Source organism: Eretmochelys imbricata, chromosome 13 (genome assembly GCF_965152235.1).
Source record: "Eretmochelys imbricata isolate rEreImb1 chromosome 13, rEreImb1.hap1, whole genome shotgun sequence".
Lineage (NCBI taxonomy): Eukaryota > Metazoa > Chordata > Testudines > Cheloniidae > Eretmochelys > Eretmochelys imbricata.
This window is the reverse complement of record NC_135584.1, coordinates 35,287,777-35,419,566: the sequence shown is the minus strand read 5'-3', so window position 1 is coordinate 35,419,566 and position 131,790 is coordinate 35,287,777. Positions and strand designations below refer to the sequence as shown.

Below are 131,790 nucleotides of genomic sequence, written 5' to 3'. Positions count from 1 at the left end.
GTCGAATTTATAGAAGTCAGTTTTGTAGAAAGCGTTTTTACAGTTGATTGTGTGTGTCCCCACACAAATGCTCTAAGTGCATGTAGTCGGCAGAGTGTGTCCACAGTACCGAGGCAACCGTCGACTTCCGGAGCGTTGCACTGTGGGTAGCTATCCCACAGTTCCCACAGTCTCCGCTGCCCATTTGAATTCTGGGTAGAAATCCCAGTGCCTGATGGGGCTAAAACATTGTCGCGGGTGGTTCTGGGTACATATCATCAGGCCCCCATTCCCTCCCCCCCTCTGTGAAATCAAGGGCAGACAATCGTTTTGCGCCTTTTTTCTTGAGTTACCTGTGCAGATGCCATACCACGGCAAGCATGGAGCCCGCTCAGCTAACCATCACCGTATGTCTCCTGGGTGCTGGCAGACGTGGTATTGCATTGCTACGCAGCAGCAGTTAATTGCCTTTTGCCAGCAGACAATGCAGTATGACTGGTAGCCGTCATCAACGTAGTTCTGGGTGCTCTTTTAACCGGGCTCCTGGGCAAACATGGGAGTGACTCAGCAAGGTCATTTCCCTTTTAAGTTTCGTCTCATGGCGATTGAGTCCTACCGGCAGTGCACTGTCTTTTAACCTGCAGCCAGCAGAAGATAGTGGCTAGTCGTCATACTGCACCGTCTTCTGCCAAGCACCCAGATGTTGACGATGGCTAGCGGTCGTACTGCACAGTCTGCTGCCAGCAAGATGTATAAAGATAGATGAAGTGGCTCAAAACAAGAAATAGACCAGATTTGTTTTGTATTCATTTTCTCCTCCCTCCCTCCCTCTGTGAAATCAATGGCTTGCTAAACCAAGTTTTGAGTTCTATCCTTGAGGTTTTGAGTTCTATCCTTGAGGGAGCCATTCAGTTTCTCGCAAAGCCACCCCCTTTGTTGATTTTAATTCTCTGTAAGCCAAACCTGTAAGTCATGTCGTCAGTCGCCCCTCCCTCTGTCAGGGCAACGGCAGACAATCGTTCCGCGCCTTTTTTCTGTGCAGACGCCATATCATGGCAAGCATGGAGCCCGCTCAGATCACTTTGGCAATTAGGAGCACATTAAACACCACACACATTATCCAGCAGTATATGCAGCACCAGAACCTGGCAAAGTGATACCGGGCGAGTAGGCGACGTCAGCGCGGTGACGTGAGTGATGACGACATGGACACAGACTTCTCTCAAAGCACGGGCCCTGGCAATGTGGGCATCATGGTGCTAATGGGGCAGGTTCATGCAGTGGAACGCTGATTCTGGGCTCGGGAAACAAGCACAGCCTGGTGGGACCGCATAGTGTTGCAGGTCAGGGACGATTCCCAGTGGTTGTGAAACTTTCGCATGTGTAAGGGCACTTTCATGGAACTTTGTGACTTGCTTTCCCCTGCCCTGAGGCGCAAGAATACCAAGATGAGAGCAGCCCTCACAGTTGAGAAGCGAGTGGCAATAGCCCTATGGAAGCTTGCAATGCCAGACAGCTACCGATCAGTCGAGAATCAATTTGGAGTGTGCAAATCTACTGTGGGGGCTGCTGTGATGCAAGTAGCCAACTCAATCAAAGATCTGCTGATATCAAGGGTAGTGACCCTGGGAAATGAGCAGGTCATAGTGGAGGGCTTTGCTGCAATGGGATTCCCTAACTGTGGTTGGGCCATAGACGGAACCCATATCCCTATCTTGGCACCAGAGCACCAAGCTGGCGAGTACATAAACCGCAAGGGGTACTTTTCAATAGTGCTGCAAGCACTGGTGGATCACAAGGGACGTTTCACCAACATCAACGTGGGATGGCCGGGAAAGGTACATGACGCTCGCATCTTCAGGAACTCTGGTCTGTTTCAAAAGCTGCAAGAAGGGACTTTATTCCCAGACCAGAAAATAACCGTTGGGGATGTTGAAAATGCCTATAGTTATCCTTGGGGACCCAGCCTACCCCTTAATGCCATGGCTCATGAAGCCATACACAGGCAGCCTGGACAGTAGTCAGGAGCTGTTCAACTACAGGCTGAGCAAGTGCAGAATGGTGGTAGAATGTGTATTTGGATGTTTAAAAGCACGCTGGCGCAGTTTACTGACTCAGTTAGACCTCAGCGAAACCAATATTCCCACTGTTATTACTGCTTGCTGTGTGCTCCACAATATCTGTGAGAGTAAGGGGGAGACGTTTGTGGCAGGGTGGGAGGTCGAGGCAAATCGCCTGGCTTCTGGTTTCGCACAGCCAGACACCAGAGCAGTTAGAAGAGCACAGGAGGGCGCGGTGCGCATCAGAGAAACTTTGAAAACCAGTTTCATGACTGGCCAGGCTACGGTGTGAAAGTTCTGTTTGTTTCTCCTTGATGAAACCCCCCACCTCTTGGTTCACTCTACTTCCCTGTAAGCTAACCACCCTCCTCTCCTCCCTTCGATCACCACTTGCAGAGGCAATAAAGTCATTGTTGCTTCACATTCATGCATTCTTTATTCATTCATCACACAAATAGGGGGATAACTACCAAGGTAGCCCAGGAGGGGTGGTGGAGGAGAGAAGCACCAGGAGGGGTGGTGGAGGAGGGAAGGACAAGGCCACACAGCACTTTAAAAGTTTAAAACTTTAAAACTTATTGAATGCCAGCCTTCTGTTGCTTGGGCAATCCTCTGGGGTGGAGTGGCTGGAGGCCCCCCCACCACGTTCTTGGGCGCCTGGGTGAGGAGGCTATGGAACTTGGGGAGGAGGGCAGTTGGTTACACAGGGGCTGTAGCGGCAGTCTATGCTCCTGCTGCCTTTCCTGCAGCTCAACCATACGCTGGAGCATATTGGTTTGATCCTCCAGCAGCCTCAGCATTGAATGCTGCCTCCTGTCATCACGCTGCCACCACCTTTCAGCTTCAGCCCTCTCTTCAGCCCGCCACTTACTCTCTTCAGTCTGCCACATCTCCTCCCAGTCATTTTGTGCTTTCCTGCACTCTGACATTGTCTGCCTCCACGCATTCGTCTGTGCTCTGTCAGTGTGGGAGGACAGCATGAGCTCAGAGAACATTTCATCACGAGTGCATTTTTTTTGCCTTCTAATCTTCACTAGCCTCTGGGAAGGAGAAGATCCTGTGATCCTTGAAACACATGCAGCTGGTGGAGAAAAAAAAAGAGACAGTGGTATTTAAAAAGACACATTTTCTAGAACAATGGCTACACTCTTTTACGGTAAACCTTGCTGTTAACATTACATACACAGCACATGTGCTTTCGTTCCAAGGTGGCATTTTGCCTCCCCTCACCACGTGGCTAGCCCCTCTCCCCTTCCCGTGGCTAACAGCGGGGAACATTTCTGTTCAGCCACAGGCAAACAGCCCAGCAGGAACGGGCACCTCTGAATGTCCCCTTAAGAAAAGCACCCTATTTCAACCAGGTGACCATGAATGATATCACTCTCCTGAGGATAACACAGAGAGATAAAGAATGGATGTTGTTTGAATGCCAGCAAACATACACTGCATGCTTTGTTCTACAATGATTCCCAAGTACGTGCTACTGGCCTGGTGTGGTAAAGTGTCCTACCATGGTGGACAGAATAAGGCTGCCCTCCCCAGAAACCTTTTGCAAAGGCTTTGGGAGTACATCCAGGAGAGCTGCAAATGCCAGGGCAAATTAATCATTAAACATGCTTGCTTTTAAACCATGTATAGTATTTTAAAAGGTACACTCACCAGAGGTCCCTTCTCTGCCTGGCGGGTCCGGGAGGCAGCCTTGGGTGGGTTCGGGGGTACTGGCTCCAGGTCCAGGGTGAGAAACAGTTCCTGGCTGTCAGGAAAACCGGTTTCTCCGCTTGCTTGCTGTGAGCTATCTACAACTTCATCATCATCATCTTCCTCATCCCCAAAACCTGCTTCTGTGTTGCCTCCATCTCCACTGAAGGAGTCAAACAACACGGCTGGGGTAGTGGTGGCTGAACCCCCTAAAATGGCATGCAGCTCATCATAGAAGCGGCATGTTTGGGGCTCTGACCCGGAGTGGCCGTTTGCCTCTCTGGTTTTCTGGTAGGCTTGCCTCAGCTCCTTAAGTTTCACGTGGCATTGCTTCGGGTCCCTGTTATGGCCTCTGTCCTTCATGCCCTAGGAGATTTTGACAAATGTTTTGGCATTTCAAAAACTGGAATGGAGTTCTGATAGCACGTATTCCTCTCCCCATAAAGCGATCAGATCCCGTACCTCCCGTTCGTTCCATGCTGGAGCTCTTTTGTGATTCTGGGACTCCATCATGGTCACCTCTGCTGATGAGTTCAGCATGGTCACCTCTGCTGATGACCTCTGGCCAGCGTGGCAAGCTGCAGGTGACCATGCAAACAGGAAATTGAAATTCAAAAGTTTGCGGGCCTTTTCCTGTCTACCTGGCCAGTGCATCTGAGTTGAGAGTGCTGTCCAGAGCGGTCACAATAGAGCACTCTGGGATAGCTCCCAGAGGCCAATACTGTCTAATTGCATTCACAGTACACCAAATTCGACCCGGCAAGGCCGATTTAAGTGCTAATCCACTTGTCAGGGGTGGAGTAAGGAAATTGATTTTAAGAGCCCTTTAAGTCGAAAAAAAGGGCTTCATCGTGTGGACGGGTGCAGGTTTACATCGATTTAATGCTGCTAAATTCGACCTAAACTCCTATTGTAGACCAGGGCCTAGCTTCTTAACCCTTTACAGGTGAAAGGGTGTTTCCTCTGGCTAGGAGGGATTTTAAAGGTGTTTACCCTTCCCTTTATATTTATGAGAGTGCCTTTGGGGGCCGTTGGATTAAACATGCAGCCGGGGCTGCGGCATGGTCCGTAGCATCTCCAGTGTCATCCCGTCAGTTACCAGCCCCTTGGCGAGGTGCCTATTGTGGTGGAAAAATTAACTGCACATTGTGTTTGGATCAGAACCAAGCCTGAGGCTCCTTTATTGATTACAAGCGCAGGGGTAACAGCTCTAAGTAGCTGCCCCCCAATGCAAAGCACACACAGTTTTTTAAAGCTTAAAACCTCAGACAAATTACACATACTTTTGTCTTAATTACCTTATTTGGACAAAACAAGCTTTTCCTGTTATTGACAGGTGTTCTTTTGCGGTTACTGTTTCTTAAGCTGTGCTGCTGCAATTGCCTTACCATGGAATTTTCCACACTCTTTTCTTATGCTTCATATATGCAGTTAGCTTGACCAAAGTTTAGGCCTACTTGGGAAGTTTAGGCATACTTGGGTCCACTGAATTTTTCCTCCACATTGTGCTATGCTGGTGCAGACTGGCTTCTCCAGGGACCACTGGCCACAGCACAATAGCCTGGTTTTAAACTAGCGCAGGGCCTGGGCCAGCAAACGGGCTGGACCCATGGAGGGTCCCAGGGCACAGGAGAGCGTTGGAAGGACTCAGGCCCCCCATCTCAAGCCCCCTCCCAGTTGTTCCAAGCTAGAGCTATGATGAACTTTTGACCACAGGGAAAGTCCTGGGGTGGGGCTTGGCAGGCTGATTCCTGCCCCAGGCCTTTGGAGGGCTGGACTAGTGGGGTTTTCTTTGTGAAGCTTTTATCTAGGAACACATGGGCAGGACTAGGCTGAGCTGGGTGGTAACTCGACCCACTGGCAATGACTCTGGGGTTAGTCTCAGAGGAAAAGGCAAGAGAAACCGGCTTGGGCAGCATGTCTTTTGCTGGGAATGAGCCAGGGAGAGCTCATATGCAGCTGGGAGACGCCCCGGGGAGACGGGGGAGAGACGTGGGTCTCCACCCAAGAGAGGAGAAGCCTGCATGTGGAGGTCCCTGCCCTGCCGTGGTAGGAGAAGACAGGGCAGTTGCCCTGAGCTGTGACAGATGTAGAAAAGCACTTTCACAGACTGAATCGTCAGCTGGAGTAACATCAAGTGGTAGGGAGTTCCATGGGATACCCATGAGAGTGGAAAGCAGCTAGTAAAGATGGCTGAACATTGCTCCCTAGCCTGGGGTATGACCCTCTTTGGGTGCGAGAGATTCTGGGTTCAGATCCCTGAGAAGTCTGTAGGTTTTAGTTTTGCAAGTTACCTTTAGAAAGCGGCTCCAGCCATGGAGAGGTGCCGGCAGGCTGGGGAAGCCCCAGGCACTACTGTGGGTTAACGAGCGCTACAAGGGCCCAGAACTGACGGGTGCAGGCAAAGGGGTTAGAAAGTCCTGCACCAGTGAGTGCCTAATTCCCTTTGGCTGTTGTGAAAACAAGCTCTCAATGTCTAAATGTAGCCCTCCGCCCCTTGGCACAAGGGTTTGTGAAAGCCATCTGATGAGGGGCCCATGGCATTGGCAGGATTCGAGCTCTCATCTCCAAATCCACTCGAGCCTAAATCCAGTCACTTGTACCACTCAGCTACTTCACTGGCTCCAAGCCCTGTCTCTCCACCATTGGGAGATCTTGCGGTGAGCTGGTTGCTTTCACCATAAGAAGGGGCAGACTCAAATCCTGCATGACTTGAGTCTGCTGCACTTGTTCCACATCCCCTTGTTCTGGTGTCCTCCCAGGGAAGGTCCCGTTTTCCCTTCTCCAGGCTGCCGTTCATCTCTATCCTCTGTCACATCCCCTCTCATTCATTTCCATTCACAGGCCCAGCCTTCTCCATCTTCTGGACATGGCACTCGCACCTGTCCTGCTGCCTTGTCTCGGAACCCTCTCTGCTTGTAGTTAGAGATTACCCTTAGTGACAAATAACACAGTTAGTTCTTTAATGAGAATCTGGCATTAGACTGAGGGAGCTGGGCTGGGGCTTTCCCATCCTCTGAGTCTCTGAGTAACAAACCTGAGCACAGGCCATTGGAGGGATGCTGGAGATGAAAAGGAGTAAAGAACTGGGTTAGACAGTGTAGCAGGTAACTAAAGGAATGATGCAATCTGTTGATTACATAGAATTACCCGCACTAAAACTAAGCATCAAGTCTAGCCCAGCATCACGTACGATAAAATGATTAACTGAGGCTAGAGAAACAGTGTCACAAAGTCAGTCTAAATCCACAGGTCACCCCCAATGACATGACAATGTTGTTCAATTTGCCACTTATAGAACAATCTCATTTGGAAGAATGAAGCCAGCCCTGGGGAACTCAACACAGCCTTAGTACAGCTGGCGCCCAATCCTGACAGAGCCAAGCAGGAGCACTAGAGACAGGAAGGAGCCCTGTGATGCCTGGAGCTGAGGTGTCAGCCTGAGTAACGTCCAGTGGCAGGGAGTTCCATGGGCTGATGCCAACGCCAGAGACACTAATGAGAGGTGGATCCTGCAGAGTGGAGGCAGTCATTGAAGAGGCAGATGTGCCTGAGGGCAGAGTGACACATCCTGACTAAGAGAGGGCACTGCAACAATATTATGTGTCTGGGTTGTTGGTCTAGGGGTATGATTCTTGCTTTGGGTGCAAGAGGTCCAGGGTTCAAATTCTGGACAAGCCCCATCATTAGAGTTTTGCAAATGGCCTGGAGAAAAAGGCTAGAGCCAAAGACAGGAGCAAACCAGGCTGGGTGGCCACAGCTGGTTAAAGAGTTCCAGAGGGGCTGCGGGTCCTGCTCTGCCAGCTCTTAATTCCCTTAGGCTGTTGTGAGTCTAGCCCTGAATGTCTAAACCCAGCGCCCATTTCGTTTGTGTGAAGCTCTGTGGAATCTCTCTGAAAGGGGGCCGGGGGCAGTGGCTGGATTTGAATTGAGGTCACCAAAGATCCTGGCGCCCAAATCCGGCTCCAGAGACCACTCGGCATCACTTTAATTGGCAGGATGGGTCTGCTCCCTCTTGGACGATCTGTGGGGGGGATTGTGCTTTAGATGCAAATGATCAAAGGCTTGAATCCTGAGAGAGTTAAATTGGATGCCCATGTTCAATGCCCCGAGGGTAGGGGGGGGAGATCTCAACCAGCAAGAGGCTGTCACCACCTAACCCTCTAACCTTGGGTGCCTCCCCATGCTTTGCCGGTGTGGCTCCCACCTCGGCTGCTCACAACCAGCTACAAGCCTGCAAGTCACACCCTGAGTGTGTCTAGCCACAGCCCTGTGCCAGCAGCCTGCCAGTGACACACCAACCGTGCTCTGGCCCCCACCAGCCTTGGTTACTGCCTGCAGGGTGACCCCAGCACATTTCCAGTCCCGAATTCCCCCAGAACGGTTGTTCTGCACTGACGGGCCCATCAGACGGCCATTGTCCCTGTCAGGGTTCAATATGTACCAGTTTGCTACTTTAACTGGAGTTACCAAATGATTCGGTTTAAACACAGCCCTGTATGGGTTTAGCTTAAAAAATCAAAGACATTCATTTAACTACGATGAGAGAGATTTCAAGCAAGCTTGAGCATCGGGCATTAATGTCAGGAATGGGCACAAGAGAAATGAAGACAAAATGCTTCCCAGCAGCTAAATCTTAACAAGCTAAACTTAGTTTAAGGGAAAATTCTTCCCACATGGTCCCAGCAAAGGGGCTGACCACATGCTCAGGTCAGAGCCCGACAGCTGGTTCCTTTGTCTCAGGTGAAAATGAGGGAGACAGACAGGGAGAAAGAAAGAGGGGTGTTTGTGGCCCTCACTCGTATAGTTCGGTCACCCTTTGATATGCAGTTTCCAGAGGGTCACCCCTAGATAAAGTTGGTTCCTGCCGCGAGGACAGAGACACGGGGTCTTGAGGTGACGGACATTGCATGCTGTGGTTAGCCAAAACACAGATTGCTCTGTTCCCACCCCCCCCCACACATCTGCTGCCAAAGACCAGCCCCATTGCCCATCAGCTTTGATCACACCTGACAAGAGGAGTTAGCCTGTCCTATGTCTTTGAGACACAGGTTTACCCCGTCCTCGGACTCAGCTGGTAGCCACACTTCAACCACACTTCAGGGTGTGGGTGTGAACCCAGGGCTGCTTTCGATCCCACCTGGATCTGGGGTTACAAAGGGAAGGTCCTGTTCTATCTTTCCTCAGCAGTCGTTCATATCTAGCCTCTAGCACATCCTCTCCCATTTGTCTCCTTTTGCAGTCCCAGCCTTTTCCATCTCCCTTCATACAGACCTCTCCCGCCCTGCTGCCTTGTCTCAGAGCCCTCTCTGCTGGCAGTTAGAGATTGTGCCTTAGTGACAAATAACACGGTTAGGTCTTTAACGAGAATCTGGCACTAGTCCAAGGGAGCTGAGCTGGGACTCTCCCAACTCCCGAATCTCTGAGTAACAAACCTGAGCACAGGCCCTTGGTGGGATGCTGAAGTTGAAAAGGAGCAAAGAGCTGGATTAGACAGTGTAGCAGGTAACTAAAAGGAGTGATGAACATATATAGATGAACATAATTTGCTGAGGAAGAGTCAACATGGTTTTAGTAAAGGGAAATCATGCCTCACGAATCTACTAGAATTCTTTGAGGGGGTCAACAGGCACATGGACCAAGGGGATTCAGCAGAAATAGTGTACTTAGATTTTCAGAAAGCCTTTGCCAAGGTCCCTCACCAAAGGCTCTTATGCAAAGTAAGCTGCCACAGGATAAGAAGGAAGGTCCTCTCATGGATTGGTAACTGGTTAAAAGATAGAAAACAAAGGGCAGGTATAAATGGTCAGTTTTCAGAATGGAGAGAGGTAAATAGTGGTGTCCCGCAGGGTCTGTTCTGGGACCAGTCCTATTCAACATTGTGATAAATATAAAGGGAAGGGTAAACACCTTTAAAATCCCTCCTGGCCAGAGGAAAAATCCTTTCACCTGTAAAGGGTTAAGAAGCTAGGATAACCTCGCTGGCACCTGACCAAAATGACCAATGAGGAGACAAGATACTTTCAAAAGCTGGAGGTGGCGGGGGGGGGGGGGAAACAAAGGCTCGCTCTGTCTTTGTGATGCTTTTGCCGGGAACAGAACAGGAATGGAGTCTGAGAATTTAGTAAGTAATCTAGCTAGAGATGCGTTAGATTCTGATTTCTTTAAATGGCTGATAAAATAAGTTGTGCTGAATGGAATGTATATTCCTGTTTTTGTATCTTTTTGTAACTTAAGGCTTTGCCTAGAGGGATTCTCTATGTTTTGAATCTGATTACCCTGTAAGGTATTTACCATCCTGATTTTACAAAGGTGATTCTTTTTACTTTTTCTTCTATTAAAATTCTTCTTTGTTCTTAAGATCCAAGAGTTTGGGTCTGTGTTCACCTATGCAAATTGATGAGGATTTTTATCAAGCCTTCCCCAGGAAAGGGGGTGAATCATAGAATCATAGAATATCAGGGTTGGAAGGGACCCCTGAAGGTCATCTAGTCCAACCCCCTGCTCGAAGCAGGACCAATTCCCAGTTAAATCATCCCAGCCAGGGCTTTGTCAAGCCTGACCTTAAAAACTTCCAAGGAAGGAGATTCCACCACCTCCCTAGGCAACGCATTCCAGTGTTTCACCACCCTCTTAGTGAAAAAGTTCTTCCTAATATCCAATCTAAACCTCCCCCACTGCAACTTGAGGCCATTACTCCTCGTTCTGTCATCTGCTACCATTGAGAACAGTCTAGAGCCATCCTCTTTGGAACCCCCTTTCAGGTAGTTGAAAGCAGCTATCAAATCCCCCCTCATTCTTCTCTTCTGCAGGCTAAACAATCCCAGCTCCCTCAGCCTCTCCTCATAAGTCATGTGTTCTAGACCCCTAATCATTTTTGTTGCCCTTCGCTGGACTCTCTCCAATTTATCCACATCCTTCTTGTAGTGTGGGGCCCAAAACTGGACACAGTACTCCAGATGAGGCCTCACCAATGTCGAATAGAGGGGGACGATCACGTCCCTCGATCTGCTCGCTATGCCCCTACGTATACATCCCAAAATGCCATTGGCCTTCTTGGCAACAAGGGCACACTGCTGACTCATATCCAGCTTCTCGTCCACTGTCACCCCTAGGTCCTTTTCCGCAGAACTGCTGCCTAGCCATTCGGTCCCTAGTCTGTAGCGGTGCATTGGATTCTTCCGTCCTAAGTGCAGGACCCTGCACTTATCCTTATTGAACCTCATCAGATTTCTTTTGGCCCAATCCTCCAATTTGTCTAGGTCCTTCTGTATCCTATCCCTCCCCTCCAGCGTATCTACCACTCCTCCCAGTTTAGTATCATCCGCAAATTTGCTGAGAGTGCAATCCACACCATCCTCCAGATCATTTATGAAGATATTGAACAAAACCGGCCCCAGGACCGACCCCTGGGGCACTCCACTTGACACCGGCTGCCAACTAGACATGGAGCCATTGATCACTACCCATTGAGCCCGACAATCTAGCCAGCTTTCTACCCACCCTATAGTGCATTCATCCAGCCCATACTTCCTTAACTTGCTGACAAGAATACTGTGGGAGACCGTGTCAAAAGCTTTGCTAAAGTCAAGAAACAATACATCCACTGCTTTCCCTTCATCCACAGAACCAGTAATCTCATGATAAAAGGCGATTAGATTAGTCAGGCATGACCTTCCCTTGGTGAATCCATGCTGGCTGTTCCTGATCACTTTCCTTTCATGCAAGTACTTCAAGATTGATTCTTTGAGGACCTGCTCCATGATTTTTCCAGGGACTGAGGTGAGGCTGACTGGCCTGTAGTTCCCAGGATCCTCCTTCTTCCCTTTTTTAAAGATTGGCACTACATTAGCCTTTTTCCAGTCATCCGGGACTTCCCCGGTTCGCCACGAGTTTTCAAAGATAATGGCCAATGGCTCTGCAATCACAGCCGCCAATTCCTTCAGCACTCTCGGATGCAACTCGTCCGGCCCCATGGACTTGTGCACGTCCAGCTTTTCTAAATAGTCCCTAACCACCTCTATCTCCACAGAGGGCTGGCCATCTCTTCCCCATTTTGTGATGCCCAGCGTAGCAGTCTGGGAGCTGACCTTGTTAGTGAAAACAGAGGCAAAAAAAGCATTGAGTACATTAGCTTTTTCCACATCCTCTGTCACTAGGTTGCCTCCCTCATTCAGTAAGGGTCCCACACTTTCCTTGGCTTTCTTCTTGTTGCCAACATACCTGAAGAAACCCTTCTTGTTATTCTTGACATCTCTCGCTAGCTGCAGCTCCAGGTGCGATTTGGCCCTCCTGATTTCATTCCTACATGCCCGAGCAATATTTTTATACTCTTCCCTGGTCATATGTCCAACCTTCCACTTCTTGTAAGCTTCTTTTTTATGTTTAAGATCCGCTAGGATTTCACTGTTAAGCCAAGCCGGTCGCCTGCCATATTTACTATTCTTTCGACTCATCGGGATGGTTTGTCCCTGTAACCTCAACAGGGATTCCTTGAAATACAGCCAGCTCTCCTGGACTCCTTTCCCCTTCAAGTTAGTCCCCCAGGGGATCCTGGCCATCCGTTCCCTGAGGGAGTCGAAGTCTGCTTTCCTGAAGTCCAGGGTCCGTATCCTGCTGCTTACCTTTCTTCCCTGCGTCAGGATCCTGAACTCAACCAACTCATGGTCACTGCCTCCCAGATTCCCATCCACTTTTGCTTCCCCCACTAATTCTACCTGGTTTGTGAGCAGCAGGTCAAGAAAAGCGCCCCCCCTAGTTGGCTCCTCTAGCACTTGCACCAGGAAATTGTCCCCTACTCTTTCCAAAAACTTCCTGGATTGTCTATGCACCGCAGTATTGCTCTCCCAGCAGATATCAGGAAAATTAAAGTCACCCATGAGAATCAGGGCATGCGATCTAGTAGCTTCCGTGAGCTGCCAGAAGAAAGCCTCATCTACCTCATCCCCCTGGTCCGGTGGTCTATAGCAGACTCCCACCACTACATCACTCTTGTTGCACACACTTCTAAACTTAATCCAGAGACACTCAGGTTTTTCTACAGTTTCGTACCGGAGCTCTGAGCAGTCATACTGCTCCCTTACATACAGTGCTACTCCCCCACCTTTTCTGCCCTGCCTGTCCTTCCTGAACAGTTTATAACCATCCATGACAGTACTCCAGTCATGTGAGTTATCCCACCAAGTCTCTGTGATTCCAATCACATCATAGTTCCTTGACATTACCAGGACCTCCAGTTCTCCCTGCTTGTTTCCAAGGCTTTGTGCATTTGTATATAAGCACTTGAGATAACCTGTTGATCGCCCCTCATTCCCAGTATGAGGCAGGAGCCCTCCCCTCACAGACATTTCTGCCTGTGCTTCCTCCCGGTATCCCTCTTTCCCACTTACCTCAGGGCTTTGGTCTCCTTCCCCCGGTGAACCTAGTTTAAAGCCTTCCTCACTAGGTTAGCCAGCCTGCTGGCAAAGATGCTCTTCCCTCTCTTCGTAAGATGGAGCCCGTCTCTGCCCAGCACTCCTCCTTCATGGAACACCATCCCATGGTCAAAGAATCCAAAGCCTTCTCTCCGACACCACCTGCGTAGTCATTCGTTGACTTCCACGATTCGACGGTCCCTACCCAGGCCTTTTCCTTCCACGGGGAGGATGGACGAGAAGACCACTTGCGCCTCAAACTCCTTTATCCTTCTTCCCAGAGCCACGTAGTCCGCAGTGATCCGCTCAAGGTCATTCTTGGCAGTATCATTGGTGCCCACGTGGAGAAGCAGGAAGGGGTAGCGATCCGAGGGCTTGATGAGTCTCGGCTGTAGGGTTTGGGGAGGATTTTGGGGGGAAAGACATTTCCAAGTGGGCTCTTTCCCGGTTATATATCTGTTAGACGCTTGGTGGTGGCAGGGATAAAGTACAAGGGCAAAAGGTAAAATAGTTTGTATCTTGGGGAAGTTTTAACCTAAGCTAGTAAAAATAAGCTGTCAAGGTTCCTTCCCCACTCTGAACTCTAGGGTACAGATGTGGGGACCTGCATGAAAACCTCCTAAGCTTACTTTTACCATCTTAGGTTAAAACTTCTCCAAGGTACAAATTATTTTACCCTTTGCCCTTGGATTTCCACTGCCACCACCAAACTTTATCTGGGTTCCTGAAAAAATGGAGTTTGGACACGTCTTTCCCCCAAAAATCCTCCCAACCCTTGCACCCCACTTCCTGGGGAAGGTTTGGTAAAAATCCTCACCAATTTGGTAAAAATCCTCAGCCTTGGATCTTAGAACAATGAAAAAGCATTCAGTTTCCTTACAAGAAGACTTTTAATAGAAGTAAAAAAAAAGAATCACCTCTGTAAAATCAGGATGGTGAATACCTTACAGGGTAATTAGATTCAAAACATAGAGAAGCCCTCTAGGCAAAACCTTAAGTTACAAAAAAGACACACAGACAGGAATAGTCATTCTATTCAGCACAGCTATTTTCTCAGCCATTTAAAGAAATCATAATCTAACACATACCTAGCTAGATTACCTACTAAGTTCTAAGACTCCATTCCTGGTCTATCCCCGGCAGAAACCAGTATATAGACAGACACACAGACCCTTTGTTTTTCTCCCTCCTCCCAGCTTTTGAAAGTATCTTGTCTCCTCATTAGTCATTTTGGTCAGGTGCCAGCGAGGTTACCTTTAGCTTCTTAACCCTTTAGAGGTGAGAGGATTTTTCCTCTGGCCAGGAGGGATTTTAAAGAGGTTTTACCCTTCCCTTTATTTTTATGACATAAGCTTAGGGGGTTTTCATGCAGGTCCCAACATCTGTACCCTCGAGTTCAGAGTTGGAAAGGAACTTTGACAAACATATTCATAAATGATCTGGAAAAAGGGCTAAACAGTGAGGTGGCAAAATTTGCAGATGATACAAAATTACTCAAGATAGTTAAGACCCAGGCAGACTGCGAAGAGCTACAAAAGGATCTCTCAAAACTGGGTGACTGGGCAACAAAATGGTAGATGAAATTTAATGTTGATAAATGCAAAGTAATGCACATTGGAATGCATAATCCCAACTACACGTATAAAATGATGGGGTCTAAATTAGCTGTTACTACTCAAGAAAGAGACTTTGGAATCATTGTGGATAATTCTCTGAAAACATCCACTCACTGCGGCAGTCAACAAAGCAAACATAATGCTTGGAATAATTAAGAAAGGGATAGATAATAGGACAAAAAATATCATGTTGCCTCTATATAAATCCATGGTACACCCACATCTTGAATACTGCATGCAGATGTGGTCATTTGTTCTCAAAAAAGATATACTGGAATTGGAAAGGGTTCAGAAAAGGGCAACAAAAATGATTAGGGGTATGGAACAGCTTCCATATGAGGAGAGATGAATAAGACTGGGACTTTTCAGCTTGGAAAAGAGATGGCTAAGGGGAGATAGGATTGAGGTCTAATAAATCATGACTGGTATAGAGAAAGTAGATAAGGAAGTGTTGTTTACTACTTCTCATAACACAAGAACTAGGGGTCACCAAATGAAATTAATAGGCAGAAGGTTTAATACAAATAAAAGGAAGATGTGTTTGAGACCCCTGCTTTAGGGCAAGAGATTATGAACTCTGGACTCCCATGAGTTCTTTTATCAAAGTTGGGGGTAGGTTTATTTTTAAATCCTTCCCTCCTTTTAAATTAGGGTGAAAAGTGATTACTCTTCCCATGGGACTTATAGCCTTCCCAAACCTTATTTTGCATATAAGCATCCACAATTTCTGTGGCCCTCAAGACTGAATCAGGTTCTCTATCACAGACAGCTGCTCTAATATTGTCAGGAACAATGTGCGGAACTGCACATCGAATGTTGCTGCAGACGTTTCACCAGGACCAACAATTATTTGTTTTCAAATGATACTGCACAAGGCACATTTTGTACAAAGATCAGCACACTAGTGTGTATAGTACAGTGGGAATCCAGGGCTCCTTTCAGTCCCATCGTGTCTGGGGTTACAAAGGGAAGGTCCCGTTCTAACACATCCCCTCTCATTCGTCTCCTTTTGCAGTACCAGCCTGTCAGGGTTCCCTCCCCACTCTGAACTCTAGGGTACAGATGTGGGGACCCGCATGAAAGACCCCCTAAGCTTATTTCTACCAAGACTCCCCAAGGCACAAATTCTCCCTTGTACCTTGGATTAGGTAATGCTGCCACCACCAAGTGATTAGACAAAACTCAGGGAAAGGACCACCTGGAGTTCCTACTCCCCACCTAATATCTCCCCAAGTCCTACACCCTCTTTCCTGGGGAGGCTTGAGAATAAACAAGATGAGCACAGACCAACCTTGGGTTTTTAGGACACTAAAAACCCCAATCAGATTCTTAAAGAAAACAGAACTTTATTAGAAAGAAAAAAGGTAAAAGATGTGCCTCTGTAAAATTAGAAGAGAAGCTAATCTCACAGGGTAATCAGATTTAAAACACAGAGGATTTCTCCTCTAGGCAAAACTTTAAGGTTACAAAAACAGGGATAAACCTCCCTCTTAGCACAGGGAAAATTCACAAGATGAAACAAATGATAATCTAACGCAGTTCCTTGCTATTACTTACTATTTCTGTAAGATTAGATGCTTAGTGCAGATATGGCTTAGGGAGATGTATTTTCCCTGTCCTGGTTCCTTGCTGACCCCGGAGCGAACAACCAAGAGAACAAAAGCAAATCCCTGCCCCCACAGATTTTGAAAGTATCTTCTCCTCTCATTGGTCCTTTTGGTCAGGTGCCAACCAGGTTACCTGAGTTTCTTAACCCTTTACAGGTAAAGGAGGGATTTTATAATACTGTATACAGGAAGGTTGTTACCCTTCCCTTTACATTTATGACAGTACCAGCCTTTCCCATCTCTCTTCATAGAGACCTCTCCCGTCCTGGTGCCTTGTCTCGGAGCCCTCTCTGCTTGCAGTTAGAGATTACCCTTAGTGACAAATAACTCGGTTAGTTCTTTAATGAGAATCTATCATTAGACCGAGGGAGCTGGGCTGGGGCTTTTCCATCCTCTGAGTCTCTGAGTATCAGACCTGAGCACAGGCCATTGGTAGGATACTGTAGATGAAAAGGAGCAAAGAGCTGGATTAGACAGTGTAGCAGGTAACAAAAGGAGTGATATGATCTGTAGATAACACAAAGTACCTGCAGTAACACTGAGCATCAAGTCCAGCTCAGTATCAAGTATGATAAAATGATTAACTGAGGCTAAAGAAACAGTGTCACAAAGTCAGTCTAAGTCCACAGGTCACCCCAATGACAGGTGGATGCTGTTTAATACACCACTTACGAAACAATCTCACTTGGAAGAATGACTGGAAAGCCAGCCCTGGACAGATGCAGGAAAACTCTCCACAGCCTTATTACAGCTGATGCATCATCCTGAGAGAGTCAAGCAGGACTGGGTAACTAAATACGGGAAGGAGCCCTGTGATGACTTGAAGGTGAGATGTCAGCCTGAGTAACATCCAGTGTCTGGGAGTTCCATGGGCTGATGCCAAGAACAAACACACCCATAGTCGGTGGAGCCTGCAAGGCAGAGGCAGCTATTAAAGAAGCAAAGATGCTGACATATTCTAGCTTAGTGAGGCACCTGCACTGCCTTTTCAGGCAGGGCTTGTTGGTCTAGGGGTATGATTCTTGCTTCAGGTGTGAGAGGCCCTGGGTTCAAATCCTGGACGAGCCCACGGATTGCCCTTTTGCAAATGGGCTTTAGGAAGCAGCTAGTGCTGGGGCAAGCAGCAGACAGGTGTGGGTGAGCACAGTTGCAAAGGTGGGATAAAGAGCTTGAGAAGGGCCCAGAACTGAAGGGTGCTGGCGAGGCTGGGTGTGGGTTAGAATTCTTCCCTCAACCTAGCTCCCAGCTCTCGGGGAGGTGATTAACCACGCTGCTGGGACAACCGCTCTGGGCGGCATAGGTGTGCACAGCTGTGACCCTCTCGTATTTTCAGTGTAGCCAAGACAACGTGCAATCACCCCCGCAATTGCATTGTTCATATAGAGGCCCCCAAAGGAATTAAACAGTGATGGCTGTCTTTATTCCATTAGCTTGGTCCAGCACATGGCTGGATGGTGTTATAGCTGTCACAGGCTGTGGGTTTGTATTCCCCTTTCCTGCCTTGAGGGGTAAAAGGGGGTGCTTCAAACTGGTGAGTCCCTGGGAATTTTAACATTCAAAATGAATGTAGCAAACGAAAAACCAAACCCAAATTTTCCAAATTGCTAACAGGCAGAAACCACAGTCTGTCTGATGGAATTATTAATTCATTGCGTCTCATCCGACAAACAAGAACAAAGGCTGGAACTGGGGTTATTGGTTAATTTCTGTGCCTGGTTCGTTCTCCCCCTAGAGGGTCCAGTCCAGTCCTTTCCTTTGAAATAGATAAAAACTGTTTAATTCAAATGCTATGGGAGGAAAATGAAACTGAATGAAACCAAATCATAGAATCATAGACTTTAAGGTCAGAAGGGACCATTATGATCATCTAGTCTGACCTCCTGCACAACGCAGGCCAGGGAATCTCACCCACCAACTCCTGTAACAAACCCCTAACTTATGTCTGAGCTATTGAAGTCCTCAAATCGTGGTTTAAAGACTTCAAGGTGCAGAGAATCCTTCAGCAAGTGACCCGTTCCCCACATTGCAGAGGAAGGTGAAAAACCCCCAGGGCCTCTATACATTGATGTGAACTGTAAAGAAGCAAGACAGTGATTCCATGGTACAAACTGAGGTAACTAAAGGAGTGATATGATCTGTTGATTACACAAAAGTACCCATATGAACTCTGAGTCTCAATTTTAGCCCGGTATCAAAGGTTAATGAATAATAAAATGGTTAATTACGTGTAAAGGTTCAAATGAAGGCAAGATAAGCCCACAGGTTGCCCCAGTGACAGGATGATATTGTTCAATTTGCCACTTATGGAACAACCTCGCTTTGCAGAGTGACTGGCAAGAAGCCAGCCCTGAACAGAGGCAGGGAAACCCTCCACAGCCGTAGTACAGCTGGTGAACCATCCTGAGAGAGCCGAGCAGGACCTGTGGATAACTAGAGACAGCCTGAGGCTGAGGTGTCAGCCTGAGTAACATCCAGTGGCAGGAAGCTCCATGGGCTGATACCAACACTGGACTCACCCATGAGAGGCGGAGCCTGCAGGGCGGAGGTGGCTATTAAAGAAGTCAACTTGGCTTCGTGTGCTTGGTAAAAGTGGGCACCATTCTCTTCTCACATGTCAAGAGTTTCGAAAGAGCCAGAATTAGTCTAAATGTAAAAGGAATTTTTTAAACCAAATTTCTTCATCTCATTCTTGAAACATCTGGGGTTTGTCTGCAATGTCGCCAGCAGCTTAGGAGCAAAGGATAATTCTTCTGACAAAAGAATTGCCTGAAAAATGTTTTTTGTTTTGTGCAAAATAAATGTATTGCAATTTTTTCAGAGTGTCGTTGATAGAATGAACCCCCCCAAAGCCAGGATTGTGCTTTCTGGTTTGTGGGGTGAAAACTAAACTTTGTCAGGAAAATGTTTCAGTTCCTTTGAAAAAATGAAATTTTTTTTGGTTGAAAATTTCAGGTTAATGGAAACTATCCCCATACACTCCTGACTGTCTAAACCAGTGGTCCCCAACACAGTGCCCACAGGTGCCATGGCGCCCACCGGGGCATTTATGTGTGCCTGCCTAGTGACACGGTGTGAAAAGTAGTGCCCAGCACGGGAGAGAAGCCGTGGCCCTGGACAGAGAACTCCGGGGCTGCAGGCTGATGTAGCCATTTGTGTTACCTCTATTTGGCAAGTAAAAGGATTCACAAGAAAGGCAACTAGAGGCTCAGTGATGGTGAACTGTTGAAATCTCTTTTCAAATTGTTCCAGAAGTGTTTGAATGTGGATAACAAATGGTGATGGGTAAAAATCACTGTCACATACCATTTTCTTCATACTTGGGAAATCTATGAGAGACTTCGTCTTCATATGTGACATTCACAAGATCAGTTTTGCTTTGAATGATTTTACAGAACCTATCATTTGGGCCACATGTTTGTCTTTTCCCTGGAGCTCAAGATTTAAAATGTTCAATTTGTCAGTGATGTCGGCAAGAAAAGCCAAATCTATTAACCAGCTGGAGTCTTCTAGTTGCTCGAAGTTCTGATTTGTGGACTTCAGAAATTCTTTGATCTCTTCAATTTGGCTTAAAAAAACATGCAAGAACTTTACCTTTGCTCAGCCATCGTACTTCTGTGTGCAAGATAAGATCAGATTGTTTATCATCAACATCTTCCAACAGGGCCTTAAAAAGTCGGTGTTGCAAAGGTTTTGCTTGAATAGAGTTAATTATTTTAATAACGATATTCATGACTTGTTGAAAAGAAAGAACTTTGACACACAAAGCTTCTTGGTGGATAATGCAATGATAAGACATAAAGTTCAGAAAGGATTCATTCTTCTTGCAGGGTGCAATGAATCCATAGGCGATGTCCATCATTGCTGGTGCCCCATCAGTGGTGACTGCAGACAGCTTGTGTAGTGGCATGCTAATTGATGTTGCGTATGATTTGAATAAATTATAGATGTCCTCACCCTTTGTTCGCCCTTTCATAGGCAATACTTTTAGTAACTCTTCTTTTACGGGGAAGTCACTGAATACCATCCTCACCATAACTGCCAACTGCGCTGTATCCGATATATCTGTCGACTCATCGAACTGCAGTGAAAACCAGTCACATATTTCCGAGTCATCCTTTAGCTGAGTTTGCATGTCGCTTGAAATTGCATGTATCCTCCTCGTAACTGTGTTGTCTGATAACTGCAAGTCTTGTATTGCCGACAAAATCTCACGCTTGTTAGGAAATCCTTGAAACAGGCAATCTGCACCAGTCGAACATGCTTCCTTCAGCAATTCGCCATCTTGGAAGGGATATTTCTTCTTTGCGAGCAGATGAGCAATTTTAAAGGAAGCAATAGTAGCATTTTTAGACTTTACCACTTGTCTGGTGAAAACAGGTTGCTGGGCAGGTAAGTTTGATTTGAGTTGATTAATTTTCTTCTTTCTCAACTCAGATTTAAGTGGATGGCTAATGTCAAAAGAGCCATGATTAGTTTGGAAATGGCGTTCGACATTATGTTTTTTCAGCGCTGCAACAGTTCCACCGCACAATAAGCAAACACATTTCCCTTTATTTTCAATAAACCAATAGGATTCTTCCCACTCTGCATTGATATACTATGTATGTTATCTTTTATTTGAACCACTCATTTTGGGGCAAAATGTTAAAAAAATAATAAATCGCAAAGCACGAGAAAACAGCAGTATCAGCGCAGCGGAAGAACACTCACTTACAGGGCCGGCTCCAGACACCAGCGGAGCAAGCACATGCCTGGGGTGTCACATGCTAAGGGGCGGCATTCCATCCATTCTTTTGGCGGCAGCGTCCGAGCGGTTTGTTTTTTGGTTTTTTTTTGCACTTTGGCAGTTCGGGCGGCGGCAGTCCGAGCTGCTTTTTTTTATTTATTTTTTTTGCAGTTCTGGGCAGCGCGGAGAGAAGCCGGAGAGAAGCCGCAGCCCCGCGCCTGCCAGGGACAGAAAACACCGGTGCCCGCAGCCTTTAGCCCCGGAGTTCTCTGTTCCCAGCAGGTGCTGAGCACTATTTTTCACACCATGTCACTAAGTGGGTGCACATAAATGCCCCAGCAGGCACCATGGCGCCCGCTGATCTATTTACATACAGTTGTCTATCCATCCCCACACACTCCCACCTATCTATTTACATCCAGCCATCTATCCATCCCCACACTCCCATCTGTCTTATCTACATACAGCCATCTATCCATCCCCATACACTCCTATCTACAATAAGCTGTCTATCTGTCTCCATACACTCCCATCTGTCTATCTATTGTGACAAAGCTCTGTCCTTGACTCCGTGGGCCCCGCATTTCCTGGCGGATTTCGTTAGCCTCAGAGGCTCACTGTGACCCTCCACATAACTCTTCTCTCTCTAGAGACAAGGATCACAGTCTACTGAGCCATTTTCATCATAAGCCAGCGAGGGAGGTGAGGAGAAGCTATCCTCCCTTGCACAGTCTCTGTTGTCTCCCAGTCTCAGTGATTAATCGGGGGGGGGTGGGGGGTGGGAAGGGGGAGCCCAGGCCCACCCTCTACTCTGGGCTCCAGCCCAGGGATGCTAATAGTATCAGCCATGGTAGCTGACCTTTTAGAAACATGACACGTACAATTCCCTGGGCTACTTCCCCACAGCAGCCCCCACTTCCTCAAGCTCCACTTCACCCTCACCTCAGGGCCTCCATCCTCATGCCTGATATGGTGTGTACTGCTCAGCCTCTCCAACAGCGCAACTTCCTTCCACAGCTCCTGACATCCGCACCCACCTGACTAACTGGGAGGCTTTTAACTAGTTCCAGCCAGCCCTTGATTGGCTTCAGGTGTCCCAATCAACCTAGCTTTCTCCCTGCCTTCTGGAAAGTTCTTAATTGGCCCCATGTGTCTTAATTGACCTGGAGCAGCAGCCATTTAACTTATCCTGGTACCAGGGATTTGTTTAGCCTGGAGCTAATATATCTATCTCCCACTACTTTTCTTTAGCCATCTGGCCTTGTCCCGTCACACTACATGCAGCCATTTATCCATCCCCACACACTCCCATCTGTCTATCCAACTACAGCTGTCTATCCATCCCCATACACTCCCATCTATCTACATACAGCCATCTATCCATCCCCATACACTCCCATCTATCTACATATAGCCGTCTGTTCATCTCCACACACTACCATCTGTCTATCCAAATACAGCCATCTATCCATCCCCATACACTCTCGTCTCTCCATCCAAATACAGCCGTCTTGCCCTCTCCACACACTCCCATCTGTCTATCTACATACAGACTTCGATCCATCCGCATACACTCCCATCTATCTACATACAGCTGTCTGTTCATCCCCACACACTCTCATTTGTCTATCCAAATACCGCCGTCTATCCATCCCCAATACACTCCCATCTCTCTATACACATACAGTCATCTATCCCTCTCCACACACTCCCATCTGTCCATCTACTGTGACAAAGCTCCGACCTTGTCTCAGTGGGTCCCACACTTCCAGGTGGATTATGCTAGCCTCAGAGGCTCACTGTGACCCTCAACATAGCCGTTTTCTCTCTAGAGGCAAGGGTCACAGCCTACTGAGCCATTTTCATCATAAGACTGCAAGGGAGGTGGGAAGAAGCATCTCTCCCTCACAGTCTCTGTGATTAATTGGGGATGGGGGTGGAGAAGCCCGGGCCCACCCTCTACTGCGGGCTCCAGCCCAGGGACCCTAATAGTAGCAGCTATTGGTAGCTGATTTTTTGAAACAGGACGAGCACAATTCCCTGGGCCACTTCCCCACAGCAGCCCCCACTTCCTCAACATCTACTTCACCCTTACCTCAGGGCCTCCTTCCTTGTGCCTGATAGGGTTTGTCCTACCCAGTTTCTTGAGCAGTGCGGCTTCCTCCTAAAGCTCCTGACACAGGCCCCTAACTGACTAACTGTGAGGCTTTTAACTAGTTCCAGCCAGCCCTTGATTGGCTTCAGGTGTCCCAATCAACCTAGCTGTCTCCACTGCTTTCTAGAAGGATCTTAATTGGCCCCAAGTGTCTTAATTGACCTGGAGCAACTGCTATTTGGTTATCATGTTAACAGGGGTTTATTTAGCCTGGGGCAAATATACCTGTTTCTCACTACTTTCCTTTTGCCATCTGGCCTTGCCCCATCACACTACATACAACCAACTATCCGTCCCCATACACTCCCATCTGTCTATCCAAATGCAGCTTACTATCCATCCCCATACACTCCCATCTGTCTATCTACATACAGCCGTTTATCTGTCCCCACACACACTGCCATCTGTCTATCTACATACAGTAGTCTATCTACCCCCAAGCACTCCCATCTCTCTCTCTATACAGAACTGTATAAACCCATCTCTCTATCTATGACTATATGGAGTTATCATTGCGGCATGGTTTTATTCACTTTTAACTGCCCTATGTTTTGAGTCTGAAGGTTAGGTTCTCACCTGGTGCGTGAATATTGCAAGTGCTAATTGCAAACACAGGGGCTGGGATACTGATTTGCCAGCTGGGTGTATTGGAGTAAAAAATTCCCGAGGAGAACTGTGAGTGTGTTGAAGAGGAAGCAGAAAGACAGCATTTCTTGGGCACAGAACCACCTGGAGGTGCAGATGTGGGGATTTCTGAGCAAGGAACCTGCCTGCTGCTGTTTGCTCCCACTGTGTTCAGAGAACTGGACTGTGTGTGCATTCTTTGCAATATACAAAACCACACCCAGAACAGACCCATCTTGCCTCCTCAATTTCTCATCCTAATGCAAACAACCCAGCTCAGAGACAAGAGTTCAATTTGCTGTCTTTAACTGGAACTTTTCTGAATAGAAGATGAGGCCTCTTGAGGGGTGTGTGACAGCAGAGCCCCACCCCCAGGCACTGACACCTAGGCCTGTGAAAAGTGCCCTTTTGGCTTCTCTTGTGCAACCTCTTCCCCCTGAAAATGCATCATGTTTCCTGGCTGGCGAGTCAGGCTTTGCTTCCATTTTGATGCAAACCTCTCCTGTCTCTGGCTGTGTCTTCAATGGCAGCAGGGAAGGGGTGGGCATGAAGGAGGAAGCCTTGTTTACAACAAGGTAGCTAACTTGAGATCATAACCCTAATGTAGACGCAACCCAGGGTAGCTTTATCGTACTCAGCCAGCTTATCTGAAAGTTAGGAACCATTTCTTTCTTTCTTTCTTTCTTTCTTTCTTTCTTTCTTTCTTTCTTTCTTTCTTTCTTTCTTTCTTTCTTTCTTTCTTTTCCCACTAATCTGAGATGGAGGTGGGGCTGGATTCCATTTAGGGCCCCTGACTGGAGTTCTTTGAATGGTGGTTGGAGTCAAATGTTCTGATTCTGTGGGCCTCTATTGAACTACAAAGCTCTTTCTGCAATAAGCAGCAATGATAAAAACCAGAAGCAATACATGCCGAGATTATTGAGATCAGGTACATGTGAATACGCTGACTGCTGAATAACGAATGTTGATCGTGTCCCAAATTCCTAGCAATTACAAACAAGTAAACCCGAAAGCAGCATAAAATAAAAAGGCCCAACCACTTCCGTCTCTACCAAATCAATTGACTTTGAGGGGACAAGGATTTGGCCCTAGGCAATTTAAACTACAAAATCATTAATAACAACTCAAACCACAGCCGAGAGTATGAGCAATGACTGGGACATGTAGGGGGAAAGGGAATATTCTGGGAGCAACTGCCTGGTGAGATGTGTGTCTCTGGGTGGCAGAGTAGGGCACGTACTGTCTGGTTGCCTTAACTTTTCCTTTCTTGGCTTTGTGTTAGGTATATTGTGTATAGCGCAACCTTTGTTGACACACATCACATTGATTTTGTGTCTTAACACATAGGACCTGGTTCTGCGTACACAGTTCTTTGGACTGGAAACTTTAAAACAAAACTGTCAAGGTTCCTTCCTCACTCTGAACTCTAGGGTACAGATGTGGGGACCTGCATGAAAACCTCCCAAGCTTACTTTTACCAGCTTAGGTTAAAACTTCCCCAAGGTATAAACTATTTTACCTGTTGCCCTTGGACTTTCACTGTCACCACCAAACGTCTAACCGGGTTTATTATTGGGAAAGAGCTGTTTGGAAACGTCTTTCCCCCCAAAATCCTCCCCAAAACCTTGCACCCCACTTCCTGGGGAAGGTTTGATAAAAATCCTCACCAATTTGCATAGGTGACCACAGACCCAAACTCTTGGATCTTAAGAACAATGAAAAAACATTCAGTTTCTTAAAAGAAGAATTTTAATAGAAGTAAAAAGAATCACCTCTGTAAAATCAGGATGATAAATACCTTACAGGGTAATTAGATTCAAAACATAGAGAATCCCTCTAGGCAAAACCTTAAGTTACAAAAAGATACAAAGACAGGAACATCCATTCTATTCAGCACTGCTTATTTTCTCAGCCTTTTAAACAAACAGATTCTAACGCATATCTAGCTAGATTACTTACTAAGTTCTAAGACTCCATTCCTGTTCTGTGCCCGGCAAAAGCATCACACAGAGAGAGAGAGCTTTTGTTTTTCCCTCCCCCCAGCTTTTGAAAGCATCTTGTCTCCTCATTGGTCATTTTGGTCAGGTGCCAGCGAGGTTATCCTAGCTTCTTAACCCTTTACAGGTGAAAGGATTTTTCCTCTGGCCAGGAGGGATTTTAAAGGTGTTTACCCTTCCCTTTATATTTATGACAGGAACCAGCAAGCTTCAACCGTCTCACCACCTCCTCTTCATGATGGGGGATGGTCAGGGGAAGACTTAATATCTACGCTCCCAAAGAATATCAGTGTTCTTGTAATTATATGTTCCTAAAAATAGCAAGTTTCTCTACCTGGGAAGAAGTTTATGTAGGAAATGTTTAGTTGTTTAGACAGCAAATGGGACAATTTATCTTCTTTGTTGAAACTCCTTACTCTGAAATCCAAAAAACCTGCAAGCTACAATCTAAGCTCTGGAACAGTTGGTCATATTTGGGGAAGTACTAAAATAATTATCCTTCGCTGTGAGGGCACATAACACAGGTTGAACTTTCCCACAATACTCACTAAAATCTGGTACCAGCATCCAAGTCTCAGTCATGGCCTCCAATTTAGCTCCCATTGAAGACAATAATGGTTTAGTAATTCCCACGCATATTTGACTGTTAGATCTTCGTCCAGTGGGGTCTTTACCATGGCTTTCTGGTCATTGACAGACTTTCCAGAATACTGAACGAGTTTTGCAAGGGAGTCGTCCTCCAGGCCGAAGCTCTTGGAATAATCGTGCATGTGTTTCAGCAAGATGGGAACATTAAAAGTAAGAGAGAGGCTTTTGACATGAGGACCAGGAATTGCAGCCACGTCTCCAAAGGCAGCTCCCGATAAGAGGGCTAATTTCCACATCTACTGTCTTAGGGCTTCCTTCTTCTTTTGTAATATCTGTAGAGAAACGTTCGGCAGGCTGAGCAGGAAAGCCCATCTCTTGTGATTGGTAAGTTCATGATCCAAAGTGTCCACCAGGTCATGGAAATCGTACTTCTCTAGATCAAAGGTGGACAGAAGGAAAACCTTAGGAGACCTGCATACTCGAGTCAGCTGACCCAGGCCAGCCATGGCGATGCTGAGGGGCTGTTACCCCTGTGTAGACATACCCTAACACATCCCTTCTCGTTTGTCTCCTTTTCCATCTCTCTTCATGCAGACATCCGTCCCATCCCATTGCCTTGTCTCTGAGCCCTGTCTGTTTGTAATCAGAGATTATTCCCCTTTGTGAAAAATAACCCTGTTAAGACAGTAATAAAACCCTTACACTAGCCCGAGGGAACTGGATTGGGGCTTTCCCATCTCCTGATCTCTGCGTAACAAACCGGAGCCAGTTTTTTTTTTTACCCCAGTGGTCTCCTTGGGAGGCTACTCCAGAACCTCACTCCTCTGTTGGTTAGAAACCTCCACCTAATTTCAAGCCTAAACTTGTTGATGGCCAGTTTATATCCATTAGTTCTTGTGTCAACATTGGCACTTAACTTAAATATCTTCTCTCCCTCCCTGGTGTTTATCCCTTGGATGTATTTATAGAGAGCGATCGTATCTCCCTCAGCCTTCTTTTGGTTAGGTTAAACAAGCCAAGCTCTTTGAGTCTCCTCTCATAAGGCAGATTTTCCATTCCTCTGATCATTCTAGTAGCCTTTCTCTGCACCTGTTCCAGTCTGAATTCCTCTTTCTTACACATGGGAGACCAGAATTGCACACAGTATTCCAGATGAGAGCTCACCAGTGCCTTGGATAATGGTGCTAACCCTTCGCTGTAGCTTTGCTCTCCAGTTCATTGATCTAAGGGATTCTCATTTTGGGTGAGAGCAGGCCTGGGTTTATAGCAGGTTCTAGTTTTGCAAATTGCATTTAGAAAACAGCTAAAGCTTGCAAAGAGGAGCAGATAGGCCACTATATTTGCTAAGGGGAGCTAACGAGCTCTGGAGAGGGGGCAGGAGTGGCTGAGGGTGGGTTAGAAAAGGCTGCTCTACTGATGACTATACTGAGTACCTAACTCCTTTAGGCTGTCTGCAAAACAATTTTGAAGGTCTAAATCCATCCCTTGGTCCCTTTGCACAATTGTCTGGGAAATTCCTCTAAAGACAGATACGGGGCAGCAGAACCCCACTTCCAAAGAGCCTGGAGTATAAAGCCAGCATAGTCACACACCAGCTATAAAGCTACTGGGCTCTCGTTGGGTGAGCTAGAGGCTAAACTACTGCTTTGAACACACAAAGTCACAGATTCAAATCCTTCATGACTTAAATATTCTGCTTTTAGTCAATGACCCAGTGTTACAAATAGAAGGTCCATGCTATCTTTTCTTGGCAGTCATTCATCTCTGGCCTCTATCACATTTTCAACAGATAATGATATTGTTTCAAGCTCTTGTAGAATAGTTTCAGTCATAAATGCTCAAGTCGTCTCTTTCAGTGGTACGAAACCCAAAAAATGTTCCTTTATGAGCACTTCAGCATTATCTTTATCTGCAGACTTTTCCATATTCACAAAACGAATGATCATCGTGATTTGTTCAACATGATTCACATCTGGTGTACAGTCCAGTGTTATTGAAAAACATTTTGCAGAATGGGCAGCGTCTACAATTTTTTTTTAATGGCATTTGCTGGGATTTGAATCAGTTCATTCTGCATATTTTTTCCTAACTAATGAACCTGTGTTTCATGATCAGTTATTTTACGTAGATGCTCCTTCATGCTTGGATCAAACAAAGCGAGGTATTCAACAAATTTTTAAAAGTTTCCATTACCCAGAAGTGTATAATTTTTCATTTCTACCATGGCTGCGGAATGCTAAAGTTTGCCCACCAAGAACTCTGACTAAAGCAATCAGATGCTCTAGTATTTGTTGCCAATGTTCTTCTTTTTCCTTGATCACACGTAAATTTTCTTCATCAATAGTTTTTCCTTTTTTCAATTGTAATTCAAGTTCTTTCCAATTTTGAAAACATTCCAAATGTTCTGTACTTCTTTCATGTGAAGAGAGAATTGAAGATATGTTTTTCCAGTCCTTCAAACCATTGTCAGTAAGTGATGTACCAATGCCTTGATTTCTAAACAATTTGCAGTAAAAGCAAAACACAGAGTCCTTCGACACTGAATATTGGAACCAGTTTCGATGAATTTCTTCCCCATTAATGAGTTTCCTCTTGTAATGCTGAGCAGAGAATTTTCTTTTATTTCCATCCTTAGGGAAGGGAAATTCATGAACTTGTTCGGGTCCATGTTCCACAAGAATTTGCCACACACTGTCATCACATCTGGGCCATGAAGCTGGATCCCTATACTGTAACTTGTTTGTAACTTCCTCATCCTTTCTTCCTTCTACTTCATTTACTTCAATTTATACATTTGCTCTGAAGGTGAATAAATTTTCTCCACTTCCATATCAGCCTGATGCTGTGAGCTGCCTTCATCTAGTTTCCATCATCTTGAGTTTCCAAACTGCTTTTTTGTGGATGTAAGCTACCCTCATCTTGAAGTAATATACCTTCATCTTGATGTTCCAAACTGCTTCCATGTGGATGTGAGCTAACCTCCTCTCCAAGGAAAATTCCTTCATTTGGATGCTGTGAACTGCTTCCACCTTTATTTGGATTAAAGAGAAGATATTTCAGGAAGGATCCCTGCTGTTTTGCTTGGTCCTTTTCCTTCTCAGACTTTCATTTACAATACTCAGCTCCTGAGGGTTTTCTTTTTCCTCTTGCTGCCATGGGGCATTTGAATATTGTTATGTACTGTGCTCCCGACTGCAAGTATTATAGCGTTAAGGATGGCTGACACACCCACCACATTGTTGGCGATTTAAACCACATTGCAGCCATCCCAACACGTCTTTTCACTGCTTAAAGATTCAATGATTAGTAACATACACTCACTTACCTATTAAAACAGCTAGTTACAGTGTTTACACGGAAACAAAATGACCTTTTTCAACGTTATAACCCGACACCGGTTGTTTGGAAAATAATCCCCTCCCTCACGGTTACCCGCTTGGAGTGTGATGTCGTCACTTTCATAGTCTATTAAGCTTTAACGCTGTTATTTTTCTTTTATCGACCTTATTTATTACATGTGAACCAATTAAAACAAAGAAAGTTCATAATTATACAGCCCGATAATAATGCTAAGGTTTAATAACGCTTAAAGATACTCACATTTTGGATTTATAATGCTGAAAGACATTATTCTTTGGCACCAAGAAACACAAGTTTCCGCAGTATTCCCTCAATTCTTAACCATCTACCTGTGACATGTGTTAAAATGACTGCTGGGCATAGGGAACTGTGGGCGGTTTTGGCGGGGGGGGCGGTGCTGTGGTTCTCACGTAACACGCTGGGGGCCACATTAAATCAAGGCTGCCAGGTCTAGTTACTTGGATGTGACATTTGCAGCCCGTCACCCCCATCTGCCTCTTCCCACCGGGGGTCTCGTGCGTCCATCTGGCTGCGAGCCAGTAGCAGGAGTGTCCCTGCCTTGTTTGAGCCACGCTGCTGAGCTGGGCAGAGGGTTTAAAATGCATTAAAACTATTCACGGATTCAGGTCCAATCTGGCAAATGGTTTCCGCTGACTAGCAAATGAGGCAAAACTTGCTCAAGAGTTGAAATGATTCGTTCCGACATTTTCACAACGGCGTGTTTCCACATTTTGTTTTAACACATTTCCAAGGCGAAATGTTGACAGGATGTTTTGCTCAACCCGAACCCTTTCCCCCTCTTTCTTTTATTAGTTTCTTTGTTTCAGTGAGAAAAACTGAAGGGAAAAAACAACGGTGTGGGTTAGAAATGAACCGATTGTTTTCCTGTTTTTTTTTTGGCTTAGCCACCAAACTGAAAAATTGCTTATTTGCTCAGCTTCAGTGAGGGCAGGTGAACTCCTGTTTAATGCTTCTGCTGCTGGGCCCGGGAGGCCTGGGCTGAAGGGAGGCGAAAAGGAGCAGGGGCTCCCAGGGCAGAATGAACAGGAGAAGAATGGGGGTGGGCAAAAAGGAGTATGGAGAAGCAGGGACAGAGCGCCAGGCTCCCCGCCCTGCAATGCTGCATCTGGCTCGTCTGATCTTCCCCCTCCCCTAAGAAATCCACAGACACCAGCAGAAAAGCAGGTTGCCCACACTGATGTGCACGGCTCACAAATCACCCGGGTCAAAGGTTTGACTAGATTGTCCGTGTGTTGTAGGGACAGGTCTTGTTCCCTTCTGCCCTGAAGAGAGCACACCAGCCCCCACATTCATCCCCTTCTCCCATGGCCCCGCCCCCACTCTGCCTCCCCACCCAAGTCCCTGCCTCCCCCCACAGCTGCAGCCCTGAAAACAGAAAAGCTCTGCAGAGGGGAGCAAGAGCTCCTCTAGCCCCGCCCCAATAGCTGGGGAAGATTTTTCCAGGGGCCCCAAATTGGCCGAGGCCCATAGGCCATGTGGGAATCTGCCACTGACACCCCTTCCCCCCACACCCCCCACGGCAGCACGAGGTTTGCGGAGGCTTAGCCTCTCCTAGCCTCCGCTATGCGCCGCCCATGAAGAAAATTTTGGATATAGAATCTCTTTTCTGGACAACCTCCCTATTACAGATAAGGAAATTACTCTGGAAAGAAGGAATGACCCCATTTAGCTTAAGGTGGTGCACTATACCCTTTTGGGGTGGCCAAATCACAGAACAAGTAGCCAGGAAAGATGTGGCCAGAAGCTGTTTTTGGTGGCTGGTGTTAGATCAAGATATAGAAACCACCAGGCTCTTCTGCTGAAGGAAGACAGCGTTGATATTCAGATCTGTGAGATAGTTGGTAGAGGCCTCTTGATCCGCTGTTACTGGACATGACCCCTGAAGTTAGTAAAGATGGCAAAAGGTTTGGTTGTCAAGAGGAAGATGATGATGAGGAGGAGATGGTAGTTCTAGAAGAGGGTGCCCACAGCGAAATCACAGCCCTCACATAAGATTACATTTATGATTTTGTTTTTATTGTGCCTGTCAATTAAGGAATGTACTGAGGAGGAGGCTGGTGGATTGAAAACTGTGTTACAATGATAAGCTCTTGCTTTCAAGGTCATAGAATATCAGGGTTGGAAGGGACCTCAGGAGGTCATCTAGTCCAATCCCCTGCTCAGAGCAGGACCAATCCCCAACTAAATCATCCCAGCTAGGGCTTTGTCAAGCCTGACCTTAAAAACTTCTAAGGAAGGAGATTCCACCACCTCCCTAGGTAACGCATTCCAATGTTTCACCACCCTCCTAGTGAAAAAGTTTTTCCTAATATCCAACCTAAATCTCCCCCACTGCAACTTGAGACCATTACTCCTCGTTCTGTCATCCACTACCACTGAGAACAGTCTAGATCCATCCACTCTGGAACCCCCTTTCAGGTAATTGAAAGCAGCTATCAAATCCCCCCTCATTCTTCTCTTCCGTAGACTAAACAATCCCAGTTCCCTCAGCCTCTCCTCATAAGTCATGTGTTCCAGTCCCCTAATCATTTTTGTTGCCCTCCGCTGGACTCTTTCCAATTTTTCCACATCCTTCTTGTAGTGTGGGGCCCAAAACTGGACACAGTACTCCGGATGAGGCCTCACCAATGTCAAATAGAGGGGAACGATCACGTCCCTCGATCTGCTGGCAATGCCCCTACTTATACAGCCCAAAATGCCATTGGCCTTCTTGGCAACAAAGGCGCACTGTAGACTCATATCCAGCTTCTCATCCACTGTAACCCCAGGTCCTTTTCTGCAGAACTGCTGCTGAGCCATTCGGTCCCTAGTCTGTAGCGGTGCATTGGATTCTTCCGTCCTAAGTGCAGGACTCTGCACTTGTCCTTGTTGAACCTCATCAGATTTCTTTTGGCCCAATCCTCTAATTTGTCTAGGTCCCTCTGTATCCTATCCCTACCCTCCAGCCTATCTACCTCTCCTCCCAGTTTAGTGTCATCTGCAAACTTGCTGAGGGTGCAATCCACACCATCCTCCAGATCGTTTATGAAGATATTGAACAAAACCGGCCCCAGGACCGACCCTTGGGGCACTCCACTTGGTGGCGGGAAGCGCTGGGAGGTAGGCAGTGGAGCGAGGACGTAGCGTGCTCGGTGGGGATGTGGGGGAAGGAGAGCTTGGCTGTCTGTGTGTGCAGGGCACCTACTTATTTTTCCCTGTGGGTGCTTCAGTCCTGGAGCACCCATGGAGTCAGTGCCTATGGCGGACAGCAGGAAATAACTCCGCAGACCACATGTGGCCCACGGGCCGTGTGTTTGAGATCCCTGGTCTAGAGCAAGGCAGGTGAGTTGTGCTGCTCTGCCTTAGGGAGCACCCTGCTTTGTCTCTCTCTGGTTTGAGTTCTTGTGTGTTAGGGCTTTGGATTCTAAGCAAGAATATCTGGGTTTTTTTCTAAGTTCTCTGTGAACATACTATTGGATAACTCAATTTAAAAAGCACTTTTTTGGTCATCTAGAGACAGACTGAGGTGGTTGAAATAAACCTATTCCCCAAACAAATCAGGGCCTAATTCCATACCATTTTATACCCACTTTGCATTTATTTGCACTATACGAGATTGTCAGGGTTTCCTCCCCACTCTGAACTCTGGGGTACAGATGTGGGGACCCACATGAAAGACCCCTAAGCTTATATTACACCAGCTTAGGTTAAAAACTTCCCCAAGGCACAAATTCCTTTCCTTATCCTTGGACGGTATTGCTGCCACCACCAAGTGATTTAAACAAACATTGAGGGAGGGGCCACTTGGAGCCCTATCTCTCCCAAAATATCCCCCCAAGCTCCTTCACCCCCTTTGCAGGGAAGGCTTGAGAATAATAAACCAACCAAATAGGTTAACAAGGTGAGCACAGACCAGACCCTTGGGCTTTTAGGACACTAAAAACCAATCAGGTTCTTAAAAGAAGAACTTTATTATAAAAAAAAAAGTAAAAGAAGCACCTCTGTAAAGTCAGGATGGAAGGTAATTTTACAGGGTAATAAAAAGATTTAAAACACAGAGGATTCCCCTCTAGGCTCAACTTCAAAGTTACAAAAACAGGAATAAACCTCCCTCTTGGCATAGAGAAAATTCACAAGCTAAAATAAATGATCATCTAACGTATTTCCTTGCTATTACTTACAATTTCTGTAATTTTAGATGTATCAATTCAGTAGGAGCTGGATTACCTACTTGGTCTCTCTCTTTGTCTCAAGAGGGAACACAAAGAGAGCACAAACAAAACCTCCCCCCTTCCCCCCCCAGATTTGAAAGTATCTTCTTTCCCCATTGGTCCTTCTGGTCAGGTGCCAGCTAGGTTAATTGAACTGATTAACCCCTTATGGGTAAGTGATTCTGTACCTCTGGCCAGGGAGGATTTGATGTTACTGCATACATAAACGTTGTTACCCTTCCCTTTATATTTATAACAAAGATGAAGAACTATGGCGAATTGGGCCTGTATTTGTGGATTCTTACACCATCCGGGGTTTTCTTATTCTGCCTTTTTAAAACAAACAATGAGTGAAATATTCCCTTTCTTTTCTGGGGCAGATGGAAGCTCTCACAAATTTCATGATGGCCCTGGATCTGGACTCAGACCAAAAGGAAGTTGTCGAGATGGGTTTACAGAGCTATGGAAACCTCCTGGCTCATTTCGAAACTGAAGACCCATCAGAAGCAGCTTACAAAATGAAGGAGGAATTGAAGTCATTTGAAAATGCCACGCTAAATATCGCCATCACGGGAGAGACAGGTGCTGGAAAATCATCCTTCATCAACGCCATCCAGGATGTGGGACATAAAGATAAAAATGCGCTGCGACTGGGGAGACAGAAACAACAAGGAAGCCAACTCCTTATCCACACCTGACATACTCCAAAGTAACATTCTGGGGCATACCAGGAGTTGAAACACCTGGTTTGAAACACCTAGATTTTCAGCTAGACCAATATCCTGAAAAAGTAAACTTTGACAGCTATGATTTCTTCATCATTATCACTTCTGAGCGATTCAAATCCAGCCATGACAAGCTCGCTAGGGAGATTCAGGGATTGGGAAAGAAGTTTTACTTTGTGCGCGCCGAAGTAGATGCCAACTTGTATAATGCAAGGGGCAACGACCCTCCACTTACAAAGAGAAAATCTTGGAAGAAATGAAAGAGAATTGCATACTGCACCTGGAAGCAGAAGGGATGACCTATCCTAAGGTTTTCCTTCTCTCCAGCTTTGATCTAGAGAAGTACGATTTCCATGACCTGGTGGACACTTTGGATCATGAACTTCCCAGTCACAAGAGACAGGATTTCCTGCTCAGCCTGCCAAACATTTCTCCACAGACCTTACAAAAGAAGAAGGAAACCCTAAAACAGCAGATGTGGAAATTAGCCCTCCTGTTGGGAGCTGCTTCTAGAGATGTGGCTGTGATTCTTGGTCCTCATGTCAAAAGTCTCTCTCTTGCTTTTAATGTTCCCATCTTGCTGAAACGCACGCACGATTATTCCAAGAGCTTCGGCCTGGAGAATGAAAAACTCCCTTGCATAACTCACTGAGCACTCTGGAAAATCTGTCAATGACCTGAAAGCCGTGATAAAAACCCCACCGGCAAAAGATCTAACAGTCAAATATGTGTGGGAATTACTGAAGCAGAGCCTGGTCCTGCTCACTTTAAAGTCAATGGGTGCTTTATTAACATCTTCAGTGGGAGCTAAATTGGAGGCCATAACTGAGACTTGGATGCTGGTACCAGATTTTAGTGAGTATTGTAGGAAAGTCCTACCAGTGTTATGTGCCCTCACAGCTGGAGGAATTTCTTATAGTGCCCAGAAGCTGGGAATGGGCGACAGGGGATGGATCACTTGACGATTACCTGTTCTGTTCATTCTTTCTGGGGCACCTGGCACTGGCCACTGTTGAAAGACAGGATACTGGGCTAGATGGACCTTTGGTCTGACCCTGTAGGGCCGTTCTTATGGTCTTATGCCTCCAGCTTCACGCTGCATAGATTTCTAGATGGTGTTGCTGAAGACACCCAATGAGTTCGGGAGGTTGTTTTGGAAGAAGAAGGGAAAAAAAATCTTTATAACAGCAACGGACTGTCCATAGCCTTGGGAGTGAATGAAAAAGCTGAACTCCGGTGAAGATTGGAGCTGGACTATTCGAAAGCCTCACCTATGCTAGCCAAAGGGAGACTTTTTTATTCTTGAATTTGCTCCAGCAGAAGAGAAGAAAATGCCAAACAAGACTTCAGGGTGCCTGTTTGATTTGTATTCCATTTTTTATTCACTGAATTAAATGAACTTTCCAAGATACCGCATGGCACTGCTTATCCATATGAAATCATTGTGGGGTAAGCTTGCAAATTTATACCCCCAACATTGGAACAAGATCAGAAAGATAAACGCTCCTGTGATATGAGAGAGTTTGGTATGTCTAGAACTGAAAGGTGAAGGGTAATTATTTTAGTACTTCCCCAAATATGACCAACTGTTCCAGATCTTAGATTGTAGCTTGCAGGTTTTTTGGATTTCAGAGTAAGGAGTTTCAACAAAGAAGATAAATGGTCCCATTTGCTGTCTAAACAACGAAACATTTCCTATATAAACTGCTTCCCAGGTGGAGAAACTTTCTATTTTTTGAAACATATAATTACAACAATTCTGATATTCTTAGGGAGCTATGTTAAGTTCTTCCTTTGGGGGCCTTTATGTAGATAGACCTGAGTGTATGGAGATGGATAGATGGCTGTGTGTAGATAGACTGATGGGAGTGTATGGGGATGGCTGGCTGGCTGTGTGTAGATAGAGAGATGGTAGTGTGTGGGGACGGATAGACGGCTGTGTGTAGATAGACAGGTGGGAGTGTCTGGGGATGGATAGATGGCTATGTGTAGATAGACTGATGGGAGTGTATGGGGATGGATAGCTGTCTGTGTGTAGATAGACAGATGGTAGTGTGTGGAGATGGAAAGATGGCTGTGTGTAGCTAGATAGATGGGAGTGTGTGGAGATGGATAGATGGCTGTGTGTAGATAGACAGGTGGGAGTGTATGGGAACAGTTTCCATTAACCTTCAATTTTCAAGAGAAAAAAATTCCATTTTTGTCAAAAATAAAATCAGGTTTTTTTGAAAAAACAGAAACATTTTCCAGACTAAGTTTAGTTTTTACCTCCTGAATGAGAAGGTACAATATTGGCTTCGGGGGGGTTGTTCTATCGATGATGCCCTGAAAAAATTGTCATCCATTTATTTTGCACCAGCGAAAAATGTTTTTCAGGCAATTCTTTTGTCAGAAGGACTATCCTTTGCTCCCAAGCTGCAGACGACGTTGCAGACAAACCGACGTTTCAAGAACAAGGTAAAGAAACTTGGTTTAAAAAATTCCTTTTACATTTAGAACAACTTTGGCTCTTTGAAAATTCTTGACACTTGAGAGGGGAACGGGGCCCACTTTTACCAGGCAGATGATGCCAAGGCCACTTCTGCCCAAAACAAGACACATACCCTTAAATCTATCAGACACAGAGCTGGTACTTATTGTGAGGCTCATTTCTAGCCACAGTGCAACCGTGGCCATCTCTACAGACAGAGTTTTCGCTCTACCTGTGGCTGGAAATGTGTTATCCCCTCGGCAAGCTGCGGTTAAATTCTTTGCCAAGGCAGTAATTGGAAAGTGCAGTTCAAAATGTTACATCATAGAATAAAAACGTGTTTCCCATTTAAGGGTTTGTTACTCAGCGATTCAGGAGATGGGAAAACCTGAAATCCAGCGTGCTGCAGCTAATGCAAGATTTACTTAATCAATAAATATGGTTATTTTTCATGAAGGACTAATCTCTAGCTGCAAACAGAGAGGGCTCAAAGAGAAGGCGTCAGGACTGGAGAGATGTCACTGGGATTGAAAAGGCTGGGACTGTAAAAGGAGATGAAGGAGAGGGGCTGTGATAAAGGTTAGAAATGAATGACAGCTCAGAGGAGGTAGAACAGGGCCTTCCACGTCTAACACCAGGCAAGGGGTCATGGAAAGTGTGCAACAAATGGAATGGACACAGGACAGGAACATGTGACCTTTTATGGCCAAAACTGCAATCTAGGCTCTAACCCACGCCCTGGTGACTAAACACCCTTGCAAAGGGTAGTGTGACTCAGCAGTTTTTGGGGAATGTGGGTTCTAGTCAGTCTGGTGACATGGGTTCAAATCCCATTGTTGCCATGCTCTTCTCTTCAGAGGCATTTCTCACATACATGTGCAAACATCACAAGCTGTGTTTAGAAGCACATTCATAACAGCCTAAGGGAGCCAGGCACCCAAAGAGCAGTACTTTCTAGTGCACCTTAGTGACATTAGCATCCCACAGGTGTCTGCTCTTTGCTCCAGCTGCTTTCTAAAGGCAATTTGCAAAATCAAAACCTCTGGGCTTGTCAGGGATTTGAATGCAGGACCCCAGCACCCAAAGTGAGAATCATACCCCTAGACTAACTATCTAAACAGGGAAAGAATTAATTGGGGCTTCTCTGAGCTAGGATGGCTCCCACTGCACTCAAGCAGCTTTGCCTCTTTAATTGCTGCCTCCACCCTGGGTGTCTCTGGCATTGACATCAGTCCATGAAACTCCCTGCCCCTGGATGTTACTCAGTCTGTCAAAAGGCTCCTTCTCATCTCTAGGACCCACACCCGTCTGCTCTGCTTTTTCAGGATGCTGCACCAGCTGTGGAGGATTTCCCTGCCTCCGTCCACGGCTGGATGGTCACTCTGCAGAGAGAGGTTGTTCCATAAATGGCAAATTGAACAACATTCTCCTGTCATTGGGGCGACCTGTGGACTTACCCTGGCTTCGTTTGAATCTTTACACATAGTTAACCATTTTATCATCCATTAACCTTTGATACTGGGATGGAATTGAGACTCAGTTTTCCTACAGTTACTTTTGTGTAATCAACAGATCGTATCGCTCCTTTAGTTACCTTAATTTATACCACGGAATCACCTTCTTTCTTCTTTGTAGTTCATGTAATCGTGTTTGTTTTCATTCAGTTTCATTTTCTTCCTGTAGCATTTGAATTAAACATCATCTATTTCAAAGGTAAGTTCCTTTGCTTGGAGGATCACAGTGCAGGGACTAGCCCCTCCAGGGGGAGAATGAACCAGGCACAGATATTAACCGCTAGCCCCAACTCCAGCCTTTGCGCATGTTTGTCGGATGAGACAAGATGAGTTAATAATTCCACTGGCCAGACTGGGACTTCTCACCAGTCAGTGATTTGGAAAATTTGGGTTTGGCTTTGCATTTGCAGTATTCATTTTGAATGTTAAAATTCCCAGGGACTCACCAGTTTGAAGGACCCCCTTTTGCCCCTTGAGGCAGGAAAGGGGAATATGAACACAGGACCTGTGACAGCTATAAGAACATCCAGCCATGTGCTGGGCCAAGCTAATGGAATTATGACAACCATCACTGACGACCCTAGTTGAATTCCTTTTGGGGGCCTCTGTATGAACAATGTGTTTGGAGGTGTGTGATTGTACTTGGGCTTGGCGACACCGAAAACATGACAGCGTCACAGCTGCGCAGCCGTAATGCTGCAGTGTAGACGCACCTACGCCTCCCAGAGCAGTTCTCCCAGCAGCGTGGTTAATCAGCTCCCCAAGAGGCAGGAGCTAGGTTGAGGGAAGAATTCTTCCATCAACCCAGCACTGTCTCCATAGGCACATGGGTCGGCTTAACCAAATTGCTCAGAGGTGTGGATCTTTCACACCCCTGTGCGACGTAGTTAAACAATTTTCAGGCGACGACCGGGCCTCTGCAGGGAGGGCACATGATGTGGGCCTGCTCGACAGACTGTGTTGTGCTGAGGATAACACAGTGAAGGAAGGGAACTGCTAGGCCTGGAGATCCCTAGATCCCTCCCGAGCCTTAGAGGGATTTCACAGCCTAGTGTGTACAGAGGACGGATTTTAACATTCAGAGTCATTTTCAAAGGCGCCTACGGTGAGTTCCAGGCCCCTTTTCAGCTCATTAGCCCACCTTCACCCACCATTGGCTGCTCCTCACTCCAGCTCTAGCTGCTTCCTAAAGGCCATTTGCAAAAGGCCAACCACTGGGCTCGTCTAGGAATTGAACCCAGGGCATCTTACACCCAAAGCAACAGTCATACCCTAGACCAACAAGCCAGACAGGAAAGATTGCTGGGGTGCTCTCTCTGAGCTGGGATGTGTCGCTCTGCACTCCAGCATCTCTGCTTTTTTAATAGCTGCCTCCCTTTGCCCTGCAGGCTCCACCTCTCATGGGTGTCTGCGGCGTTAGCATCAGCCCACGGAACTCCCAGCCACTGGAAGTTACTCAGGCTGACACCTCAGCCGCAGGCCATCAAAAGGCTTGTTCCTGTCTCAAGTGACCCACAGGGTCCTGCTTGGCTCTGTCAGGATGGTGCATTAGCGGTACTAAAGCTGTGGCAGGTTTCCCTGCCTCCGTCCAGAGATGGCTTCTTGCCAGACATTCTTCCAAACGAGATTGTTCCATAAATGCTGAATTGTACCATCTTCCCCTGTCGCTGGGGCGACCTGTGGACTCCCACTCGCTGTGGGATTTGTACCCTCAGCCCCACTTAATCATTTTATCACCCACTCGCCTTCGAGCCTGGGCTGGACTTGGTACCTTCTGTTCACACGGTGACTTGTATGTGATCAGATTGGAGCACTCTGTCAGTTGCCTTAGACCCTGGCTAGTCCGTCGCTCTCCTCTGCTTGCTTCTCAGCACCTATTTCCGTTCCTGCCTTTTCCTTTTCCTCCTGTACCATTTTAATTGATGAGTTTTCATTAATGCCAATAGCCAATCCCTTGGGTTTGTCAGGGCTGCATCAGCCATCAGATGCCTGGCTCCACCTCCAAGACCCTTCCTGGCCAACCTGTCTCCTCTCACTCCCCGTCACTGCCCACCTTCTTCCACTGGTCCCCTTTTCAAAGAGGCCCCTTCCTGCTTCCTCCCACACCTCCCCTTCCACCGGGGCCGTGCTCCCTGGGCATGGCGGCAAAGCCGCCTCTTCACCCTCCTTCGGATACCGCCTCACAACTCACCTTTGCCAGGAGGCCCCCAAAAATCAGCACAGCAGTTCGGCTGCTGAGGCCAGTGCCCATCACAGGTAACAACATTGTCTGTGGGTTCCCTTTCCGCCCCTATTTCCATCCCTCAGCTTTTGTCTTATGCTTTGATTGCAAGCTCTGTGGGGCAGGGACCCACTCTTCTGAACTGTTTTTGTGCAGCACCTGGCACAATGGGGTCCTGGGCCCCCACTTGGGCACCGAGGTGCTACAGCAATGATTCAAAACAATGCTAACAAACCGAGGGGGCAGAAAGGAGGATCCCCTTCCTGGGACAGCCTCCGACGCTGATGAATGCCCATGCCCCAGCTTCTGAAATACAGGGGATGTGGGAGGAGAAAGTCCTGGGTGGGGAATGCAGAGATGCAAGGAGCTCGGCCAACACAAGCTGTGGAGGGTGTGAACCTGCCTGTTGTGTGTCCCGGAGAATCCACCACGACCCTTGGTAAGTCGTGCCAATGGGTAATTCCACTCACCGTTAAAACCCTTCAGCTTCTGGACCAATGTGGAGAGAGGACTGGCAACCTCCAGATCCAGCAATTCAGCTGGAAAACAAGGGGGCAATTTGCTTGGGTTTATCTAAAGAAGAGTCCAGGGGGAGATTCACATGTTGTGTCCAGTGTTCCTTCTAATTTTTCCCACGCAGGTGCGGAATGAATTGTTTTTTGTGCACCAATATGGAGGTGATGTGTGGTGGGGGTGATGCTGAGGGATGCAGAGTGTGGGGGTGTGGGCTTTGGGGTACAGGCTGCCCCAGGGCTACGGCTGGGAGAGAGGACTCCCCACAGCTCTGTCTCCCCGCAGGAGCACCTGGGCTAGGGTGGAGTGGTGCCTCTTCCTGCCACGGCAGCTCCAGGGCTTGGCTGGGTTGGGGCTGGAGGGGAGGCACCTCTCCCCATTGTGGCAGGTCAGGGGCTGGGGCAGAGGTGTCTCTACTGCATGCAGGGCTGTCCTTACCCATATGCAAAGTACGCAGCAACACAGGGCACCAGGAAATTTGGGGCACTCACTGGTGGCGGGAAGTGCAGCAGCCTGGCCCCAGCCATGCTGCCGGTGAGTGCTGGGGGGGTGGTTCCCCCCTACCTCCCAAGCCAGCCCCCCCACTCCCTCCCGCAGAGGCCTGGGGTCCCACACTCCCCCACCCTGCAGGGGGGCTGCGTAGTGCCCCAGAATAGCGAGGGACGGCCCTGCCTGTGTGGCAATTAAGAGGCTGCTGCGTGACCATGCAGCTTAGAGGAAACTTAGGTCATGTCTGCAGCTGCGCACTGAGGCTGTTTTAAGAAGGAAGATGAGGCCAGGCGCTGACATCGGGAACTCACACATCCCGAGCAAGCAGCGAGCCACATGTTCAATGGAAGACTTTGAAAAGCAGCTCCTGTCCGCAGGGGACCCATAGCCACCTCAGGTGCGAGTTACCGTCCTGCTGCTAGCGTCAATGCATCCTTGAGGCACACTCTGGCTCGAATCTTGCTCTAGGCTCCACTACTTTAAATCAGCTGGGAAAAGTGCCAAATATTAAATGGGGAGATTCAAACTTCTGCCATAAGCAACATTTCTTTCCCCTCAGAGACTCAGGAGGTGGCAAAAGCTCATGGGATGCCCCCCCGCCCCCGGAAGAGCTAGAGAGACAGGTGGGTGCAGATGGAGATGGAGAGATGGGCGGGGGCGGGTGGGGATAGCTAGACAGGTGGATGGGGTGCCTAGGGATGAATTGAGGGATGGATGGATGACCAGCATTGCTCAGGGCTTGGCAGATGGAGGGGAATAAGACCCCCAGCCAAAGGGAGAATGCAGCCACCAATCCTTGCTCTACACAGCACAGCCCTGAGCGATGGAGCTGTCGGGTCCACCTGCTCACTGAAATCTTCATTTATCTCGACCTTGGAGTAACAGCTGGTGCTGCTGGAAATGCCTCTGTCTTTCCAACGGCCAAACTGCAGCTGAATTGTCAGCCAGGCAAACTATCCACCTGGGAATAAAACCCCCTTCCCGCTTCTCGGGACTCGGGAAATGGGGAAGCCCCCACCCAGTTCCCTAAGGCTCCTGTGAGATTGTGATCAAAGACTTACCATTGGGATCTTTCACTGAGGAGGAATCTCTAGCTACCAACAGACAGAGCTCAGAGAAGGCCGCAGGCCGGGAGAGAGGGCTGTACAAAGAGAGACGGAGCAGGCTGGGGCTGTAAAAGAAGACAAATGAGAAGGGATGTGACAGAGGCTGGAAAGGAACGACCACCTAGAGAAGGCAAAGGAGACCAAGCAAGGGGGCCCTGAATGCTGGTAGCAAAAATTTACGCCACTGGGGATTTTGAATCTATAACTTCTTATAGCTAAATCTGCAACGTAATCACTCCATCGGGAGCAGGAGCTGACCAGAGCAGTGAGGGGTCTGAGGTGCTGGCTTGGGGCTCCTGTTTTTTCGGGGATGTCAGTTCAAACCTACCTGTCGAGGTCACTGACAGCCGCTTCACACACAGATATAAAGGGGATGATGGAGGGAGCTAGACACTCACAGCTGTGTTCAAAAGAGCCTAAGGGGGTTAGGCACCCCCTATAGTCACCAACACAGCAGGTCTTTCTAACCCATCCATAGCCTCTCCAGCAGACCTCAGTTCTGGGCCCCGTCAATCTCTTTTTCCCAGCTTCGGAACTGTGCCCACCCACCCTCTGGCTGCTTTCTACAGGCCATTTGCAAAACCCAAACAGCTGAGCTCATCCAGGATCTGAACCCAGAACTTTTCACGCCTAAAGCGAGAATCATACCACTAGAGCAACAAGCCACATGCCAAAACCCCTCCACCCATGGCACCCTCTCTGAGCCAGGATGTCTCACTTGGCCCTCAGGCACCTTGGCACCTTTAATAGCTGTGTCCACCCTGCAGGCTCCACCTCTCATGGGTGTCTTTGCTGTTGGCATCAGCCCACAGAACTCCCAGCCACTTGAAGTTACTCAGGCTGACACAGCCCCAGGCCATCAAAGGGCATATTCCTGTCTCTAATTACCCACAGGATCCTGCTCAGCTCTGTCAGGATGGTGCTTGAGCTGTACTCAGGCAGTGAAAGGTTTCCCTGCCTCTGTCCAGGGCTGGCTTCTTTCCAGTCATTCTTCAAAGCAAGATTATTTCACAAGTGGCTAATTGAACAACATCCTCTTGTCAGTGGGGCAACCTGCTACCTTACACTGGCTGTGTGATTTGTTTCTTTATACCTAGTTAATAATTTTATCACACATTAACCTTTGATACTGGGCTAGAATTGATACTCAGTATGGTTACTTTTGTGTAATCAATACATTGTATCTCTCCTTTAGTTACCTTATATTACAGTTTTCAATCCATTTCTTTCCTCTGTATAGTTTACATTATCATATTTTCTTTCCTTCATTTTCATTTTCTTCCTGTATCATTTTAATGAAACATTTTGATTTATTTCAAAGCTAAATTCCTTTGGTTGGAATCCCCAAGTGCGGGCACCGGAATCTCCGGGGACAGAATGAGCCTGTGATAAACGAAAGGGAGGGGCAGGGGTATCTCCCTTTTTTGAACCGCCAGCCATTCAGGTTAGGTATAAAATCCCTCTTAGTAGCTGTTCTCTACTTGCTTTAAGTGTAAAGGATTAAAAAGTCTCCCTGCGATGCATAGGTAAAAGGAAGGGAGTGGGCACCTGACCAAAAGAGCCAATGGGAAGGCTAGAACTTTTTAAAATTGGGAAAAAACTTCCCCTTTGTCTGTCTGTGGTTGTTCTGGGGGAAAGGCAGACAGGGAGTAACTATGCTGTAAGAAGCTTGGGGCCAGGTATGAAAAATCCTAGGTATCATATCTAGAAACTACTCATTTGAAACCCCTGATATGTAAGTAAATCAGGAAATTGTTACTAAAACAATTACTGAATTAAGTTGAATCCCTTCAGGGTCCATTGTATTGCAAAGGAAATTGTGTGTGTGTGCTGGCGGAATTGCAGGTAATTCCTCCAGGTGAATGACTAGTGCAATCTGTGGATAGCAGTAGGAACTTGAAAGGGCTTCAGACAACAATGCATGCAAAGTGGATTTCCTAGAAAGAACCTGAGAGAAGGGAAATGCACATTCTCCACAACCTTTTGAAGCTATGCCCTGGAGAGAGAGACCCATTATCTACTGGCGACCTGCTCCTGGAAACTCCAGATCAAAGATCCCCGAACTGTACAAAGGACAGACTAGACTTTTCATGAGCAGGCTACTTTTGTACTGAGGCTGCTCTGAACTTGTCAGCACAAAAGAGGCCCTCTTGTGGGCATTTGAAGGATTCACTAGAGCAAAAGTTGGAGACAACCAGGGTGACATCCATGATGTTATTAGCACGTCTCGGTTCTTCTGTTGTTTCTGATATGTTTTCTCTGGACTGCTTTGACCTCGGGGATGGAATAGGCTTGCACAGGAAGTGCTGAGTGGTAAGTCGTAATTGTTGGCAAAGACTCTGTTAGTCTCAGAAGAGAAAGCAAGCAGGCCTGTTTAGGCAGGCTCTCTTCTGCTGAGAATAACGCAGTGAACTATGTAGCCTGCAAATACCTTGATCCGCCCAATGGCCTGTGTTCAGGTTTGGTAGTCAGAGACAGGAAAGCCCCGATCACGCTCCCTCTGGTTCATGCCAGATTCTCATTAAAAAACTGACAGTGCTATTTGTCACTGAAGAATAATCTCTACTTACTACCAGAGCGGAGTTGCTCAGAGAGAAGGCAACAGGGCTGCAGAGATGTCTGTACAAATAGGATTAAAAATGCTGGCCCTGTAAAGCAAGACAATTGAAAGGGGACGTGACATGACTAACTGCCTAGAGGAGATCGATTGGAACCTTTCTTTTTTAACACAAGAACAAGAGGACATCAAACCAGTGTGTCAAATCTAAGTCATGCAGGATTTGAATCTGTAACATCTTATGTCCAGAGCTAGAAGCTAACCACTGGGCCACTAACCAGAGAACAGTTCACCTCTGCAGCTGGTTGTGTACTGCCATGTACCCTTCTTGGGAGGGATTTCACCAGTGCTTAATTTATAATGAAAGAAGTGCTGGGGCTCAAACAATGTTTTTACTTTTATAACTGATATGCCAAGCCCACATGAACTGGGGCTCTGAACTGCCAGGCCTGGAGATGCCAGGTCTCTGAAGTGCCAGGCCTGGAGGGGTCGGGGCTCTGAACTGCCAGGCCCAGAGGTGCCAGGCCCCCTCTAGAGCTCTTTATCCCACCTTCACAACTGAGCTCACCCACCCCTGTTTGCGCCTTGTCCCAGATCTAGCTGCTTCCTAAAGGCAATTTGAAAAACTAGCACTGCTGGGCTCATCTGGGATTGGACCCCACGCCTCTCACATGCACCATGAGACTCAGGCCACTACCCCCCACAGCAGGCAGCATGTTGTCTCTGAGCAGGGTTGTGTCACTCCGCACTCTGGCATCTTTGGCTCTTTTATAGCTGGCTCTGCCCTGCAGGCTCCGCCTCTCATGGGTTTATCTGGTGTTGACATTAGCCCACAGAACTCCCTGCCACTGGATGTTGATCAGGCTGACAGCTCAGCCTCAACCTGTCAGATGGCTCTGTCCCATCTCTAGTTACCCACAACATCCTGCTCAGCTTCGTTAGGGTAGTGGCTGAGCAGTACTAAGGCTGTGGAGAGTTTCCCTGCCTCCGTCCAGGGTTGGCTTCTTTTCAATCATTCTTCCAAGGGATTTTGTTTCATAAATGGCGAAATGAACAACATTGTCCTGTTGTTGAGGTGACCTGAGGACTTAGAGTGACTTTGTAATCCTATTTCTTTAGACTTAGTTAATCATTTTATTGTACATTCGCCTTTGATACTGGGCTGGACTCGATACTCGATGTTAGTACAGTTACTTCTGTGTAATCAACAGATCGTATCGCTCCTTTAGTTAATTTTTAGTCTGTCAAATCCAGTTCTTTGCTCCTTATCCTCTCCATCATCCCATCAAGGGCCTGTGCTCAGGTTTGTTTCTCAGAGACTCAGGAGATGGGAGAGCCCCAGCCAGCTGTTGGGCCAGGAGCCTAGGACACGGCTCGGGGCAGGACCGGAGCAGAGTTGGGGGTGGGAGGGGCTGGGTGGCTGTGCCTTTAGAGGTGTGGGTTCAAATCCCACTGCTGCCAATTGCTCCCTGTGTGAGGGGGTTTCACAGACTTTGGTGTAAAGGGCAGGGGGACGGGACTGATTTACACGAGTTGTTTTCAAACCAGCTTTAGAGTTAGGCACTCAATATATTCACCAATTAAAGCAGGACTTTCTAACCCACGCTCAGCCTCTCCAGCGCTCTTCATCCCGTCTTAGCAACGGTTGCTGCCCAAGCATGTCTGCTCCTCTTCCCAAACCTAGCCTCTTTGCAAAACAGGTCTGATCCAGGATTGGAACCCTGACCCACTTAACACCAGTGATGAGCTGCCAAAATCTTAACAACTGGTTCCCTCCTCACCCCACGAGGGGGCTGTTGCCCACCCATGCCCCCCTGGACTCCTGCCCCATCCAGCCCCTCCCCTGTTCCCTGACTGCCCCCAGAACTGGGCAGGAGGGTCTCATGGGCCACCGTCATGGGTGCCTACCCTACCCCTAAGAGGCAGAGGGATCTGCCGGGGGGGGGGGTGAGGTGGGGAGTCCTGGGGGTGCTTACTGGGGCAGCTCCCAGGAAGCATCTGGCAGGTCCCTCTGGCTCCTAGGGGCGAAGTAGCATAGCTAGGGGGGAGCAGGGGGAGTGACTGCTCCCCCCACTGATCACACCAAAAGTGGCGCCTTAGGCACTGACTCCGTGGGTGCTCCGGGGCTGGAGCACCCATGGGGAAAATTTGGTGGGTGCAGAGCACCCACCGGCAGCTCCCTGCCCCGCCCCACACCCGGCCCCAGCTCACCTCCGCTCCGCCTCCTCCCCTGAATGCACCGCCCCGCTCTGCTTCTCCCCCGCCGTGGCTTCCTGTGAATCAGCTGTTTGGCGGGAAGCCAGGGAGGGCTGAGAAGCAGGGGGCAGCTTCCCACTCAGGCTGAGGGTGGCGGAGGTGAGCTGGGGCGAGGAGCGATTCCCCTGCGCGCCTCCCCCGGGTTACCTGCTGTGGTGCGGGTGGCCCTCCTCGCGCCCCCCCCGCCCCAGCTCACCTCTGCCTCCCTGGGCCTGAGGGCGAAGCCGCCATCTGTGTCTCAGCCCGCCCCAGCTTCCCGCACGAACAGCTGATTCATGGGAAGCCAGGGGTGGGGGAGCGGAGAAGCAGAGCGGTGCGGCGTGTTCAGGGGAGGAGGCGGAGCGGAGGTGAGCTGGGGCCGGGGGTGGGGGTGGGGTGGGAAGCTGCCGGTGGGTGCTCTGCACCCACCAAATTTTCCCCTTGGGTGCTCCAGCCCTGGAGCACCCATGGAGTCGGCGCCTAAGGTGCCACTTTTGACCGGTTAAATTTAGAAGTCCTTTTAGAACCAGTTGTCCCTCGCGGAACAACTGGTTCTAAAAGGGCTTCTAAATTTAACAACCGGTTCTAGCTCAAGCTCACAACTGCTTAACACCCAAAGCAAGCATCATACCCCGTCCCACAAGCCAGCTGGCAGAGCCTTCTACACTAGGGGTACTCAATAGGCATACCGCGGGCCAGATCCGGCCTGCCAGATGCTTTTGAACAGACTCCAAAATCTTTTCCTGTACTTATTATTATAATTATTATTTTCTCTGGAGTCTGGACCTTGACTAGACCTTGACCAAGCAATTTGGACCTTGACAAAAAATAATCGACTACCCCTGTAAATCTACACAGTCTGTAAATCTACACATGCCTCACTCTGCAGTCATGTCTCTTTGACCTTTGTTGTGACCACGGAGCCTACAAAGTGTACCCCTGTTGGGAGCTCAAATGTAAAGAGTATGGGAAAGTGTGTAAGACATTACATCCGCCATGAAAAACAGGCCAAATCGTTAACAATGCTGAATGTTGTAACAAGTACAAGTGACCCACACGAAGAAGCTGGATTCATCCAAGCAAAAAGGCCCCACGGATACCATTCGAGGATTGCTGAAATCATGCATGGTGAAACACAGAAGATGTGGAACCAGAAATGAATAGACCAAAATTGGTGTGACTAATTTGGGGACACAATAATGAGCGGGGTGAAGTACACTGCCCACTTGTCCCCTTTTTGGGTTTCCTGAAAAGAGGCTTTGATAAAACACACGATCAGTTCAGCTCGTCCTCCAGCCCAGCTTGTCTCGCCTCATCTTCCCGCAGCTCTTTCCTGCCCTGCCAGCACTGCAGCTCAGCTGTTGTCCTGAGAAGGAGAACCCCCAGCCTTGCTCTTGGTTAAGGAGCATTGTTTTTCCCCTGTGAAGACTGAAAGTCGTCACCTGGTCATGCCAGCTCATTTGTGTGTGGACAGAAGGAGGGCATGGCTCAAACCTGAATCAGTGCCCGGGATTAGTGTAGACATACCAAAGGACTGTCAGCTGGCTGTGGAGCTCCAGACCTGAGTTGTTAAGCACCTACAGTCTCTATGTAAAAGAATAAATGGACACAAATCAGGCGTCAAGAATTATAACATTCAAAAACCAGTCGGAGAACACTTCAATCTCTTTGGTCGCTCGATTACAGACCTAAAAGTGGCAATTCTTCAACAAAAAACCTTCAAAAACAGACTCTAACGAGAGACTGCTGAATTGGAATTAATTTGCAAACTGCATACAATTAACTTAGGCTTGAATAAAGACTGGGAGTGGATGTGTCATTACACAAAGTAAAACTATTTCCCCTTGTTTATTTCCCCTCCTACTGTTCTTGTAAAGTGCTGGAAATTGCCCACCTTGATTATCACTGCAAAAGGTTTCCCCCCTCCCACCCTCCTGCTCTCCTGCTGGTAATAGCTCACCTTTCCTGATCACTCTTGTTACAGTCTGTATGGTAACACCCATTGTTTCATGTTTTCTGTGTATATAAAATCTCCCCACTATATTTTCCACTGTATGCATCCGATGAAGTGAGCTGTAGCTCACAAAAGCTTATGCTCTAATATATTTGTTAGTCTCTAAGGTGCCACAAGTACTCCTTTCCTTGTTACGGATATAGACTAACATGGCTACTACTCTGAAACCTGTTACTATGCTCTAGGCATGGCTGAATGACTCCTACTAGCAGCAATTAACCATGGTCTCCTGTCCACAAACTTTAGCTAAACTCGGTGCATAGAGTTTTCACCTCTTAGAATTAGGATTCAGCCCAAACTAGTGTTTTCCCCAGGGATTGAAATACGAGGGGGAGTTCAAATGTATGGGTTGGGGATTGTAAAACCACTAAATTGGCAACACTGATGTAACTGGTTGACCACTGGGGGAGGAGGATGGGGAAGTTCAGGGGGGTGTTCACCCAAAACCCTCATGGCCACATCTCAGGGGGCTCCGAATTATAACCACCACGGCAGAGCCCGAAGAGACATGGCCTCCTTGCAGATCAAGCAGCATTCGAGTTAATTTCTGATTAAGTCCTCAAGGGAGTCTGTAATGAATAATGACTTTATTCAAGCAACAGTACCATTTGGCTACTGGAAACGGAGGTGGGGCCAAGAACTGGAACTAGGGAGACTGGGACAGAAAATTTAAGGCTTAGGACCATTTCCTAAAGTTTCAATTCTTGCAGGTTCGCTGGTATATTGGGACTCCTGGGTTCAAATTCCTGAGGAAGCCTGGTGAGAAAACTTCCTGAGCATCATTTTCCAGAGCTGCTGGGCTCCATACATTCCTGTTGGGTCAGCAGAAGTTTTGGCTGCTTGGTGCTTCTGAATAGCAGGCCGCGTACCTCAAGCCTGAGCATGGATGTGGCTGCTTGGCTGTCGCTGAGAATTTTCCACTTCTAATTCTCAGTCAGACCAGAGACTGGGAAGAGACAGCGCTTCTGGGAAGTTAATAGGAGCTGGGCATTCAGATCCCATTTGGAAAACCCCGCCCCCACCTGAGCCATTAGTCTGGGCTAATGACAAAACCGGAGTCAAACCCCAATATGGAAGGACTGTCCATAAAACTCCTTGGGCATGGTTTATTATCCATATTGCAGTTGCACCCAGTGTGCCCATTATTATTATTATCATTATCCATATTGCAGTTGCCCAGCAACCCAGTGTGCCTGGCACTGCACAAACACAGAACAAAGAGACAGGCCTGCCCCAGAGAGTTGGCACATAAGTAAGGTCAGAGGTTGGATCTGAGGAGGATTCGGCGGTTGATCTGAGGAGGGTCGGAGTTTGGATCTGAGGAGGATTCGGGGGTTGATCTGAGGAGGGTCGGAGGCTGGATCTGAGGGGGATTTGGCGGTTGATCTGAGGACGGTCAGAGGCTGGATCTGAGGAGGATTCGGGGGTTGATCTGAGGAGGGTCGGAGGTTGGATCTGAGGGGGATTTGGCGGTTGTTCTGAGGAGGGTCGGAGGTTGGATCTGAGGAGGATTCGGGGGTTGATCTGAGGAGGGTAGGAGGTTGGATCTGAGGGGGATTTGGCAGTTGATCTGAAGAGGGTCGGAGTTTGGATCTGAGGAGGATTCGGGGGTTGATCTGAGGAGGGTCGGAGGCTGGATCTGAGGGGGATTTGGCGGTTGATCTGAGGAGGGTCGGAGGTTGGATCTGAGGAGGATTCGGGGGTTGATCTGAGGATGGTAGGAGGTTGGATATGAGGGGAATTTGGCAGTTGATCTGAAGAGGGTCAGAGGTTGGATCTGAGGGGGATTCGGCGGTTGATCTGAGGAGGGTCGGAGGTTGGATCTGAGGAGGATTTGGAAGTGGATCTGAGGAGGGTCAGAGGTTGGATCTGAGGAGGATTCGGCAGTTGATCTGAGGAGGGTTGGAGGTTGGATCTAAGGAGGATTTGGGAGGGGATCTGAGGGGGGTTGGAGGCTGGATTGAAGGAGGATTCGGGGGTTGATCCTGGTAAGGTCTGGGTTTGGATGCAGGACTTGGTGGGAGGACTCAGTGTCCCTTAGAGGGATCACAGCTCATTCCCCTCCCCTGCCTGACTCTCAACCTGTGTCTCAAAGTGGACTGGTTCTCCATCAACGCAGGCAATGACGATCCTGCTGGTGCTACTGGACCCGCTGTAGTCACAGTCGGGGGGATCGGCTCCTCCTTGGAGCTCACAGATGGTGAGGGGGAAGGGGTCTTCACTGAGGCGCAGGTCTCCTCCTGCCGGCTCCCCCCCATCCCCGCAGACGGGCTTGATCTGGTTGGCGCTGCTGTGGATGAAGGTGTTGAGGTGTTTGCACTTGTGGGCAGTGGCCATGTCCCGGCGCCGCATCAGGAGGTTGCAGTAGCGCCGGGCGTCCGGAGGGCTGGGGTCGGAGGCATCTACATGCTGCCTCAGGAACTTCTCATAACGTGACTCCTCTTGGGCCAGGGCCAGACTGGCAACCAGCAGGACGAGGGGCAGCAGGAGTGTGGGGCGAGTTCCCCTCAGGGCCATGGCTCAGTCTGTCCCTGGATCAACCTGCAGTGGGGAAAGAGGGAGGAGATGGATGGAGACAGTGCAGGGTGGGGATCTGCCTTCTCCACGGAACCTTCTGGGCACTGCCCAGATCCCGACAGAGATCAGGGCCCCTGTTGTGCCGGGTGCTGCACAGACCCCGACTAGGGTGTCCCAATATACCAATTTTATAGGGACAGTCCCGATATTTGGGGATTTTTTTTATATGGGCTCCTATTACCTCCCACCTCCTGGCCCAATTTTTCACACTTGCTATCTGGTCACCCTAACCCAGTCTGAGATCAGGGTACCTGTTGTCCCAGGTGCTGCACAGACCCCGCCTGAAATCAGGGCCCCCATTATGCCGGGTGCTGCACAGACCCCTCCGATATCAGGGCTCCCATTGTGCCGGGCACTGCCCGAACCCCAACTGAGATCAGGGCTCCTGTTGTACTGGGTGCTGTTGTGATGTTTCTTCAGGTGTCCGGAGCTGTAAATCACCACGTCACCCCCCTGCCTCAAAGCAAGAGAGATTTGCAGCTGCTAAAATGAGTCTGCTCCCTGCCTCTCCCGTCGGCTGGGTGGCCCGGCACACTCCTCTGGTCCTGGCACACCCTGGCCTTGCTTTACAGGTAGCCCTTGGGGCTCTCCAGTTCCCCAGCTCTTCAGAAGCATCTCCCTGCAGCAGACAGCCTGGACAAGCAGAGAAATCACCCAGGCCGCCACCCCCAAAGAGCCAGGACATGGCCAGCCTGGTGGCTCTGCTGGGTCCTCACCCTTCCCTTCAATATCACAGCACTGAGATGGATTTATAACGAACCAGGGTCCAGTCCTGACTAAAGAACAGAGCTTTCTGTGCCATGAAGCAGAGAGACCAGAGGCTAAAATGGTCACAGAGAAGACACACATACGACCTCCAGCCCCAGTGACTCAACCTGCCCTCAGCCAGCCAGAATCCATAGCGAAGCTCCCTGTCTTACCTAATGTGACTTCTCGGTGTCCCTCTCCCACGTGGCTAGGAACCCTCTATGCAAAGCTTCAGAGAGACCCAGCTGCTCTGTCCTCACGTGGTGGCCAGAAAGGTGATCTCTCCCCTTCTCCTTATAGTCCAACTGACCTTAGACGGGCCAGGTAAAGGTCTCTGCCCCGCTGACTGTTCTCCAATCAGCTGACACACTCCTGGCTCCCTCACCCAACTCTCAGCTGGCTTTTCCTGTTGACTCAGACGCATGTAACTTCCCAAGTCTCTGGCCTTAGTCAGAGTGGTAAAGCCACATTTCTGTGTCAGGATGAACTTGTAGATCAAGTGTGTCCCTGAAACACATGCGAGGACCATCTGTGTGGCACATACCTCGTTATGTACCTTTTGTGCCTACGTTACACCATGGTGTTACTGAGCAGTGTGTCACCGGTTTGCTTTGCTGTGCCTTGCAGAGAAATACTGTGGCAGTGTTAGGGGCAGTGAGATGAATTTGTAACAAAACCAGGGTACATTTAGGACTAAAGAACAGAGCTTCAAGTGCCACATAGCAAAGAGAATAGAGACAGAAAATGATCACAGATAAACCACAAGTATAAACTCTCTTCTTGGTGACTCAACCTGCCTTCAGCCAGCGACAACCCATGGCTAAGTACCTCAGTGTGACCCTGAGTCCCCGTGTTCACACCCTGCATTTATTGTAATAATCTCCATGCCAAGGATTCCATGCAAGGTAGCATTTAAAGAGTAATGACAGCCTGATGGGTAATATTCATGTGGAATATGTGCACTAAATGCATAGCCAGAGTTATGAACATGAGCTGAGATTATGATTGCAATGTGTTTGCCAGGCGAGTCTGGGGGCAGGCTAAACTGGGTTCACAAAGACAAAGCACAAGCTCACGCCTCTGGTCAGGAGTCAGCAAAGTTGATGGGCCCTCACCTGTCAAATGGCCTGTCTTTGCCAAGAAAGGGGGGCTCTGTCCCCATGAGACCCCATGTCTCCATCCTCACTGTGGGAATGACCTTTACGAGGGGTAACTGTCCAGAAACTGCATTTCAGAGGGTGACCGGACTATTAAAGCGAGGGGCAAAAACACCCCAGATCATCTCTTAGTCCCCTAAGAAGCTAAAGGGACCAGCTTTTTGGCTTTGGGAGTTGATCCTGATCTGAGAATCTGGTTTGCCAGGTTGCTGGGACCATGTGGGAAGGATTTTCCCTTCAACCAAGTCTAGCTTGTTAAGTTTTTGCTGCGGGGAAGCATTTTATCTTCATTTCTCTTGTCTTTCCTGACTTTCATGCCCGATGCTCGAACTCACTTGAAAGTTCTCACTGCATCTGTAAATCAACTTGCTTTATCTTTAATCTGAACCCATCCAGTGCTGTGTTTCATGTGAACAATTTGATAACTCCAGTTAAAAGAATAGACTTGGTTTGATCCTCCCGGGGGTTGGGAGGGCAATGGATCTTCAATATCTGAGCTGCCCAGGAGAGGGACGGACGATGCAGAACTCACCATCTGGGGAAAATTGGGGCTGGGAAGAGTTAACCAATGCTGGGGGCCCAGTGGCCAGCTGTGGCGCTGCAGGCAGGCTCCTGAACCCGAAACTTTGGCTCAGGACTGCCTAATGCATAGACGCGAAGAGGCTGCTCCCTGAGGCCTGCCGGCATCCCACGCAGAGACAGGTAAAAGGGGACACGAGTCTTCAGTGCTCCGGATTGCCCCTCCTGCAGCAGGTCACACTGACCCAAAGCAAATTTTCAGGTTCACACTCCCACATGGCAGGGGATCCACTGTACGGCCAGAGCCAGCCCCTTGGAGTGATGGGCACAAAGAGGATCTCTCCCCTTCGCCTTATAGTCCAGTTGCCCTTAGACGGGCACCCTTAGGTAAAGGTCTCTGCCCCTGTCATAAATATAAAGGGAAGGGTAAACACCTTTAAAATCCCTCCTGGCCAGAGGAAAAATCCTTTCACCTGTAAAGGGTTAAGAAGCTAGGATAACCTCACTGGCACCTGACCAAAATGACCAATGAGGAGACAAGATACTTTCAAAAGCTGGGAGGAGGGGGAAGAACAAAGGGTCTGGGTCTGTCTGTGTGATGCTTTTGCTGAGGACAGAACAGGAATGGAGTCTTAGAATTTAGTAAGTAATCTAGCTAGATATGCGTTAGATTATGATTTCTTTAAATGGCTGAGAAATTAAGTTGTGCTGAATAGAATGGATATTCCTGTCTGTGTGTCTTTTTGTAACTTAAGGTTTTGCCTAGAGGGATTCTCTGTGTTTTGAATCTAATTACCCTGTAAGATATTTACCATCCTGATTTTACAGAGGTGATTCTTCTTTACTTTTTACTTCTATTAAAATCCTTCTTTTCAGAAACTGAGTGCTTTTTCATTGTTCTTAAGATCCAAGGGTTTGGGTCTGTGGTCACCTATGCAAATTGGTGAGGATTTTTACCAAACCTACCCCAGGAAGTGGGGTGCAAGGGTTGGGAGGATTTTGGGGGGAAAGACGTTTCCAAACAACGCTTTCCTAATAAAAATAAACCCAGATAAACGTTTGGTGGTGGCAGTGGAAGTCCAAGGGCAAAGGGTAAAATAGTTTGTACCTTGGGGAAGTTTTAACCTAAGCTGGTAAAAGTAGGCTTAGGAGGTTTTCATGCAGGTCCACACATCTGTACCCTAGAGTTCAGAGTGGGGAAGGAACATCTGTACCCTAGAGGTCAGAGTGGGGAAGGAACCTCGACAGCCCCGCTGACTGTTCTCCAATCAGCTGACACACTCCCGGCTCCCTCACCCGGCTCTCAGCTGGCTTTTCCTGTTGACTCAGGCACATGTAACTTCCCAAGTCTCTGGCCTTAGTCAGAGTGGTAAAGCCACATTCCTATGTCAGGATGAACTTGCAGATGAAGTCTGTCCTTGAAACACGTGTGAGGACCATCTGTGTGGCACAGACACATAACTCTGTGCACCGTTTGTGCCTATGTCAGGCCAGGGTGTTACTGAGCAGTGTGTGCAGCTTTCCTTTGTTACACCTTGCAGAGAAATACTATGACTGCACCCTGTTAGGGGCAGTGAGTGTGTTGGGCCTCAGAGGAGTTACAGAACAGAGGGACTTCTGCCAGGTGGCATGCGGGGCGCTAAGGGTCACAGCTGCACAGACCCCGACCGAGATCAGGGGCTCGTTGTGCCAGGCACTTTCCAGTCCCCGACTGAGATCAGGGCCCCATTGTGCCAGGCACTACACAGACTCCGACTGATATCAGGGCCCCCATTGTGCCAAGCACTGCCCAGAACCCAACTGGTATCAGGGCCCCCGTTGTGCTGGTCACTGCCCAGACCCTGACCTGATCAGGGCCCCCATTGTGGTGGGTGACAATGCCCAGCTCCAGGGGCCTCATTTTTCCTCCTCTCCCCGAGACAGTGTCAGGGTTCGGGCCCTTGGCTCTTGCCGGGTTGGGCCCCCTTTGGCCAGGTGGATCTTCTGGGCTATTGACCGGTTGGATCAATGGACTGGAAAAAACAGATCAAGTTTTCAGCAAAGACGGGGGATGGTAAATAACAAGGGCCGGGGGTCACTGCTAGAGGACAATGTGGATTGGTTGGTAAACTGGGCCTAAGCAAGCAATGTGTGTTTGGATCCAGCTAAACGTAAAGCCATGCAGCTAGGAACAGAGACCATCAGCGTATCTCCATTGCAAGGTTGTGGCTGCTTGGTACAGGAAACGCCTCTGGCACCAGGAGAGGCCATGAGCGAGTTAGGACAGAGCCGTTTAGCTGGGCACAGGGAGTGCCCAAGTCTGGGGCTGTGCACGTTGTTTACCATGTGCATGGTCATGGGTTCAAATCCTGGTTAGAAGCAGCCGTGAGCTCTAATTGTTTACTGTCATGGGAGGAAATTAACCCTCATCTGACAGAGCTCACTTGTGTCTGTCATCGGATGGGAGGGACCACCAGAAGTCTGTCTGCCCAGACGCCAGCTCCCGTGAGAGAGGAACGAGAGAGTCACCTCATTTGGGAAGGGGGGATTTGGTAGCACTTTCTGGGGTAGCACTTTTCCACCGTTGTGGGTTCAAATTCTGCCAGGAGCCCCATGCTTTGGGGGCCCGGGCCATGAATTCCTTGTCTCATCGTCCCCAAACCCATCTGGGAATTGACACATCTGGACCAGGAGGCTAGTGTGTGTGGGGGGGCTGGCTGCTACAGGATCCTATTTTCAGGGCCCTCCATCTGGAGCAGCTCCACCAGGCCCAGCCAGGAGCCTCCCCAGAACCCCAGTGGAAAGGTGGAGTAGATGCAAAGGGGATAAGGAAAAGGGGGTTTAATGAGGAAAAACAACACACTTAATCCTGTAACCCAGGGGTTCCTGCCCTGGGCTTGTGAAGTGCGGGATCAGGCATTCACATCTTTCATGGGCCGTTTGGCGGCTTGCCATGAAATTCCCAGCTCTGCCGTCCCTCTCCCAGGACTGATGGTGTCTCCACACGCTGCAGCCCTGCCTGGGCACTGGTGCTTTGGTTTGTCCCTGTGTATCGGCTATATTTTATATTCAACATTAAACCCAAGGGGATTTGCACCATGTCGGGAGATTTTCACACCCAGCTTTTCTCATGGGCTGTCTCCCACCTGGCGTCTCATGGGAAAGGAAAATTGTCTGGAACCAGCACCCCGTAGAGGAGAAAGGCCCCATGTCCCATTCCCTGCCCCTTTTGAGCAAGACAGTCATGTTTGTCAGCTGCTACTGAAGCACTGGAAATAGGGAGTGCTGTCTTGCCTATAGCAAATCCTCCACAACGCCCCCTCCCCCCCCGAGCCATTCTGCACTTGCAAAAAGTATTTTATTGCAGGAAGAAGCAAGAGAAAACAGCATCCGGGGCTCAGGCTGGTAACATCTCCACTGCACTTTGACCCGTCCCTCGCCTCCCCCTCCATGGATAAAGGATGGGGAAAAGGTGCCCACATTATATAATAGGCACTAGGGGGAGCAGAGGGTGGGGGAAGGGAAGGGGCAGCTATAATTTGCCATAGAAAAAGGAATAACAGCCTTTGTTGCTGTCCCCAGTGCGGTGTCCAAATACCCTGTTGGGGAGGAGGAAGGGGACAGCGTCCAGCAGCTATGGGCGCGCAGGGCTGCCAGCATTGCCAAAGCCCAGAGGAGCTGCAGGTCTCCATGTCCGCCCCACGGCTCATGGGCCGCTGCACACCGATGGCAGGGCATAGTGCACAGGCTGCTTATTTGTGCAGGCGACACAAATTCTCTTATGGCTGACGACTCCCCTGTAAATGCAGCGGGGCCAGAGGGACGCCCCTGTGGTCTGGCAGTCTGTGACTGGGAAGGGTGAGTTGCTGTAGTAAAAGTTCCCATGATGCCATGTCCCCTCTGAGCTGCAGATGGCAACTACCCCCGCCAGCACCCCGTGGACGAAGCTGTTGAGCTCTTTGCAGCTGGACACCGTCATGTTCCTCCGCAGCATCATGAGGTTGCAGTAGCGGTTGGGGTCGGGCTCCCAGCTCCTGGAGGTGTCGACATGCTGCCGTTGGAACTTCTCATACGGTGTCTCCCTCCTGGCCATGGCCATGTAGGCCAACAAGAGGAAAATCAGCAGCAGAAGGCCTGGACCCATCCTTTTCTTCATCGTTGGCTGGAGGGGAGAAAGCGGGAGGTGGGTGAGATGGGAATGTGAGACCAGCACGGCATGGACCCCCTTTGGGCGACTCACCTCTGCTGCAGTGATTTCAGGGCTCGTCCTCGCCGAAGGCTGCGGCGACTAGAGGATGCCAGTGTCACTCTATCACATAACATACAGTATTTAAATGGCCTCATGGCAGTGGCATCACCCTAGCTTTTCCCCCCTTCCCCTAGTTTCTCTTCACCCCAACCATGGCCCAGCCATTTCCAAGCCAGTCTGCTAGTCGTTCATGTAAAGCAGAGTGGTTTGGAAGGGATCCCCTTGCCCGAGTGACCCTGGCAATGCCCCAGACACCGATGTGCCATGCCAAACATCCAGGCGCTCTGCCCAGGTGGGTGGGATTTAGAGTGTTTTGAATGCTTGCCAATCCCAGGGATTGTGCTGCCAAACTTCCCCTGCTCCTAAGGGTACGTCTACACTGCAGTGTAAGCTCAGGGTTAGTGGGACACCACTCAGCCGAGCCATGTTGGGAACCCTGAGCTTGGGCGTCTATGTGGTATTTTAACCAAAGGGCTTTTCTAACTCGGGCTCAAACCTGGGGATCTGGCACCCACACTGCAGCCTGCAGACCCCCTAGCACCCCACAATATGGCCGCTCTATCCCTAGGGCCCATGGGAAAACTTTTCTGCCTGCCCTGACTGTGAGCAGGAAGCAGCTGGCTTTGCAAAAGGCTTGCTGGGTTCGTTCTCTGCTGCCAAACCAGGCAGCTCTCTGATAGTGCATGTGGTCAGAAGAGAACGGGTCCACACTGACCTGAGCTGTGGCCCTGAGAGGAGTAAGGAAGTTGTCCTGTGGAATTGTGGGATACTTCCAGCTGATTCCCAGGACCTGAGTCAGCGGCGCTGCGTCTACACTGTAAAGCAGTAGGGCTCAGCCCCTGGGTCCCAGCTTCACTTCAGCTGGGACCCTCCAGCTAAGTTCCCTCTAACCTGCACGGCTGAGGGCTGCACAGGAGCGTAGCCACAGGGGCCTGGAGAGGAGAGAGGTCGGAGGTGGGTGGGTACTGGGGAGTGGAGCAGAGCAAGTTGGGGCATGCAGGGCTGCCGTGGGCCTCTCCCCTGGCCCCGGGGCTCCTGCCGCCACGGAGGAGAGGTGCCTCAGCCCTGGCCCCAGAGCTGCTGTCGGCAGGGAGAGGTCTCTCTCCCCCAGCCCCAGCCCCAGCCCCAGCCCCAGTCCCGGAGCTGCTGCCAACAGGGAGATGGCTGGGGGGAGTCCTCTGACCCCAGCCCCTGGTCAGCCTGCACTCTAAACTCCTTATCTCTGGCCCCACCCCAGAGTTTGCACCCCCAGCTTGAGCCCTCACCCCCCTGCACCCCACCTCTCTGCCCCAGCCCTGAGTCCCCTCCCGCACTACAAACCCCTCAGCCCCACCCCCGCCACACATCACCTCCATATTGGTGCACATAACAAAATTCATTCTGCACATGGATATAAAAAATTAGAGGGAACATTGCCCACCCGCCCTGCAGGGTCCTGGGTCTGAGCCCTGGGTTAGCACAGTTGCAGTGTAGATGCAAGGGAGTGGGGTGGTTGGCTTGAGTCCAGGGTGAGGCACGGCCTTACATTGCAGCGTAGACACTAATTTTGGAATCATAAGTAGGGCTCTACCAAATTCACAGCTGTGAAAAATGTGTCACAGACTGAAATCTGGTCTTTCGTGTACTTTTACCCTATACTATACAGATTTCACCAGCATTTCTCAAACTGGGTGGGGGGAGGGCTCCGCCCCAGAAAAGGGTCACAGAGAGGGTTGCAAAGTTCTTATGGGGGATGGGGGGGTCTCAGTATTGCCACCCTTACTTTGCACTGCCTTCAGAGCTGGGCGCCCGGCCAGCAGCCACTGGTCTCCAGTTGCCCAGCTCTGAAGGCAGCACACCGCCAGCAGCAGCGCAGAAGTAAGGCTGGCAATTCTGCAACCCCAATACAATAACTTTGTGGCCCCCGCACAACCCCCTTTTGGGTCAGGACCCCCACAGTTACAACACTGTGAAATTTAAGATTTAAATTTCCAAAATAATGAAATTTAGGATATTTAAAATCCCATGAGTGTGAAATTGACCAAAATGGGCCGTGAATTTGGTAGGGCCCTAATCATAGGTCTGGAAACTGGATCTTGGTTCCTGGTGCTACCTGAGCACAACAGTCTGTTTTAAGTGAATATTGCCTGGAGCTTTACCCTCCAGCAGCGAGTGGGGAAAAAAGCAGTGTGGAAGCAGGAGGGTATTTTTAAAAAGTGGTTGCTTCTGGGGGTGCTGTATTTTGGGCCTCCCTTGGCAAAACCCCAACTTTGCACCAGGAGACTTCAATAGCACTTGAGACTCCCCTCAGTCCTGAGACCTTTGGAGCAGGTCTTTGCTGCTGGAGTGCCTACGCCCGAGCTGCTCTGAGAGCGACCCATGGCGGCAGGCATGAGAGAATCGTTACAGCTCTGAATGCCCCAACTTTCAGGTTTTGCAGCTAGTGGGCACCATCTCAGAGCCAAGTAGCCTTGAACAAGGGATGTGGGGGACCCAGGTTGGGATTCACGAGTCTTAGATTCTAGTCCTGGCTCTACCACTGACCTCTTGTAGGCGGCTTCAGTTTTGTTTGCCTCAATTTCCCCCCTATAAAGCGACACCCACCTTCTTTGTACAAAGCTTTGAAGCTTCCTAGAATCACAGAATCACTCTCACAAAGTTTTTGAATTAATTTCCTTGGTTTTGTAAGTTTATTTATTCCTTGACCTCCATGGTGAATTCTGCTACTTGCAAAGCTGCTGAAGGAATTCAAAGGTCCAATGAGTTAAAGAAGTATGGGCTGGATGAATGGACTATAAGGTGGATAGAAAGCAGGCTAGATTGTTGGGCTCAACGGGTAGTGATCAATGACTCCATGTCTAGTTGGCAGCAGGTATCAAGTGGAGTGCCCCAAGGGTCGGTCCTGGGGCCGGTTTTGTTCAATATCTCGATTAATGATCTGGAGGATGGCGTGGATTGCACCCTCAGCAAGTTTGCAGATGACACTAAACTGGGAGGAGAGGTAGATACGCTGGAGGGTAGGGCTAGGATACAGAGGGATCTAGACAAATTAGAGGATTGATCCAAAAGAAATCTGACGAGGTTCGACAAGGACAAGTGCAGAGTCCTGCACTTAGGATGGAAGAATTCCATGCACCGCTACAGACTAGGGACCGAATGGCTCGGCAGCAGTTCTGCAGAAAAGGACCTAGAGGTTACAGTGGACGAGAAGCTGGATATGAGTCTACAGTGTGCCCTTGTTGCCAAGAAGACCAATGGCATTCTGGGATGTATAAGTAGGGGCATTGCCAGCAGATCGAGGGACGTGATCGTTCCCCTCTATTCGACATTGGTGAGGCCTCATCTGGAGTACTGTGTCCAGTTTTGGGCCCCACACTACAAGAAGGATGTGGAAAAATTGGAAAGAGTCCAGCGAAGGGCAACAAAAATGATTAGGGGTCTGGAACACATGACTTATGAGGAGAGGCTGAGGGAACTGGGATTGTTTAGTCTGCGGAAGAGAAGAATGAGGGGGATTTGATAGCTGCTTTCAACTACCTGAAAGGGGGTTTCAGAGAGGATGGATCTAGACTGTTCTCAGTGGTAGCTGATGACAGAACAAGGAGCAATGGTCTCAAGTTGCAGTGGGGGAGGTTTAGGTTGGATATTAGGAAAAACTTTTTCACTAGGAGGGTGGTGAAACACTGGAATGCGTTACCTAGGGAGGTGGTGGAATCTCCTTCCTTAGAAGTTTTTAAGGTCAGGCTTAACAAAGCCCTGGCTGGGATGATTTAGTTGGGGATTGGTCCTGCTCTGAGCAGGGGATTGGACTAGATGACCTCCTGAGGTCCCTTCCAACCCTGATATTCTATGATTCTATGAGAAGTGAGATTTTCAAATCCCTTTGAAAATCACAACCTGTAAATGGGAGGAGGAAGAAAAGTGCTTGTGAGCTGATGTTTCCAGGTAAGGAGGGAAGATGGATGCTTCAGGCACAGGGCGCAGGAGAGGGGCTGCTGGTCATGCCATGAAAAGGTTTTTGTTGGGGAGCCAGGGGAGGGGTGGGGGATTAGAGGGGTGAGGGAATGAGTGGCTGAGTACAGTGGGGTGCAGTGCAGAGAAAATAGAGGTATGTTCTCAGCTGCCTGTGGGTCAGGATTGCATTAGCAGGAGCGTTGCCAGCAGATGAGGGAAGTGATTATTCCCCACTCTTTGGCACTGTTGAGGCCACACCTGGAGTATTGCGTCCAGTTTTGGGCCCCCCACTACAGAAAAGATGTGGACAAATTGGAGTGAGTCCAGCGGAAGGCAATGAAAATGATTAGGGGGCTGGGGCACATGGCTTATGAGGAGAGGCTGAGGGAACTGGGCTTAATTAGTCTGCAGAAGAGAAGAGTGAGGGGGGATTTCATAGCAGCCTTCAACTACCTGAGGCGGGGCTCCAAAGAAGATGGAGCTCGGCTGTTCTCAGTGGAGGCATATGCCAGAACAAGGAGTAATGGTCTCAAGTTGCAGGGGGGTGGGGGGAGGCCTAGGTTGGATATTAGGAAAAACTATTTCACTAGGGGGGTGGTGAAGCACTAGAACGGGTTACCTAGGGCGGTTGTGGAATCTTCTTCCTTAGAGGTTTTTAAGGCCCTGCTTGACAAAGCCCTGGCTGGGATGATTTAGTTGGGGTTGGTCCTGCTTTGAGCAGGGGGTTGGACTAGATGACCTCCTGAGGTCTTTTCCAACCTTAATCTTCTATGATTGGATGATCTAGGGAATGATCGGGAAGAAAAGCGGGCCAGGTTGGAACTTGATTTTGGGGGGATAGTCGCATTCAAGACTCCCCGATGCTACCTGGAGAATGTGGGATCAGCACTCCGAGAAAGCAAGCCAAGGTACTTAGAGCACCCCAGCGATCAGGAGTCTGGCTGGCAAATGTTCCCAACAAGATTAAGGAGCACTGTTCCCATGGTACAGGGGGATATGGGCAGCGTGGGCTATGGCTTAACCTTTATTCCCCCCTCGCGTGGGACCCCCTTCCCCCAGTACCCTCAGGATCCCTGTTCCCAGGGAACCCCTTCCCCCAATCCCCTGAGGATCCCCCTTCCTGGGGACAGCCCTTCCCCCAATCTCCTTAGGGTCACCCCTTCCCAGGGACCACCCTTCACCCATCTCCCCCTTCGCAGGAACTCCCCTTCCCCCCATCCTCTCAGGATCCCCTTTCCAAGGGACCCCCCCTTCCCCTCAGGATCCCCCTTTGCCAGGCCCCACCCTTTCTCCCAATCCTCTCATGATCCTACTTCCCGGGGAACCACCCTTCCCCCATTCCCTCAGGATCACTGTTCCCAGGGACTCTCCTTCCCTCCCATCAGGATCCCCCTTTCCTGGGACCCCCTTCTCCCCCAGTCCCCTCAGGATGACTGACAGAAATATAGCCAGTTGCTCTTGTGGATCAATATTAAAAATGTTCATGAGCCCAAACAGCCATGCTAACCAGCTAACCAGATGAGCTGAAGGAAAGCAGCACAGGGCAGGACGGAGACAAACATACCCCTCCTCTTGGGAAGCAATTAATATGGTGGCGTGTGCACCGTCCACGGCAAATCTGCTGCACACACATTCATCTAGGAGGCCCTGTATTGATATCCACTAGCTGGAGGGAATGGCACATATCCCCCACCAGCCGTTACTTGTTGCATGCCTTTTTTGGCTCTGATTTGGTAACCACATTCTATACCAGTCTGGACGTGACAGCACTCCCTGCCTGTACCAGGACACAACCCCAGCGTATCTTGTCTTTGTTCCCTCCCGCCTTGTGAAATAGCTCAATGTGAGAGAACAGCACGGTGGGGGAAAGCAGACCAAAACAATGAGGTTACCACAGCATTAAGGTTCCTTGGTGCTTTGTCGTCCTCTCACAGAACATTTCGCAGGGCAAAAGGCAGTCTTCTGAAAAGCAGGCAATGAAAAGCTAACATGCCAGCACAACCTTAACTCTGTCCTCTTCTGGGACTACCTAATACACCCCATTAATGTTTATTCTGCCAACCTGGTTCACCTCCATGTACAAACCCATTCACCCACAGGCTTCCTGTTAAGGCTAGTAAAGGACAAAGCGGCATTAGCAGCGTTATATTCCACTCAGTGCGGGCAATATCCTTTTTAACAAAAGCCCCATAGCCCGCCACTCCCACAGCTTACGGCTATGCAATTCTCCATAGGGGTTCTCCCATCGCTGAAATTTATCCACCTCCCCAAAGGGCACAGCTAGGGTAGCGGAAGAATTCAGAATCCTCCCTGTTCCATCTGGGGAGTCAGACCAGTCCAACGAGGCAAACGAGGCCACTGCCTCATGCCTGTCAGGTTTAGAAAAGGGAGCCAACCAGCGGCGAGGGAAACCTGTAACGGAGGAGCAGTACCGCGTTGTTTCTAGTCACAACATCTATGTACATGTGACATCGCCTCTTTGTTCTACTGCCTGGAGACACACCGGGTAATAACCCCAGTCCCAATCTTTGACAATGACTCTACAGTAGACAGGAAACCAGATCCCCAGGAGAAGCTAGGAGAGTCTGTCTTTAGCAATCTTTAGTATACATATCAGCCCCTTAACTAGGCCCCGCTGACAGGGCGGGGCAAAGGGGGCAACTGCCCAGAGGCCCAGGCAATTTAAAAGGGCATGGGGGACCCCGGCTCAAGTCGGTGCAGAAGGAGCCAGGAATGGGCTGGGGGAACGAGGACCGGCAGGAAGAAAGGAAGCAGGAAAAACAATGAACAGAGACACGGGGGTGGAGCTTTGTAGCCTCCAGGGGGAGCTGGGAGCCCAGGCTCAGCAGCCGCTCCTTCCCCAGCTGGGGCCTGCACCAGGGACAGACTTTCATTGAAAGTCTTTGTGTGCCCACCCCGGGGGGACTTTCTCCAGCTGGACCCAGCCCCGGGCTCTGCTGCCCCTGGCCCGGAGCTATAGGCACCAGGTGCCCCCCAGCTGAGATCATGGCCCTATTCTGCTAGGCATTTTACAAACATGTAGTAAGAGAGGGTCCCGGCCGAGAAGAGATTACAATCTCCATAAACCAGCATGAACCTGCGATGAACAGGACTCTATTCCAGGAGGAGGGCTGGAGAGCTGAGATCAGGGTGGGGAGGAGCAGCTCTAAACGATACCTTTAAGAACAAGACTTTGCCCTTCTTCAGTCCCTGATGTTTTAGCTCCCAAACCCACTGCAACATTCAAACCAAAGTTTTCAGAAATGGCCTCTGGGTTTGGGGGGGCCAGCTCAAAACTTGATTTTGGGGGGGATAGTCGCACTCAAGGCTCCCCGATGCTAGCTGGAGAATGGGGGATCAGCGCTCCAAGAAAGCAAGCCAAGGTACTGAGAGCACCCCAACGATCAGGAGTCAGGCTGGTAAATGTTCCCAACAAGATAAAGGAGCATTGTTCCCATGGTACAGGGGGATATGGGCAGCATGGGCTATGGCTTAACCTTCTTTCCCCCCTCATGTGGGACCCCCCCTCCCCATTCCCTCAGGTTCCCCCTTCCTGGGGACTGCCCTTCCCCCAATCCCCTGAGGATCCCCATTCCTGGGGACCGCCCTTCCCCCAATCCCCTCAGGATCCCTTTCCCAGGGGACCCCCTTCCCCTAATCCCCTCAGTGCCCCCCTTCTTGGGGACTGCCCTTCCCCCAATCCCCTCAGGATCCCACTTCCAGAGGACCCCCTTCCCCCAATCCCTTCAGCATCCCCCTTCACAGGGACCTCCCCTTTCCCCAATCCTTCAGGATCCCCCCTTCTTGGGGACCACCCTTCCCCCATTCCCTCAGGATCCCAAGTAGCCTTGAACAAGGGATGGGGGGGACCCCGGCTGGGATTCATGAGCCCTAGATTCTCATCCTGGCTCAACCACTGACCTCTTGTAGGCGGCTTCAGTTTTGTTTGCCTCAGTTTCCCCCCCTGTAAAACAACACCCACCTTCTTTGTACAAACCTTTGGAACGTATAGGAGAGAAGAGCCTTGTCTGAACTCCTCTTTGGTGCATTTCCTATCATTCCTCTCTACTTGCTAAACTGCTGAACAATCCTGCCTGGATTGCCAGTGCCCTTCTCCCATGCTCTCCCACTCACCCGAGTGCTGGTGCCTCTGTTTCCCCCGGAGAATTGATCCAGCTGTCTGCAGAGCTGGCCTCCCCCTGGCTGCATGGGAGTTAAAAGAAGAGGGAACTGGTGGCAGAGAAATATCTGACGTTAAGTATTTCATAATCCAGGCCCACAAGAAGCGGCAACGCCCCATCGAAAGGGGAAGCTTTGCCCTGACCCACAGCAGGGTGGTTGGGACATACTCTGCTCACACTTATCACAATGACCTGCCCCTCGCTGTGCACTAGGGTCCCCATCCCAGTGCCCTCCGGGATTCTGGGGGGGGGGGGGGCAGTGACTAGCACTGGGTGGCGTCCCGGTGCCGGGTCAGGATGTCACATCCTCATGGCACCGTGGGAGGCAGATTTCCTCAATTCTGCGATGCAACCCGGGCAGCAGAATTAACCCACATTGCCAGGGCAGAGGTAATGAGCAGGAGTGGCTGGGCGCTTTGTAGAAAAATGCACAAACATCAGCACAGAACAGGGCACAGCACCCCTTCCTGAGTCACCCATCCCACTCTCTGCCCCCCAGCACCATGCTGGGGCATTTGGGTCAGCTCTGATTCCAAGGGTGGAATGCCCCCTACTGCATCCCCTCTCACCCTCTGCCAAAGCGCACCCCTTAGGGTTACTGATCCAAATTTGGGGTTATTTGACCCAGGGGTTCCTGAGATACAGGCTGCCTGGAAAAAAATACCAGCTTTTCTCACCGTTGATGTATTTTTGCAACTTATTCTTTTTTTGCCCAGACCTGGGGGGTTGAACCACAGCTCTGGTGCTGGCATGGTGGTCTCGCTCCTTTGAGGAATACCCCCTGTGAGTGCATGGCACCCCCCGCAGGTCTTTGGGGGAGCAGGAATCAAAGCCTAACCTGCGTGAGAGTTTCGTTCTCCGGGGAGGCAGGTCCCTTAACTCGTCAGAGGTGCCGGTTTTGCTGCAAGCGGTGTTCCGGAAGGGCGCCATATACTGCCGCGCAGCCGGAACGCTGCATTGCTGTCGGTTTTTTGTCAGTGAATATTTATCCTCTTCCCTGGCAGCTGCATCACCCCAGCGCAGGGAGAGGCTGAACTCTGGAGGGGCATCGGCATCCCCAAAGGAGCATGTCCTCCAGGGGCCATGTCGGTGATTAACTGATTGACACCGATCACCCGGACCCAACTGGGGAGTCCAACCCCGACCTCCAGGGCAGAGAAGAGTTTGGCTTTAGAAAACCTGAGCTCCTTTGCCGCGTAGATTCCAAGGCCAGACGGGACCATTGCGATCATCTGGTCTGACCTCCTGTAGAGCACAGGATGGCGAGCTGCCCCAAATTGATTCCTGTTTGAACGAGGGCAGAGCTTTTCAAAAACCAGCTGCCAGGGACTGAGCTGCCACCGCAGCCCTTGGCAAGTGTATCCCTGGAGCTAAGTCCCACCAAGTTGTCTGTGGTCTACTAGAAGTTGCCAGGTCCCGTTAGGTTTTGGGTTGGACTATTCAAAGTACAGTGACACTCCTGTATAACTCTCCTGTCCAAGGGCCTATCCAGTGTCTTTTGTGCAGCCCCGTAAGCAGCCCGGTACCCTGTACTGGCCCCCAAAACAGGCGGTGCGCCTGGTACTTGGGTTCTCTACAGCCAGAAGAGTCTTTTGCTGAGATCTCCTGGAATCGCAAGAGCAGCTGCTTGAACTCTTCCCTTTGCCGATCATTTCCCAGGGCATCTGCCCGCTGAAGCGTGTGACAATGTGGGAATATTCTGTAATATGTTTATGAGGCCTGGATGTGCCTCAGTTTCCCCTATGTGCTGTGTTGTTGCACCATGAGTGGAAGGGGACTGCTGGCTCTCTGGGCAGGCTGAGACACGTAAGTGTGGGTGTCCCCTAGCCATCTGACCCTTAGTCTCCATCTCAGGGGAGCATCTGAGAAGACAACCCCGAGGAGCCAACACCTAGCACCCAAGGACTGCGAGGGGCATGGACTGCCCCACCTCTCTGTAGGGAAGTTGAACAACCCCCCAGCAGCTGAAGAAAGGACTGGGAGGTGTGAGGTGGAGGATGAGAGCTGGGGCCTGGGAGGAGTCGGGGCTCTCACCTGGAGGTCAGGCAGCGCTGGAACCAAGGGGTTCCCTTCAGCTTGGCAGGGCTCTGGACTACCCAGCACGGTCTACACTTCACCCTTCATCTCTCTGTGCTACCCTAAGGACATCCTAGGCTGTGTCCAGGTGACTCATGAACCCGACTGTTCTGACAGCGCCGTGTGAGCGTCACTGCCAATGCTGGGCTAGGCGCGTTCATCCCGGCAGCGCGGCCAAGTCTCCGTCGGGGGCTGTCTGTCATGGACTTGCTGGGCAGAGCTCATGGGTTGCAGCAGGGGGGCTTCAGGCCCAGGGGTCCAGTCTAAGGAGATGGCGAAGCCACGTGGATTACCCTGGAGTAAGAGCTAGAGCCTGCGGGGGCCCTCAAATACACAGAGTTACTGGCCCAGCCACGAATGTGAAAGAAAAACCAGCTCTGTGTGCTTTTTATGGGGGTTATTAAAAATCAGTAAACAAGGAAGCCTTTAAAAGCAATTAAACTTCTCACTAAGGCTGGCTCCTTTTCAGCTCTATGAAACTAACCCAATATTAGAAGATACATTGCTCAAATCAGGAAAACAACTGGGGCTGAGCCAGTCAATGAACAAACGGACAGTCCTGTTATATCGAATCAGCAATTGAACAAGTCAGGAAGGGGCAGATTTTTAAAGGAATTTTATTGCCTAGTGGGATTTTCAAATGCACTCATTGAAATCAATGAGAATGAAGCATCCACATGCTTTTGAAAATCCTACTACAAGCCTAAATACCTTTAAAAATCTGGCTCTTAACCGACAGAGCAAGTGATCGAGCCATGAGGTTTGTGCAGGTCGTGGTTACTTCTTAGAGTTACTCATCCAGGAAATGTAAGGAGGCCTCATTTAGCTCCGAGCCCTTCGAAGTTACCGTAGAATTGGGATCTGTCCACAGAGCAATCGGGATGCAGCGTGTGGAGACACTAGCTTTGATCGAACCCGCTCGCTAAAGATAGCAGTGTAGCCAGGGCGCCATGGGCAGTCCCTGGCACAATCCCAGCTGGGACCCTGAAGACATACGCAGGGGGATAACCTCTCTGGCCATGGCTACACTGATCTTTGCAGGGGCCCAGCTCAACCACAGCTCTACATGTACTGCCCCGACACAGGGTGGACGTCCCCTTGTACAGCTGGCTCCCTGCCCGGACTAATGCCCCTACTTTTGAAACAACAGCCGTGAGCAGCAATAAGTCCCCCGTTTCCAGAGGAGAGCGGGTTCCCCAGCAGGTGAGGATGCTCCGGTGCTCTGATGTGCACTAATAAAGGGCATGCAGGGAACGGCACCAGGCACACAGGGCTGCGAGCGGGGCAAGGAGCTGAGAACAGGCATCATCGGTGCATGGAACAGGCCCTGCAGCAGTGCCACTGGGGGTGGGGAATGGGAACAACCGCTGAGCAGAATGGAGCCGTTCACATATCTCAGAGCTATTGCTCCAGGCCGGATTATCGACATGGGGTGTCCACTCTGTGCTGCCCAATATACAGTATAGCCGTCCCTTCCCCACCCCCACACTCTGTTGCTCTCGTGCCCATTATACAGTATAGCCGCACCTTCCACACCCCCACACTCTGCTGCCCCTTGTGCCCATTTTACAGTATAGCTGCCCATTCCCCACCCCCACCCTCTGCTGCCCTCTGCACCGTCCGGCCCTCTGCTGGTGAGTCCCCTGGCAAGGAGACCCCTGTACTCCTCTGCTGACGACACCTACGCAACACTGTGCTGGGACAAGGGGTTCCGGGTCCCTGGCGCTGCACATGCGCCTCTGTCCTGTGATCATGCACATGGCGAGGGACCTGAGGCCAGCCAAGATGGGCAGGGCCCCTCCATATTTTCTCCATCACCAAGCTCTGCCCCACTTCTCAAACTGATCTCCAGATCTCCTCATATCACAACCACCGCTCTGCCAAGCCGCTCTGTCTTATCTCCTCACCGTTCGGCTGCACCCAGCCCAGGGACTGCAGCTGCCATGCACACGGCTAATTCCCTGTGGTGCTTGCCGATTCCAGGGGGGCAGCGGTAAAGTTGTGTGGGTGTCACAATTTGTGTTCCCCACTCCGTGGTCCAACAAGGACACCCACCCTCAGCCTTCTGGCTCCTCAGCTGTCGCCTCCCTTGGGCGGAGACCCACATCTCTCTCCCTCCTTTGCTAGCTCTATCCCCAGGAATGTCAGCCTACTTCACTGTGCTCCTCAGAGAGGGTGAAGTGTATAATTACCATAGTCAAACTACCGCTCCCTTCTTTCTAAGAAGCACCTTTATCCTTAAGGTCAAAGCATTCCAGAGAAAACAGATCGGAAACCCAAAACCTGCCCCACCAGCAGGAAGGCAGCAGCAGGTCCTGAGTAGCTGCACCACCCGATGCTGTTAGGATGACCGGATGTCCAGATATTATTGGTGCCATCCCTCTATTCGGGGCTGTGTCTTATATATGCCATTATTCCCCCGCCAGGAAAAACAAGTGTCCCGGTTTTGCACACATGCTTTCTGGGCCCCCTAAACATTACGTACACACCCTTTTCTCCTGCTGAAAGATAGGAACTGCAACCCTGAGTTCAGGGGGCAGGAATCATAGAATCACTGAATCATAGAATATCAGGGTTGGAAGGGACCTCAGCAGGTCATCTAGTCCAACTCCCTGCTGAAAAGCAGGACTCATCCCCAATTAAATCATCCCAGGCAGGGCTTTGTCAAGCCTGACCTTAAAAACTTCTAAGGAAGGAGATTCCACCACCTCCCTAGGCAACGCATTCCAGTGTTTCACCACCCTCCTAGTGAAAAAGTTTTTCCTAATATCCAACCTAAACCTCCCCCACTGCAACCTGAGACCATTACTCCTTGTCCTGTCCTCTTCCACCACTGAGAATAGTCTAGAACCATCCTCTCTGGAACCACCTCTCAGGTAGTTGAAAGCAGCTATCAAATCCCCCCTCATTTTTGTCTTCTGCAGACTAAACAATCCCAGTTCCCTCAACCTCTCCTCATAAGTCATGTGTTCCAGACCCCTAATCATTTTTGTTGCCCTTCGCTGGACTCTCTCCAATTTATCCACATCCTTCTTGTAATGTGGGGCCCAAAACTGGACAGAGTACTCCAGATGAGGCCTCACCAATGTCGAATAGAGGGGGACGATCATGTCCCTCGATCTGCTCGCTATGCCCCTACTTATACATCCCAAAATGCCATTGGCCTTCTTGGCAACAAGGGCACACCGCTGACTCATATCCAGCTTCTCGTCCACTGTCACCCCTAGGTCCTTTTCCGCAGAACTGCTGCCTAGCCATTCGGTCCCTAGTCCGTAGCTGTGCATTGGGTTCTTCCATCCTAAGTGCAGGACCCTGCACTTATCCTTATTGAACCTCATCAGATTTCTTTTGGCCCAATCCTCCAATTTGTCTAGGTCCCTCTGTATCCTATCCCTGCCCTCCAGCGTATCTACCACTCCTCCCAGTTTAGTATCATCCGCAAATTTGCTGAGAGTGCAATCCACACATCCTCCAGATCATTTATGAAGAGATTGAACAAAACCAGCCCCAGGACCGACCCCTGGGGCACTCCACTTGACACCGGCTGCCAACTAGACATGGAGCCATTGATCACTACCCGTTGAGCCCGACAATCTAGCCAACTTTCTACCCACCTTATAGTGCATTCATCCAGCCCATACTTCTTTAACTTGCTGACAAGAATACTGTGGGAGACCGTGTCAAAAGCTTTGCTAAAGTCAAGATAGAATACATCCACTGCTTTCCCTTCATCCACAGAACCAGTAATCTCATCATAGAAGGCGATTAGATTAGTCAGGCATGACCTTCCCTTGGTGAATCCATGCTGACTGTTCCTGATCACTTTCCTCTCATGTAAGTGCTTCAGGATTGATTCTTTGAGGACCTGCTCCATGAATTAGCCAAGAAACAGGAACAGGAAGGTAAGACGTGCACCAGTTCACCTCTCGCTCCGACCATGATGTGAGCCGGGGAACAATCTTTGGATTCCCTCCCGGGGGGTTTCTGTGCTCACCGCTTTTGCTGAGAACCAGCACACTCGTGCTGCTGAGAGTCCCTCCTTTGTCCAGGGTGAGTCTAGGAAGTGCCTGTGAGGCTGTGATCAGCCAGACCTTGCGTAGCCAGAGCAGGTGCATTTGCTTCCATCGCCTGGAACCAGAGCGACGTCTGCACCACCAGGAAAAAGTGCTTCACTTATCACTCTTATCTTAGACCATTGGTGGGAGCCCTTTGCCGCTCCTAGTGCTTCTCAAGGTTTGCAAGCTCACCCCAGAGTGGGGCACTGCACAGACCCTGACCAGAAGAGGGGCCCCCCTTGTGCTGGGTGTTGCTATGATGACCAGATGGCAAGTGTGGAAAATCAGTATGTTTGTGGAGGGGTACTAAGTACCTATATAAGTCAAAGCTCTGAATAGTGGGACGGTCCCAATAATATCTGGGACCCTAGGTGCTGAGTGAGTTTAGGTGCCTATAGGGTTTGGAGGCAGCTGAGTGGGGGTTTTGTGCCTGATTTTGGGGCCTGATTTTGGGATTTAGGTACCTGACTACCTCTGATGTACCTAAGTCCCTTTGTGACTGTAGCCCCAGGAGACCAGCCTAACCAGGGCTTTGTTCTGGGGCCTTTAAGTTTTGGATATGAGCTGAGGTGAGGACCTTATGACCTGTTCATCATTACTCCACTCCGGAAGCTGAATTACAGGGGGACGTTGGTTTGTTGGTACGTGTTGGTCCTTCCTTGCCCTGGGCTGTGAAAGCAACCCTATTACTGCCCCAATCGGCAGAGATTAAAGCGTGTCACACTTGGAGCACCATGCCTGGCCACAAGGGGGTGCACAGAGATGGCTCACACCTTGACAGAGCCCCACTGCTTCTAGTGCCATCACAGGTTCTCCTGGTGACTTACGTTGTCCCATTAAATGTTCCTGTCAATTAGTATTGCCCAGGGCATGAATCATGCTTTGGGATCATTTGATGTCAAAAGACCCAGAGAAAAGGGAGGAAGTTGTGAATTAAAAGAATAACATTTTCACTCTCACAATGTTTTTTGCCTTTAATTTCCTTGGTTTTCTAAGTTTATTTATTCCTTGGCCTCCACGGTGAATCCTGCCACTTGCAAAGCTGCTGAAGGAATTCAAAGGCCCAATGAGAATTGAGATTTTCAAATCCCTTTGAAAATCACAACCTGTAAATGGGAGGAGGAAGAAAAGTGCTTGTGAGCTGATGTTTCCAGGTAAGGAGGGAAGATGGATGCTTCAGGCACCAGGGCACAGGAGAGGGGCCGCTGGTCATGCCATGAAAAGGTTGTTGTTGGGGAGCCAGGGGAGGGGTGGGGGATTAGAGGGGTGAGGGAATGAGTGGCTGAGTACACTGGGGTGCAGTGCGGAGAAAAAAGAGGTGTGTTTGCAGGTGCCTGAGGGTCAGGATTGCATTAGCAGGAACGTTGCCAGCAGATTGAGGGAAGTGATTATTCCCCACCCTTTGGTACTGGTGAGGCCACACCTGGAGTATTGCGTCCAGTTTTGGGCCCCCCACTACAGAAGGGATGTGGACAAATTGGAGAGAGTCCAGCGGAAGGCAATGAAAATGATTAGGGTGCTGGGGCACATGGCTTATGAGGAGAGGCTGAGGGAACAGGGCTTATTTAGTCTGCAGAAGAGAAGAGTGAGGGGGGATTTGCTTGCAGCCTTCAACTCCCTGAAGCAGGGTTCCAGAGAGGATGGAGCTCGGCTGTTCTCAGTGGAGGCAGATGCCAGAACAAGGAGCAATGGTCTCAAGTTGCGGGGGTCGGTGGGGCGGGGGGGAGGCCTAGGTTGGATATTAGGAAACACTATTTCACTAGGAGGGTGGTGAAGCACTGGAATGGGGTTACCTAGGGTCGTGGTGGAATCTCCTTCCTTAGAGGTTTTTAAGGCCAGGCGTGACCAGGGCCGTCCCTACCCATACAGAAAATATGCAGCTGTGTAGGGCACCAAATTTCCTGGTGCCCTACGCAGCTGCATGCGGCTGCAGCCCTTGCTCCGCCTCTTCCCCATGGCCCTGGCCCCTGCTCTGCCCCAGCCCCACCTCTTCCCGCCTCTGCTCCGCCCCAGCCCCGCCGCCACTCCACCCCTTGCACTGAGGACTGCAGCAGAGGTCGTGCCTGCCCTGCACTCACTGGGCGGCGGTAATTGGAGTGACCCGGCCCCAGCCCGCTCTGTGCCGCTGGCTCCCAGCCGAGCTGCTGGTGAGTGCTGGGGGGCGGTTCCCTCTGCCCCCCAAACCCGAAGGCTGGGAACCAGGGGAGCAGATCGGAGCGGCCTGGGGCTGGGTCACTCCACTTCCCGCCGCCCCGTGAGTGTGGGTCAGGCCCACCCTGTACTCACCAGGTGGCAGGAAGTGGAGCCACCCGACCACAACCCGCTCCATTCTGCCAGCCCTGGGCTTGACAAGCCCTGGCTGGGATGATTTAGTTGGGGTTGGTCCTGCCTTGAGCAGGGGGTTGGACTAGATGACCTCCTGAGGTCCCTTCCAACCCTAATCTTCTATGATTCTGTGATCTAGGGAATGACGGGGAAGAAGAGCGTTATGAAATAGTTTGGGTAGTGTTGCTTTTAAAAATGAGTACAATGTGATTTGCTAATGCTTTGTGATGCATGCTGCATTTTTATGTGTGTCCAGAAAGGCAACGAGGCTGGAGCTAGCGTTCCTCTGTTTGTTAATTATGTGGTAGGGCTATATTTGTGTAATTATGTCTGTAGCTGTTATGGTTCAGAAGGAAACCTTCCAAATGTGACCTGAGAGCAACTGAGGCAGCCAAGTCTACTTGAGTTTGCAGAGAGCCTGAAACGATAGCTTGACGTGGGAACTCCCCGATTTATTTTAATGGGCCACAGCTGCAATATTAGCAAAGCACTCAGGGCAAAAGGAGCAACAGCTGCACATGCCATTCCTCAGTCCCCTCTGAGCTAGCCAATGCCACTAACACAGGGCCAGGTTGGAAGTGGTGCCTGTAAGAGGGAAGGCTCTGTATCCCATTCCTTGACACAAACGCTCCGCTGAGCCAGCACATCCTCAGCTGGGCTGGATTTCACTTGGCATCCTAGAGGTGAAAGGCTGCATAGTCTGCTGCCCAGTCTCTCTGGAGGAGCCTTTCACCCTGATCTGGAGCTAGGTTGGGGACCTAGAGATGAAAGGCTCCATATTCCATTCCCCAGATGCCCTGAGCTCTGAAGCTCATAGGAAAGAACCCCAAACTTGTCCTTCGTCCTGATCTCATTTCTCTTGCCTAGTGGACAGTTTTGCCCCACATGCTGCAACGCATTGTCCAGTTTTTAGGAACGGAATTTATGAAGCCGGCTGGGCAATGAGTCCCGATCCCTCCCCTCCAGCACACCTCCCGTTAAGTAACATTCACACGAACAAAAGGAAGAAACACGGCAGGAGTCACTTTATTTTACGCTTCGGATAATTTTGTTGATACAAAGTTATTTATGTGAAATTGGAGTCTTTGGTCGCAGCTTCTAGTAAAGACGAGCCCTTGAGAAAACTGACTTGGCTAATTCATAGCCAGAAGTAACAACAGGCACAAAATAAAACTACACACAATCCTATGTGACTGAGAAAACACACTGAGGCTCTTCCCCCACCCTTTTCACCTGTGATCTGTGCAGATCACTGAAGGGTGGTGATCTCTGCCTGCTGTGTAAGGGTTACTTCCCAATCCCAGAGCTGATTTTATGTCTGGGAGTGAGCCACCGAACTCTTGCCTAAAATCCCAGCTTGCAGAGGCGTAATCACAGCGCTCCCTGAGCAAACCTCTTGTTCCCATGTGACAGGAGAGTGGAACCAGAGCGACGCATGCACTATGAGGTAGGGGTGTCATTCGCTCATGCACATATACTCGTGCGAGTGCAAATAGCAATGCACCTGTGTTAGCGCGGGGAGTAGCAACGGAGGCACGGTGGAGCCCTGTTAAGTACAAACCCGCCTGAAACTGGTGTGTATGTTACTCCTGGGGGAATTCTGCACCACTGTGCAATGCAGAATTTGCACAAAAATTAATGTTGTGCACACAGAATTTCCTTTCCTCCCCCCGAGTAGAAATGGGCTGCAGAGCTGCTGGCCACCACTATGGGCTTCTGGACCCGGCAGAGCCCAGCTCGCACATAGAGGACATTGCTGGTAAGAGGTGGGGGAGGAACTGGAGGGTTCCCAGCAGCAGCAGTTCCCCGCACCCCATATAAGAAGGAGGCAGCGTGCAGGAAACTCCACACAAGCTCGGGACCCAGCATCAGGCTGTTTGTCCCTCTGGATTCCTGGGCTCTGCGGGGAGCGGGTGCGAGTGTCTGGCCCCTCTCCTTGGCTCTGCCGGGAAGGGGGCAGAGAAATGGGGAATTTTTTGTGTGTCTGTGTTGTTACAGGTATTTTGAAATAAATTATGAAAATAATTGAAACTGGTGTGATTATATCGTGTTATTTTGATAAATAATATATGTGATATTTTGCAGAATTTTAAAATATTCTGCCCAGAATTTTTAATTTTTTGGTGCAGAATCCCCCTGGGAGTAATAGTATGTGCTCAGCATGGCTCGGCTGGGTGGGGATGCTGCAGCGTTGATCCTTCTAGTCAAAGAGTGAAAAAATGCTCTGTCCATGCTGGCTCAGGAAATGCTTTTCCAGCCATGTTAGCTGCAAACCCGTTGGCATCCGGTTTTCTGGAAGCCCATGGTACGATCATTATGGTAGATTGCAGGGTTGTGTCTCTGTATCTTAATCCTAGTTGCTATTCCTAAGGGCAGACTGGGCCTCACTAAACACCCTGCACTGCAAAGCCACTACGACTACTGTAAAATACTAACCCTAAATATACCCCCGACAACCCCAATTCTTAGCAATACTGCAAGGCAGCGAGCGGGCCCTTAGGTATTCCTGGGAGCTCCCTATTTCAGATCACTGGTTAGAAGGCGGCAGGGGGACTTCAGTAGGTGGGTTTGGATTGTCGTTGAATTTCATGTCACGGCAGAACAAGACGCTTTTCTTGCCCAGGCCCAGCTGGTACTGCCATATGTAGATCTTCTCTCTTGGCTGCAGGGTCAGGCTGACAGACTCTTCCACGTCGGTGGCCTCGCTCCAGTTCTCCTTCTCCGTGTTGACGCTTTTCCCGCCGTATTGAGTAGTGAGGGAGAACTGGTACTTGGCAATGGCTTCGGTGAGGGCTCCTGACTGGTATGATGCTGAGATGCTCACGCTCCAGTTGTGCTCTATGCTGCTCATCTTCTCCTTGGCATAGCCCACCTTCCTGGTGATCTTCTTGTTCCAGGTGATGGGCGTGTTGGAATCATTGGAGATGGTCTTGATGGCCTCCCAGGTGCCGAAAGCTGAACCCTGGGTGATAGCCAACCCACCAGGGAGGAAGTTGACCACATCCGGGTGGAAGGAATAGGTTACGGCATCCACGTTCTCGTGAAAATTGGTGGTTCGATAATACTGGATCCCCCATTCGTCATGGGGCTTGACAAAATAATAATGGCCCCTGACACCCCAGTAATAGAGGCCATCTCTGCAGGACGGGTGGAGGCTGTATTCGACAGCATCAGAATCGGTGTTCATGTTGGTGACCTTGCGGTAGACACCTTTGCTCTGGAAGACAATGTAGAAGTGCCCAAAGGCTGAGAGATAATGGTCTCCTCCCTGGCAATTGGGGTGGAGATTGTAGACTACGGCTGCTGTGTCCATGTTCATGTTGGACACACGGCGATAAGCCCCTCCTTTGATGATGTAGAAGAGGTCATCCTGGTAGGCGAGATAGTGCTCCCCGCCCTGGCAGGAGGGGTGCAGACTATACACGTTCAGATCTTTTCCTTGGTTGAAATTGGTCGACCTCATGTAGCAGCCCAGGTCTGAGCGGACGATGTAGTAATATTCGCCCACTCCGCAGAAATCGACCCCCGGGGCTTTGCTCTTGGGGACTATTGCAGGCATGGTGTTCAGCACTAGAAGATAAAATAGTTTCTTCCCATTAATTATTTTGTATTGGAGTGGCACCTAGAGCCCGCAGCTGGGATCACAGCCCTATTCTGCTAGACATTTTACATACATGTGGTAAGAGAGGGTCCCAGCTGAGAAGAGATTACAATCTCCATAAGACAGCATGGTGGGGCCTATGGCTAGGGTGACCAGATGAAACGGAGAAAACATCGGGACACATGGGAGAAGCAAAAAAAAAGAATAATGGCTGGAGTTCCCGAAGCAAAAAACACCCAAAAAAACACCGGAACGGCCAAAGCCACAATATCGGGACAAATGGCATCCCGACCGTGCGTCGGTCGGGATGTGGGACAAAGACCTAAAAATCGGGACAATCCCGAATTTATTGGGATGTCTGGTCACCCTACCTACGGCTGTGATGAACAGGACCCTATCCCGGGATAAGGGCTGGGGAGCTGAGGTCAGGGTGGGGAGAAGCAGCTCTAAACGATACCATTAAGAACAAGACTTTGCCCTTCTTCAGTCCCTGACGCTTTAGGCTCCCAAACCCGCTGCAACGTTCAAATCAAAGTTTTCAGAAATGGCCTCTGGGTTTGGGGGGGCCAGCTCAGAACTTGATTTTTGGGGGATAGTTGCACTCAAGGCTTCCCGATGCTAGCTGGAGAATGGGGGATCAGCGCTCCGAGAAAGCAAGCCAGGGTACTGAGAGCACCCCAATGATCAGGAGTCAGGCTGGCAAATGTTCCCAACGAGATAAAGGAGCATTTTTCCCATGGTACAGGGCGATATGGGCAGCATGGGCTATGGCTTAACCTTTGTTCCCCCCTCGCTTGGGACCCCCCTTCCCCCAGTCCCCTCAGGATCCCTGTTCCCCGGGAACCCCTTCCCCCAATCCCCTGAGGATCCCCCTTCCTGGGGACCACCCTTCCCCCAATCTCCTTAGGGTCACCCCTTCCCAGGGACCACCCTTCGCCCATCTCCTCAGGATCCCCCTTCGCAGGAACTCCCCTTCCCCGTATCCTCTCAGGATCCCCCTTCCAAGGGACCCCCCCTTCCCCTCATGATCCCCCTTCCCGGGGAACCACCCTTCCCCCATTCCCTCAGGATCACCGTTCCCAGGGACTCTCCTTCCCTCCCATCAGGATCCCCCTTTCCTGGGACCCCCTTCTCCCCCAGTCCCCTCAGGATGACTGACAGAAATATAGCCAGTTGCTCTTGTGGATCAATATTAAAAATGTTCATGAGCCCAAACAGCCATGCTAACCAGCTAACCAGATGAGCTGAAGGAAAGCAGCACAGGGCAGGACGGAGACATACATACCCCCCTCTTGGGAAGCAATTAATATGGTGGCGTGTGCACCGTCCACAGCAAATGTGCTGCACACACATTCATCTAGGAGGCCCTGTATTGATATCCACTAGCTGGAGGGAATGGCACATATCCCCCACCAGTCGTTACTTGTTGCATGCCTTTTCTGGCTCTGATTTGGTAACCACATTCCATACCAGTCTGGACGTGACAGCACTCCCTGCCTGTACCAGGACACAACCCCAGCGTATCTTGTCTTTGTTCCCTCCCGCCTTGTGAAATAGCTCAATGTGAGAGAACAGCACGGTGGGGGAAAGCAGACCAAAACAATGAGGTCAGCACAGCATTAAGGTTCCTTAGTGCTTTGTCGTCCTCTCGCAGTGACATTGCCTCTTTGTTCTACTGCCTGGGGACACACCGGGTAATGACCTCAGTCCCAATGGCCCGCCACTCCCACAGCTTACGGCTATGCAATTCTCCATAGGGGTTCTCCCATCGCTGAAATTCATCCGCCTCCCCAAAGGGCACAGCTAGGATAGCGGAAGAATGCAGAATCCTCCCTGTTCCATCTGGGGATTTCGATTTGTGTGCAAATGCAAAGTCTTTGAGATTGCAATTCCATGGCATGGACAGGCAGAGTCAGACCAGTCCAACGAGGCAAACGAGGCCACTGCCTCATGCCTGTCAGGTTTAGAAAAGGGAGCCAACCAGCGGCGAGGGAAACCTGTAACGGAGGAGCAGTACCGCGTTGTTTCTAGTCACAACATCTATGTACATGTGACATCGCCTCTTTGTTCTACTGCCTGGAGACACACCGGGTAATAACCCCAGTCCCAATCTTTGACAATGACTCTACAGTAGACAGGAAACCAGATCCCCAGGAGAAGCTAGGAGAGTCTGTCTTTAGCAATCTTTAGTATACATATCAGCCCCTTAACTAGGCCCCGCTGACAGGGCGGGGCAAAGGGGGCAACTGCCCAGAGGCCCAGGCAATTTAAAAGGGCATGGGGGACCCCGGCTCAAGACGGTGCAGAAGGAGCCAGGAATGGGCTGGGGGAACGAGGACCGGCAGGAAGAAAGGAAGCAGGAAAAACAATGAACAGAGACACGGGGGTGGAGCTTTGTAGCCTTCAGGGGGAGCTGCGAGCCCAGGCTCAGCAGCCGCTCCTTCCCCAGCTGGGGCCTGCACCAGGGACAGACTTTCATTGAAAGTCTTTGTGTGCCCACCCCGGGGGGACTTTCTCCAGCTGGACCCAGCCCCGGGCTCTGCCGCCCCGGCCCGGAGCTGTAGGCACCAGGTGCCCCCCAGCTGAGATCATGGCCCTATTCTGCTAGGCATTTTACAAACATGTAGTAAGAGAGGGTCCCAGCCGAGAAGAGATTACAATCTCCATAAACCAGCATGAACCTGCGATGAACAGGACTCTATTCCAGGAGGAGGGCTGGAGAGCTGAGATCAGGGTGGGGAGGAGCAGCTCTAAACGATACCTTTAAGAACAAGACTTTGCCCTTCTTCAGTCCCTGATGCTTTAGGCTCCCAAACCCACTGCAACATTCAAACCAAAGTTTTCAGAAATGGCCTCTGGGTTTGGGGGGGCCAGCTCAGAACTTGATTTTGGGGCGATAGTTGCACTCAAGGCTTCCCGATGCTAGCTGGAGAATGGGGGATCAGCGCTCCAAGAAAGCAAGCCAAGGTACTGAGAGCACCCCAACGATCAGGAGTCAGGCTGATAAATGTTCCCAACAAGATAAAGGAGCAATGTTCCCATAGTTCAGGGGGATATGAACAGCATGGGCTATGGCTTAACCTTCGTTCCCCCCTCATGTGGGACCCCCCCTTCCCATTCTCTCAGGATCCCCCTTCCTGGGGGCTGCCATTCCCCCAATCCCCTGAGGATCCCCCTTCCTGGGGACTGCCCTTCCCCCAATCCCCTCAGGATCCCTTTTCCAGGGAACCCCCTTCCCCTAATCCCCTCAGCACCCCCCTTCTCGGGGACTGCCCTTCCCCCAATCCCCTCAGGATCCCACTTCCAGAGGACCCCCTTCCCCCAATCCCTTCAGCATCCCCCTTCACAGGGACCTCCCCTTTCCCCAATCCTTCAGGATCCCCCCTTCTTGGGGACCACCCTTCCCCCATTCCCTCAGGATCCCAAGTAGCCTTGAACAAGGGATGGGGGGGACCCCGGCTGGGATTCATGAGCCCTAGATTCTCATCCTGGCTCAACCACTGACCTCTTGTAGGCGGCTTCAGTTTTGTTTGCCTCAGTTTCCCCCCCTGTAAAACAACACCCACCTTCTTTGTACAAACCTTTGGAACGTATAGGAGAGAAGAGCCTTGTCTGAACTCCGCTTTGGTGCATTTCCTACCATTCCTCTCTACTTGCTAAACTGCTGAACAATCCTGCCTGGATTATACCAGTGCCCTTCTCCCATGCTCTCCCACTCACCCGAGTGCTGGTGCCTCTGTTTCCCCTGGAGAATTGATCCAGCTGTCTGCACGAGCTGGCCTCCCCCTGGCTGCATAGGAGTTAAAAGAAGAGGGAACTGGTGGCAGAGAAATATCTGACGTTAAGTATTTCATAATCCAGGCCCACAAGAAGCGGCAACGCCCCATCGAAAGGGGAAGCTTTGCCCTGACCCACGGCAGGGTGGTTGGGACATACTCTGCTCACACTTATCACAATGACCTGCCCCTCGCTGTGCACTAGGGTCCCCATCCCAGTGCCCTCCGGGATTCTGGGGGGGGGCAGTGACTAGCACTGGGTGGCGTCCCGGTGCCGGGTCAGGATGTCACATCCTCATGGCACCGTGGGAGGCAGATTTCCTCAATTCTGCGATGCAACCCGGGCAGCAGAATTAACCCACATTGCCAGGGCAGAGGTAATGAGCATGAGTGGCTGGGCGCTTTGTAGAAAAATGCACAAACATCAGCACAGAACAGGGCACAGCACCCCTTCCTGAGTCACCCATCCCACTCTCTGCCCCCCAGCACCATGCTGGGGCATTTGGGTCAGCTCTAATTCCAAGGGTGGAATGCCCCCTACTGCATCCCCTCTCACCCTCTGCCAAAGCGCACCCCTTAGGGTTACTGATCCAAATTTGGGATTATTTGACCCAGGGGTTCCTGAGATACAGGCTGCCTGGAAAAAAATACCAGCTTTTCTCACCGTTGATGTATTTTTGCAACTTATTCTTTTTTTGCCCAGACCTGGGAGGTTGAACCACAGCTCTGGTGCTGGCATGGTGGTCTCGCTCCTTTGAGGAATACCCCCTGTGAGTGCATGGCACCCCCCGCAGGTCTTTGCGGGAGCAGGAATCAAAGCCTAACCTGCGTGAGAGTTTCGTTCTCCGGGGAGGCAGGTCCCTTAACTCGTCAGAGGTGCCGGTTTTGCTGCAAGGGGTGTTCCGGAAGGGCGCCGTATACTGCTGCGCAGCCGGAACGCTGCATTGCTGTTGGTTTTTTGTCAGTGAATATTTATCCTCTTCCCTGGCAGCCGCATCACCCCAGCGCAGGGAGAGGCTGAACTCTGGAGGGGCATCGGCATCCCCAAAGGAGCATGTCCTCCAGGGGCCATGTCGGTGATTAACTGATTGACACCGATCACCCGGACCCAACTGGGGAGTCCAACCCTGTCAAGGTTCCTCCCCCACTCTGAACTCTAGGGTACAGATGTGGGGACCTGCATGAAAAACCTCCTAAGCTTATCTTTACCAGCTTAGGTCAAAACTTCCCCAAGGTACAAAATATTCCACCCGTTGTCCTTGGACTGGCCGCTACCACCACCAAACTAATACTGGTTACTGGGGAAGAGATGTTTGGACGTGTCTTTCCCCCCAAAATACTTCCCAAAACCCTGCACCCCACTTCCTAGACAAGGTTTGGTAAAAAGCCTCACCAATTTGCCTAGGTGACTACAGACCCAGACCCTTGGATCTTAAGAACAATGAACAATCCTCCCAACACTTGCACCCCCCCTTTCCTGGGAAATGTTGGATAAAAAGCCTCACCAATTTGCATAGGTGACCACAGACCCAAACCCTTGGATCTGAGAACAATGAAAAAGCATTCAGTTTTCTTACAAGAAGACTTTTAATAAAAATAGAAGTAAATAGAAATAAAGAAATCCCCCCTGTAAAATCAGGATGGTAGATATCTTACAGGGTAATTAGATTAAAAAACATAGAGAACCCCTTTAGGCAAAACCTTAAGTTACAAAAAAGATACACAGACAGAAATAGTTATTCTATTCAGCACAATTCTTTTCTCAGCCATTTAAAGAAATCATAATCTAACACATACCTAGCTAGATTACTTACTAAAAGTTCTAAGACTCCATTCCTGGTCTATCCCTGGCAAAGACCAGCATATAGACAGACACAGACCCTTTGTTTCTCTCCCTCCTCCCAGCTTTTGAAAGTATCTTGTCTCCTCATTGGTCATTTTGGTCAGGTGCCAGCGAGGTTACCTTTAGCTTCTTAACCCTTTACAGGTGAGAGGAGCTTTCCCCTGGCCAGGAGGGATTTCAAAGGGGTTTACCCTTCCCTTTATATTTATGACATGCCCCCCAAATCTCAGCTAGGGTGAAACACTGGCTGGGATTTCTTCCTGGAGCTCTAGGAAAAACAGAGTTAATAAGACACATGCATCTCTAAATACACTACCAAGTACATAAAGACTAACAATATTTTCCACATCTCAAGGACGATTTTAACCAGTTGATTCTGGGAAACTTTCACGGGAGAGTGCGTCAGCCACTTTGTTAGAAGCTCCTGAGATGTGTTGGATGTCGAAATCAAAATCTTGGAGAGCTAAACTCCACCGAAGAAGTTTTTTGTTAATTTCTTTGACGGTGTGAAGCCACTTTAGTGCAGCATGGTCGGTTTGCAGGTGGAAACGCCGTCCCCAAACATATGGGCGTAGCTTTTCCAGAGCGTAGACAATGGCATAACATTCTTTTTCAGTGACTGACCAGTTGCTTTCCCTCTCAGACAGTTTTTTGCTGAGAAACACTACAGGGTGGAATTCTTGATCAGGTCCTTTCTGCATTAAAACTGCTCCCACACCACGCTCGGACGCATCTGTGGTTACTAGGAACGGTTTGTCAAAGTCTGGGGCCCTTAGTACAGGGTCAGACATGAGTGTTGCTTTAAGCTTGTTAAAGGCCTTCTGACACTTTTCGGTCCACTGAACAGCATTTGGCTGTTTCTTTTTGGTTAGGTCTGTCAGTGGGGCAGCGATTTGGCTGTAGTGCGGTACAAATCGTCTGTAATAACCGGCCAAGCCTAAGAAGGATTGAACCTGTTTCTTTGACTTTGGGACAGGCCACTTTTGGATAGCATCCACTTTGGCCTGTAGGGGGCTGATAGTTCCTTGACCCACCTGGTGTCCAAGGTAAGTCACTCTGTTTAGGCCTATTTGACACTTCTTAGCCTTAACAGTTAGTCCTGCCTCCCTTATGCGCTCAAGGACTTTTTGTAGATGTTCCAGGTGGTCTGCCCAGGAATCCGAAAATATGGCCACGTCGTCAAGGTAGGCGACTGCATATTCTCCTAATCCCGCTAGGAGACCATCTACAAGTCTTTGGAAAGTGGCGGGTGCATTTCGCAGCCCGAAAGGGAGTACATTAAATTCATACAGCCCGAGATGTGTGATGAAGGCTGACCTTTCCTTGGCAGATTCATCTAGCGGTACCTGCCAGTACCCCTTGGTTAAGTCCAAGGTAGAGATGAACTGGGCCCGTCCCAGTTTCTCTAATAGTTCATCTGTGCGTGGCATTGGATAATTGTCTGGGCGAGTTACAGCATTTAGCTTACGGTAGTCCATGCAAAAATGTATTTCCCCATCTGGTTTGGGAACTAGAACCACTGGAGATGCCCATGCACTTTCAGAGGGGCGGGTTACACCCATCTGTAACATATCCTGGATCTCCCGTTCTATAGCAGTTTTAGCTTGAGGAGACACCCGGTAAGGTTGGACCCTAATTGGGTGAGCATTACCTGTGTCAATGGAGTGGTATGCCCGTTCAGTCAGTCCTGGGGTGGCTGAGAACGTTGGCGCGTAGCTAGTGCACAGCTCCTGGATCTGCTGTCGCTGCATACGCCCAAGGGTCATGGAGAGGTTCACCTCTTCCACACCACCAGCACATTTCCCTTCGTAGTAGACACCTTCAGGCCACTCAGCGTCGTCTCCTCCATGGGCTGTAAACTGACAAACCTTTAATTCTCTGGAATAAAAGGGCTTTAGAGAATTAATATGGTACATCTTAGGCTTTCGGTTGGAGGTGGGGAATGCTATGAGATAATTAACAGCTCCCAGGCGCTCCTGGACCATGAATGGCCCTTCCCACGATGCTTCCATTTTATGGGCCTGGAGCGCCTTTAAGACCATGACCTGGTCTCCTACTTTGAAGGAACGCTCTCTGGCATGTTTATCATACCAGGCTTTTTGCTCTTTTTGAGCATCCTGTAAGTTTTCTCTAGCAAGGGCTAAAGAGGTTCGGAGGGTGTTTTGTAGGTTGTTTACAAAGTCCAGAATGTTAGTTCCTGGAGAAGGTGTAAATCCCTCCCATTGCTGCTTCACCAACTGCAATGGCCCCTTAACCTCACGGCCATATACAAGTTCAAATGGGGAAAACCCTAAACTGGGATGTGGTACAGCTCTGTAGGCAAAGAGCAACTGTTGCAACACTAGGTCCAAATCATTGGAGTGCTCACTTACGAATGTACGTATCATGGCCCCCAAAGTTCCATTAAACTTCTCCACCATGCCATTTGTTTGATGGTGGTAAGGAGTGGCAACCAAGTGATTTACCCCATGAGCTTCCCAAAGGTTTTTCATAGTTCCTGCCAGGAAATTAGTCCCTGCATCTGTGAGGATGTCGGAGGGCGAACCTACCCTGGCAAAAATGTCTGCTAGTGCCTGGCACACACTTTTAGCCTTGGTGTTGCTTAGAGCTACTGCTTCCGGCCATCAGGTGGCAAAATCCATGAAAGTCAGTATGTACTGCTTTCCTCTGGGTGTCTTTTTCGGAAAAGGACCCAGAATATCCACAGCTACTCACTGAAATGGAACTTCAATGATGGGGAGTGGCTGGAGAGGGGCTTTGACCTGGTCTTGGGGTTTTCCTACTCTTTGGCACACCTCACAAGACTGGACATAGGTAGAAACATCCTTGCCCATTCCCTCCCAGTGGAATGACCTCCCCAAACGGTCTTTGGTCCTGTTCACCCCAGCATGGCCACTAGGGTGATCGTGGGCTAAGCTCAAGAGCTTGGCCCGGTATTTAGTTGGAACTACCAACTGTCTCTGAGGATGCCAGTCTTCCTGGTGTCCCCCAGAAAGAGTTTCCTTGTATAAAAGTCCTCTTTCTACAACAAACCTGGATCGATTAGAAGAGCTGAGAGGCGGTGGGTTGCTCTGTGCCGCCGTCCAAGCTCTCTGGAGGCTTTCATCTGCTTCCTGTTCGGTCTGGAACTGTTCCCTTGATGCTGGAGACATCAGTTCCTCATTGGATTGTGGACCTAGGCTTGGTCCCTCTGGAAGCGATATAGGGGATGGAGCTGTTTCTGTTGACTGTGAACCGCTCTCCGCTGGTGCACTAGGTTGGGATTCAGGCTCCGGCTGAGCCTCTTGGGTCGGGTTATCGGCTGCTGCTAGTTCAGGTTCGGTGGGGCCCTCTGGTGTTGAGGTTGCAAGTACTGGATTCAGAGCTGACACGGGGTCTGGTGTTGGTTGTTCGGCTGGTTCTGGTTCTGGGACTGGTTCCGCCTGGGTTTCTGGGACTGGATCCACTACTGCTGTTGCAGACATTGGCCTGGGGTCTGGGTCCACCACCTCTGACCGGGCCCTGATAGAAGTTTCCGGAACAGAGCTAGGCCTCACGGCTTGTTTAGCCTGGCTGCGGGTGACCGTTCCCACCCTCTTGGCCTGCTTCACATGATTGGCCAAGTCTTCCCCCAACAGCATGGGGATGGGATAATCATCATAGACTGCAAAAGTCCACGTTCCTGACCAGCCCTTGTACTGGATAGGCAACTTGGCTGTAGGCAAATTGAAAGAGTTGGACTTGAAGGGTTGAATCGTCACTTGGATCTCTGGGTTGATTAAATTGGGGTCTGTCATAAATATAAGGGGAAGGGTAAACCCCTTTGAAATTCCTCCTGGCCAGGGGAAAGCTCCTCTCACCTGTAAAGGGTTAAGAAGCTAAAGGTAACCTCGCTGGCACCTGACCAAAATGACCAATGAGGAGACAAGATACTTTCAAAAGCTGGGAGGAGGGAGAGAAACAAAGGGTCTGTGTCTGTCTGTATGCTGTGCTTGGCCAGGGATAGACCAGACATGTCATTTACCCGACATGCCTACCACATTGTGAAACATTGGGATGCCTGGATATCAGGAGCAAGTGTTGAATCTCCAGTAAATTTGCCCTTCCTAATGCAAATGGAACAATTCTTAGAGGGTGTTCCTGAGGAAATAGAAAGATACATCCTAGATGGGAAACCCAAAACTGTAATCGAGGCAGGAGAGATTGGAGCCAGATGGGTGGAGGTGGCAGAGAAGAAGAAAACTGGTCGCAGTTGGAGCGGAGACCAGAAGGGACCACCCCAGACCACACCCTATTACCGGGGGCCGCCCAAGGCCCCACCTACCTCCCAAAGAACCCTCCAGACCCCTTATCGTCCTGCCACCCCGTTCTCCAGCAACCCTCCTCGCCCCAGTGACCCGTCAGCTGGACGATGTTTTAAATGTAACGAGCTGGGGCATGTAAAGGCCAACTGCCCCAAGAACCCCAACAGATTACAGTTCATTGCACCGGAATCACACCAGAGGTCCACAGGCCCAGATACCTCCCAGATACCCTTGGAGCGGAGGGAAACTGTGAGTGTGGGCGGGAAGAAGGTCACCGCGTGGAGGGACACCGGAGCACAAGTGTCAGCTATCCATGCTTCCTTAGTGGACCCCAATTTAATCAACCCAGAGATCCAAGTGACGATTCAACCCTTCAAGTCCAACTCTTTCAATTTGCCTACAGCCAAGTTGCCTGTCCAGTACAAGGGCTGGTCAGGAATGTGGACTTTTGCAGTCTATGATGATTATCCCATCCCCATGCTGTTGGGGGAAGACTTGGCCAATCATGTGAAGCAGGCCAAGAGGGTGGGAATGGTCACCCGCAGCCAGGCTAAACAAGCCGTGAGGCCTAGCGCTGTTCCGGAAACTTCTATCAGGACCCAGTCAGAGGTGATGGACCCGGACCCCAGGCCAATGTCTGCAACAGCAGTAGTGGATCCAGTCCCAGAGACCCAGACGGAACCAGTCCCAGAACCGGAACCAGCCGAACAACCAACACCAGACCCCGTGCCAGCACTGAATCCAGTACTTGCAACCTCAACACCAGAGGGCCCCACCGAACCTGAACTGGCAGCAGCCGATAACCCTACACAAGAGGCTCAGCCGGAGCCTGAATCCCAACCTAGTGCACCAGCGGAGAGCGGTTCACAGTCAACAGAAACAGCTCCATCCCCTATATCGCTTCCAGAGGGACCAAGCTTAGGTCCACAATCCAATGAGGAACTGATGTCCCCAGCATCAAGGGAACAGTTCCAGACCGAACAGGAAGCAGATGAAAGCCTCCAGAGAGCTTGGACGGCGGCATGGAGCAACCCACCGCCTCTCAGCTCTTCTAATCGATCCAGGTTTGTTGTAGAAAGAGGACTTTTATACAAGGAAACTCTTTCTGGTGGACACCAGGAAGACTGGCATCCTCAGAGACAGTTGGTAGTTCCAACTAAATACCGGGCCAAGCTCTTGAGCTTAGCCCACGATCACCCTAGTGGCCATGCTGGGGTGAACAGGACCAAAGACCGTTTGGGGGGGTCATTCCACTGGGAGGGAATGGGCAAGGATGTTTCTACCTATGTCCAGTCTTGTGAGGTGTGCCAAAGAGTGGGAAAACCCCAAGACCAGGTCAAAGCCCCTCTCCAGCCACTCCCCATCATTGAAGTTCCATTTCAGTGAGTAGCTGTGGATATTCTGGGTCCTTTTCCGAAAAAGACAGCCAGAGGAAAGCAGTACATACTGACTTTCATGGATTTTGCCACCCGATGGCCGGAAGCAGTAGCTCTAAGCAACACCAGGGCTAAAAGTGTATGCCAGGCACTAGCAGACATTTTTGCCAGGGTAGGTTGGCCCTCCGACATCCTCACAGATGCAGGGACTAATTTCCTGGCAGGAACTATGAAAAACCTTTGGGAAGCTCATGGGGTAAATCACTTGGTTGCCACTCCTTACCACCATCAAACAAATGGCATGGTGGAGAAGTTTAATGGAACTTTGGGGGCCATGATACGTAAATTCGTAAATGAGCACTCCAATGATTGGGACCTAGTGTTGCAGCAGTTGCTCTTTGTCTACAGAGCTGTACCACATCCCAGTTTAGGGTTTTCCCCATTTGAACTTGTATATGGCCGTGAGGTTAAGGGGCCATTGCAGTTGGTGAAGCAGCAATGGGAGGGATTTACACCTTCTCCAGGAACTAACATTCTGGACTTTGTAACCAACCTACAAAACACCCTCCGAACCTCTTTAGCCCTTGCTAAAGAAAACTTACAGGATGCTCAAAAAGAGCAAAAAGCCTGGTATGATAAACATGCCAGAGAGCGTTCCTTCAAAGTAGGAGACCAGGTCATGGTCTTAAGGGCGCTCCAGGCCCATAAAATGGAAGCATCGTGGGAAGGGCCATTCATGGTCCAGGAGCGCCTGGGAGCTGTTAATTATCTCATAGCATTCCCCACCTCCAACCGGAAGCCTAAGGTGTACCATATTAATTCTCTAAAGCCCTTTTATTCCAGAGAATTAAAGGTTTGTCAGTTTACAGCCCAGGGAGAAGATGATGCTGAGTGGCCTGAAGGTGTCTACTACGAAGGGAAATGTGCTGGTGGTGTGGAAGAGGTGAACCTCTCCATGACCCTTGGGCGTATGCAGCGACAGCAGATCCAGGAGCTGTGCACTAGCTACGCGCCAACGTTCTCAGCCACCCCAGGACTGACTGAACGGGCATACCACTCCATTGACACAGGTAATGCTCACCCAATTAGGGTCCAACCTTACCGGGTGTCTCCTCAAGCTAAAACTGCTATAGAACGGGAGATCCAGGATATGTTACAGATGGGTGTAATCCGCCACTCTGAAAGTGCATGGGCATCTCCAGTGGTTCTAGTTCCCAAACCAGATGGGGAAATACGTTTTTGCGTGGACTACCGTAAGCTAAATGCTGTAACTCGCCCAGACAACTATCCAATGCCACGCACAGATGAACTGTTAGAGAAACTGGGACGGGCCCAGTTCATCTCTACCTTGGACTTAACAAAGGGGTACTGGCAGGTACCGCTAGATGAATCTGCCAAGGAAAGGTCAGCCTTCATCACACATCTCGGGCTGTATGAATTTAATGTACTCCCTTTCGGGCTGCGAAATGCACCCGCCACTTTCCAAAGACTTGTAGATGGTCTCCTAGCGGGATTAGGAGAATATGCAGTCGCCTACCTTGACGATGTGGCCATATTTTCGGATTCCTGGGCAGACCACCTGGAACATCTACAAAAAGTCCTTGAGCGCATAAGGGAGGCAGGACTAACTGTTAAGGCTAAGAAGTGTCAAATAGGCCTAAACAGAGTGACTTACCTTGGACACCAGGTGGGTCAAGGAACTATCAGCCCCCTACAGGCCAAAGTGGATGCTATCCAAAAGTGGCCTGTCCCAAAGTCAAAGAAACAGGTTCAATCCTTCTTAGGCTTGGCCGGTTATTACAGACGATTTGTACCGCACTACAGCCAAATCGCTGCCCCACTGACAGACCTAACCAAAAAGAAACAGCCAAATGCTGTTCAGTGGACCGGAAAGTGTCAGAAGGCCTTTAACCAGCTTAAAGCGACTCTCATGTCTGACCCTGTACTAAGGGCCCCAGACTTTGACAAACCGTTCCTAGTAACCACAGATGCATCCGAGCGTGGTGTGGGAGCAGTTTTAATGCAGAAAGGACCTGATCAAGAATTCCACCCTGTAGTGTTTCTCAGCAAAAAACTGTCTGAGAGGGAAAGCAACTGGTCAGTCACTGAAAAAGAATGTTATGCCATTGTCTACGCTCTGGAAAAGCTACGCCCATATGTTTGGGGACGGCGTTTCCACCTGCAGACCGACCATGCTGCACTAAAATGGCTTCACACCGTCAAAGAAACTAACAAAAAACTTCTTCGGTGGAGTTTAGCTCTCCAAGATTTTGATTTCGACATCCAACACATCTCAGGAGCTTCTAACAAAGTGGCTGATGCACTCTCCCATGAAAGTTTCCCAGAATCAACTGGTTAAAATCGTCCTTAAGATGTGGAAAATATTGTTAGTCTTTATGTACTTGGTAGTATATTTAGAGATGCATGTGTCTTATTAACTCTGTTTTTCCTAGAGCTCCAGGAAGAAATCCCAGCCAGTGTTTCACCCTAGCTGAGATTTGGGGGGCGTGTCATAAATATAAGGGGAAGGGTAAACCCCTTTGAAATTCCTCCTGGCCAGGGGAAAGCTCCTCTCACCTGTAAAGGGTTAAGAAGCTAAAGGTAACCTCGCTGGCACCTGACCAAAATGACCAATGAGGAGACAAGATACTTTCAAAAGCTGGGAGGAGGGAGAGAAACAAAGGGTCTGTGTCTGTCTGTATGCTGTGCTTGGCCAGGGATAGACCAGGAATGGAGTCTTAGAACTTTTAGTAAGTAATCTAGCTAGGTATGTGTTAGATTATGATTTCTTTAAATGGCTGAGAAAAGAATTGTGCTGAATAGAATAACTATTTCTGTCTGTGTATCTTTTTTGTAACTTAAGGTTTTGCCTAGAGGGGTTCTCTATGTTTTTGAATCTAATTACCCTGTAAGATATCTACCATCCTGATTTTACAGGGGGGATTTCTTCATTTCTATTTACTTCTATTTTCTATTAAAAGTCTTCTTGTAAAAAACTGAATGTTTTTTCATTGTTCTCAGATCCAAGGGTTTGGGTCTGTGGTCACCTATGCAAATTGGTGAGGCTTTTTATCCAACATTTCCCAGGAAAGGGGGGGTGCAAGTGTTGGGAGGATTGTTCATTGTTCTTAAGATCCAAGGGTCTGGGTCTGTAGTCACCTATGCAAATTGGTGAGGCTTTTTACCAAACCTTGTCCAGGAAGTGGGGTGCAGGGTTTTGGGAAGTATTTTGGGGGGAAAGACGCGTCCAAACCGCTCTTCCCCAGTAACCAGTATTAGTTTGGTGGTGGTAGCGGCCATTCCAAGGACCACGGGTGGAATACTTTGTACCTTGGGGAAGTTTTGACCTAAGCTGGTAAAGATAAGCTTAGGAGGTTTTTCATGCAGGTCCCCACATCTGTACCCTAGAGTTCAGAGTGGGGGAGGAACCTTGACAGGGTCCACTAAGGAAGCATGGATAGCTGACACTTGTGCTCCGGTGTCCCTCCACGCGGTGACCTTCTTCCCGCCCACACTCACAGTTTCCCTCCGCTCCAAGGGTATCTGGGAGGTATCTGGGCCTGTGGACCTCTGGTGTGATTCCGGTGCAATGAACTGTAATCTGTTGGGGTTCTTGGGGCAGTTGGCCTTTACATGCCCCAGCTCGTTACATTTAAAACATCGTCCAGCTGACGGATCACTGGGGGGAGGAGGGTTGCTGGAGAACGGGGTGGTGGGACGATAAGGGGTCTGGAGGGTTCTTTGGGAGGTAGGTGGGGCTTTGGGCAGCCCCCGGTAATAGGGTGTGGTCTGGGGTGGTCCCTTCTGGTCTCCGCTCCAACTGCGACCAGTTTTCTTCTTCTCTGCCACCTCCACCCATCTGGCTCCAATCTCTCCTGCCTCAATTACAGTTTTGGGTTTCCCATCTAGGATGTATCTTTCTATTTCCTCAGGAACACCCTCTAAGAATTGTTCCATTTGCATTAGGAAGGGCAAATTTACTGGAGATTCAACACTTGCTCCTGATATCCAGGCATCCCAATGTTTCACATTGTGGTAGGCATGTCAGGTAAATGACATGTCTGGTTTCCACCTTAGGGCTCTGAACCTCCGACGAGACTGCTCGGGTGTTATCCCCATTCTGACTCTCGCCTTGGATTTAAACAGTTCATACTTGTTCATGTGTTCTTTAGGCATTTCAGCTGCCACCTCAGCTAAGGGTCCACTGAGCTGTGGCCTCAGCTCTACCATGTATTGGTCAGTAGAGATGTTGTACCCAAGGCAGGCCCTTTCGAAGTTTTCTAGGAAGGCCTCAGTATCATCGCCTGCCTTGTAGGTGGGGAACTTTCTGGGATGGGAAGTGGTACTTGGAGAAGGATTACTAGGGTTTGTTGGGATATTCTGCTGAGCCTTTATCTTCTCCATCTCCTCCACATACTTCCTCTCTTTTTCCTTCTCCTCCAGTTCTTTGTCCCTTGCTTCCATAGCTCTCCTGTGAGCAGCCGCTTGGTGTTGTTCTGCTTCTCTCGCTGCCTCCCTTTCTTGTTCCTTCTTCAGCTGCATGAGTTCTATCTGTCTTTCATGTTCCCTTTGTCTTTCCTCAGCCTGAAATTTGGCTAATTCGAGCTGTAGTCGAGCCGCGGATTTTGCCATTCTAACCTCTCTGTTTTTAACTAACTTTACACCCGAGGTTTAGAAATAAAAAAACAAAACTTGGCTGTAAAATTTTGCTGTGCTGGAATAGAATACCTATTCTCCGATAGTGATTGTCAGCCTACAGAAAAAGACAATTCCCTTGTCTCTGCTCTGGGCCCAAATTAAAGCAAAAAAACCTCCAACTACTTGGAAACCCGCTTACCCAGCCCAAAGAAAAAGCAAATGGGTAGAACACACACCCCCTATTTACTTTTAGGAAGAAAAGAAAAAAAAAAACCTCTGGGTTGGAAGACTGTGAATTTCCCTGCAGGAGTTAAGTACCCTGCCTCCAGGCAAAGAAAACCTGCAATTCACAAAGATGATCCCCTTTTGTCTCTGCTTGGCCACAGTTTCAGCTTTCAGTTTCAGCTGCTTTCTGGATTTCCTTTCCAAAGGAAAAAAAAATTTCCTTTTTAAAATCTGTATTTCTAGTTCAAAAAATCTCAACTGGATCTCAAAATGATTTCAGGTTAATCCCACCACTGTGCCACCATGTCAAGGTTCCTCCCCCACTCTGAACTCTAGGGTACAGATGTGGGGACCTGCATGAAAAACCTCCTAAGCTTATCTTTACCAGCTTAGGTCAAAACTTCCCCAAGGTACAAAATATTCCACCCGTTGTCCTTGGACTGGCCGCTACCACCACCAAACTAATACTGGTTACTGGGGAAGAGCTGTTTGGACGTGTCTTTCCCCCCAAAATACTTCCCAAAACCCTGCACCCCACTTCCTAGACAAGGTTTGGTAAAAAGCCTCACCAATTTGCCTAGGTGACTACAGACCCAGACCCTTGGATCTTAAGAACAATGAACAATCCTCCCAACACTTGCACCCCCCCTTTCCTGGGAAATGTTGGATAAAAAGCCTCACCAATTTGCATAGGTGACCACAGACCCAAACCCTTGGATCTGAGAACAATGAAAAAGCATTCAGTTTTCTTACAAGAAGACTTTTAATAAAAATAGAAGTAAATAGAAATAAAGAAATCCCCCCTGTAAAATCAGGATGGTCGATATCTTACAGGGTAATTAGATTCAAAAACATAGAGAACCCCTCTAGGCAAAACCTTAAGTTACAAAAAAGATACATAGACAGAAATAGTTATTCTATTCAGCACAATTCTTTTCTCAGCCATTTAAAGAAATCATAATCTAACACATACCTAGCTAGATTACTTACTAAAAGTTCTAAGACTCCATTCCTGGTCTATCCCTGGCAAAGACCAGCATATAGACAGACACAGACCCTTTGTTTCTCTCCCTCCTCCCAGCTTTTGAAAGTATCTTGTCTCCTCATTGGTCATTTTGGTCAGGTGCCAGCGAGGTTACCTTTAGCTTCTTAACCCTTTACAGGTGAGAGGAGCTTTCCCCTGGCCAGGAGGGATCTCAAAGGGGTTTACCCTTCCCTTTATATTTATGACAAACCCCGACCTCCAGGGCAGAGAAGAGTTTGGCTTTAGGAAACCTGAGCTCCTTTGCCACGTAGATTCCAAGGCCAGACGGGACCATTGCGATCATCTGGTCTGACCTACTGTAGAGCACAGGATGGCGAGCTGCCCCAAATTGATTCCTGTTTGAACGAGGGCAGAGCTTTTCAAAAACCAGCTGCCAGGGACTGAGCTGCCACCGCAGCCCTTGGCAAGTGTATCCCTGGAGCTAAGTCCCACCAAGTTGTCTGTTGTCTACTAGAAGTTGCCAGGTCCCGTTAGGTTTTGGGTTGGACTATTCAAAGTACAGTGACACTCCTGTATAACTCTCCTGTCCAAGGGCCTATCCAGTGTCTTTTGTACAGCCCCGTAAGCAGCCTGGTACCCTGTACTGGCCCCCAAAACAGGCGGCGCGCCTGGTACTTGGGTTCTCTACAGCCAGAAGAGTCTTTTGCTGAGATCTCCTGGAATCGCAAGAGCAGCTGCTTGAACTCTTCCCTTTGCCGATCGTTTCCCAGGGCATCTGCCCGCTGAAGCGTGTGACAATGTGGAAATATTCTGTAATATGTTTATGAGGCCTGGATGTGCCTCAGTTTCCCCTATGTGCTGTGTTGTTGCACCATGAGTGGAAGGGGACTGCTGGCTCTCTGGGCAGGCTGAGACACATAAGTGTGGGTGTCCCCTAGCCATCTGACCCTTAGTCTCCATCTCAGGGGAGCATCTGAGAAGACAACCCCGAGGAGCCAACACCTAGCACCCAAGGACTGCGAGGGGCATGGACTGCCCCACCTCTCTGTAGGGAAGTTGAACAACCCCCCAGCAGGAGAAGAAAGGACTGGGAGGTGTGAGGTGGAGGATGAGAGCTGGGGCCTGGGAGGAGTCGGGGCTCTCACCTGGAGGTCAGGCAGCGCTGGAACCAAGGGGTTCCCTTCAGCTTGGCAGGGCTCTGGACTACCCAGCACGGTCTACACTTCACCCTTCATCTCTCTGTGCTACCCTAAGGACATCCTAGGCTGTGTCCAGGTGACTCATGAACCCGACTGTTCTGACAGCGCCGTGTGAGCGTCACTGCCAATGCTGGGCTAGGCGCGTTCATCCCGGCAGCGCGGCCAAGTCTCCGTCGGGGGCTGTCTGTCATGGACTTGCTGGGCAGAGCTCATGGGTTGCAGCAGGGGGGCTTCAGGCCCAGGGGTCCAGTCTAAGGAGATGGCGAAGCCACGTGGATTACCCTGGAGTAAGAGCTAGAGCCTGCGGGGGCCCTCAAATACACAGAGTTACTGGCCCAGCCACGAATGTGAAAGAAAAACCAGCTCTGTGTGCTTTTTATGGGGGTTATTAAAAATCAGTAAACAAGGAAGCCTTTAAAAGCAATTAAACTTCTCACTAAGGCTGGCTCCTTTTCAGCTCTATGAAACTAACCCAATATTAGAAGATACATTGCTCAAATCAGGAAAACAACTGGGGCTGAGCCAGTCAATGAACAAACGGACAGTCCTGTTATATCGAATCAGCAATTGAACAAGTCAGGAAGGGGCAGATTTTTAAAGGAATTTTATTGCCTAGTGGGATTTTCAAATGCACTCATTGAAATCAATGAGAATGAAGCATCCACATGCTTTTGAAAATCCTACTACAAGCCTAAATACCTTTAAAAATCTGGCTCTTAACCGACAGAGCAAGTGATCGAGCCATGAGGTTTGTGCAGGTCGTGGTTACTTCTTAGAGTTACTCATCCAGGAAATGTAAGGAGGCCTCATTTAGCTCCGAGCCCTTCGAAGTTACCGTAGAATTGGGATCTGTCCACAGAGCAATCGGGATGCAGCGTGTGGAGACACTAGCTTTGATCGAACCCGCTCGCTAAAGATAGCAGTGTAGCCAGGGCGCCATGGGCAGTCCCTGGCACAATCCCAGCTGGGACCCTGAAGACATACGCAGGGGGATAACCTCTCTGGCCGTGGCTACACTGATCTTTGCAGGGGCCCAGCTCAACCACAGCTCTACATGTACTGCCCTGACACAGGGCGGACGTCCCCTTGTACAGCTGGCTCCCTGCCCGGACTAATGCCCCTACTTTGGATACAATAGCCGTGAGCAGCAATAAGTCCCCCGTTTCCAGAGGAGAGCGGGTTCCCCAGCAGGTGAGGATGCTCCGGTGCTCTGATGTGCACTAAGAAATGGCATGCAGGGAGCGGCACCAGGCACACAGGGCTGCTAGCGGGGGAAGGAGCTGAGAACAGGCATCATCGGTGCATGGAACAGGCCCTGCAGCAGTGCCACTGGGGGTGGGGAATGGGAACAACCGCTGAGCAGAATGGAGCCGTTCACACGTCTCAGAGCTATTGCTCCAGGCCGGATTATCGACATGGGGTGTCCACTCTGTGCTGCCCAATATACAGTATAGCCGTCCCTTCCCCACCCCCACCCTCTGTTCTCCCTCGTGCCCATTATACAGTATAGCCGCCCCTTCCCCACCCCCACACTCTGCTGCCCTTTGTGCCCATTATACAGTATAGCCGCCCCTTCCCCTTCCCCATCCGTACCCCCACCCTCTGCTGCCCTCTGCACCGTCCGGCCCTCTGCTGGTGAGTCCCCTGGCAAGGAGACCCCTGTACTCCTCTGCTGACGACACCTACGCAACACTGTGCTGGGACAAGGGGTTCCGGGTCCCTGGCGGTGCACATGCGCCTCTGTCCTGTGATCATGCACATGGCGAGGAACCTGAGGCCAGCCAAGATGGGCAGGGCCCCTCCATATTTTCTCCATCACCAAGCTCTGCCCCACTCCTCAAACTGATCTCCAGATCTCCTCATATCACAACCACCGCTCTGCCAAGCTGCTCCGTCTTATCTCCTCACCGTTCGGCTGCACCCAACCCAGGGACTGCAGCTGCCATGCACACGGCTAATTCTTGGTGGTGCTTGCCGATTCCAGGGGGGCAGCGGTAAAGTTGTGTGGGTGTCACAATTTGTGTCCCCCACTCCGTGGTCCAACAAGGACACCCACCCTCAGCCTTCTGGCTCCTCAACTGTCGCCTCCCTTGGGCGGAGACCAGCATCTCTCTCCCTCCTTTGCTAGCTCTATCCCCAGGAATGTCAGCCTGCTTCACTGTGCTCCTCAGAGAGGGTGAAGTGTATAATTACCACAGTCAAACTACCGCTCCCTTCTTTCTAAGAAGCACCTTTATCCTTAAGATCAAAGCATTCCAGAGAAAACAGATCGGAAACCCAAAACCTGCCCCACCAGCAGGTAGGTAGCAGCAGGTCCTGAGTAGCTGCACCACCCGATGCTGTTAGGATGACCGGATGTCCAGATATTATTGGTGCCATTTCGCTATTCGGGGCTGTGTCTTATATATGCCATTATACGCCCGTCAGAAAAAACAAGTGTCCCAATTTTGCACACGTGCTATCTGGGACCCCTAAACATTACGTACACACCCTTTTCCACTGCTGAAAAATACGAACCGCAACCCTGAGTTCAGGGGGCAGGAATCAGCCAAGAAACAGGAACAGGAAGGTAAGACGTGCACGAGTTCACCTCTCGCTCCGACCACGATGTGAGCCGGGGAACAATCTTTGGATTCCCTCCCGGGGGGTTTCTGTGCTCACCGCTTTTGCTGAGAACCAGCACACTCGTGCTGCTGAGAGTCCCTCCTTTGTCCAGGGTGAGTCTAGGAAGTGCCTGTGAGGCTGTGATCAGCCGGGCCTTGCGTAGCCAGAGCAGGTGCATTTGCTTCCATCGCCTGGAACCAGAGCGACGTCTGCACCACCAGGAAAAAGTGCTTCACTTATCACTCTTATCTTAGACCATTGGTGGGAGCCCTTTGCCACTCCTAGTGCTTCTCAAGGTTTGCAAGCTCACCCCAGAGTGAGGCACTGCACAGACCCTGACCAGAAGAGGGGCCCCCCTTGTGCTGGGTGTTGCTAGGATGACCAGATGGCAAGTGTGGAAAATCAGTATGTGTGTGGAGGGGTACTAAGTACCTATATAAGTCAAAGCTCTGAATAGTGGGACGGTCCCAATAATATCTGGGACCCTAGGTATGAGTGAGTTTAGGTGCCTATAGGGTTTGGAGGCAGCTGAGTGGGGGTTTTGTGCCTGATTTTGGGGCCTGATTTTGGGATTCAGGCACCTGACTACCTCTGATGTACCTAAGTCCCTTTGTGACTCTAGCCCCAGGAGACCAGCCTAACCAGGGGCTTTGTTCTGGGGCCTTTAAGTTTTGGATATGAGCTGAGGTGAGGACCTTATGACCTGTTCATCATTACTCCACTCCGGAAGCTGAATTACCCGGGTGACGTGTTAGTTTGTTGGTACGTGTTGGTCCTTCCTTGCCCCGGGCTGTGAAAGCGACCCTATTACTGCCCCAATCGGCAGAGATTAAAGCGTGTCACACTTGGAGCACCATGCTTGGCCACAAGGGGGTGCACAGAGATGGCTCACACTTACTCCGGAGAGGGAACCCCGTCCCTCAGAAATTGCAAGCAATTATACCCTCTACGGTTGGTAACACCGCCCTCACCCATGTTCAAAGTCCAATCCCCTAATTTGAGTAGGGGTCTCTGCTCTTTTCCATTGGACAGTTCTGTTGCTGAGTGGACAGTCCATTGTCGGGTGCTGGATTTGCTCCGGGAGACAGTTAGTTCTACTCCTTGCATTTTTCTTTATTTTCAATGATAACGGGCAATTTCAACTGGTTTTGCAGCTGCTTTTTTAGCCTTCCTTTCAGGTCAGCTTGACCTTGGCCTAAGGCTTCAACTACTTTAATTACTTATGCTAAGCTGGTAATTTATGCTAAATTATAAGAACAAACTTATTAAACATTCATATAAAATAGCATATAAGCCCTTTCTTGTAACAGTCCCCCCTTTGATTTTGTAGGCATCCCTGCCTACTTATTCTACAATTTATTTTGCATAAGCATTTTGTGATAGCCTTGAAAAGAATGGATTAACATAATCTGCAAAAGCTCCCTAATACATGACACTGCATAGCATAATATTATTAGTACAATTAATACAGGAAGGAGAATCTTAAGTAGTAAACTGAATAAACTACTAAGGCATGATGATAAACCTCACCCCGAAAATAGAGTTTGCAACCAATCACTTTCAGGAGCGGTGTAGGCAGCTTGTGCCCCGACTTGGGCATGGGCCTCTGCCCGTACCACTTCCTTATAGACTTTATAGCTATTATTATTTACATACACATAACAAAGGGACCCAATGAGAGCGCAGACCGCTCCCTGGGATGCTAAAAGGTAGTCTAAGGCCAACCTGTTTTGGAGGGAATACGTTCTGAGTTGTTGCACTTTCTTATTTAATGTTTTTACCGCTGATTCCAAACCACTAATCTTTTAACTCCAAGTCAACCTTTTTAAGTACCATTTGAAGTCTCACGGTGTAACGGCCTATGCATGTCATGTCTGGCCCTGTTAGTAGTGGTACTATCCCCAGAATGGAACACCCTATGAGCTTCCCTGTCGTGAGGGGATTCTTTGCGTTGCCCTCCAACGCAGCATTTAGCCGTTGAAGAGTTTCTCCCCGTGATTCAATAGGGGTATTCCGGATGTTTCTAATTTTGCCTTTAGGTAACGTAGTAGTAACATAAAGATGGGGAATTCCATGGGCTATATAACAGCTACCAGTCCAGTTAGCTGGTAACACCTTATAAGTTTCCGGCCACACCCAAAATAATGACCCTGTAGGGCCCAATAAGGACTGGTTCTCAGAGAAATTCCTTCAGTGTTTAATGCTGCTTTTCCAAACAGCTTATATGCTCCCAATGGGGCTTCCCATCCTCCTTGTTGACTATGGTAGGGGTGTTTTTGGTTGTACCATTTAAATTATACTCTTTATAGGGACTACTACAAACCCACCATTGGCCTGATATATCAGAGACATTAACCAAACGACAAATTATACCTGTCCGACTCCCTATTGTGGAGAGGTCATTTGTAAGAGTCTCTTTGAAAGGGGAAGAATCACCACTCCCACATTGCCAGCCTCCTCCCTCAGTCTTTATTTAATACCCATTTGCCCACTGAGTGATAATACAAGAACTCTTCCCTACAGGACGCGCATACTGGTCAGATTGATTCCAGGTAAAACAAAATACTCCCTTAGTTAGTATTGCAATTGAATACTCCCGATCCTGATAGGTGGCTTGCTGTAAAGACGTTCTATCCCAAAAGGGCGAGTCTGTTTGATTAAGAGGGATAGGTACCCCTACCAACGGGACCCCCTGACCCAAATATGTGGGGGTATGAATACAAATCCAACACTGTGTTCGATTTACACCCTGTTTTATGGTGCGGGTTAAATTCAAAAAGCTATTGCCCTCCCATCCTTGTACTGGACTTGGGAATAGGGAGAGGACCCCCCAGGCAAACCATACCAATGTCGGCATTCTCCTCTATACCATACAAAAAACAAAACCACCAATGTAAGTCCAATAAACAGGAACACAAGAAGTCCTGGTGGGCTGTAAAGGTCCCAATAACTGGAAAGCTGAGTCCATGGGTTGGTAGTGGCATTCATTCCTGAAGTGGCTTGTCCGATGGCTTGTCTGGGTCAGGTGGGGGTCCCAGCGGTAACTTAACGTAGCTATGATGGATCCAGGAACCTTTACCTGCAAAGGAGTGGTGGCAGATGGTGGGAGTAATGTTCGTGGCTGTAAGGTGTTTTTGGTATTCATTATCCGGAAAACAATTAGGGAGGACAGTGCATTCTGATGGTACTTGCCCACCAGCACAGATTCCAGCTCCTGGAATAAACTCACCCCACCACTTCACTCCACATTCGCAAGAATACATCCCGCAGCTCCCTCCCTGCCAGTGTACAATGCTCCGTCTTTGCCACCAAGGACAATTCTTAGTGTCTTTTTCAGTCAGGAATCCTTGGATCTTGGTGGTTTCAGCAGAGCAGGCGTTCCTTCTTCTCTCTTGGAACAGGCATGGTTTTGTATTATACAGGGGAGAGGTTACTAGCACGTCACCCTGTAGTGCTTTGGTTTCTTTAGCAAATACTGAATGCAGGTTAGCTCTGTCAGTGGACAAGGGAGAGGTTACTAGCAATTCGCCTTGTCCTTTCCCCTGCTGTCCAAAAGGAGGAAAGAAAAAACCCAGAAGGAGGGACAGGCTGATCAGTAGTCGAAGTGAAGCCAAAGTAGCCTTTTGTTGATGGACCTTTATGTAGACCCAGTCACCTGGTTTTAACAAATGGCAGGTTTGCTCAGGATCCTTGGAGCAGGACTTCTTTCACCTGTAAATACAGAGACCTAACACATTTCATTACTGTCTGGCAGTGTTTTGCAGATTTCACAGGTGCTTGGGCACATTCAAGCCCCCCTCTTTCTTGGCTGTCAGCCAAATCCTAGCTGTGAGTAGTGTCCTTGGGCAGGCCAGCGTCTTATCTTTGGACCGAGCCTGCCAGCTACAGCGTCGAGTTAACTCGTCCTCCATTCTTTTTCTTCTCCCCTTCTTGGCTTCTATTAACCTGCAAAGGAAACTTTCACTTTCCACTCACACACCTTTGTTCAAAAATGAACATTATACAGCACTTTAGTCTTATTGTTCAATGTATGCCACATACACCCTTCTAGGAAAATGACTTTATTACGGAGCTTTGGAGCAACAAGCCAGGACAAGCACACCCACTTTTGAGGAATCCACTTGGTACAACCTCTGATGTTCAATAGCTTTCCTCCCTCCCCAGCCCTCTGGCTAGAAATTTGAGGTAGCCAGAAGCATCCCATGTGTAATATGGGGAGTGGGTTAACCTTTCATGTCCTTGCTTCCAAAGACTGTTGGTGTGCGAATTTTAACAACAATTTTTTCAATTAAAAGATCTGGCCAATGAAATTTCTTTTTCTTACTTAAGCAAATGTATTAAACTTTAGTATATCACATTTTCCTGATATTATCCAAACACCTTGTATTCCAAGTTGAATAAAACAAGTATCTGCATTTTTATTTAACACTTCTATTTAGTTTTAAACTAAACTGTCCTATGAAAAATTAAACACAGCAATTCTGGCCACAAGACAAACAGAAGACAGAACATAGAACACAGAACATAATTCCTATTGTGCCAGTAAATTCATGATATGTTGAATTGCTTTTCAGCTGGCATTAGTTTTCTCTGATTTTCTGAAAGACAAAAAGAACACAGATCTACCCCTTCTGGGCAGTCAGTCATTCCTTAAAAATATTTCCTTTTTATACAAATACCCTTGTTAATTGCAGGCAAAACAGAGGAATTACTCTTGTATTTGTTTTATAGGCAGCCCAGGTTTTAGTGGCTTTTACCTTATCAGTTAGCTAATTTACATTAAAACAAATGCTTTCCGGCTTGCTTTTGGATCCACAACTTAAAGATTCTTACTTTAAAAAGGGCACAATAAACTTTACCAGACTTTTGATTGACTTTTACTCTTAACTCCTGCTGTCAAACACACAGCGACCTGAAAAGGAAGACACCATCTACTGTAGCCCCTAGGAGCCTAATAAGATATTAATTAAGTGGCACTGTATAATTGCATTCCTTTGGACAAGGGCCCATTTTCCTCAAAATGGCTGCAAAGAAACCAAGAATTCTTTTTCTTTCTAGTATTTCACAAAGTTCAACTGATTAATTCCCTCCAGCAACTACAGAGTTAACTTCTCACTTTCCTTTCTTAAATCACTTGCTTATCTCCCAAAACTACACCCAATCAACTCAGATTTTACCATTCCAAGCATTATTCCGGGATTTACGTTTCCCATTCCTGTAATTATTTACTCCTCTTTTTTTCACTATGCCCTCCAAGTTTCCAACTTGTTTTCCAATCTCTCTATCTGTTGCCTGCCCGCTTGGGCCCGATCCTGTTTTTCTCTCTGAACTGTCCCTTCCATGCGCACCAGCTTTCTCCCACTACCAATTTAACAAGGAGGGTGGGCTTCTTAACTAGCCCCCAGCCCTACTGGTCTCTTCTCTTAAATATTCTCACTCACAAGGGCTACCAGAGTCCTCCCCTGTGAGACTTGTCACCTGGACAGAACTTGGCATTTTAACTATTTAATTTCCTCTTATGGCAGACACACTGTTGTTATGGCATATGCTGAGCACAAATGGTTAAATTTTGACAAGTCTCTGAAGGATTGGTACTTGCTTAGCCAGTGCTTCCTTTTCTGCCTGGAAGTCCTGTCTTAAGGCTTGCAACTGGTCCTGGGCATAGGTCAGAAAGCCGAGGGTAAGCCGGAGGAGGGGCAGAAGCAGGCATAGCACAGAACGGGGCTGGAGACCCCTGAGATGGATAAGAAAAGGAGGAGGAAAGAGGATGTCCTTTTGCAGTGCATAAGCCCAGTTGTCCCATACATACCAATGATCCATCTGGGCTGGAGCTTTGTCCTCCAGCCTTTTCCTATGTGCTGTTAATTTTTCCCCAGCAAAAGACCCATCTGATGGCCATTCGAAAAATGTTTGAGTTGTTAGTGCTGGCCACTCAACCTTGCACAAGATTACAGCTTTCTTTTTACCTAACCCATGGGTACCAGAAATATTCCCCCAATTCTTGAGAATTTCAGTCCCCTTACTTACACTCTGCCTAGAATCCATAATGGGCTACCAAAAGGACACCAAATGTGCCACCTTATCGCCTAAGCGACGGCTCACACCCCCGCTCCTCGGAGTTCTCAAAGGTGAACTCACCCTGTGCCGCCTGGAGCTGTCCGAGAGGAGGAGTGTAGTCTCACTTGTTGGGGTGAGCCTAGAGTCCCTTCGTGGTCGCACAAGAACTGCTACGAATTATACCTGATAAGTCACGCACAGTTCGAGTCTAGGCTGAGTCACACGAACAAAGTCCACAACTGCAGAGTTTCCAGAGACACTAAGTTTATTACGCTCGAGTGTGGTGCCCCCCTGCTAGTCAGGAGGGGACCCCGAATGCAGGTTATACAAAGATTACATACCTTTTAGCAAAGCATGTTGCCCTTGTGCATCGGAAACCTTAGCCAATAGACAAACCCTTCCCTTATCTACCACCTATCCCTGCTAGGTACATTCCCCTTGCTAAACCATTACTTCAACTAAAGCAATGCATCAGTAGCCTTTCTTATCAGGATGGGAGGCTCACATCGAGGCCAGGGGGCAGGGAGTTAGGAACAGACAAAGAACAGAAACCGGAAGTCGAGACAGGCCAGAAACAAGGGGGGGGGGGTCCACAGGAATGCAGTATCTAAGGAACACTCCTCCTGGTGCATGATATACTTGCTTTTAAACAATGGTGGGCCCGAAACCAAAATGGAGTCACATATGCTAACTTTTCCTTAACAGGGGCAGCAGGGGTAGATCAGGCTGGCTGGGCTGAGGGGCCAATCGGGGCGGGGGGGAAGGGGCAGGAGATAAGTCTGGCTGGGCCATGGGATGCAGCTACCCACGTGGCAATGGGCTGGAGAAGCTAGGCTGCAGGAGGGAGGAGTTGGATGGAGGCCCCTGGCAGTCAGTCTGTGTGCACAGGGCTGGCATACCCAGCTGCTGGTCCAGCGTCTCTGTAACTAGTTCCCTGAGTAAAGAGCCCGTGCAGTGTTAGGGACACTGTGTCCTTGTGTTATCAGCTTACAGTTCATGAACCAAGGCAGGGAGAGGATGGACAAACTGGGACAGTGGTCCGACCAGTGGGCCAGTGGGGAAGGGAGAGGCCAGGCTGACTGGACTGAGGGCTGCTACATTTCTAGCAGCCAGGCCTGTCCTACCCTGTGGCTAGGGTCTCTGCTCCTCTCGCTGCATGTGTGTGTGTGTGTTTGTGTTTGGGTGGGGCTGAGGGTGCGTATGTAGATGGGTGTGTGTGTACTGGTGTGTGGCATACATGGATGGGGATGTCTGGGTGTGTGTCTAGATGAGTATGTGGGTGTTAACCTCGCATCATTCCTTCCTCCACAACCATAACGACACCCCACATGGGAGCAGGGCTCTATGGATAACAGCGGGGAACGAGCAGCCATTGGCACATCCTGTGGCCTGGTGGAGTCACCAACCGTTAGCCCATTGCCCAATCCCGGGTTGGGAAACTTCCCCTGTGTGTGCAGGGTTTTCCCCACCGTCCCGGGGAAAGCAGCCTGCCCCAGGCCACAGGCAGGGATCCAGCAACGTCCCAACCACCAACCGAGCCCCGGCGAGCCACAGGGCTGGGCAATGCAGGACCGGGGAGGGATAGCTCAGTCCTGCTAAACCCAGGGTTGTGAGCACTGGCCTGCTAAACCCAGGGTTGTGAGTTCAATCCTTGAGGGGGCCATTTAGGGATCTGGGGCAAAAATTGCAGATTGTTCCTGCTTTGAGCAGGGGGTTGGACTAGATGACCTCCTGAGGTCCCTTCCAATCCTGATATTCTATGATTCTATGACAGGTCCTCGGGCCTTGCTCCCTGCCTGGGATGGGCTGGGTCTGGTCCAGGCTGATGGAGTTGGGGGCAGCCCCGTTAGGGCCAGATCTGGGCCTGCCCTGGGACTGGGAGGTGTCAAATTCCTGAGCCCGTGAGCACCGGGGGACACTGCACGGTGAATGGGACAGGCCCTCATAGCCGGTGCCAGTGGAGAGAAGTGGCTGGGAACCAGCCCCTGGACTCAGACCCTCCCCGGTCATTGTCTGTGGGGTCCGGGCTGGTCAGGGGGAAAACCAGAAGAAACAGAGTGTCAGACTGGACAGTTTATCCACCCAGCCTGGTCTGCCCCAGATCCCCCTGGGCCCAGCCTGCCCGGCCTGCCCCAGAGACCTCTGGGCCAAGCCAGCACGTCCCACCCTGGATTCCCCTGGCCCAGCCAGACTGGCCTGTCCCGGATCCCCCCTTGGCCCAGCCTGCCCAGTCCTCCTACTCCAACAGGACACATCAGGGGATCAGATGGTGACGAGGTCAGATGGTGAGAAAGGCCCAGATCAGACAGACACAGGGACCAATGTACCCCCGACCACAGAGTGACACAAACACAGTGAGAGCACACACACACACACAGAGACACGTGCATTCACACATGCATACACACGTGCTTTGCAGATGTGCACACGCACACACACATGTACCCTGCACAGATATACACACTGCTCACAGATATACACACAACACATACAGACTTGTCAGACAAACATACTCCTACACACTGCAGGGAGCATGACAGAAACCCAGAAGAGATGCCAAGAAGCCGCAGGCAGTTCCTAGTCATACATGTTCCCTCCAGCCCTTGCCCTAACCCCAGGCCCTGGGGCTCAGAGGGCACTGGGGGGTAGGACCTGTCTCCCACTGGCTCCATTGGGCATGGGTGTCTCCAGCAGCCAGGCCTGCCCATCCCCTGGCTGGGTTGCTGCCCCTTGCTATGCCCAGGGACCGGAGCAAGGACCTGGGCAGGGACTGATTGGGGCAGGGGATTTTGGTTATGGGGTACCCAGGGCACCCAATAAGGGGATAAACCTGTAGCAGGGTAGATTCACTGGGGAACCTGGGTCAGAACTCCTGGTTCCATCCCCAGTCTGGGAGGGGAGTGGGATCTAGTGGGTTAGAGCAGTGGGGGCTCAGAGTCAGGACTCCTGGGTTTCATTCCCATCCTTGGGGAAACACTGGGCTGAGGATCACAGGGGGAGGTGCAACAGGCACTGGGGCTGGGGGGTTCTCAGTGTCTCAGCATCCTGCCCTGTGCCCGCTTCCTCCCTAACTCCCTGCCCCACCTGGAGAAGGAGACTCAGGGACACTCATCTCTGACAGGAGCCCCAGGATTTGGGTGAGCTGAGAATGGAGCCCAGTTAGGGGGAAAATGCAGAGGAAGGGTCACTGCGGATTGACCTGGGGGGGGGGCTGGAAGCAGAAGCGGACCCTGACTCACTGCACTCAGGGGGTGACTCTGGATTGATCCCCAGGGCAGCTGAGACCACATTCTTGGCAAGAGGGTGAAAGGCAGATTGGAGAACAGCTGGAACTCGGACTCCTGGGTTCTATCCCAGATTCTGGCAGAGGAGTGGGGTCTAGTGCTTTGAGGAGGGTGGCAGGGGGCTGGGAGTCAGGACATTGGATGCATTATAGACAAAGCAGTAATGCTGACAGTTCAGTTTGTGGCTGGATGCTCTGCTAGGCGTGGTTCTCCACAGGGGTTTAGGAGCCCTGGGTTTCATTCCCTGCTTTTTAGAATGAGGATTTCCAAGGGCCCCCCCTCCACCCCCACCCCACATGCAGGCCAAATCCTGGGGTGTGTCCATGGGAGTTGGCCCCCCAGAGGGAGCTGAAGAACTTAATTGGAACTTCTCTCTGCTCAGTTTCCACACCTGTAACAGGGGGAGAAGAAACTTTTCCTTCCCTGCTTCCTGTATAGGGCGAGCTCTGCCTGCATTTCACTCTGTGTCTCGGACACTCAAAGCTGAAAAAAGAAAAGTACTCCTTTTCTTTTTGCGAATACAGACTAACACGGCTGCTACTCCGAAACCTGTCAAAGCTGAAAGGGGCCCTGATCTCAGTCAGGGTCTGTGCAGCACCTGGCACAATGGGGCCCTGATCTTGAATGGGGTAATGAGGCTTTAGGGGTAGAATGGGCTGGCAGGGGGAGGGGTTGAGGCCTAGGAGGTTCCATGGAGGAGGCAGATCCCCACCATCGTGTCTCCATCCATCTCCCCCCTCTCCCCAGTGCAGGTCCATCCAGTGACAGACACGGCAATGGGCCTGAGGGGACCCCACTGCTTGCTATTCCTGACCGTCCTCCTGCTGGCCGCATGCCTGGCCCACTTCAGACTGCCCAACAGCTTCCAGTGGTTCGTGAGAAAACATGTTGATTTCCCCAAGACCAGCACCACTAATGACCATCGCTACTGCACCCTCATTATGCCGCGCTGGAACCTGACCACTCCCTTCTGCAAACCCTCCCACACGTTCATCCACGCCCCTGCCAGTCATCCACGCCCCTGCCAGCCAGCTCCCACACGTTCATCCACGCCCCTGCCAGTCATCCACGCCCCTGCCAGCCAGCTCCCACACGTTCATCCACACCCCTGCCAGCCATCCACACCCCTGCCAGTCATCCACGCCCCTGCCAGCCAGCTCCCACACGTTCATCCACGCCCCTGCCAGTCATCCACGCCCCTGCCAGCCAGCTCCCACACGTTCATCCACGCCCCTGCCAGTCATCCACGCCCCTGCCAGCCAGCTCCCACACGTTCATCCACGCCCCTGCCAGCCATCCACACCCCTGCCAGTCATCCACGCCCCTGCCAGCCAGCTCCAGGCCATCTGCGGCCACGGTGGGACGTGTGACAGATGCTACCACCGTGACAGTAAGGCAGCCTTCCGCCTCACCACCTACTGGGTGGAGCCCGGCTCCCACCCGGGCGCTGCACATGCCAAGGCAGAGCCCACACCAGCAGGATCAGCCTGACCTGCAGCCAGGAAAGGCACATGCACTTTGACAGAGTCCGGTAGAGCCCAGGTGCTGGCCATGCACAGGGGGTCCCCTGCTGCCCCTTTTGCTCCTGGGAAGCCTTCTGTTCTTGGGGCTCTCCTGTCCCATCCCTGCCCCTCCTGGGCAGCACCCACGATGAGTGTCCACAGGGACATTCAGCATCTCCCCTAATCCCACAGGCCGGCAGCTTGGGGCCTGCGGAGGGTGGGGGTTCCCACGCTGGGTGCCCAGTTTCCATCCACACGAGTGAAAATCCGGACACCCAGCCCCCCTGACTGGCACTGGGACTCTCAGCCCAAGCCCAGAGCCCACCTCACTGGGTGCCCATCGTACAGTACAGCTGCCCCCTCCCACCCTGCATCCAGGGGGTATCAGGGGCAGGTTGTGGGCAGATTTTCCCAGGCGGGGCCCTGGAAGCTCTCACTGAGTTTTGTTTCCTTGCTGCTTCTTGCAATAAAACACTTTCCTGCCAATGCAGAACGAGTTGGTGTGTTTGGAGGTTTGGGGGCATTTTCAGGCTCTCAATGAGGCCTGTTTGCCTTGCTGAGCCTGACGCTGAGCTGTGGGGTGTGGAGTGACAAGGAAAAAGTCCAGGAAGAAACAAAACCCGCAGGGGGAGGGGTGCCCTGTTTAGGTACGGACAATGTGGTCAGAGGGTGTCATGGTGGGACTGAGACGCACTCTGATCCTACCCAGGGGGGACACACCTCAGCTTGGCCTGTCTCTGAAAGGAGGGTCCCAGCCAGCTTGGCTGGAGATCACTACAAAGGCTGCGGGAGGGCAAACTTCATCAACCCGGAATGTGTCCTCTTAGCTCGCTCTCGGCTCTACCAGGCGGACTCTGGGTTTAGTTCCCATGTAGCCATTTGCTGCCAGTATTTTCCCTTGTGAGTTCACCAATGACTGTTAAATAAATTTCCCCTGGATTTCAGTGCACCCCAGGCCAGTGCTGTGCGTCCAGGGGGGTGGTGACCGCAGAGGAACCTGGGGACCTGGGGCCCCATCCCTCTGCCAGCAGCGAGTCTGTGATGCCGTGTGTGCCGGGGAGCCGGGGCTGGACACAGCAGGGGGATGCTCGGGGGTTGGCATGTGCCTATTGCTCCAGAAGAATGGCCATCCCGGGTCAGACCAATGGGCCAGTGGCCTGTCTCTGAGAGCGGCCGGTACCAGTGATCCATCCCCTGCCAGCCAGGCCCCATCTTCTGGCTTCTGCTCACCTGCGGAGGGCGCCCGCGTATGCCGAGAGGGGCAGGTTTGTGTCGCTTGTGACTGGTGGAGTTGGGGACCTGCCCCCAGCTGGCACAGACATTCCCAATAAGGGCAGGCGGTGGCTCATGGCCCTGGGCACCCTGAAAAGGCATCACCCCCGAGTATGGGGCAAAGTGGGAACAGAGGTGCACACAGCACCTGGCATAAGTAGGGAATGGGGGACCCTGCTGTGGGAAGGGGGCAATGAGGGGGGGCACATGGAGACCCTGGAAAGGAAGAGACTGGGGGGAGATGTGAGGAGCCCCTTGAGGGTAAGGGCTCCAGGATTGTGAAAGCTTCCCTTGTGTGCGCGGGGTTTTCCCAGCCGTCATGGTGACAGCAGCCTGCCCCAGACCACAGAGTGCTAGAGGGGATCCTGTCCGACACCTGCAACATCCCAACCAACACCCGAGGAGCCAGCGCGGAACGGACACTTGGGCGTCGCCCCCTTCCCTTTATATTTATGACATATACGTAGGGGCATTGCCAGCAGATCGAGAGACGTGATCGTTCCCCTCTATGCGACATTGGTGAGGCCTCATCTGGAGTACTGTGTCCAGTTTTGGGCCCCACACTAGAAGAAGGATGTGGAAAAATTGGAGAGAGTCCAGTGGAGGGCAACAAAAACGATTAGGGGACTGGAACACATGACTTATGAGGAGAGGCTGAGAGAACTGGGATTGTTTAGTCTACGGAAGAGAAGAATGAGGGGGGATTTGATAGCTGCTTTCAACTACCTGAAAGGTGGTTCCAAAGAGGATGGCTCTAGACTGTTCTCCGTGGTAGCTGGTGACAGAACGAGGAGTAATGGTCTCAAGTTGCAGTGGGGGAGGTTTAGGTTAGATATTAGGAAAAACTTTTTTATTAGGAGGGTGGTGAAGCACTGGAATGGGTTACCTAGGGAGGTGGTGGAATCTCCTTCCTTTAAAAAGAATTTATTTGAGCATAAGCCTTCGTGAGCTACAGCTCACTTCATCGGATGCATACTGTGGAAACTGCAGAAGACATTATATAAACAGAAACCATGAAACAATACCTCCTCCCACCCCACTCTCCTGCTGGTAATAGCTTATCTAAAGTGACCACTCTCCTTACAATGTGTATGATAATCAAGGTGGGCCATTTCCAGCACAAATCCAGGTTTTCTCACCCCCCCCGCCCCAAGACACACACAAACTCACTCTCCTGCTGGTAATAGCTCATCCAAACTGACCACTCTCCTTACAATGTGTATGATAATCAAGGTGGGCCATCTCCAGGATAAATCCAAGTTTAACCAGAACGTCGGGGGGGGGGGGGTAGGAAAAAACAAGGGGAAATAGGCTATCTTGCATAATGACTTAGCCACTCCCAGTCAAGTATAAATTAATAGTATCCAATTTGCAAATGAATTCCAATTCAGCAGTTTCTCGCTGGAGTCTGGATTTGAAGTTTTTTTGTTGTAAGATAGCGACCTTCATGTCTGTAATTGCTTGACCAGAGAGATTGAAGTGTTCTCCGACTGGTTTATGAATGTTATAATTCTTGACATCTGATTTGTGTCCATTTATTCTTTTACATAGAGACTGTCCAGTTTGACCAATGTACATGGCAGAGGGGCATTGCTGGCACATGATGGCATATATCACATTGGTGGATGTGCAGGTGAACGAGCCTCTGATAGTGTGGCTGATGTTATTAGGCCCTGTGATGGTGTCCCCTGAATAGATATGTGGGCACAGTTGGCAACGGGCTTTGTTGCAAGGATAGGTTCCTGGGTTAGTGGTTCTGTTGTGTGGTATGTGGTTGTTGGTGAGTATTTGCTTCAGGTTGGGGGTCTGTCTGTAGGCAAGGACTGGCCTGTCTCCCAAGATTTGTGAGAGTGTTGGGTCATCCTTCAGGATAGGTTGTAGATCCTTAATAATGCATTGGAGTGGTTTTAGTTGGGGGCTGAAGGTGACGGCTAGTGGCGTTCTGTTATTTTCTTTGTTAGGCCTGTCCTGTAGTAGGTGACTTCTGGGAACTCTTCTGGCTCTGTCAATCTGTTTCTTCACTTCCACAGGTGGGTATTGTAGTTGTAAGAATGCTTGATAGAGCTCTTGTAGGTGTTTGTCTCTGTCTGAAGGGTTGGAGCAAATGCAGTTGTATTGCAGAGCTTGGCTGTAGACGATGGATCGTGTGGTGTGGTCAGGGTGAAAGCTGGAGGCATGTAGGTAGGAATAGCGGTCAGTAGGTTTCCAGTATAGGGTGGTGTTTATGTGACCATTGTTTATTAGCACTGTAGTGTCCAGGAAGTGGATCTCTTGTGTGGACTGGACCAGGCTGAGGTTGGTGGTGGGATGGAAATTGTTGAAATCATGGTGGAATTCCTCAAGGGCTTCTTTTCCATGGGTCCAGATGATGAAGATGTCATCAATATAGCGCAAGTAGAGTAGGGGCGTTAGGGGACGAGAACTGAGGAAGTGTTGTTCTAAATCAGCCATAAAAATGTTGGCATACTGTGGGGCCATGCGGGTACCCATAGCAGTGCCGCTGATCTGAAAGTATACATTGTCCCCAAATGTAAAATAGTTATGTGTAAGGACAAAGTCACAAAGTTTAGCCACCAGGTTAGCCGTGACATTATCGGGGATAGTGTTCTTGATGGCTTGTAGTCTATCTTTGTGTGGAATGTTGGGGTAGAGGGCTTCTACATCCATAGTGGCCAGGATGGTGTTATCAGGAAGATCACCGATGGATTGTAGTTTCCTCAGGAAGTCAGTGGTGTCTCGAAGGTAGCTGGGAGTGCTGGTAGCGTAGGGCCTGAGGAGGGAGTCTACATAGCCAGACAATCCTGCTGTCAGGGTGCCAATGCCTGAGATGATGGGGCACCCAGGATTTCCAGGTTTATGGATCTTGGGTAGTAGATAGAATATCCCAGGTCAGGGTTCCAGGGGTGTGTCTGTGCGGATTTGATCTTGTGCTTTTTCAGGAAGTTTCTTGAGCAAATGCTGTAGTTGCTTTTGGTAACTCTCAGTGGGATCAGAGGGTAATAGTTTGTAGAAAGTGGTGTTGGAGAGCTGCCGAGCAGCCTCTTGTTCATATTGCGACCTATTCATGATGACAACAGCACCTCCTTTGTCAGCCTTTTTGATTATGATGTCAGAGTTGTTTCTGAGGCTGTGGATGCCATTGTGTTCTGCATGGCTGAGGTTATGGGGCAAGTGATGCTGCTTTTCCACAATTTCAGCCCGTGCACGTTGGCGGAAGCACTCTATGTAGAAATTCAGTCTGCTGTTTCGACCTTCAGGAGGAGTCCACCTAGAATCCTTCTTTTTGTAATGTTGGTAGGGAGGTCTCTGTGGATTAGTATGTTGTTCAGAGGTATTTTGGAAATATTCCTTGAGTCGGAGACGTCGAAAATAGGATTCTAGGTCACCACAGAACTGTATCATGTTCGTGGGGGTGGAGGGGCAGAAGGAGAGGCCCCGAGATAGGACAGCTGCTTCTGCTGGGCTGAGAGTATAGTTGGATAGGTTAACAATATTGCTGGGTGGGTTGAGGGAACCATTGCTGTGGCCCCTTGTAGCATGTAGTAGTTTAGAAAGTTTAGTGTCCTTTTTCTTTTGTAGAGAAGCAAAGTGTGCATTGTAAATGGCTTGTCTAGTTTTAGTAAATTCCAGCCACGAGGAAGTTTGTGTGTAAGGTTGTTTTTTTATGAGAGTATCCATTTTTGAGAGCTCATTCTTAATCTTTCTCTGTTTGCTGTAGAGGATGTTGATCAGGTGATTCTGCAGTTTCTTTGAGGGCGTGTGGCACAAGCTGTCAGCATAGTCTGTGTGGTATGTACATTGTAATGGATTTTTTACCTTCAGTCCTTTTGGTACGATGTCCATCTGTTTGCATTTGGAAAGGAAGATGATGTCTGTCTGTATCTGTACAAGTTTTTTCATGCAGTTGATAGATTTCCACTCCTTTTCCTTCCTTTGAGGTTTTTAAGGTCAGGCTTGACAAAGCCCTGTCTGGGATGATTTAGTTGGGGATTGGTCCTGCTTTGAGCAGGGGGTTGGACTAGATGACCTCCTGAGGTCCCTTCCAACCCTGTTATTCTATGATTCTATGATTCTACACTACGCCCCCAGATGCGTTCTCACATGCGTACACACTCTGCTCACCCACATACTCATACACACTGCTCAGACACACACACACACAAACACACTCGTCCACTGCTCATGTACTTGTACACACTGCACACACATACTCATACACACTGTACAGACATTCCCATTCATACGCTGGCTCTGGCTCTCTCTCACTCTCACACACACACACACACACACAACTGCAGGGGAAGGACACACACCCAGGCGAGATGACCGCACCCCATGTCCCTTGCCCTTCCCCCAAGCCCTGGAGCTCAGGTGGTGCTGCAGGGGCGGGACCTGGCTCCCATTAGCTTTGCTGGGCATCAGAATCTCCAGCACACAGGCCTGTCCCCCCTTTGGCTGGGTCACTGCCCCTCTCGATGGCCAGGAACCTGGGCAGGGACTGATTGGGTCAGGGGGTTGTGGTTCTGGAGTATCCAGGGCTCCAGTATGGGGGTAGATTCACTGGGGCTCCAGGGCCATGTGGTTAGAGGAGAGTGGAGCCAGGACTCCTGGGTTCTATCCCCAGCTCTGGAGGGGGAATGGGATCTCTTGGCTTAGAGCGGGGGAGGGGGGGTGGCGGCTGGGAACCAGGACTCCTGGGTTCCATTTCCATTCTTGGGGAAACATTGGGTTGAGGGTCATAGGGGCAGGTGCACAAGGCACTGTGGCTGCGGAGTTTTCAGTGTTTCAGGATCCTGCCCTGTGCCTGCTTCTCCCCTAACTCCCTGACACACCCAGAATCTCCGGGGCCTTTGGTAAGAGGAGCTGCCCCACCACAACCCCAGCTGCCTTGTTGTGCTCTATATAACAACAACCGAAGGGGAAGGAGGCTCAGGGGCTCTCAGCTCTGCCGGCAGCTGGATCCATCTCTGACAGGAGCCCTAGAAGTTGGGTAAGCTGAGCACAAACCCAGCCAGGGGGGAAATGTAGAGGAAGGGACACTGTAGATTGACACCAGGGGAGCTGGGAGCAGAATCTGGGCTGGACCCATTGCAGACGGGGGTGACTCCAGATGGGGTGGGGTGCAGGGGAGCTAGGCGCAGATTCCTTTCCACCCCATTGCAGAAAGGGAGTGCCTCCAGATTGACCCCGGATAAGAGCAGATCACAATCTTGGTAAGAGATTGAAAGGAATGTTGGGGGACACCTGGAACTGGGACCCCTGGGTTGTATCCCCAGCTCTGAGAGAGGAGTGGGGTCTAGTGGTCAGAGGAAGGGGGATATGGTAGTCAGGACAATGGACACATTACAGACAAAGTAGTAACACTGACAGTTCAGTTCCTGGCTGGCTGGTCTGCTAGTCGTGTGCCCCCAAGGGGGTTTAGAAGCCCTGGGGTTTCATTTCCTGTTTCTGAGGATTCAGATTTCCAAGCCTCCCTACCCCCACCCTGGATGCAGGCCAAACCCTGGGGTGTGTCCATTGGAGTTGGCCCCCCAGAGGCAGCTGAGGACCTCAACTTGAACTTTTCTCTGCTCAGTTTCCCTCAGTTTCCCCACGTCTAATGCAGGGAGAAGAACCCTTTCCTTTCCTGCTTCCTGCCTTCTGTCTGCACTGCATTCTGTGTCTGGGACACTCCAAAAAGAAAAGGAGTACTTGTGGCACCTTAGAGACTAACCAATTTATTTGAGCATAAGCTTTTGTGAGTTAGTCTCACAAAATTATTTTAGTTATTGGTTAGTCTCTAAGGTGCCACAAGTACTCCTTTTCTTTTTGCGAATACAGACTAACACGGCTGCTACTCTGAAACTTGTCATTATCCAAAAGGAAAGGGGCTCTCATCTTGGTTGGGGTCTGTGCAGCGCCTTGCATAATGAGGGCCCTGATCTCAGTCAGGGTCTGTGCAGTGCCCAGCAGAACGGGGCCTTGATCGTGGTCGGGGTAATGAGGCTTTAGGGTAGAAAGGGCTGGCAGGGGGAGGGGTTTGGGCCCAGGAGGTTCCATGGAGGAACCAGATCCCCACCCCACCCTGTCTCCATCCATCTTCCCCCTCTCCTCACCGCAGGTCGATCCAGTGACAGATGCAGCCATGGCTCTGAGGGCACCCTTCCCTTTGCTCTTCCTGACCCTCGTCCTGCTGGCCACCAGCCTGGCCCAGTGCAGGCCAAGCAACCGCAACCAGCGGTTCCTCAGACGCCACGTTGATTTCCCCAAAACCAATGCCCCCAATGACCAAAGCTACTGCAACACCATGATGCAGCGCTGGGGTCTGACTCGCCATTTTTGCAAAATCACCAACACATTCATTCATGCCCAGGCCCCCCTGCTCCAGGCCATCTGCATCCTGGGAGGGAGATGCAGCTCAATCTGGCATTGCAACAGCAAAGTACCCAATGAGATCACCACCTGCTGGGTGGTGCCCGGCTCCCACCCAGGGCGCTGTGTCTACAGGGTATGACGTTATTGACTCGAACTGGGATCATATAGAACATTGTTGCAACCAAGGTCCTGTGGTGGCACCAAATCTTGTATAAAGGGGGTCAAATAAGGTGTCTAAGACAAGGTTATGGTTTGCTAGTTAGGATTATGCTGTCTATATGCATGTATCATTTTTGTATTTAAAGTTGTAAGTATTGGCTCTATACCGTCTGTAGTTCAAACTTATGCTATGCTTCTGGGTGACACCCCAGAGAAGTTGGTGTCAGCTCTGCCTAGCCTGCTTGATGGCCCATTAAGGACCATCAGCTATACAAGTGACCCACTGAGAGAAGGCAGACACGCCTGGGGACTCAGCAAGGTGTGCAGGGATCTGCCTATGGACAGAATTCTGAGGTTTTTCCAGGCCATGTGAGGGACAGTTTATCTTTGGGAGAAAGAAAGAGAGACCACATGGCAAGAGACTATAAAAAGCTGCTGCAGCTCCTCCGTCTTGTCTTCAGTCCTGCTTCTTATCTCTGGAGGGACTTTGTGACACTGAAGCTTTGAACGAAGGACTGAATGACCCATCCCAGCGGTGGATGTGCTCCAGAGACTTGATTTGAACCTGCAGTTTATTCCATCACTGCTGCAAGCCTGAACCAAGAACTTTGCCATGACTGTATGTAATTGTTTCCATTTAACCAATTCTAGCTCTCATCTATAGCTTTTTCCTTTTATGAATAAACCTTTAGGTTTTAGATTCTAAAGGATTGGCAGCAGCATGATTTGTGGATAAGATCTGATTTGTATATTGACCTGGAGCTTGGTCCTTTGTGATCGAGAGAACCCTTTTTCTTTCCCTGCGGTATTGGTTTTCATAACCATCTGGCCGCATAATGAGGGGCACTGCTGGTGATACTGGGAAACTGGAGTGTCTAAGGGAATTGCTTGTGTGACTTGTGGTTAGCCAGGGGGTAAAACCAAAGTCTTCTTTGTTTGTCTGGTTTGGTTTGCCTTGGTGTGCATTGAAACCCCAGCCTTGGGCTGTAACTGGCCTGCTTTAAGCAATTTGTCCTGAATTGGCACTCTCAATTGGGTCCTGCCAGAACCAGCCTCGTTACACAGGGCCAGATCCTGGACCCGCAGGATCCTTGTGGGCTGTAACCGGCAGCAGCAGCCCGGGCGCTTCATCAGAGTCCTGTAGATTCCAGGCGCTGTCCATGGGCTGGGAGCAGGGAGGCCCCTGCTCCCTGCTTTTGCTCCTGGGCAGCCCTCTGTCACTGAGGGCTCTCCTGCCCTATCCTTGCCCCTCGTGGGCAAAGCCAGTCATGGGTCTCCACAGGGACATTTAGCATCTTCCCTTATGCAAGAGGCCAGCAGTTTGGGGCCTGTGGGGGGATTTCCCACACTGGGTGCCCAGTTCCCATCCACACGAGTGAAAATCCAGGCTCCCTAGCTGGCACTGAGACCCTCTGCCTGAGCCCAGCGCCCGCCTTGCTGGGTGCCCATTATACAATATGGCCACCCCCTCCGACCCAGCATGCATTAGGTATCGGGGGCAGGTTGTGGGGAGAAGATTGCCCCAGGCGGGGCCCTGGAAGCTGTCCCTGAGTTTTGTTTCCTTGTTGCTTCTTGCAATAAAACACTTTCCTGCCAATGCAAAAGGAGTCAGTGTGTTTGGGGAGCTGGGGGCATTTTAGGGCTCTCAGGGGGGCCTATTTGCCCTGCTGAGCTTGATGCTGAACCTTGGGGTCTGAAGTCACAAGGAAAAGCTCCAGGAAGAAACAAAACCCGCAGGGGAAGGGGTGCCCTGTTTAAGCAATGGACAATGGGGGCAGGGGGTTTCACGGGGGTACTGAGACATACCCTGTGCTTAGCTGAAGGGTCTCTGCCAGCTGGCGGCAACTTCCCGACTCTGCCGGCCATGGGTGACACAACCCCTCCCCTCTCGGCCACACAGACGCCACTGTCCCTCTGCGGCTGGGCAGAAGCCAGAAGCAGAGCCTTGCAGGCAGGGGATGGATCACCTGATAATTGCCCTGGTCTGTTCATTCTCCCCGAACCATCTGGCACTGGCCACTGTCAGAGACGGGCCACTGGCCCATTGGTTTGACCTGGCGTGGCTGTTTTTCTGGAGTACCACGCACATGCCAACCCCCGAGCGTCCTCCTGTGGTGCCCAGCCCTGGCTCCACGGCACACACAGCCTTCACAGACTCACTGCTAGCAGAAGGACAGAGCCCCTCAGCTCCCTCTTGGGTCACCCCCCTGCCCTGGACACACAGCACCGGTGTGGGTTACACTGAAATCCAGGGGAAGTTTATTTAACAGCACTTGGTGGAGTCGCAAGGAAAAGACCGTGAACACCCCGGGGAGGCTCATGACCAATGTTCACTCTAATTTTTGTCAGGCCGTGTGCACAAAAAAATTCTTCTGTGCAAATTGTTGTGCTTCTGTGCAAATTTTTGTGTGCGTGGTGTTTTGCCGTGTGCGTGCGGTTTAGGAACTGTGTGCTCGTGCACACGTGCACAGCTTAGAGGGAACAGTGCTCATGACTCTGGGCACCCCAGGGAGGCGTCACCCCCTGGAGTGGGGGAAAGTGGGAACAGAGGTGTACGTAGCATCTGGCTTGAGGGGGGGCATGGGACCCTGGTATGGGGAGAGGGCACTGGGGGCACATGGAGATCCTGGAAGGGAAGGGATTGGGGGGAGTTGCAGGAGACCCTGAAGTAGATTTAGTTGGGGCTTGGTCCTGCTTTGAGCAGGGGTGTCATAAATATAAAGGGAAGGGTAAACCCCTTTAAAATCCCTCCTGGCCAGAGGAAAAATCCTCTCACCTGTAAAGGGTTAAGAAGCTAGGATAACCTCGCTGGCACCTGACCAAAATGACCAATGAGGAGAAAAGATACTTTCAAAAGCTGGAGGGGAGAGAAACAAAGTCTCTCTCTCTCTGTCTGTGTGATACATTTGCCAGGAACAGAAAGGAATGGAGTCTTAGAACTTAGTAAGTAATCTAGCTAGATATGCGTTAGATTATGATTTCTTTAAATGGCTGATAAAATAAGCTGTGCTGGAGGAAATGTGTATTCCTGTTTTTGTGTCTTTTTGTAACTTAAGGTTTTGTCTAGAGGGATTCTCTATGTTTTGAATCTAATTACCCTGTCAGGTATTTACCATCCTGATTTTACAGAGGTGATTCTTTTACTTTTTCTTCTATTAAAATTCTTCTTTTAAGAACCTGATTGCTTTTAAGATCCCAGGGTATGGGTCTGTGTTCACCTATGCAAATTGGTGAGGATTTTTATCAAGCCTTCCCCAGGAAAGGGGGTGTAGGGTTTGGGGAGGATTTTGGGGGGAAAGACGTTTCCAAGCGGGCTCTGTCCCAGTTATATATCTGTTAGACGCTTGGTGGTGGCAGCAATAAAGTCCAAGGGAAAAGGAAAATAGTTTGTACCTTGGGGAAGTTTTAACCTAAGCTGGTAAAAATAAGCTTAGGAGGTTTTCATGCAGGTCCCCACATCTGTACCCTAGAGTTCAGAGTGGGGAAGGAACCTTGATAAGGGGGTTGGACTAGATGACATCCCGAAGTCCCTTCCAACCCTAATACACTGGGGGCACATGCAGAGCTTGGGTGGGGGAACGGGGAGATGCAAGGAGCCCCTGGAGGATACCCTCTTCTTGCTGGGACACATCACTCTACACCGAGGCACTTTCTGCTGTGACATTTCCCATCACCTCCCCCAGCTCTTAAGTGCCTTGGGTGGAAAAGTTTCCCTCCTAAAGTCAGACACCTCCAGCCCCGTCCCTTCACCCATTTCCTCAGCCACAATCCATGGGTCCAGGGGTTGTGAAAGCTTCGCCTGTGTGTGGAGGATCTTTCCAACCGTCATGGTGACAGCCGCCTGCCCCAGACCACAAAGAGCAAGAGGGGATCGTATCCGACGCCTGCGACATCCCAACCACCAACCGATATCCGGGGAGCCAGTGGGGCTGGGCAGTGTGCAGGGGTGCCATTTAAGATTTTGGTTGTCGGGGGAGGGGGACACAACTGTAACCATGATTACAGGGGCTACTTAGGCACCTGAAAAGTCTAGTTATTTTGCAGACAATACCTTGGAAATTAGCTGACTCTATGTTTATAAAGAACCTCCAATACTCAGCTCTAACACTAACATGTTCTGACGTCTTGTGTCACATCACTTAAGGGACACTGGTTAGGTTTAAAATTTTAAAGTATATTCTTACTCTTGAAAACAACAATTGAAACAATTGTAGAAAAATCTACAATTACTTTCCATCATTTAGGCTATTTTCTTTTTGCAGTTCACCAAGGTGTTGGGATAGATCATGTAACTTTTGGAAACATCCTACTCGGGCAAGACCCTGTGAGTTTATGCTGCACCTGCCTGGGGCTGTAGGAGTGTTACCACACTGCAAATAATAGACTAGAAACTGACTTTAAATAGGAGTGAAACTGACACTTTCAAGTCACTTTCACAGTATTGCCAACCACAAATGTTCCAAAGTCATGAGTCAGGCTCACCAAAAATCATGAGATTATGTACAAATAACAGATTTGGGGGGCTCTTTTTATTTGCCTTCTGCTTTTTGAGCCTTTAGGGGGCACTGGGGTCACCTTTTGAAGCTTTCTCCACAGGCATGAGGACTAGAAACTCCATTTTTCTTTAAAAATGAAGGCTGAAATCACCACATATCCACTGGACTCCAGGAGCTGGGGCTTTAAGGAAAACAATAATTATCATGAGTGAGACTCATGACAAAATCATGAGTTGGCAACACGGCTTTCACTTCTGTTTAAAGCAGGGGTCTCAAAGTCCCCGCCTGTGGGCTATCTGTGGCCTGAGAACCTCCCCACTGTGGCCCAAGGAATCTTTTTAATAAGTTCTTTCATCCGCCCCTTGTGGCTGCCTGCTGTTGGGGAGGTGTGGCGGTTCAATGACAAGACAGCACAGAGCTTTTAGCAAGCAAGTGGCTGGTCTGCTAACAGGCTTCTGCCTATCAGCTTTCCACCTTCCCCTTTATTCTTTCTCTCCTCCCACGCATTACATTCTCCAACAGATAAAAGGAATACACTGGCTTTGTTTAACATTCTTTCTATCTACCGCATTCCTTGCTCTCGGGCCTTGAGCCCAGTCCTGGGAAGCTTCCCACGATTCACGACATCTGGGTGAGATTCCAAGGTTGATGCCCTTGAAAGGAGCTGTGTGTGCACAGGTCCAGCACAACACTCCGGGTGTGCCCTGAATGTTGCCAAGCACATAAACCTTGTATGAATCCTACATCCCCTCCTTTTTGTTTATTTGTGCTCGGCCATCTCATGGTAGCCATCAATTTGCTTTTGCAAGCCAATTAACTCCCAGACAGACAAGGTCATAACTAGTGGAGCCTGCCAGGGCGGTTCTCGACAAAGCCTTAACAAAAAGGAAATACATTGCACACAGCAACAGCAAAAAATAAGCTTAAGAAGGTAAAATGTAATTGGCTGGGCCCCAATTAGCCATGCTAAAGTACTGGGAAGAGAGGTTCGCGTAAGCAGCGAGCATCATCTCATTTCCAATTTCCTCAGGGTGATGACATACTGGAATAAGGCACGTACCTAACAATTCTTCAGCTACTACAAAATCAGATAAACAAAAGTGGGTAACATTTGCTATTGAAGCCAATCTTTCCCATAGGTTATATCATTCGGGCCCGTAACGGAGAAAGCGCTCCCGAGCCAACCCCTACAGGAAATAGCAGGCACAAAAGGCATACAGTCAATACAGAATTAGCAGTAATTTGGGCGAGAATTGCCACAAAGTCTCAGAAGTCTCTGGCTGTTGGTTTGCTGCCATTCTTCATTGAGCCGCGGCGACCAATGCTTTTACTGCTCCCCATGTCACGGGCTGGCTTGGGACGCTACACCTCCTCTGTTTCTGTCCCGCCGTTGTCGACCCGGGAGGCACCGCGTTCTCCTCCAAGGTCAGCTGAAACTCCGATATGGGGTTTGACAGCCCCTGGTGCCACGCCATGCTGTTTCAGTGCTGGTCGCACACACTGGGCCGGAACCCACAACGGTCTGCAGGGAGAGACACAGCAGCATATCCCCGACCCCAAGTAATTAAAGGCCCTGGGCCCAGCCATTGCAGATCGGGCAGCTAACGGTAATAGACACGCGGTCTTTCCAGTACCTCGGACTTATGAAAATGCCAATCCCTGGGGGTCTGCTGATCTGCTTTCAGCGTTAAATTATTTAAAATAAACAAAAGGATACGCAATTGTTGCTGAATGTCTCCTAAGGTTCGGAGACGCAGCTCCCCTTGTTTTAATTGTTTGTCGAGCAAGGTTTTTAGTGTGCAATTTGCACGTTCAACAATAGCTTGGCCCGTGGAGTTATAAGGGATCCCGTGTGTGAGACGGACGTCCCATTGGACACAAAAGGCGGAAAGGGCTGTGGAGCAGTAGGCTGGGGCATTATCTGTCTTTATCTGGCTCGGGCGACCCATAACAGCAAAACAGGCTAGCAAATGGTGAACAACTTTGGGAATGGCTTCCCCACGCTGTGGGGTCTCCCAGAGGAATCCCGAATAGGTATCAATGGAAACATGTAAAAACGAATAGGGGCGGAATTGTGGCACGTGAGTGACATCCCTTTGCCACAGCTGATTCGCTGCGGTACCTCTGGGGTTAACGGCATAAGAAAAGGTAGGGGCAGCAGCGGCACAGTGGGGGCAGGAACGAACAATAGAACGTGCATGATCAGCAGGAATGTGAAACTGCCGGGCCAAAACAGAGGCAGACTGATATAAAAAGGAATGGCTTTCAATGGGGTCAGAAAAAAGGGAATTTACCTGACCACGTAACGCGCGATCGGCGTGCGCATTGCCCTCAGTAAGCAGTCCAGGCAGAGGGGTATGACTGCGAATCTGAGCAACAAAATAAGGGAAATTATGAGTGGTGATGAGATACTGTAAGGACAAAAACAGGCGAAGAAGGTCCGCATTGACCTGAGGGGTAATAAGGGCAAGGGGTAAATGATCAATTACCTGATAAACATAATGCGTGTCCACGATCAAATTAAAGGGACAATCAGCAAAAAGTTGAAAGGCCAAAATAACAGCAGGACTAGTGAAGCTCTCCAAGTGCTGTGCATGCAAATATTGTTGTACAAGTGAATGAAGCGCTTTCAGTTTTTCTAGGGGGAGGGGCCACTGGTCAATCCATACGGGCTCTAAGGATTGCCATACCAACGGTAATGTGGATGGCAAGGTGGGTGAGGGAGGATTTTGGGCCATTATATATTAATATCGAGGGTGGTGTCCAGCTTTGCAAGTAAGTCACGGCCCCAAATATTGAGGTGGACAGGGAGTACAAAAGGGCGGATTGTAGCAAGGGCACGGCCTCCTGGTTTGGAGACCGTGACCCAAGACAAACTTTGGCGCCCGGGTTTGCTACCCCCGATCCCCCACAACTCTTTAGAAGGAACTGTTGGCCAACCGACCGGCCACTCCGGATCACAAATCACTGTAACGTCAGCTCCAGTGTCCACCAGCCCTGTAAAAGGAACATTATTTAAGAGAAGTGTTAACTGAGGTTTCGAGGGGCGGACCGACATTGTTAGAGCAACAAGTGGAGAGGACGTGTTGTGAGATGGTGACTGAGCCAGCGTCGATCCAAAGCCGCCTTCGCCCCGGGCTCGATCCTCTGCAGCTGGCACCTGATAGGGGACTAAAATCAATTGCGCAATTGACCATCCACGCGGGAGCGACTGTGGAAGATGAGTCCACACCTGAACCTTAATAATGCCGGTGTAATCGGCATCAATGACCCCTGGAATGACAAAAAAGCCCTGTTTCCCAGCATGTGAGCGAGGGAGAACGAGACCCACAAAGCCAGCAGGGAGAGGTCCCGTCAACTGCGTAGGTATGGCGCAGACCTCCCCTGGCAGCCGAAAATCAGTGTCCTCCTGCATGATCAAATCAAGCCCTGCACTTCCAGCAGTCGCCGCCCTCATAGAGTCTACGGATTTTAAGGCAGAGGAACGGTTGTCTGAGTGGGAAACACCCCCATTTGGCCCTGGGTTCGGGGGGGACCCGTCGCGCGGTTTCCCGACCTGCTACGACACTGATTAGCCCAGTGATAACCCTTCCGACACTTGGGGCACTTCTTTGAGGGTCGGGCAGGTGCCTTTGATGAGCGGCACTCCCGCTGAAAGTGACCCTCCTTGCCACAGCGGTAACAACGCTTCCCCTCCTTCCCGGTTTTTTTCAGGGCGGCAGCCAGAACTCCAGCCTTATGGGCTTGTGTGCCGATGTTCTGGCACGCCCGCAGCATGTCTGAGAGCTCTAAAACGCCAGAGGCTTGTGTTGCCTGGAGAGCACGGTGGCAATCCTCGTTCGCATTCTCAACTGCCATTTTTAACAGGATCTCCTGAGCTGCTGCAGGGCTATCCACCTGTCGGAGGATAGCCTCCTGCAATCTGTTGGTAAAATCCATAAAGGACTCTGATGCACCCTGACGGATACTGGCAAAGCTTTTGGTAGGCTTGCCCGAATCCGGGACCTTCCGGAAAGCATGCTGGGCACAGGTGGAAATAATGGGGAAGACGGCCTGAGGGAGTTGAGACTGCATCTGAACAGTAGCAAACTGGACCTCCCCTACCAAATGCTCATAAATGATACCTTGCTCTCTATATACCTGGGCTTGGCGTTCCGCCATCTGCCAATACTCACTAATCCAAATAACATACTGACTGGGTGTTAACATCATGCGCAACAGCGTCTTCCAAACTTCAGGGATTAGGGAGTACCCAGTACCTATCCCTTCAATGAGACCACGCACAAAGGTGCTAGTCAGGCTGAACTCGCGAATTGCTTTCTTTACCTCTCTAACCACCGAGTAAGGCAAAGTGACCCAGGTTCCAACAGGGTTGCCCTGGTCATCATTCTGCCAGGTCACCGGACAAACTGAGACCAGATCAGCCAGCTCCTCTGCTGTAAGATCTGAGCGAGTCTTCGCTGCATGAACCATTTGTTGCACCAGCGAAAGCCGCTGAGCAGACACGGACGACCCTCCAGGGGGCCCCGGAACATGGGGCACCACGGTGGGATGGTGATCACACACCGGCTCCGGTGGGGAAGGCCAGGGAGGCGGTGGTAATAGAGGCACTGGGGGAGAAGCAGGGGGAGGGATGGTTGCAGGAGTGGACAGGGGTGGCGGGATCGGCAGCCCCTCTGTTGGCGCGGGAGAGGGCCTTTCCAAGGCGACACGCTGTGTCGCATCGCCAGGAGCGGGGATGGCTGCAGGAGCGGACGGGCGTGGCGAGATCACCAGCCTCGCGAGGGAGGGCCTGTCCGAGGCGACACGCTGTATCGCGTCGTGGCAGAGGTGCCAGGCATGTAAAGCCTGCACGGGCGCCTGAGGCTCTTCGTGCAATGTCTGGCCCAACCGCTCCCAGTCCGCTAGCTTAAGGGTTCCGGCTTCAGGGTACCATGGGCATTGAGCATTCACCTCCTGTAGCAGGAGAGTGAGCTCTCGAGTGGGGCAGTCGTGCTGAGCCTTACGCAGCAAATACTGTAGCTCACTGTGGTGTTGCACTTGCAAAGCAGAGAGGGAGCTTCCCATACTTACCACAATGAAAAATACTCACCGGGATCCGCGAAGCGGATGAGTGACGCGTCTGAAACCCTTGCCGGGCGAGGTGAGTGCTGAGGGCCCCACGTTTGGGCGCCAGTTGTGGCGGTTCAATGACAAGACAGCACAGAGCTTTTAGCAAGCAAGCGGCTGGTCTGCTAACAGGCTTCTGCCTATCAGCTTTCCACCTTCCCCCTTTATTCTTTCTCTCCCCCCGCGCATTACATTCTCCAACAGATAAAAGAAATACACTGGCTTTGTTTAACATTCTTATTTATCAGTTTCTATCTACCGCATTCCTTGCTCTCGGGCCTTGAGCCCAGTCCTGGGAGGCTTCCCACGATTCACGACATCTGGGCGAGATTCCAAGGTCGATGCCCTTGAAAGGAGCTGCGTGTGCACAGGTCCAGCACAACACTCCGGGTGTGCCCTGAATGTTGCCAAGCGCATGAACCTTGTATGAATCCTACAGGGGAGGTTTGGGGGGCGGGAGGGGAACAGATAGGAGAGATTCATATGCTCCTCCCCCCAACATTGCTCCATCCTGCTGCTCATTCACTGCAGGCAGCTCTGCTCCCTGCAAGCGGTTCCCTAACCCCGCTGTTGTGAGCGGAGCTGCAGAGGAGAGACCGATGCAGCCATGCTGCCGGCTGTCTGCTGCAGGCGCTGCCCCCCGCAGCTCCCATTGGCTGGGGTGGAGAGGGACGGAGATATCATCACTTGTCGCTGGGCAGAGTCAGCCGGGGCAGCATGAGGCCAAGGGAGTGAGGGAAAAGGGTGGGAAATGGGCTGGGAGGTGGTGTGAACACCATCTTCAGTGACATCATTGGCCCACTGGGAGGACTTGAGGACTGGCACTGGCCCTAAGGTAAAATGAGTTTGAGACCCCTGGTTTAAAGACTAGTTACTTTCCAAAAGCTCTTAAGAAAAACACGCAGTGATTGAGTTGCAGTTCTCACAGGACAATATTTAAAACCAAGCACCAAGAAAATTCCACGTTTGAAAGTTGAGAAAAAATGGACTCTTCTGAGGCATATCAGGGCTACTGAAGGTAGGAAAGGAAAATAAGCAGGCACAGGAGCTCTGGGCAGCTCTTCCTCTTGAAAAAAAGTTGGAGGGTCAAATCTTCCAGTCCTTAATCAGGTAAAACGTCTATTGCTGTCAGCGCCTGCACTCATAGATATTAACATGTGCTCAATAATTATACACTTCATACTTAAATATCTGAGCCATCTTATCCAGCGCTACACATTTGATACACGTTGGCTCAGGGACTATATTTTCTGGCATATCTGAACAGTGCTGAGCACACAGATGGTGTCAGCCATACTGGGTACCAGGAAATGGCCCTCCTTGATTATCACTACAAAAGGTTCCCCCCTCACCCCCCACTCTCCTGCTGGCAATAGCTTACCTTACCTGATCACTGTTGTTACAGTCTGTAGGGTAACACCCATTGTTTCATGTTCTCTGTGTATATAAAATCTCCCCACTGTATTTTCCACTGCATGCATCCGATGAAGTGAGCTGTAGCTCACGAAAGCTTATGCTCAAATAAATTGGTTAGTCTCTAAGGTGCCACAAGTACTCCTTTTCTTTATGGGAAGGTTGTTGTTTGCTGCTTATGATTATACTTTCTGTATGTGTGTATCATTTTTGTATTCGAAGTTATGAATCTTGGCTATGTACTTGTTTGATTCTCAGCAGCCTCAGTGAAGCATTTTGTCAGCTTCTTGAGAAAGGACTATTCTCAGTAAGTGCCCAATCAAGAAACACTTAACTGACAATGACATTGCGAGATGTCAATCCACATCTGAGCTTTCCTGGGAATGTTCAAACTAAACTAACATGAATACAAAGAAATCTGATGAGGTTCAACAAGGACAAGTGCAGAGTCCTGCACTTAGGATGGAAGAATCCCATGCACCGCTACAGACTAGGGACCTGCAGAAAAGGACCTAGGGGTTACAGTGGATGAGAAGCTGGATATGAGTCAACAGTGTGCCCTTGTTGCCAAGAAGGCCAATGGCATTTTGGGATGTATAAGTAGGGGCATTGCCAGCAGATCGAGAGACGTGATCGTTCCCCTCCATTCGACATTGGTGAGGCCTCATCTGGAGTACTGTGTCTAGTTTTGGGCCCCACACTACAAGAAGGATGTGGAAAAATTGGAGAGAGTCCAGCGGAGGGCAACAAAAATGATTAGGGGACTGGAACACATGACTTATGAGGAGAGGCTGAGGGAACTGGGATTGTTTAGTCTGCAGAAGAGAAGAAAGAGGGGGGATTTGATAGCTGCTTTCAACTACCTGAAAGGGGGTTCCAAAGAGGATGGCTCTAGACTGTTCTCCGTGGTAGCTGATGACAGGACAAGGAGTAATGGTCTCAAGGTGCAGTGGGGGAGGTTTAGGTTGGATATTAGGAAAAACTTTTTCACTAGGACGGTGATGAAACACTGGAATGCGTTACCGAGGGAGGTGGTGGAATCTCCTTTCTTAGATATTTTTAAGATCAGGCTTGACAAAGCCCTGGCTGGGATGATTTAATTGGGGATTGGTCCTGCTTTGAGCAGGGGGTTGGACTAGATGACCTCCTGAGGTCCCTTCCAACCCTGATATTCTATGAATTGCGTCGGCCTGTGTTATAAATATAAAGGGAAGGGTAAACCCCTTTGAAATCCCTCCTGGCCAGGGGAAAGCTCCTCTCACCTGTAAAGGGTTAAGAAGCTAAAGGTAACCTCGCTGGCACCTGACCAAAATGACCAATGAGGAGACAAGATACTTTCAAAAGCTGGGAGGAGGGAGAAAAACAAAGGGTCTGTGTCTGTCTGTATGCTGCTTTTGCCGGGGACAGAACAGGAATGGAGTCTTAGAACTTTTAGTAAGTAATCTAGCTAGGTATGTGTTAGATTATGATTTCTTTAAATGGCTGAGAAAAGAACTGTGCTGAATAGAATGACTATTCCTGTCTGTGTGTCTTTTTTGTAACTGAAGGTTTTGCCTAGAGGGATTCTCTATGTTTTGAATCTAATTACCCTGTAAGGTATCTACCATCCTGATTTTACAGAAGTGATTCCTTTACTTCTATTAAAAGTCTTCTTGTAAGAAAAGATTTCAGAGTAACAGCTGTGTTAGTCTGTATTCGCAAAGGAAAAGGAGTACTTGTGGCACCTTAGACTAACCAATTTATTTGAGCATAAGCATGAAGTGAGCTGTAGCTCACAAAAGCTTATGCTCAAATAAATTGGTTAGTCTCTAAGTTGCCACAAGTACTTCTTTTCTTCTTGTAAGAAAACTGAATGCTTTTTCATTGTTCTAAGATCCAAGGGTTTGGGTCTGTGTTCACCTATGCAAATTGGTGAGGATTTTTATCAAGCTTTCTCCA

General features: G+C 49.9%; 1 protein-coding gene and 3 pseudogenes across 2 annotated transcripts; 1 reads left to right on the top strand and 3 right to left on the bottom strand.

The window, feature by feature from the left end:
* The first annotated feature begins 34,438 nt into the window (after nt 1-34,438).
* Nucleotides 34,439-38,635, top strand: LOC144273181 (interferon-inducible GTPase 5-like; annotated as a pseudogene).
* Nucleotides 38,636-51,924: 13,289 nt separating this feature from the next.
* On the bottom strand, nt 51,925-52,395 carry LOC144273900 (ribonuclease pseudogene; annotated as a pseudogene).
* Nucleotides 52,396-58,209: 5,814 nt separating this feature from the next.
* LOC144273495 (ribonuclease pseudogene) lies at nt 58,210-67,247 on the bottom strand (annotated as a pseudogene). The gene is made up of 2 exons (XR_013347762.1): nt 67,174-67,247; nt 58,210-59,019 (listed from the first exon to the last, which is right to left on the bottom strand). The product of XR_013347762.1 is annotated as a ribonuclease pseudogene (transcript).
* Nucleotides 67,248-76,683: 9,436 nt separating this feature from the next.
* Nucleotides 76,684-83,082, bottom strand: LOC144273711 (uncharacterized). Its single transcript, XM_077832403.1, has 2 exons — nt 82,998-83,082; nt 76,684-79,246 (listed from the first exon to the last, which is right to left on the bottom strand). The coding sequence occupies exons 1-2, from the start codon at nt 83,071-83,073 to the stop codon at nt 78,204-78,206; spliced, it is 1,119 nt and encodes a 372-aa protein (XP_077688529.1). The 5' UTR covers nt 83,074-83,082; the 3' UTR covers nt 76,684-78,203.
* Between the last annotated feature and the right edge of the window lie 48,708 nt (nt 83,083-131,790).

Excerpts from the sequence above, each read along its gene's own strand:
- LOC144273711 (XM_077832403.1), bottom strand. The coding sequence starts at position 83,073 with ATGCAGCCAGGGGGAGGCCAGCTCGTGCAGACAGCTGGATCAATTCTC. Across the intron at positions 79,247-82,997 it reads ACAGAGGCACCAGCACTCGG|TGCTGAACACCATGCCTGCA; the intron begins GTGAGTGGGAGA and ends TTTATCTTCTAG.